The sequence below is a fragment of the Podarcis raffonei genome, chromosome Z (genome assembly GCF_027172205.1).
Source record: "Podarcis raffonei isolate rPodRaf1 chromosome Z, rPodRaf1.pri, whole genome shotgun sequence".
Lineage (NCBI taxonomy): Eukaryota > Metazoa > Chordata > Lepidosauria > Squamata > Lacertidae > Podarcis > Podarcis raffonei.
In genome coordinates, this window is record NC_070621.1 from 42,012,331 (window position 1) to 42,156,509 (window position 144,179).

The 144,179-nt window shown below is 43.6% G+C and overlaps 1 protein-coding gene across 2 annotated transcripts; it reads right to left on the reverse strand.

Annotated features, from left to right (window-relative positions):
* Positions 1–2,610: 2,610 nt before the first annotated feature.
* Positions 2,611–96,540, reverse strand: PASD1 (PAS domain containing repressor 1). 2 transcript variants are annotated; one of them, XM_053374065.1, is made up of 20 exons: positions 96,029–96,540; positions 45,272–45,328; positions 43,822–43,976; positions 42,359–42,450; positions 38,047–38,136; positions 34,512–34,632; positions 32,895–33,008; positions 30,606–30,724; positions 28,495–28,577; positions 22,200–22,306; positions 19,162–19,309; positions 17,264–17,345; positions 14,274–14,397; positions 13,738–13,847; positions 12,327–12,425; positions 10,233–10,391; positions 8,333–8,548; positions 6,951–7,198; positions 4,844–5,042; positions 2,611–4,604 (listed from the first exon to the last, which is right to left on the reverse strand). In XM_053374065.1, the coding sequence occupies exons 2-20, from the start codon at positions 45,301–45,303 to the stop codon at positions 4,437–4,439; spliced, it is 2,466 nt and encodes an 821-aa protein (XP_053230040.1). In that variant the 5' UTR covers positions 45,304–45,328; positions 96,029–96,540; the 3' UTR covers positions 2,611–4,436. The 2 variants fall into 2 exon arrangements, with proteins under 2 accessions (XP_053230040.1, XP_053230041.1); XM_053374066.1 differs by having other exon boundaries at positions 6,951–7,192; positions 8,330–8,548.
* Positions 96,541–144,179: the final 47,639 nt, after the last annotated feature.

A 144,179-nucleotide genomic window follows, 5' to 3' on the forward strand; every position in this document is an offset into this window, starting at 1 on the left:
AGGTAACATTGGTGTGTTTCTATGAAAGAGGCTGTGCACCCCCAACTATTGGCTGTGTTAACTAGGGATGGTGGGAGTTAGAGTCAACAACCTCTGCAGGTTGTTATCCCTGTGCTCAAAGTGACAACGGAACAAAGGTCCTAAGAGTGACAGAGGATGCTCCTTCACTCGCACCGAAAGTGTTGATACCACTACTCTTGGGAGTGGATTTATCCCGCTGGGGGACTGGATGATTGCTGTGGCCTTGACATCACTACTGATACAAGTACACAGCAGAACTGGGTGTCCAGCTAATGTGCACCCCTCCCCTCTTAAAAGTGGTCCTACTGATGTCTCTTGTCTCAGCTGGATAGCTAAGTTGGTTAGAGCATGGTGCTGATAACGCTAAGGCTGCAGGTTTGATCCAGCTGCAAATTCCTAGATGATCCTCAAGGTCGCTTCCACCTCTATGATTCAGTGATTCAAGCAGATGCCCACTGCCTTGTGCCTGGCACCAGAAACTTTCTCCCCTGCATAGGATGATTTCAGTAGCATTTTCTGAAGGGAGAGCTAGCATTACCAAAAGCCAGTTACTTACAGGAGCAAAGTGACCCTATTCCAGGTTAGAGAGGGGAGAGAACCCTCAACTTGAAATGGCAGTGGTGCCCATTTAGAACTAGACACAGCTTTACATAATGGGTGGCTAACCTTTGACTCCCAACTGCAACTCCCTTCATGCATGATCGCTGGCTGGGGCTAATGAGAGCTGGAATCAGACATCAGCTGGAGGGCCACTGGGTTCCAAACCCTGGCCTAATAATGCCTTAGTTCCATTGCATCTGTAGTTGTAACAAATGAGCATCAGTGCTGAGCTCGTTGGCAGAGACCGGCACAACATTACAGCGCCCACATGTGAAACCCTTTTCAGACAGCTGCTGTTGTTTAACAATGCCTTCCTACGCCTTTTTTCCAAGAAATGGCAGACTAGCTGACATTGTTGGTGCTTAGTGTGTTCTCATTTAGGTTTCTTGCATGTGGTTAATACATTTATTATTTCAAAAAATAAAAGCCACAAATCCGAACATTTGAAACAGGCTCTCTGTAGCTGGTTGCAAGCCTCAACATTTTGCTGGGGTGGCGGAGCAGCTATCAGTGAAATAATGACAAGCCTAGAGTTGCTCCAGCCTTTTCTCCTGCAGTTACTAAGGGGATAAAGAAAACCATATTCTACATTCTTTGAAATGCTGTTTGATTGTTTTCTAAACTGGCATTTTGGCCTAGGTGTCTACTATACCCTGGGCCTGCCAAGGACTAAATAGAGGAGCTGGTTCCGGATTGATTGTGTTTTCCATTCTCACACATACACCTTGGTGGAGAAGAGAGGGCCACTAAAAACTGGCAAGTACCAGCCAGAGGAAGCTCTGGCAACTGCTCTGTCTTTCCTTCCTTAGATTGACTGGGGGAAATGAACTGGAGAGACATCTAAGCTCTCCTTTATGTACCCACCCATCTTTTCCTAATGCAGAGCAATACATTGTGCATTACACTTGAAAGCAAGGTGGTTCCAAGCTCCTCTTAAATGCCTTACATTCTCCTCTTAAAAGACACGGGACAAGCTGAGAGGGCCACTTCTCCCCGTAGACTCTCTGCAGGTTTGGACTATGTATTGCAATTAAAGCAAGCAAAGTACACCTGTACACTTTCGAAGGGCCTGTGAAATTTTAGTTGTGTGTGTTTGCACATCAGTAGTAGAGAATTAACAATACAGTGGTACTTCGGGTTAAGAACTTAATTCGTTCCAGAGGTCTGTTCTTAACCCGAAGCACCACTTTAACGAAGGGGGCCTCCCACTGCTGCTGTGCTGCCGCCATGCGATTTCTGTTCTCATCCTGAAGCAAAGTTCTTAACCCGAGGTACTATTTCTGGCTTAACGGAGTCTGTAACCTGAAGCGTCTGTAACCTGAAGTGTCTGTAACCCAAGGTACCACTGTACAGTCATACCTCATGTTATGCTTGCTTCATGTTACATTTTTTCAGGTTGCGTCCCGCGGCAACCCAGAAGTACCGGAAAGGGTTACTTCCAGGTTTCGCCACTCAGGCATGCGCACAAGCTCTAAATCGCGCTTCATGCATGCATACAAGCGCCAAATTGCGCCATGCACCTGCACAGATACGGCGGTTCAGGTTGCGGGCTTTTCATGTTGTGAATGGGCCTCTGGAATGGATCCTGTTCGCAACCAGAGGTACCACTGTACTGGTAAAGGTAAAGGTAAAGGTACCCCTGCCCGTACGGGCCAGTCTTGACAGACTCTGGGGTTGTGCGCCCATCTCACTCAAGAGGCCGAGGGCCAGCGCTGTCCGGAGACACTTCCGGGTCACGTGGCCAGCGTGACAAAGCTGCATCTGCCGAGCCAGCGCAGCACACGGAAACGCCGTTTACCTTCCCGCCAATAAGCGGTCCCTATTTATCTACTTGCACCCGGGGGTGCTTTCGAACTGCTAGGTTGGCAGGCGCTGGGACCGAGCAGCGGGAGCACACCCCGCCGCGGGGATTCGAACCGCCGACCTTTCGATCGGCAAGCCCTAGGCGCTGAGGCTTTTACCCACAGCGCCACCCGCGTCCCGTACTGGTAAGTAAAGGGGAAAATAAGACACTTTGTACACAGTGATTGATCTCTAGTGCTGCCTGAGAATCTTCAGAATACAGAGCTACTATGCTTCAAACGATTGTTGCTTTGTTTTTCATTGAAGTTATGGCCCTGAACTTTTACTAAATGAATCTACTCTGATGTTGCAGGTAGAAAAACCCTCTTCCTAACAGCCAGCAACAGGTGGATGTTGTTGTTGTTGTTGTTAACCAGATCCCTAAATGCAACCTCATTACTTCTTTTCTTTAAAGAAGTTTTAGTGAAAGTTGCCTTCTGCACCCAGCATATAAAAAATGTACAAGTCAAGCACACTTACATTTGCAAAAACAAAACAAAAAATGCCCCTAACAATTAATTATTAATTTTCCTTTGGAAACACACAAAACAGTAGGGGACACTTTGGTATACACACCCACTGAAGAATATATTCTTTTTTTTTTAAAGAAAACGTTTATAAATATATAAACACACTTAAAGTGACCATTTAAAAAAATACAATTTATTGCTAACGCTACTGACTTGTAACATCGTAGGTATCCTTGTTTAGGTAGAAACTCCACTTTGCCAAATTCTACCTACTAAGTAGCAAAACCACAAAGTTTGCTTTTGTCTTTGGGCATCAAGATACCTCCCCCACAGAAAGGTTCATTGGATATACACAGAGTGAAAGAAAGGGAAGGATCTCTTTCTTGCACCTCCTGAAAAATATATATATTTGGCTAAATGGGCAGTAGAAATAGGTAGGTTTATATATCTGGACTTTGCAACAAAATAGGAGAAGCTCTTAGACACATCATAACTCTCATAACTCTTTAACAGTGAAAGGGGCTGGTGCAAAAAGAAGAAATTCAGGCAAGAGTGGTGTCATAAACAGCAGCAGCATTACCCAATTATCCAAAGAAACTATGGGATTCACATATAGGGAAATGGTTGGGTAATGGGATAGAGTGCTGGGGAATATGTTCAGTAATCCACACATGAACTACTACACAAAAATGAAATCTGTATATACACAAATGCATCCACAAAAGAAAAAAAGTTATACGGTCGTGGGTTGATGCTTACAGTTCCATCTGTGTTCACAGTGATTCACAGTGAATTTCAGCAACGATTATTTTAGAAAAAGGAAAAAATAAGACTTGGCTGCCTCCTGCACAGGTGTGTGGTTTTCTGCCGCATAACGCATCAGCGTGTAAACTTTACTAATATTTTTTTAAAAAAAACAACCTGCAGGCTAGAATTCCATCTACCATATTTATAAATATAACTAATATTCATATATATGGCTTTGCAGCACACAAAGGCAGCTGCTCTCCTGAAAAATAATCCTTTCCCCCTCACTCGGGCAAGTTAAGTTCATTTTTGTTTTAACTATTGCAGGTGAGCAAGGAACCCTATCTGCCAGTGAACCTTTCCTGGCAGACAGAAGCATCCAAAAATGAATCAGCCTTGCCCCCGGGCTCCACTCACCCCGCCCCCATCTCTAGCCAAAGGATGTACAGATGAGATGCTCTAGCTGCACACAGTTTAAGCGGTTAAGAAATGCCAAGCTTGGCTTTTCATCCCACTTTGCTGGAGTAGTGTCGCTCCCGGGTGGTTCCTTTGTTTGTTTTCCTTCCAAGTAAGTGCAAGAAACTCCCAACCTGCTCTCCACTCCAGCCAGGGCCCTTCCCCGGCTCTGGCATGTTCCTCACCTTCCAGGCGTACCAGGAAGGAAGGACCTTCATCTCCTCTGTGCTTTGCCCCTCCATCCACTCACTTCTGCTCAGCACAGCCGCTACCCCCAAGACTGCCGCCACCACCAAGGCCTCAAGGCAGCTGCATTTCAGGCAGGTCTTGTAAACTGCAAGGCTGGCCTTGCAGGTGCTGGCTCTGCGGCTGCGGGTGGTGGAAATATCCCATGGTGGCATTCTGCGGAGGGACATGAGGTTGCTGGAACAGGCGCTGGTTCTGGCCCGGCTCAGCCGCACCTTGCATCTGCGGGATAATGCAACAGCCTTTAGCAATGGGAACGCCCAGCCCTCCCACATATGTACCCCTCCTCTCGTAATACTGGAAGACTGGGTCACCCAGTAAAGCTGAGCCTTGAGGACTAGCAAAAGGAAGCAATCTTTCACATAGTGCATAGTTAAAGCTATAGACCTTGCCTCCCACCTTGGCATTCCTATCAGTCATCACGCCTTCCACAATCTCGCTGGAAACTAGTAGCTTGTTACCTGAAGGTAGAGGTGATGCTGTTGAACTGGCTGCGGTTGCCACTGGTGGAGGGTGTTGGGAGGAGGGTGGCCCTGCTGCGGGGCGATGTTGGCGCGTGGAATCATCACAGAGGAGGTGAAGACGGGTGACGGAGTGGCGGCGCATGTGATTGGCTGCATCTGTATTGCAGCAGGCAGCCCTTGCTGCTCCGGAGCAAATCTGCAACACAAGTAGCAGGTAACAGATCAAAAACCACCGGAGGTTGCCTCAAAACGCAACCCTTTCCACAGCAGTGGTGGCTGACCGGTGCCCCGTCCAGATGTTGCTGAACTAGATCTGGTGCTGATGGAGCCAGGAGCCTGGCAACATCTGGGTGCCCACTGATTAACCACCCCCTGATGCAACCTTTTTCAGCTCTCTCTGGTGTGACAATCTGCTTGAAAGATGTGGCAATGCTCTCTGAACCCTCGGAAGCAGGAGTGATGGCAGGACAAGAGTTTAATGTGGCTAGCAAGCAAAGGCTCAGTGCTCTTCCTTCCCCTTTTTTTGTAGTCACCAAACCACAGAATAAAATCAGCTATAACTATTCTAAACATGCAGAATACTTTAGGCAAAGTCAGAAATGGGAGCTCTCCTGCATAATGTATGCTGCTGGCAGAATCCAACTTTTCATAGCATGGGTGCATAATCTTTTGTTCAGCATGCAGGGCACATAGCCCATGCTGCATTCATATCTTAACTACTATGGAAATTGAAAATGGAAGTCTAGGGTCAGGTTTGCCCATTTAGAGGTACTAGCCACCCTTTTTGTGTTGTACTTCTGACAGGAAGGCAGCCCAGCCTATGCGACCTCTACATGCTTCCCACGATATCCGCTCTTCGCTTTGGTTTTGTTCAAGAGCGGAACAGAGCAGAGCGATCTTGGGAGCTGGTGGAAGTAGCTATGAAGATGCTGTGCAGCCACATGTCAGGGAATCCTAGTTTAAAAGATTCCTGTGCCGAGCAGGGGAAAGGACTAGACAGCCTCTAATATAGAGGCTTCTTACCCTGAAATTGTTTGGTTTTAATTGTGGGAAGGCTTTTTTTAACTTCTGTCTGCCAGTATTGATCTGTGAAGACTGATTGCTCCCATGCGCACCAGATGTTGCAGGCTGCACAGGCTGACCTAACAACATGGCAATGAGCAGGTTCGATAGCCTCTTGCCAGCACAGTTTCAGAGCTGTTGCTTGCCTCTTCAGAGACCAGGGACCAAACACTGGTGGCTGGTGAACACTGGGACTGATAGGGAGGAAGACAGGAAGACCAACACCAGGTGGCGCCACAGCCAATGATAGGCAGAGCCAACTCACTCTAATTTTGCCTGCATCCTCCTCCCTTGTAAGTTCTTCAAGGGCACAGCACTGAGGCAGGGAAGGAGGGAGCTGGCAGCCAGAGTCACTCTACCAGACCAATTGTAAGAAAGAAGGCAGACAAATTGAGGCTAGCTCAGGACAGGCTGAAGTTGATGGGGCAGGGCTCCATTTGTCCTCCACTGGGACCAAACCAGCACTGAAGTGCTTATTGTTGTTGTTTTGCATTAAACACTTCCTCCCCAGCAGAGGCTGGAGAGGAAAATCCCTCCTAAAATAAAAAATGGTGATGCATGGTGTCAAAAAGGGATTTCCTCCCAATGCAAATACCAGCTTCCAGGATGGATTTTCATCTGGGCTTCTGCAGGGGCAGAAACGGTTGCCCCTTCCCCACAATCACACCTCACTGTTGATATTTTTTGCCTTGGGTGAGGGCAGGGAAACAGTGCAGGACGTACCTAACACTTCACAATCTGGCTTGGAAAGTTGGCTATTGGAAGGACCACTCATACAAATGAGCCCAGGAGAAGCAAAGCAATGGAGCCTTCTCCAACCTGTGGCCCTCTAGATGTCAACTCCCATCAACACCACAGCCAAGGGAAGATGGGAGTTGTAGTCAAGCAACATGTGGAGAGCCACAGTAGAGGAAGGCTGCCAGAACGAACTGTGAAGGGAAGTGGAATCCGCTCATCGCCAGGAGAGAGCAAAAACAATAATAATACCATCAGTAACGTCCCCTACATGGACTTCTCAGCATACATATACCTGCATCCGTACCTTAGAGTCCGATCTTGGGTGTAATTGGACTGCTGTTGCCTTTCACCAATTTCAGCTGACATTGGAGTAGAGGCAGTGATAGGGTGCGCTTGAGAGAACACCATTGGGTTGTTGTACAGCGGCATTGCAATGCTCATCTGCATTGGCAAGCAGGCCTGCTGGACCTGCTTTCCTCTCATGGCCTGCTTTTGCTGCTGCTGCTGTTGTTGTTGTTGTTGTTGCTGTTGTTGCTGCTGCTGCTGCTGTACCTGATACATAAATGCACACACCCCTTTGTCAGAACGAGCACATTGTTTGTTTGGTATGTTCACATCCTTCTCTTCCGCTACACAGAGGGCTCAGAGTAGCTTGCAACCATGCAAATTGGTATACGAATAGGAAAACCGTTCTCTTGAGTGTTGAGCCTAATGCAGCCAAAATACCATCTCCAATGCAGGGGCGCAAGCAGGCTCCCTTGCACCCTGACGGCAGCCCTCTGTCCCTTCCCCACCTCCCGGAAAAGCCAGCAAGAGCCGCACACAGGCTCTGCTCAGCGCTCCCTTTAAAGAGCACCTGTCGCGGTGTCTCCTCCTCCTCCTCCTCTTTTACAGCAAGGCAGGAGGAGGGATGGGCAAGCAAAGTGAGAGCTGCGCAAAGCGGGAGAGAAGCCATGTAAGCAGCTGTCACTTTGCTTGCTTTAAAGCAAGAAAAGCGAGAGCCACTTACATGCTCTGCGCAGAATATTTTTTTTCTTGCTTTCCCCCTCTAAAAACTAGGTGCGTCTTATGGTCAGGTCTTATTGCCAGGGAGTTGGACTCGATGACCCTTGTGGTCTCTTCCAACTCTATGATTTTATGATTCTAGGTGCGTCTTATGGAGTGAAAAATGTGGTGATTGTGAACTAAGTTCAACTATCAGTCACTAAACCCTGTAATCAGCTAGAATCAAAAGAACCATCAAATACAGCAATCAATATAATATCCAAAACAACCTAATTACAAAGGCTGCTAGAATAAAAACACTTTTTTATCTAAGAAACAGGAACAAGAATCACCACAATGGGGGTGGGTTCCAGAGCTGCAGTATCGCCCCCGAGAAGACCCTGCAAGTCTTATGAAGGCCCTACAAAGTCAGGGTAGTAGGTCTATACCGGAGCAGGCAGTAACCAGGGACTCAGCTATATCAGTAAAAAAACCAGTGTTTTGAATGTGTTATGAACATGCAACACCAGATGGTGCTGGAGAGCAAGATAAATAAATAAAATTCTAAGTGGTTTTCCATAGCGTTTTTTTCTGTTGTTATAACTATTTAATTTCTGACTCCCCCGGTGTGTAGATCCACCCCAGGTTATACAGCTTTAAAATGGTGATGCATTTAGCACAATGTTGAACAAAAACCACCACCTGGGATGATGTGACACAAGGGTCCCTGAGGAATTGCTGAGGCGATGCCAGGTGTGTGCTGCAGAACTGCTTTGATCCCATAAGGCCTTGCTGCTGGGATTTCTTTGATGCGGCTGGTCTGCTCACAACTGCTGCTGCTTGTTGCTGGGAAGGCCTCCTCGGGTTCTGGTGTTGCACTCCGCTGAAGACCATGGGCATAGGCTGTTGCATCAGCATCTATCGGAAAAGTGGGAGTGGGGAGAGACATTGGGGGTTGTCACTAGCAATGCACACATGGGAACGCCGACAAAGATGGTGGCTTGAAATTTGGCATGCACAAACTAAACAGGGCTCACAGAGGTTGATAAAGTAACCTCTGTAGATGCTGGCCAACCAGACATCATTTTTATTGTGCACTTGCGATGATTCATGCTCCTGATGCTATTGCTGCAGTCACATTCAATTCTGCTTTCAATACTGTTGTTTTGGGGCTGTCACACTGTTTCGTTTCCAAGCAGTGCACATCCCATAACTTCCAGCTGGATTCCTGTAACATTCTATGCAACAAATGTTTTGGTTTAGTTTTGTCCAACTCTTGCCCCTCTGGCAGAATAAACCCACCACTACTGCACTATTTTTGTGTCCATGTTGCAGAAAACACCTTAGGGGCTGTTAAGCTTGTGGCAAGCACAGTGCTGTGAAAAGAATTCGCCAAGGGCAGCAACATCCAGAACAGCCATTAGGTGTCACCCAAGCATCAAGCATATTCTCATGTTAACCCATCAGTGATTAAAACTTAGAGTTGGCACACCAGGGGGAAAAAATGGGTTATATTTTAACGCAAACATGCATTTTTAAACTTCTTTTAAAAACACACCCAGAACTGTTGCTTTTAAGGAAATTCCCTTTTCTCTACTTGTCAAGCAATAACCACTTTTCCTCAACGCTCATGTGGAGTTGGGCATCTATATAAGCAGGATGCTGCTTGTATCAGCAGAGGCTGGTGGGAAAAAGGTCTCTGGTAGTTTCAGTCTAACAGACAGTGAGTCTTGCTCATGCTGAAATGAAAGGGCTAGAGCAAACTGTAGCTCCTACATGACATATGATGAATAAGGAAGGCTTATGCCACACTAAATTCATCAGTCTTTAAGGTGTCATGGGACTCTATTCTTATAACCCCCAATTTCCAAATGGCTGCAGGTCATTGTTTTCCCTACACCAACATACTCTGAAGAGAAAATGTAAGGCTTTTTGGGAAGAAATAACTTGAGCAATCAGAGGTTATTTTGCACATAATTAGCAATACTGCAAGGTCAGGTGAATGAATTGCTGTGTAGCCTTATGGAACAAACGTATGCACAGTGACTCCTGCTGAAGCAAAGAGGGATCCAGCATACCTGATTGCAGAGCGTTGCCAGTATATTTATTTACTTGTTTAAAATACTTGTATACAGTGCTGCTTTTCCATTAAAATTCTTTAAAACTTTGTTATGATATTACAGTCTGGTTTGATTGTTTTTCTATTGTAAACTTTTATATCGCTGTGATATATTGTTGGGACGCAGCAGTACATAAATATTTTAATAAAGAAATAAAAAGCAGCTTTCTATATTCCAACATGGAAAAGGCCTTCTCCCTTGGCTGTGACCCAAGCAATTTATAAAAGAGGGGTGCAACTCTTTGTGATTTAAGCATGTTTATTCAGTACACTCAGGTTTGTAATGTGGGCCATTCAGCAGTTGCACCTGTAGCGAGTAATAATCACCCACAATCAGGGCAGCTTTATAAAAGTTGATATCCCCACCATTTATTTTTTTTAACAATAAATGACTGACATGAACACATGTGGACAGATGGACTTGCAAAATATCTGTGGACCACATTTTGCCCCCGTGCCTGAGGTTCCCTATATAGGAAATACCTGCAAATTAGAGTCCTGCACCAGCTGAAGCTGCTCTTTGATCACATGCAGTTCCTCTTGTTGCGTCTTGATGTCAGCCTGCAATATGCGCGTTCTCTCCTCAAGCTGTTCCTTCAAATGATGCATCATCCCTACCTGAGTTGGGAAGTGATACACTGGCTGGAAGCATAGATGAGAAAGGAGCATTACCCAATCTGCAACTTTTACATGCAGTTATTATTTCCACCTTCAGAGAAACTGGGCTATACGGATCGATGACCTGATGTAGTGTAAAGGGAGCTTCCTATGTTCCTAAGAATCTGCAATGCAACAGGTAACTACAGCATCGCTGACCCAGGCAGCCTCAGCCTAAATAACGCCCAGTGAAGAAGAAACCACCAGTCTGTTCCATTATCAAACAGCTCTTACACCTAACGACATTCAGCCGAAATCTGCTTCTCCTGCAATTTTCAACCCACTGGGTTCTGGTCCTGCTTTCTGGAGTAATGAAGTCTGCTCCATCGTCCAGCTGTGTGTCCACAGCTCTTCAGATATTAAGACGACCACTATCCTGTCTCCCTTTAACCTCCTCTTCTCCATGCTAAAAATGTAACTTATTGTTCCAGGCATTCCTCAAAGGACCTGTGGTCTCCTCTATAAGACACTGGAGATCTGTCACCTGCTGAGCTTTAGCAACTTTGCAGTGTCAGGTGATCCCAGACCACTCATTGGGCTCATTGTCATTGTTTTTTAAAAGTTTGCTTTAAGGATTTGTTTTCCAGTTCTGTTGAACAACAAACCAGTAACCAACATTTTACTGGGCTATAAATAATACCAAAGACAAAAAAAAACCCAAAATGGTCTCCAAACTAATTGTTGCAACGTTCGAAATCAAATGCAAAAATATGTCAAGGTCAGAATCTTCTGTCTGCAGCAGGCAGGATTAAGCAATCTCTATCACACCATGATCACTGCAGCCCTCCAGTAGCCTATGGGGCTCACCTGGTATTGCTGGGTTGATGGTGTTTTGTTTCTTTTTAAGTACACTTTTATTGCATTTTTGTTTTATTTTAAGCAATGCAAACCTAACAACAGCAGGGGGCTAAGATATAAGGAGAGCAAATTATAGATCAGAAGGAAAATGGGACTGTTGTGAGGAGATGAATGGAGATACATGCAAATTGACTGGTGTTTAAAGAATATATGTCAAGCTAACCTTAGCCGTATGTTGGGGGGGGGGGGAATGCTTGGGAACTGTTTCAGATAGTAAGCTGTACATTCATATGTAGAAAGGACAATATGATCTCTTGCAGATCATCTATTTATTGTGCATTCATCTTCATTTACTTGCACAAGCCTCATGCAGAGGTTGAGCATGCTTGTGGGGAAGTTAAATGACAACAAGCATTCATCCCGAATCACTTGTATGGTGTAACATGCCTTCCTGTCAATCATTCATCCAAGCTATGCTTTGCAGTGCATTTCTTTTTATATACAGTGGTACCTCGGGTTACATACGCTTCAGGTTACATACGCTTCAGGTTACAGACTCTGCTAACCCAGAAATAGTACCTCGGGTTAAGAACTTTGCTTCAGGATGAGAACAGAAATCGGGCTCAGGCGGCGCAGCGGCAGCAGGAGGCCCCATTAGCTAAAGTGGTGCTTCAGGTTAAGAACAGTTTCAGGTTAAGAACAGACCTCCGGAACGAATTAAGTACTTAACCCGAGGTACCACTGTATATTAAAAAGTGGACGTGTAACACTAGGCAAGCAGACCCCCTTTAATCCACTTCAGGTGGGCAAACCTGAAGTTTCGGTATGCACTTGAACCCCTCTTACAAAATACTGACACTCTGAAGGGAACTTAAGTCCTCCTACATGACACTGTGTGGGGCAGGTGAAGACCTAGTTCATCTAAAAGTGGGTGCTGACTGGAAACACCTACAAAGAACTCCCAAAGACCCAGCTTATTTTTGCACGCATTTGTTGGAGAAAATATGAACTGCAAAGGATAGCTGTATTTCAGTTAGCACATTGTTCTGCAAAGTGTGAATTAGGTAGGCTTGCATTAAATTGCAAACCAAATTGCAGAGTTTCTCCCCCATCCCAACATACCATAACCGCTTGCTGGGCCGGGACAGTCGTCTGTGCCATATGGTGCTGTGCGAGATGTTCAGCGAGATGTTCAGTGGGCGTCTGAGGAGTTATAATACCCTGCAGGAGGGGGGGAAATAGGGGATCATAATGCACCCAGTGCAAGGATGAATATGATTATCTAGCCACAACATTTGCCACCGTATTTCCTTGTTAATCAAAGCTCTAGCTCTTACTAAGGCAATAAAGAGGCGCATGACTGGGCAGTCCTCCATGCAAAAGTAGAGTCAGCATGTCAGGAAGAAGTTTCAATCCTAGGCCTCTATACACAGGGAAATTGTTTTATGGAGCAACATTCAATTATGGAAGCAGAAACCTGCAATTGACAATTGTTCAGTCCACAGCTTCACTATGTTAGTTGAGAACTAAGCAAAAGATTCCCTTCTTACTTGGCATCTGATAAGCAAAAGACCTTAGAATAGATGCCCAGCATCTGCCCTGCCCCATCTCCTTCCTAACCTGTTAAAAGTGTTGACTAAACTTCTGCACCCAGCCCAGGCCAGTATTCATTACAGAACTTGTGGTGGCTGCAGCTTAGTGGTATAACATCTGTCCCAAGCTTGATCTCCAGCATCTTGCGGTACAGCTTGAAGAAACCCCAAGAGAGCTACTGCCAGCCAGAGACAGATTGACCAACTGGTGCTATTTTTCATTTTTTATCTTTATTTACTCACTCACTCAGCATAAGGCAATCCCCAATGTTCCTATGAACCCCCCCCTTTCAGTCCCTTTATATAGCCCTTAAAACTCCCAAAACCTACCTGTGTGAGAGACTTCTGCAGGTCAGCTGACCACTAGCCCTGTAGCCAATACTTGACAGTTATTATTATTATTTCTTACCAGCCTCTCTCTCTCTCTCTCTCTCTCCTCATGTGCTTTCAACAGCAGCTTATTCTACAGGCAATAATGCCTGCTTTAACTCTGCCAGAAATGCTGATTTCTGAATATCAAGCTGCTTGTTAAAGGCACATATTCAGACTAGAATCATAGAATAACAGAAGAGCTGGATGGGACCGCGAGAGTCATCTAGTCCAACCCCCTGCAATGCAGGAATATTTTGACCAGAGTGGGGCTCAAACCCCCAGCCCTAAGAGTCTTGTGTACTACTGATTGAGCAATCCCAACTCCTGGGATCTAGGTCATTTCCCCCTCACTCTCTGGATAACCTGTAGGTAACCTGCCCACTAACTACCTGAATGCCAGGATAGGTACTGTAGCCGACTGCTCAGAAACACTGTACCAATTCAGATTAGAAGTTTTGGAAACATTGATGCTTTCCTCCTCGTGTTCTAAAGATCTGCACTCTTGTTCTTTGGGTGAATCCCCTCCCTGGCTTCCTTTCTCGGGAGCAATGCTGCTGCTGCTTCCTTACCTGTGTGCTGCTACTTGAGGCAAGTCTTAGAGGTGCTTTGTCCGACTGGCCCATCGGTAACGACTGCCTAGTAGGGGTGCTGGCATCCGTGTGCCGTACAGATGACGTGGCTGAAAAAAAGAAGCATCTTTCAAGGATGCATGGAAGGCAGCATCCGAAAACCCCTTCCCGAGGAACTAAGAAATTAGCCTCTCAATCCAGAGTAGGCAGGAAACATGGGGGAGAGCTGTTGCCAGTGTCTCTGCTCCCAACCTAGCAGGGGGAGAGCGGACGTGCAAATGAGCCCAAGGCACAAAGCTTTCATGCTGCCAAGGGATACTCTGAAGTGGTTGGGAGAAACAACTGGATTAACCCAAGGCTCCTGACCCATCTGCTCCAGACCCAATTGCCAGCCTCCGTCCTTTTATAGAGGATGGAGAGTGGCAAACAGAATCAGAGAAGGATGGGCTGACTCCAATGCTGCTCTTGAACACTGGACAGCTGCATTAGAACCACAACCACCCCTTGGTATCACAGCTGTCCTACGTGATACCTACATGCAGAGTCCGAGAGCGCTGTGTGAGAAGATCGCCGAGAGCTATGAGATGACACCGACACCCTTTCCCGGCTGGCTTCTTGGTTGGTTACACATTGCCGGATATCAATGTAGCTACCGTGACTCTGGAAAGAGGCAAGCCCAGGCAAAAAAAAAGCATTGTATCGTTAGCAGCGGAGATCAGCACACGCTTAACAAACAACAACAGCAAAAGCAGCAAAGCTCTGCTCTTCCAACACGGAGGTAGATAGCCCTCTTTGGAGCAAATGATTTTTCAATTCCTCTTTCCACCTTCTCCCAAGTGTGTCTCCTGGCTACAACTCCCATCATTCCCGACCTCTGCCATGCTGGGTAGCGGTGATGGGAGTTGGGAATCTAACAACATCTGGAGGGCCACAGGTTCCTCACTCCTGTCTTAGGTTTATCTAAGTGCTATTTTTCTAGGAAATTAAAGAGTTCTCTTATAATGGCAATGGTGTGCACCTGAGAGCTGCCGGAACTAAGCTGCAGTGAGTTCTGGCGGGGGGGGGAGTGCCCTGGGTTTATCTACTGATGTTTTACTTGACACATAGGCATCTCTCGGAAACATAACCCCAATGGTAAAGCAACAAAGCTCTCTGTGAATCCATGGCAATGCAGTATATCTGCAAGAATAGAAACCTGCTATATGCAGGTGAACTGGTTCATATCACTGCTATGGGAAGTAGGTGGAAAGGCTGTCTGTTGCCAAGCACCAGGTGCATTTTCCATGGTACAACATTGTGGCTTTTCTGTCCTTCTGCTCCCCTATCGCCTTTACCCATCACTGACGTATGACGACAGAGTCGTGCATAAAAATAGAAACACTCTTTTATAATTAGCTCCCTTCTGCCCACTTTCTCTCAACATGTCACAGGCTTTCAACAGTATATGCAGAATTAATGAATAAATGGACAAATTAGGGAGGCCAACTAGAAAAGTAGGGTTGCTGAGGACTCATATTACGGAGAGTGGAATGAGTATGGAAGGTGAAAAAGGAATCAGTCAGTTTACTGGCAATATCCTTCGTGAGCTTCATTAGCCCCTTAATTGGTAGCTCCCATCAGACGTAGCAGCAAAATGGCCTCGCTGTATTTAGGCCAATTCTAGTTAGCCCTCCATTTAAGTTAATGTATAGGATTCGAACATCATGTTGCCCGTACAATCACATCCAACAACCTCCTACGTAGCAAACACAATATTGATTCCATTACCTTGGGGAAATGCAATTACTTCGCAAGCACAAAACATTAAGGCTGTTCTCCACAACAAAAGTACAACTTTGAGGGGTTCTGTAGACAACACTAGAGTGGGTGGTGTCTGTGTTTAACCACTGAACAAAACAGAATAAAAGAATAATGATCCTGATCACACAGAGACTAGTGATGGTGCCAGCCGGCAGTGTGAATTCTGCGGGTCAGCTGTGTGACGCAGCGCAGGAACTGCCAAGACTATGAAGGTCCCCCTATCCTAATGTATGCCTCTGTGATGATATGGCAAAGAGGCAGCCACAGAGCCAATTCGAACATGCAAGCACATCACCTGACAACTTGGTAGTTGAATGCGTGGATCCATTTCACTGGATTTTATTTCTGATGCTGCTTCGGCATCTCATTATGAAAATCCTGGTGAGGTTTATTTTTAAAATGTTAACTGAGTTGACCCTATTAACTGGGCAGGCTATGACGATGCTCGATTGATTTCTTTTAAAAAAAAAGGCAATGGAAACTGTTGTCATGACCACAGCTCTGCCCACCCTCTGGACAGCATTCTGCCTAGCCTTTAAAAACACAGCAGCAATCCAGAGAGAAAACAGATCAATAAATCATTCCTTCGCTTCCAATCTTTGTCTGGTTAGAACAGGTGATTCAGCATAAAAGTCCTACAGATGTAGCTTCTGGAAACGCTGCCAACTGGCCTCCAGTCATCTCATTCCACATATGGGTAGCATGGGACTGTACACATTATATGCTATCCGTAGCTCAGAGGCAGAAAACAGGTCCTGTTTGTGGGTTTCCTCCAGGAATGTGGCTGGCCACCGAGAGAACAGGATGCTAGGCTGGGTGGGGCATGGATCTGACCCAGAGGGGCTTTTCCTGTGCCATTCCCGGCACTAAGGTCCCCGTCCGACCTTCGACAAATCTTTCTTTTCAACAGTAGGAGTAGGAGAATCAGCAACATTCATGTGGGTGAGGGAGGGGAGAAAGTTTCCTTCTTCTTCTGTTTTTTTTAAAAATAGTATTAAACAGACTTCCGGGAGATGATGGCACCTGGTCAAGTCTCCACTGAGTCTCTGCTGTGTGAGTAGGAGCTCTAATTATCAAATGACTCTGATAAAAAGGCTCAACCTATGAAAGTAACTGCCAACTTTTATCAGTAACAGACTCCGGGAGCTGTCAGGTAGACTTTCAAATCTCCCCTCCCTTTTGAAGCTACTTAAATCAGTGGAATCTGGCTTCCTCCGTAGACCAGCTTTTACCTGTAACCACTGCCATGTGTAACACACACACACCCCGGTGCACATGAATGCCCACCCCTGCTCACCCAACTTTGGAATCCAGAGTTTTCTCCCCACCTTAGTCCCTCACCCAAATGTCGTCCCCCCCAAAAAAAGTTCCAAATGTAACTTTTTAGGCCATTCCTATCCTGCTTCAATCCCTGGCATCATATATCAAAATATTTGGGGGGAGGGGGAGGGGAGGGGAGGGGGAAGCTTAGAAAAAGACTAATTGCATCCTAACAAAACCTGGAAGAGCTGCTGCCAAGATGGGAAGCCTGGCACCCTCCAGAAGTTGCTATTCTACAACTCCCAGCATCCTTGACTGGGTGGGAGCGATGGAGTCCAGTAACACCTGGAGGAACTAATGATGTTGATGCTGATGATGGTTCTCATGTCCCCAAAATGCCATCTTGCCACCAAGAGCAAAAACACATTTCTAACAGTTCTTACTTGCTCATCCCAGCACACAATACCTTCAAAGATGAAGATGCTAGTTCAATGGATGACTCTTCAAGGCCAAGATCTCTTCTTCTTTCAGCTCGAACCTCAGCATAACTATATATGTGTGTGTGTGATATATATGTATATATCGCATAGGAAAGGAAAAGAATAGAGAAGTTGGGTTAGGGTTTCCACAGTTGGGGCACCACCTCAGAGACAGCCCTCTTGCATGATGCCAACCATATCTTGGAATGCAATGACACACTCAAGATCTGGTCATAAAGGCTGAATGGATCCACACAGCAGGAGTGGTTGTCATGAATCTGTGGCACTCCAGATGTTGCTGGCTACAATTCTCATTATCCCTGACCACTGGGGATGCAAGAAACTATGATGGGAACTGTAGTCCATAATATCTAGAGGGTACCAGGTTCGGAAATGATGTTCTAGAGTGCACACTCAGTTCGTCATATAGGATTGTCACCAAAACTCACCCATCACCCTCAGTGACTATACATTTCAGCAGAAGATCAGACGAAGAGGTAGGCAAAGTTGCCTTTTGCAGAAGCTTGTAAGCCATTAATGATTCCACCCAGTTTCACCACTAGCACAGTACTTTCCTATGGTGAACACTGACTTTGGATCAGAGCAATGGGACCACGTGACAGCTGTCTCATAAGAAGTCAGATCAATGGTCCATCAAGCCCAGCAGTTTGACTGGCAGCGGCTCTCTTAGGTAATCTAAAATCTTTAAACGGAGTGACTTACAGGGCTTTAAGAGACCTGTATATATCCCATTTTATATATATATTTTATATATCCCACCCATTCACTGTAAGAACAGTGCTCAGAGTGGCTTAAAACAATCTGCAATTATAAAACATGTCTGAAAAACCAATGCTATAAAAGCTAGTGTAAGAGCAAAGGGAGATCAGGCAAAATCTGCCCAAAACCCATCAAATGCCTGCTGTAACAACATCATAGTTTGGTAGCAGAAGGGAAGTGGGAGATGGGTTAGGTGGGTTCCCTGTTAGGTGTTCCTGAACATAGGCTCAAACACAATTTGAAAACTACAGTTGGAGAGCTGGGCTGCCAATTATTGCCCCAGTTTGCACATTAACGCTAAACCATGGTTTACCATAGCCAATTTGTGCTGTGGCAAGCACTGGACTTACACAGTTTCTCATTCTGGTGAAGTCATGAGGAAGAGAACAGAAGCTTCCACTTCCATTATAGATTGTGTCTAAATCCTAAACTATACTGAATCTTAACAATGGTTACGGGGCAGGGGAGCTTGCTTTGTAAACTATGGTTGAAGCCAGTTTGTTTCCACTTATCACATCTAAGCCTAACCACAGTCTGCATGGCTTCAGGCATCAGAATAAATTGTGACTAGCCTAAACTGGAAGCAAAAGCTTCTGATCTCCCCCTCACTCATGAGGAGGAGAGTATATGAGCTGCTGCCGTTCATTGTCATAATGTTTATTACATTTATAACTCCTTATAACTCTTCAAGCAGCACAACACTAAATCACATTCTACCTTTGCATTTGAATACAGCCATCATTAATATATAATACGATGACAGACAGGGAGAAATGATTTTATTCTAAAGAACCATTTGCTTTAAAAGTCGCTAATTGTGCTGCTGCCTGTTATCAGTTTTTCTCATTTACCCATTAAATTGCTTGGGAGAGGGGACCCTCTAGAACAGAGTAAAATTGGCAGCTGATACTGTTTCTAGGCTTCTCTCTCGGCTGCCAAAAATAAAAGAGTAATAAAAATACAGTGACATTCTCCCCCACTTCCCAACCCTAATCATTTTATATAACGGAGTGCCTTATCGAGCCAATACACATAGCCAAATATTTGAGCAGACATAGCTGAAGGCGCAGATAAATGGCAGCAGAAATTGTGTGCCGTTTCTTACCTAACAACCGTGTGGGTGCACACGATAAACTCAGGCTTGGAGTTCCACTGATGATAAGTGACGTAGTACTGTGTTTGTAACCATATCCACTGCTGGCCTTTGGTTAAGAACCTGTAGTAGCAGGACTTGCCTTTTCCAAACTGCATCACTGCATATGAAAACAACCACTTAGTTAACATCACCAACGTATTAGGCTTTTTGTAATCTTTGATCTAGAGAAACATTAATGCTCTTCCGGGCATGTGCATAAAAAGCTGTGCATAATCTCTGTGCATGCCAAAATAACATCCATTGTAAGGGCCAAAATTCATATAGAGTGAATAAAAGGCCTGTCTAAAAGAGTTTGAATGTGTCAGATGCGATTCTGACCCCCCCCCCAGTACATTCAAATATCTCCTGGCTCCACTTCTATCCCTGCCCTGCCATATCTGGGGCTGCTTTTGCACTCTGACTTTTAAGCTTGTTTTTCAGCGGGGGGCAGGGGCGGGCTGTTGCTGTCAGAAATTCACTGCCTCCTTTTCAAACCATCTAAGTACACCTCTGTCTATTTTCAGAGCTGGAAAATGGAAAGAGGCAGAAATTTGATCTGAAAAGCAAAAGCATAGCTGCTAATTCAAAATGTTCACAGCTTTCGCACTTCGAAAATTGTAAACAGGCCTGCCCCCCCCCTCACCTCCCACACCAGCTGAAAGACAGGAGCACAGTTGCTAGACTGCACACTGGCAAGTTGCTCTGTCCTTCCATACCAAGCTCAAATAATTCCAAGGTTTCAAGAAAAATCAAGTGTGGGGTATGCTTGTTTGTGGTTTTTTTTTGAAAAAACAAGGGAAGTATGACATCTCAAGAACCTTAAAAACAAATAGCTGTTTGGTGCTTCTTCCCTGAGCGCTGCAACATTCTATTGTCTCTGTGTTGTATACTCTTTTTCCCCTTTTACTGCCGGGCAGGGTTGGGGATTCCAAGTCCCATCACTTGTGATCATTGGTAACGCTGATGGGAGTTGGAATCCAACACACATGGAGAGCCATAGGTTACCCTTCCTTGAAACGATAGGGGTCCAACTCACTCTAGCAGTCCTAATTAATTAGTACAGTGGTACCTCTGGTTACGTACTTAATTCATTCCGGAGGTCCATTCTTAACCTGAAACTGTTTTTAACCTGAGGTACCACTTCAGCTAATGGGGCCTCCCGCTGCGACCACATGATTTCTGTTCTCATCCTGAAGCAAAGTTCTTAACCTGAGGTACTATTTCTGGGTTAGCAGAGTCTGGAACCTGAAGCGTCTGTAACCTGAAGCATCCGTAACCCGAGGCACCACTGTAATTCTAAAGCTTCAGCACGAATCTTTGTGTTGCAACCAGGCAACTCTACATAGAGTTGATCAGGAAGAATCCTGTGTTAGCACTGTAGGGATTTGCACTTGAGGAAACAATTCCCCAATACACTGGCAAAGCGAAGAACCCTGGGACAAGCAGCAGAAATCTGAAGCTCCTAAATGCTGCAATTACCCCACACCCTGATCAAAACAAACAAACATATCAAAAAGCTTCCTGACAATGACAAGTAACAAAATGAAAGATGTTCATATATTTTTATCTCCTCCAGCTTCAACCCCAAAGTGAGAGCTGCCCCTTTTCCCTACAGGCTCTCCTCTTATATGTTAATAGCAGCTTGGCATAGACAAAAGTCTGGCATCCTGGGGTTTGGGTGGCATCTAGTTCCACCTGTTAAATTTACATGCATTGGGCTGCTGTTAGAGGCATGGTAGCAGCACTAATGGGGGGGGGAATCAGCCACTCCACCCCAAAGTATTAGCAAGCAGCCTAGAACCTCTGCAGTTACGGAGAGACAGCCAGGGTCTGTGAAGGCCTGAGGAGACCTAAAAGAGAAACGAACAACAAAACTTGGCAGGGAGTTAAGTACGCCTCTTAATCTGGTTAACGAGAACATCCAGCACACTCTGTAACAGGTCATGCAATCCAGACACTGCCAGGAGTTAGGGTGAGCACTGCGGCAGAGATCAGTTTAATTTTTCTCCCTGCAGCAAAAATACATCTATTGGCCTGCTGGAGTTTTCATGTGGAAACCAAATGCTGCCATGGCTTGGTGCGGCTTTTTTGGTCCATCATTACAAGATCCAAGAGAAATCAGACTAAGTATGAATATATATATATATAAAGGAGCATGTGCCTTGTAAACCACTGAGCAAAGTAAGGTATTAATAACAAAGGCTATGTCTCTTCAATTTAGTCCTCTGAAACAGCTTCGAAAGCACAGGTGGTAGAGAGGTAACATAAGAAGGCTGAGTCCCAAACTAGATTTGACATTAAATACATCTTTGCTTTTAGCATGAACGCTTTTAAAAATGCAAATATTAATTTGTTTGTGTGTTTTCATTTTCTTTCTTTTTTTAAAACATGATTTCTTTCCTGCCTCTCACAATTTCGTACACACGCCTCACCGTAAGGTCCCAGGGAAGGTTACAACAGAAGAGGCAATTTTAAAACAAATAAACCCATTACGATTATAATAGCAGCTCCATCTGGGGGTTTAGGCTGATAATGATATGGATTTCCATCCGTCCTTTGAAACTGCTATTTATGTTTGAGTCAGTGAGGGGTTTTCTCCCAATTCCAGAAAAACCGAATGGCAGCAGGGGAGGGATATTTCCTCCCAGTGAAGATACTAACTTCAAATAAGGCATTTTCCTTGGGATCACAGCAAAGTAAATTCCCTTTATGCCTGTTCTAATTCCATTCATTATCGGTACTCCCAAGCTAATACAATCTGCATTTTAAAAAACAACAACAGCCAAACAACCCTGCATGCTAAATGCAAAAATAGGTTTAATGTCCAGTCTAATTTGGCTCTGGGTTGACATCATTTTACAGTTAAGTTTCCCATCACAAATGGGTTTTGTATGGCTGCAGTGATTTGCACTGGTGTCCTAAGCTTAGGGTGGAGAGGGAGAACAAGAAATGCAATTAAAATACACACATCTGACCGTCCATTGCATGTAGTGAACAGAGACACTTACAGTGTTCGTGGCACCGAGCAAGAAGTTCCAGGTCGTCTGCATGGTAATAGTCGTAACCTGAAGTCCCAAGCACCTCAAAGGGTAAATAACCTATAATAGGTGGGGCCCTGGAACAAGAGGGGAGGAAAGCTGTGAGTACAAAGTTTGCCGTTTTGAGAGCTCTTTAGTGAGGGGGGGGGGAAGCATTATCCTGAAATTATTTTATCTTGTCTTGCAAGAAAGATGTGTTGGTTGCAATCTTATCTGCAATATGCTTGGAAACAAGTCCTACTGAATTCAATGGAGCTTACTCCTGGATAGACAGCATAGGATTGCACCATATCTTAGCTAGCGCTAAAGAGAGATTGCTTAAGAGGATGAATGGCAATGTAAATAATTATTGTTGTTAAAAGTAACCCGCCTTAAGCCTTGAGAGAGCCAATCAGAACTCACCCTACTAGTCTAAATGGGCCAATGGCCTGAGCCGATGTTAAGTCAGCTTCCTACGTATGTCGTTAAGGAGTTTACTCACTTCTTGGGATTTAAGCAGCAAATGGGGAGAGGGAAGTGAGTCATTCGTTACCAAATGCCTGGGAGGTTTTATAAGTTGACAGACGCTCAGGGTTCCCAGATAGGGAACCAAACAATTTGTGCGCTACGGTTAGTGCTGTGTGTACATGCCATGATTATAGAAGCTGCTTCCTAAGACTCCCAACCCTTTTGTTTAAACAAAGAATCATATTTCTACCCATTATGAGCACATAGTCTTGAAAGAACATGGCCAAAACCAGGGGATTTGCTGTGGTCAGAAGTCTGAGGCTTCCGTTTCCTCCCTAGCTCCTCGTGCACCCATCCCCCATGAAAAGCAGAGAAGGAACAATTTATGTGAAGTTGTTTTTTAATAATAATAATAATAATAATAATAATAATAATAATAATAATAATATGGAAGAAACCGTGCAAAGTAAGGGTAAATCATGATAACAGGTGATATTTGTTTTTAACCATCTTTTAATTTTTAAGTTTCATTTTAATAAATTAAATTAATTATTACTGTCTCTGAATTTAAATGTCCCTTACAGTCATCGTGGCTGGCAGCCATTGATAGAGGTTCCCTCCATCAATTAATCTAACAATCACCTTTTAACACAGCAGTGGGGGTCCTATGGCCCTCCAAATGCTGTTGGACTACAATTCCCAGAAGCCCTGGCTGTTCATAGAATCTTGTAATTGTAGAGTTGGAAGGGACCCTGAGGGTCATCTAGTCCAACCCCCTGCATATGCAGGAATATGCAGTTGGCCCATATGGGGATCGAACCAGCGCTAGTGGAGCTTTAGCCGTGGATTTGTCCCTGCCTGGAGAAGCTTCATCTATGACCACCTATCAAATCAACCTGCTGTTAAGGGCATACTAGACTAGTAGCCTGGGTTGTTTCTCCACTTCCCCCACCAACCCCAGTCTCAACAAAACACAGCAATCTTGTCTGTGAGCACAGCCACCACCACTGGGGAAAGCTTTTCATTAAGCCAAGTCTCCTACTGTCAGAGAATAATCTTCGAACAGCTGTGTGACAAAATGTATACAATGATTCCTGCATAATTGTTCTGATTACACCTAAGAACAGGCCAATATATAAGTAAGTCACAAGCAGAACAACATATCCTTCCCTTCTATATAAGGCATAATTTGGCAATCTACACATTCATGCCCTCAGTCCTGCCTTTCAGCACAAGCCGAAACTTGTTTACTAAAACCTGAGTCTTGCTTTGCACTCCCAGGTAAGTAAAAACATGCACAGGACTGCAAACACTCTTTCAACAAAGAGCTTGTGTCGGCTCTCAGAAGGAACAGTTGACAGCAAATTCTGCACAATTTTGGGCAAACAATTCATGGTAGAGATGTGTGTGTATGCACTGAGGAAATAGTTAATGCTCTTAGAAATTACGGCATTCACAAGAACAAGCTGGAGGCTTTTTATTGCATAACAGAATAACATCTTCCTTCCTTTTAGTCACTCTCAGTATGCTTTTTGCAAGAGGAAAGGCAAGTGTCACAAAGCAACCTACAAATAGGTTATAAAAACCAGCGAGATTGAATTCAGCTGGGGGGGGGGTGCGTTGCAAAATGTGCTACGTATTGGGGCAACAAGGAATCAACCCAAAGTGAATACTCCCCTCCCCTGCAAAAATGGTACAAGAAATATGAAGGCATATTATGTGTGTTTCTTAGGTTTATGCCTAATATTTTCAAAGATTTCACACAGATATGCTCATTGGAGACCTACGATTGGCTGAGTGGGTTGTCTTTGAATAACAGGACTGCCTAACCAGTGGCCCTCCAGATTTTCCCAGCATGGCCAATTGTGAGGAATGATGGAAATTGTGGCTCACAACATGTGAGCCATCCTATTGTATGTGTGAAACAGAGCTTCACACAGGAAAGAAAGGTCTATCAGTAGCTGCTAGACATTGACAAGCAAAATCTGAACAAAACATTGCAGTATAAACTGTTCCTGCTCAGGTTTCCAGCCATCCATGCCCTTTTCCAGGTTGTTCCATTTCACCTGCCTTACTTTCCCATCTTCAGCATTCAGCTAGGCATTCCATGGCTATTTAGCATGGTCAGTCCTCACTGGGCTGATGTTAAGATTTCCCTCCATTAGGGCCCTTAAACTTTTTATTTGTACTTCTGAAAGTCTTGGGGCTCCCTTGTGCGTGCATGGTGCTGTTTCGGCTACAGAAGGGATCCACTCTTGGGACAATAAGTTCACTACCGGAATACATGCATAGGTTGACTAAATAGAATATTCAGGTTGAGAGGCAGCATGACCTCAACCTCAATGAGTATTAGTTGCTTGTCTCCATCCTGATTTTGGGCTTCACTAATCTAGCAGGACTAGATTATGTTGGCAATGGAATGCATATCGATAGATGTTTATGGAACACCAGAGCAAAACTACTGAGTGCTTCCATATTTGCCTGAGGGACTATCTCACTAACCATGCAATCCTATGCATCTTTGCATAAAGAGGCACTGTGTTATAGTGGTTTGCGTTGGATTAAAACCTGGGAGATGTGGGCTCAAACCCCCACTCAGTCATAAAGCTTTGAATGGTGGGGTGTGTACATAGCTGTAGTCTAAAAAACCAGGAAGGCACCAGGTTGCAGAAAGTTGCTCTGATGCAAAGCCAATTATTTCCCATAGAGAAGTTTATCAAGGCTGCAGTCCTAGGAAAACTAAGAGAGGCTTCTGAGTACGCATGCATAGGATCACGAATTACAAGTGTCTTTGATTACACTTTGTTTAGCTAATATTATCAGGTTCCCAAATTTTGTAGCATTTCTTTTACCTCACTAAAAATCTTTCCCCCCCCCCAAAAAAAAATCCCCTAATTCGCTGCAAAAGTCAAACTTTCTTTTTGGTCCAGCACTTATAAATACAAGGGCCATGTTGTTAACAAATTGCCAGAAAATGCTGTGGAGAGATCGTAAAGTGATTTCAGAACTGTCTGTACTGTTGAAGGAGAACAGATCCTTCAAGTAATAACAAAAGTATTAACAGTTACCTAGCTGTGATCTGCTAATGAGTTGGCGTATTAGCAGTACAAGCTGAAAAGCATACCCCCTCATTTTTAGGTTATTCATTGCTTGTAACTTCCTGTGCTGCTTGGAATTTGGACATTCTTCTTAGGATTTCCGAATAGGAAACTGGTGACTCAGCATGGTATGAAATGCAAGAATAAGTAACACAGAAATTGCAGTGTCCTATTGTACTATTGGGAAAATGGAGAATAAGGACAAGTAATGCAAATAAAACAGCAAAAGGAGGATATTGCACATCCAGGCACACACGTACACAAGTCTGCAAAGACACAGTATTAACCTGCCCCATCCCACACAAAACGCACGTTCACCCGACCAAATCTAGCTTTATAAGTCAGGCTGTACGCCTGCATGCAGTTCCTTTGCTGACACTTTGCTCCTCCCTTCACATGAGTATCAAAACAAACCAGGAACCACAGTGAACCATAACTTCCCATTGCACAAGAACTGGAAACTATGGCTTCAAAGTGAGCTTTAAAGAGCCACAGCCCTTTGTCAGTATCTTCTAGTCTGGAGGATCAGGTTTGGTATATATCCGGAATTTCCTGGACATAAGCGGAATATAGCAGTTGGAAGCAGTGTTGGAAATCGCTGAAATGCCCAGGAAGCTATTATTTTGCTGAATTTCCTTAAAAAGCTCAACAACTTTTGTGTCTAGATTTTCATTTTTTGAAATATGGCAATCCTATTTCCGAATGTTTTGGAAGTTGAACGGACTTCTGGAACGGATTCTGTTCGACTTCCAAGGTACAACTGTACTTTGAAATATACACGACTTTTTCCTGTGGATTCTGAAAGCTAGGATAGTCATGCCTAGACAGCATGAATAATATGCATCCAACCGGGAGAGGCTGAGTACAGAGGTACCTCGGGTTAAGAACTTAATTCGTTCTGGGGGTCTGTTCTTAACCTGAAACTGTTCTTAACCTGAAGCACCACTTTAGCTAATGGGGCCTCCTGCTGCTGCCACGCCGCACGATTTCTGTTCTCATCCTGAAGCAAAGTTCTTAACCTGAAGCACTATTTCCGGGTTAGCAGAGTCTGTAACCTGAAGCGTATGTAACCTGAGGTACCACTGTATATGAGTGGTTTCACACCACTGCCTCAAGGTAGGATTTCCTGTGACTTTTTTTGTTTAAAATAGTAACACAGCTTCCCATAATACTCCCCCTCCTCAGAGCACTGTATACAATCCATATCTTGTCTTTGTAATTCTCCCCTTTCCATGTAAATTATTTAAGGCTGCCTGTGTCTGGTTTACTACTTTATTGCAAATTAATTGCTTGTATTGTCTTGGCAGATTTGACCTTTTAATAGAAAAACATACTAAGAGGTCTATAAATCGACTAGATCTTTTTAATAAGAATATAAAAAAATTCTGGCCCAGTTTCATACCACATCAATTTCATTAGCTAAGGATCTGATTTGAAGTATAGTCAGTCAGCTTCTCCACTCTCCTCCTCCCATGTGGTCAAGAGGAAGATTTTAGCAGGTTTTTCTCATTTTCCCTTGGCTTGTTTTGCACAGAGACGGGATGCAGTTAGTAACAAACCCTGGACAGCTTCAACAGAAGCTAACTTCAAAACATGGTTTCTTAAGCTTGTTTTAAACAGAAGCCAAAACCCATGTTCTACTTCTGGCTGTGTGGGAGGCAGAACTATGCACTCTCAAGACTCTCATTTTCTCTTTTCCTGCTCCGACATGTCTCGTTAAACCATGGTTTAGTGGGTGTGAAGTACAAGTGCAGCCGTGAGTGGTAACTACCCTTGCTTTCCCACATATTGTAGAATGATGGTTGTGCAATTCATGTGCCGCAGCTGCAACAAAACATGTCTCGCCCATATTGGTCTACAGTAGGTGCTGTAACTCTCCAATGGTCTGGCTTCACCCCAAAGGCACATTCATTAGTCAAACAACAGGTTGTGCATATAAACCACAAGGTGAAATCTTAATCAGAGTTGTCTTCAAATGCTTTGACAGAATACACAAGCATTAAACATTTGTAGAGGAGCAAGGAGGCATATTTCTACTGCATGCACAGGGCTTCTCTCAGGCCTTTGTGCATTAGGCACAAATCCTGAAAAGTCAGAGATCACAAGTGCATGGAAATTTCTAAGTGTGTTTAGTTAAATGTGTTCAAGAAGCCCCACCCCCCCCTTCAGACCTTTCTGCCAAACTTGGTCATTGTTTACTTTACAGAAACGGGAGCAATTATTTACCGAGCGTGCAATTTTACCTATGGAACTCATGGCCATAAGATGCTGCAAAGGTCATGCACACATTCACACAGTGTTTTTAAAATGCTAAGATAAGCATATGAAGCATAGCTCTGTGTCTGCTAGGCTGTGAGCAATGGTAGTCACAAATGCAACCTCCATACTCTGCGACAAAATACATTCCTTGGGTTACGGAAGCCCTTCTATTATAAAAAGGGAATCTTTGGAACCAACTCTTAACATCTGAGTATTATAACTTGGGGAATCAATAGCAGATGTTGTGAAAGGAGAGAATGCTGAACTAATAAACATTTGACCCAATGTGTCAATTTTAATGCTCTCAAATTTACTTAATTCGACTATGAATCCAAATCCTGGTTAGGAATTAAGATGAGTTTGTCTTCTCCAACTCTTCCCCCCCCCCCACTTCCACCTTGACGTGGTTTCTCCCCTCCCCTTAAAAATGCATTAATTTAAAACAAACATATCCATCTCACCTGTGGTCTAAAAACAAAAATTTCCATTCCAGGCTGTGCCTCGATGTGAATTCTTCACACGGTTCTTCCACATTGCAAAGTTCCTGCAGAAACAGATGGTAGGACAAGGTTTTTTCCTCCTCTTTCCTCCCCCCACCCCTTTTATAAATGCAGCTCTTGGAAAACAAATACGTCTTTCTGACAAACACATGGGCCATATGGTGAATGAGGCTGCTGGGTTTGCAGGCCTTTGAAAAAAACCTGATGAAAATTGCTCCCAACTACATTCCTCTACGTTCCTTGCTTATTTTATTTTTCTATGGGTGCAGACCAAAAGGCTGCATTAACTTAGCCAAGGTTGTTAAATGAGTCAGTGTCAAGAGAGAGCATTACAACCTATTGGCCCAAAGCTGCTGAACAACAAGGATGAGAAATCTCAAGTGAACATGATAATGGAGAAGGTTTGCAGACTCACTTGGCAAAGGACATGGCTATTCTGTCACAAACATCATGCAACCTGATGCTTCTGCACCAGAATTAGAAATCCCGCATATAGATTCACTGTGTAGCCATGTGTTGGCCCTTACCTACAGCCTTGCAAATAAGCCTACAAATTCCACTAGCCTGCCAAAACCTTTACTAGCCAGATGAGCAAGGGATGGAGAACTATGTCTGCTCTGCAACAGTCTGCTGTATTCCTGTGCTGGCCATTTAGGGGGGAAGGAGTGCGCTCTCTCTCTCTCTCTCTCTCTCTCTCTCTCTCTCTCTCTCTCTCCCCTACCTGCATGGAATTCCTTCTCACCTCTTGCTACCAGGCTTGAGCCTAAATACCAGGCTGCTGTATATAGCTAAGGAAGCGAATAGCATGGCCCTATGAGTGAACTCTAGCTGACAGAAGACAGAAGGGCATGTCTGATACTCCTGGGAAGAAGGGCCTCAGTTACATAGCAGGCCTTGCACTGAGCAATTTTATATTTTTTTATAACTAAGCCCCAGTTTCTAGTGTGGGGATTGAATCCATGATGTATGAAAAAACAGTCAAGTTCCCATGATTCTACAGTCAAAACCAACTTTCAGCAGATAAGGTGATTAAACTGGTATCTGGACTATTCCACTTCAGGCTACAGGTGTGGCTCATATGAAATGGGGTTCAATAATCCCCCCCCCAAGAAAACTAGCAGATCAGGCAGATGGCTAGGATAGAGCTCTTCTCGTTTACATGTATGTTTTCTATGTATAGGGGATTTTGCTTGTGTGCCTGTTTATATAGATGAGCATTCAGTCATGCAAGTCCAGAAGTGCTAATGGTTTTGCTGATCTGCTGCTTGTGAGAATTGGCTTCAAGTGTTAAGTACCTTCTTTGGGCTTATAACTGGACTATGCATTCATAAAAAGTCATATGTAAGAGTCATTCTGGGATGGTACCACTTCTGGAGTACTGCCCCATACTAAAAAAAAAAAAAAAGCAAAACCTTCCTGCTCATGTGGAAAACCAGGATATCAGGGGAAGTTTGGTTTTTGCCAATTGTTATATGAAAAATACATGTGCGTTCTGAAGCGGCAGAGTTCCACAGCTTCTCATATGACTTTTGAGATGTTTCAGTAATTTTTTTACGTACGCTGGGTTAGGAGCCTTGGTAATTAAGCAGTATACAAATAGCTTAAATAAAATTAACAAACAGATGCTGATCTTGTAAAACTCATTAGAAGCTCTCTTCTTCTGCCCCTCTCACCCACTGAGCCTGCCCCTTTAAGACAGTGGTGGAGGTCCTCAGGCTCCAGCAGGCCAATGTGGCCCTCTGGGGCTCCCTGTCAGGCCCTCAGAAGCCTCCCCTGGCTATGCTGCTCACTTCCCCTGATTCACACCTTGAGTGACTTTGCCTGGCTGGAATAGTGCCTACTGCTTTGCCTGCATGGAGGGCAGAGAGGAGTGTGCAACTGTGGGAAGAAACCAGCCTAAAAATGCGAAGGTATAACTCACATTTGTTGCCCCAACCCACTTTTCCCATTGGCCCTGCCCACCACTACGTGGCTCAGGAAAGAAATGCAGCCCCCCACCCCAGCCCCGGGGTTGAAAACAGTTCCCTACCCTGGTTTATGACAACACTGCACTAATCAGAGAGACTGCATACCTTCAAGAACTGTGGAGTGACGAGACGAACTGTTGCTACTAGGCAGACCTGCTCTTCGTTGGCCGATCGGAACGCTCGCGCGATGGCAGACTCAAAGCCATTGTAAGAAGATGTAGGCACTGAAAGCAAAAGCACAAAACGATCATTCAGAAGCTGAGTATTCATTGTTGTTTGGATAAGACAAATTCATGGAGCGTAAGGCTAGCCATGATTGCTATGTTCCACCTCCACTGTCAGACAGGGGGTGCTAGGAATCAGAGCTGAGGGGAGTGCTGTTGGGCTTCCCATAGACTACAGTGGGGCACATGGGGAAGGCAGAAGATATGGAAAACTCTGACCCTATAGCTTCGCTGCCTTGCGGGACATCTTTGGGAGAAGAAAAGGCTAAGGAGTAAACCCTACACAAATCCAGAGTGAAGTCCCTAAGACGGCAACTTGTACGCCTCCTTCCAGCAACTCCAGCAGCCCAGGTGGTGCCAAACACCTTGCTCTGCTTTCCATCAGCGAGGTCGAGAGGGGGGTCTTGTTGTCTGGGCAGCCCAAGACCTCCATGCACACTGCTGGCCAGGCTTGCGCCCCAGAGAGGTCTACTTTGATTCTGCTAAAGCAGTCATTTGACTTCACCCTGGGAGGCACACTCCATTGTCTCTCAAGACAGAAGGGTGCCAAACATCTGGTTGGCCACTGTGAGAACAGAACGCTCAACTATTTGCACCTTTGATGTTATTCACTGGGGCTCATGTTAGGTTCTTAAGTAATACAGCATTTCCAAAACTTTCTTGTCTACTTTTGGTTGTCATCCCCCTCAATATTCACCCAGTGCCAATAAAACCAAGCCAGCTAAACTTTCTTCTTTATGAACACCCAGCATAACAAGACTTCTTTTATTTGAGAGATTATTTCAGAAATGTTGGCGTAGCATTGTTATACTGGAAAAGATTGTGAAACGGAGCTGCAAAAAGGTCACGAAGACCTTGGACAGGGAAAAGAAAACAACTCTATTCAGTACTAAAATAGGGACCTCCCCTCACCCTGACTGGATTCTTTGGGGCAGGGGCAAGGGCTGTATGTCCCTGATGCAATCATAGAGCATTAGTAGCTAATTTACTTTGGATTCTCCACACATCATTCTGCTTTATTAGTTGTTTTGAAATGCTTTTCCAAAATTACTCCATTATTACTCCATTAAAATTATTACCGTCTGGAAGGGAACTCTTGCCTTACACAGTGCAGCACAACCTCCCACAAAAGCAAAAATTTGACCTTTTGCTGTTAGGCAAAGATCAGAAGACGACCTGGATGGTCGCCAGATTCTGTGTACAAATCTGTAGGCGCAGACCATCGCCCAACTCAAAATAGTCCGGCATGAAAATCCCCAAACTCGGTTCCATGGGTGACTCTGAGTCAACCCCCTGGGATAGTTTATTGTTGTACATTGTTTTAATTGTCTGTTTTAACCATATTTACACATCAGTTTCTAATGCTGTGAGTGTCATCTATTTCAGAGGCTTCTACTCTGCAGACTCTTATAGTTGTTTTAACTGCGAGTCTTTTAGTTCTTGCACTCTTACAGTTGTTTTAACTGCATGTTTTTATTTGTTTTTAGTTCTTATCTGTTTTAATTATCAGTTTTTATCCATCCATTATCCGTGTTTAATCTTGTATTTTATTCAGATGTTTTATCCTATGCTTGTTTCTTTGTTCTTATTTGCTCCAACATTTATCAGTTAAAAAAAAATCCTAACTGCTATTTTATTTATATGTTGTTGGTTTTTTTATCCTGGTCTGTGACCGTAATAAAGTTCATTCATTCAGTGCAACACAAGTTGGGGGCAATAAACTAGAACATCAGTAATACAGAATGTTAAAAGATTTCAGCAGGAAACTATGAAGCATAAACTGATTGCGAATGAAGCGGTAGGTCCACTGGGAAACCTCTAAAGGTGCAAACAGTATTGATACCATCATCATGAGCACAAACCATCATAAATGCTCAATAACAATAAAAACATTTGGAAGACCTAAAATGATCTGGTAGAAAACAGAAGGAAAGTGGGGAAAGATTTTGTGAAGTCCATAACTGGATGTCCACTGTAATGCCATGCCCTGGCTTTATTCCACAATGCAAAAAATGATGACCCCCACATGCACTAAAAAAAAATAATCTCAATTAACATACTGTCAGCACCAGAAACTTTAGAAGTTCAACAGGTTTAAGGCAACTATATGAGCATATGGGCAGGGGGGAGAGGGACAGTGATAATACAAAGTGATAATACAATGGCTTACCATTAGTAAAATATTTAAATTCCACTACAAATTTCACATATTCATATGTAATGGGTTCATTTGGATCTAAATTTCCTCGGGCTAAATGACAACAAAATTCTATCTGTTTTTCAGCTGAAAGAGAGAGAGAAAAAATGTTTTTAAAATTTCAGTAGTAACCTCATCCCTTCAGAAAACTCTGGATATCTGACCCCAAAATAAAATGTTTTAGAAGAAATGTAATGACATGGGCACAAAATGACAGCACTCTATGGCAAGAAAAAGCCACTTCTTTGCAACAAATTTTAATTCTGTAAACTGCTCTTGAACCAATTTTAGCAAAGAGCATTGCAGAAACGTTTTAAGTAAAAAAAATAAAACACAATAAATATCCTATTAGCATTAATAACAACAGCAGCAATTAACGTAGCTTGGCACTGTACAAACTAGAACCCAGATGCCCTCCAATCACTACAACTAGTTTGTTCTATTCAGATGTTTTGCACTATGGAAAAAACTTCAACCGTGCTTTTGCCTTCAGGTTTAGAGCCCATCCTGAACTCTGACTTCTGACAATTGGATGCAATGCTTAATAATGGCCAACAAAAACAAACCATGGTTAAGTGACACATCTCCACAAGTTTAAAATCTGATCATTTTGCCTGTATAGCTTCTTCCTTTGATTGCCATAGGACTAAAAGTTATATTGAGAACTACTGGTCTGCATTTTCTAACACCTTTGTCCAAAGCACATTCACATTAATAACAGCATGCTGCAGTAATTAAATAAGACTTCTAGATTAACCCTGCACCTGAATCATTCAATCATGCAACCTTCTTCAAGGCTGAAATAGGGCAGAGGGCACAAGATATAAGAAGCCCTGTGTGCCTCTTAAGTCCCAGTGAAGGCTTATTTTGCCAGCTTAATCAGTACTTACATGACAATTAAGCTGTCTGTAGAATCACTGGACAGAGATTCGGTTCTTTCAGCAAGGATAGGAAAACCTAATAGAGGTTCTTACATTGCCCTGGCAGAATTAAAGCCATTGCATAGTGTTCTGTCCTACTTACGGGGCTATGGTAACACAAGAAGTGATGGCCACAAACCCGGGTGGCTTTAAAAGAGGATTAGACAAATTCATGGCAGATGAATGCTACTGAACATGCAGATATGATCTGTCCATTTTATTTTATTTCAGTTTTCCGTTTTCCCCACTTTAAATTCAGTTCTTTACATTTCCACATCAATTTGTGATTTTTTTTAAAAAAGAGAGAAATAGTCATCATGAAAATTCAACAGGATTTTAGTATACATTCATCCTAACATACATATGTTTTTGGGAAATTTTGCCCAATGTATGCATTTTTGCAAAGCAAATTTCCCTAAAAGAATGGGTTTTTGCATGTTGTTTTTGCTCTTATGTGTATTTGTATGCAAATTTTACACCATTATCTCTGTAGTTTTGTATTCTTTTCTTGCACTGCAAGAACTGCACTGCAAAATTCAGAGACCTGTGAATTTCAGAGGCTGGCTGTTAAAGTGGTATCACAGTGCTTAACATTTATGCTGTGGATGCGCCCTTGCTGTGCTGGTCTTCTCTTTCCTATCAAAGAGACAATAAACAAAATGCTACTTACCATTCAGGAAATCTGTCGCCACAGCGTTCGTCATGAGCATGTGTGGAGAAAGCAGCTTGTACACATCACTCTGTTCACGTTCAGGCAGAAAGTTTAATATATTTTGGTCCACCAAATCTGACTGATACAAAAGAACACTTTGTCATGTTCGATGGCAGTGTGTTTAAATGATCACAACACATGAAAGGGCTGGTTCACACTTAAAAACAGCACTGAATAGTCACTCAAAACTTGAAGACCCTCAGCCAAATATGGGAACTGCTTCTGTTGTAAGGAATTCAGATTTATGTTGACATCAAGTGACATAAGTGATTTGCTGGTGTTGTTAGATCTCTGGTGTGTGTTCACATATGCAAGCCATCCAATGATGCTGCATGAAGATGATGGGCACACACATACACACACATGAGCTGGTTCAGAGGCAGACATGTACACACAAGTCTTTTGAAAAAAGATTTAGAAGACAGAGGATGATTATTAATTACTACAATAACAGTTTTGGGATGCTATAACCTCTGTGCCAATAAATCTTGTTTGCATATGTAGTGAGTATGTAGGGAAAGGGTTTTAACCCTAATAGTGTGCCAACAACCATATTGTATTTTTTTTTCCTATCATCCTCACAACAATTTACTCAGGGTACTACTATTGCCAAATTGCATATGGAAAACTGAGGCCGAATGCTCATGAACAGCACCTGAGGTAGTAAACCATTGTCCAGGTGATATTATTTGATGTCATCTTGCACGCCTCCTTCCAGCAACTTCTGAAACCAAGCTGGTGCCAAATATACTGCTCTGATTTCCTTTGGACCACATCAAGGGGTCTGCTCAAGGCAGACTAGGACCTCCATGAGCACTGCCCAGGCTTGTGCCCCAGGGAGGTCACTTCAGTGCTGCTAACACAGCAAAAACAGCATCAGAGGCAGCGGTTATGAGTTAATTGGTCTCTGCAGCCACAGCGGGTGCTGTGGTTCTCCAGCAGTGTGACTTCACCCCCAGAGGTACACTCCATTTTTCTAGAGACAGACCGATGCCAACAAAGTGCATGACGGAATGTCTCTCCCATTAGGGGGGGAAACATTCAAACATTTAGAAAACAAGATGTCAGGGAGAAGGCTACGCAATACATCCCGATTTCTATCTTTCGTTCTTAGGGGAATTGTTTGTATGGAGCAGCATTCAGTCCCTTGAGACACAGTCAGTACCGTCATCCTTCCATGCAAGGCTTATGACCTGTTAATTATAACCTTGGGAAAGAGTAACCTGCCCAAGAATATCTAGGAAAAGGCTGGAGAAAAAGGAAGCAGAACTATTCAACCGGCTCTTGAGAGACCAGGTGCCTTTGGCTCTCACTCAACTATCCACCATAGCTGCACCATTCCATCATAAGGGGAGAGATAAAGCAGAGCAAATGCTATCCACTCTGCTGAGAGACCAAGTTTCTTTGGCTGTTCCTCAGTTTTCACCTAGCAGCAGCTATTCCATCAGGCTGCCAGACCAGTTTCCATCCCTGTATAATAGCTGCAACTTTAAGTAGTGCCTCTGCATCCCATTTTCCCCTTTGGTGTTGTGAATTTTAGACTGTTAAGCCAGACAAGAGGGTCTGCCTAGTTTTTACTGATCTTTAATCCTTTCTTGGAGCCTTATTTGACTAAAGAGTGAAGTGATAATGCTTTAAATTGGGGGGGGGGACACCCTTGAAAAAATTGCGTCTCTCAGCCAAGAACCCAGATCTATTTCAAGCCAATGTGCTGTCAACTGAACCACGGTAGAAAACGCTTCAGCACAGGGCAGAACAGAACACAAGAAGTGTGGAAGTTGGTAGGCCAGAGGTGAAAAGGCCAAGTTAGAATGTGCCGACTGCATTTTGACTCTGCATTTACTCTGGGTCTCTGCCGACAGCGAGGGAAAGCTGTTCTAAAGCAAAGAGAACAAGGAGGCAAAGAAGAACCCAACTGAATATCACCAGCAATAAAAAAAAAGTGGGCCTTCGGCTGCACAACGTTAATGATGATGATGATGGTGTTAATGTGATGGCCTTAAAAAGCACCCATAGAAAACAGTTTTGCTCAAAGCCGCAAAAGATAGCCAAGCCATCTGCACTCCTTATGGAAAAGAGAATAGTCTACAGCACAGTTAATTAGAGAAATGTCTCCCTTACACTCAGGGAAAGAGAGAAACAAACAAAACGCCTACTTAAGAGAGGTGGCGTCAAGCACATGAGCACTCTCTCTAAGGAGTATCTTGCATTACTATCTGGTGGGCATTTTAGACACTAACATCTGGTATCTGGACTACGGTACCTTTTGGCAGGTTCAAACAATTAACAGAGACTGTAGCTAGATTTCTCTTTCTGGCAGCAAAAACACAAAAGGAAGCCTCTCCTGGTTAAACCTACCCTGTCTAGCTGCTGTTCTCTCATATATTACAATTCTTAATCTGGTTATTTTTCTTCAACTCCCTCTTAACTTCCACATTTTAAAGTATCATGTTGTATTTCTTATTATAGGCATAGTTTACATGTTCCAGATATTTTATATCATTTATGTATTTACAACCCACTTTATGAGCTTGTGGGTACCAGACTCCCCTAAATTCCTGGATCCAGTGGGAGTCAGGTTTTAGTCAAGGCAAAATATAAGCCAGGCCAGTTTCCTGAGGGGTTAATCGCCTGGGAAATAAACCATTAAGAAAATAAAGGAAAGGCAATGGCTTATCAAGAAAGCCATGGAGAGGGGCTCTGTGCCTAATGGCAAGTGGGTAGGGGCTCCCCTCTGGCTCTGAGAAGGAAAAGGTCAGTTGGCTGGGATGTGACCTGGAGTGAAAAGGTTGCAGTTTGGAGAAGGCGGCAAGCTGGAGAGAGGGTCATAGCCATGGCTGATTTCTGCTGGCTATGGGAGAAACGAGACCATCTTGGGGCATCAATGCTATGAACTCTTCTACCGTATGGTCAGGTTGTATATATGTGTCATAAACCATATGTCCTGAAAGATACCAATTTTGCCTAATGTACCCATATGAGGGAATGTACCTGAAAATGCACACAAACTGTCATGTGGACTTTTAAGAAAAAACAATGCACACTCCTCATGAGGAATTCAGGCAAAGTGTACTTAAGAATGGGAAAATGAGAGACCAAGAGAGACCAAAATTTATCGATTTGTCTATTCCCTAGACTACACTATGGCAGTTCTACGTGCAGAATCTCAGAACATCACTGTACATATTGGGATGAGGATGACAGTTTTTCTACAGACTTAAAGACAGCATGGGGGTAAGAACCCATTATTATCCCCTGCAATTTCTGACCAAACAAGTTTTTGTCTGCAAGTTTTTGTCATGCTTCTAGAAAACCATGGGTTAGAAAAGACAGCAACATCCAAATATATCTACTTAGGGACAACAACAGTTGTATTAAACTAAATCCAAGTCTCTGAAAAATTACTTTGCATGCATGGTTGTCGCATTTCATCCATACTGACATTCCTAAGGAAAATAGTAAGATTTTCAGACATTATGTTGTGAGAACTTACCGGTAAATGCCCAAGAAGAGAAGAGACACTATCAGATACATAAATAATAATCCCATCAGTGGTAAGTGCAATGAGAAAACCATCTAATGCCTATATGGAAAAAGAAGAAATAATTTAGATAAAAACCCTGCTTCCATCCTGTGTGTGAGAGAAATAATATTATTGAGTAACATTCAACGTTAGTTTTATTCAAAGTAGACTAATTGGAATCAATGAACATAAGCAATTTAAATCCATTTATTTAAATGGGTCTACTCTGAATATGATTTATTTGGGTATGGATTTTTAATATAATAATATAATAAGCAAAATATATAAATTAGAAACAAATGCAATTGTTATTTTTATTCTGCAATTCTTTCCCCAAGTTGTCTGTTGCTGCCACGAACATTTACAAACATTTTCTATTTTTATATATGTTGCTTTATTCATCGATTCCCCCACCTCCAGGGTCTTCTAATTACTTGGAGATCTTTTTCAAAAGCTATTTTTTATTTATTGTGAGATGGTTGGGATTTCAGTCATTTCTACAGTCAGTGTTCTTCTGGTTTCTGCCTTATTTCCATTACAAATAATAGTTATACCATACTTCAGAAAGGATGTCTTATTTGTCCTTTATCTAACTGTAGTTTTTGTGTTACCTTTTCTGCTAGTTCAATAAACTGTAATTTAGAATACCATTTATATATGCTTATAGATAAATGTCATTAAAGGTAAAGGGACCCCTGACCATTAGGTCCAGTCGTGACCGACTCTGGGGTTGCAGTGCTCATCTCGCTTTATTGGCCGAGGGAGCCGGCGTACAGCTTCCGAGGCATGTGGCCAGCATGACTAAGCTGCTTCTGGCGAACCAGAACAGTGCACGGAAATGCCGTTTACCTTCCCACCAGAGTGGTACCTATTGATCTACTTGCACTTTGACGTGCTTTCGAATTGCTAGGTTGGCAGGAGCAGGGACCGAGCAATGGGAGCTCACCCTGTCGCAGGGATTCGAACCGCCGACCTTCTGATCGGCAAGCCCTAGGCTTTGTGGTTTAACCCACAGCGCAACCCATGTCCCTTAGATAAATGTCATTAGCAGTCAGAAATATATAACTAATATAATCTTTAATCTGGGTTTATCATGCTGTTCTTAGTATATATAATAAAGCTAAAGATGCAATTAAAACACTTCGATCTGTGATCCTCACCCCCCCATTACATGAAAAGCATTGTTCCAGAAAAGTAAAACTGTGGGGCAACTCCACCATATGTGACAATATGTACCTTTTATAAAGAGGCCCTGCTAGCAATTAAATGGTTCTGTTCCTTTAACATGAGGTATTTTAAATGTCATGCAAAACCATCTGTGCACTGATTTTGAAAAGTTTTGTGATCACATTTATTTAAAAGTAAGTCTTCAATGGAAGACTAGCAAGTACGTATAATACTGCAGCTATGCAGCTTGATCCTATGTACATTTACTCAGAGGTAAGTCCTTGCGATAATAGCTGCAATCTTATTTACACATTCTTGGGAGTAAAGGCTATTATGTGCATGTTAAGTACAGTTGCGAACGACTCTAGGGTTGCAGCGCTCATCTTGCTTTACAGGCCGAGGGAGCCAGTGCTTGTCCGCTCCGCAGACAGTTTTTCCGGGTCATGTGGCCACTGGCAGAGGAAGAGGGGGACGGGGAAGCACGCCACCCCCGGCAGCGCAATCCCGGTGGAGTTCCATCGTGGCTGTCCCCCCGCTCGTGCTGGGCACCACGCCCCCAGGACGCACACCACGGCCCTTTGGGCGGCGCGTCCCACCCCCGGGGTGTGTGCCAGCCCCGCCCCCACCTGCTCTCTGTCCCCGGTGCTGAAGCATGAAGCTCCGCCACTGAATGTGGCCAGCATGACTAAGCCGCTTCTGGCGCAAAGGAACACCAACACCAGAGCAGCGCACGGAAACGCCATTTACCTTCCGGCCAGAGTGGTACCTATTAATCTACTTGCACTTTTGGCGTGCTTTCGAACTGCTAGGTTGGCAGGAGCTGGGACCGAGCAATGGGAGCTCACTGCGTCGCGGGGATTCGAACCGCCGACCTTCTGATCAGCAAGCCCAAGAGTGTTTTAGACCACAGCGCCACCCACGTCCCTCATTGTGTGCATAGGGATGTGTAAACAACTGCACAGTTAGAGTACATATTATTTCAAGCACACTTAAGAGTACAATCCTAAACAGATCTGTTCAGACATAATTCCCAATGAAATCTATGGGGCTTAGTTGACTGCATATCTAATTAAAAAATATATATGGTTAAAAATTAAAATAAACAATTCCCTTAAATGACACCAAATTCTGAGCTTTTAAGTAATTTTTTTTAAATTCCAGGTAACGTTAGGGTAATTATAACATTGAGTGAACTTCTGTAATACGAAGTAATAAATTATTGTTAGGTTTCCCTAACTCAGCGTCCCACAATAATTACCCAACATAATGCACACCTATACACTGCATGACATCATGTGTCCCCCACACCTTAGGGAAATGAGTATAATTAGATTTTTTGAGAAACATACACTGTGTACATAACATTACAGTCTATGCTAACATTCCCCAATAGCTGCCCTCCAGACGTTTTGGACTGTATCTTCCTTTATAGTCCCATCCGGCATGGTCAATGGGCAGGGGTGATGGGAGTTGTAGTTCAGCAACATCTAGAGAGCACCAGGTTGAGGGAGACTGGTTATGCAATGCCATTTTTGAACAATCATTAGGGAGAGCGGTACAAACTCCAAATTAAGAAGGCTTCGGCATATTTCGAAGCGAGTCCCATTGAGCTCAGGGGTTACTCTCAGGTAAGTCTTGCCATTAAGAAGGATTCTTCAGTGCCACTTGTCATTTTAGAATCAAAGCCATGAAGGCGAATAAAGAGTTCGGGTGGGATAATAACTACCTTTCAGCAGTTTATTCCTGAACTACTTCAGAGGCTATTTGGTGAGAACTTTAGTGAACTCAATAACCTTTGCTCCTTTTTACCTTCATCCATGTATCTGTTTTCCCCAGAACATCACTGTATTTTAAAAATTAAAAAACACCAGGTTTTCACAAGCCACATGGAAAAGTCCCAGCCATATTATTTGAAACAGCAACACAGAGACCTGGGAGTCCACGGCAGCAAAAGTTTTCTGTTACCTTTATTCTAACTTAATTCGTTCCATTTCATTATTTCTCTCCCTAGTCAATGTTTCTTATTTATGTCAGTGTGGTAAAAGGCTTGGAGTTTTGATGAGTGCTGCACACATGGCAACATGTTCTTGAGATCAAGTGTTGTTGTTGTCAGGTCAGCAGGGAGCCAAGACGGGCAGCTTGGATGGGGGGGGGGGATCCAGTACCCTTCCTTCCCACTCCCCAATTTATTCTGCTCCCTCACATTCATGGGGAAATCATTAAAATAATGTCAAAAATAAAGAACCCTCAGCACAGAGAAGGTTCATTAAATAGTCCTCTATCTGCAAATGAAGCCTGCGAAGAGCTTGTCTCGTCTCAGGCAGGAGCCTGTTTTGACTGAACTGCAATGGACTGACTCGCTCATCAAGAGGCATTTGCAGATGGAGATAAACATACCTTCTTTTCCAAAGAAGGTGAGTCATCACATCTCTATGAGAAGGAAATAATCAAGAGACTGCGATTCTAGGGCAGTGCACACCCTTAAACATTGGCAGGGGAAACAAAAGCAGAGAACTGTCTGAAAACCATGGGAAACCTTGCTTTAACAAACAATTAAAAGCAAGACGGGTTGGTAAGTCAGTAGGCAGATAGATGGACTCTTTTATATATAAAAATGTGCAGAATGCTTATTTCCCACTAAGCCTGATTGAGAATGGACACCCAAATAGGATGATTCACAGAACACGTAAAAAAATCATTTGGCGAATGTCCAAATATATCTGTAGTTAGGGTGCTTCAGGTGTAAGGTTTATGAACTTCCCAATTCCCACAGTAAACATGGGAAATAGTTGGGAACATATGGTTAAACAAACTGCAGAGGGGCTGTTAGGCATTTTATTCACTGCCAAAACAACTGGATGTCAGGCTTTGGAAACCAGAATGATGCTTCAAATCTTAATTCTTCATATCGCCAGCCAAGTTGTTTGTGAAAAGTGAAATTCACAGCCAGACTGTCACACGTATAAAGCTGTTGGCAGATGGCATTCCGTATTACGCTGGGTGTGGTTTTTCTAGCACCTTTCAGAAGGACAGCAGGTTAATGACCTGGTGACAAAGAGAACTGAACATCAGCACCCCCACCCCCATATTCTGTACGATTTGAATTCTATCCTACCTCTAACATCAACTGAGTGAACTCCTCGTTGCTAAGAAATGAAGGTTTCCAGTCTTGCCTAATCTCACAGGCCTCAGTCTGTGCTGTGATTTCTAAAAGAGAAAACAAGGAGGGCAGGCAAGTTATGATTTTGAGCAGCACAGGAGTATCAAACACTGTGAATCATGAAGCCCATTTAAAGGGAGCAATATCAGAAAATTAGACATATTATATATCACCCCTTCAGCCCTGTACTAGAAGATAATCTAACTATAGACAAAACAGTGAAGAAAAACCTGACAATCATCTCTAATGACTAGAAATAATTATTGATCTGACAAGGAAACAGTAGAACGCAGATAATGCCACGGCCCAAATCCAGTTTTAGTTGGCATGGGACCAAATGCATAAGACCGCTGAGGCAAACATGCATTTGAACACACATCCCATAAATATACTCAATTCTCAATCATGTTCATGTCTTACTGGTGTCCATGATTCCCAATCCAGAAACCTCTTTAGTTGCATGCAGTGCTTTTTTTCTGGGGAGTACAGAGGGGTACGCATACCCCTAAACATTTTGTGAATCTAAGTTTGGCCTCATTGAGGGGCAGTATTTCAAGATGAGTAGGAAAATGAGAGTACCCCTAAACATTTTTTTAGAAGAAAAGCACTGGTTGCATGACATTTTTGACAATGAAATAATCTCCCTCTCTTCAATGCCCTTATAGTTTTGGAACAGTTTCTAAGGAGTTGCATGCAGAAGTCCTGGACATTTCCAGTTAAGAAAGACCACGTAACATATGTTCTGTAAGACCTCCGACTGAGGCTCTGTAAGCTCTGTCTGAGGCTTCCCCAATCTGAAGCCTGCCAAATGCTTTGGACTACAGCTCCTATCAGCCACAGACAGCATAGCCAATTGTCAGGAATGATGGGAGTGGGAGTCCAAACATATGGAGGGCAACAATTTTTGGAGTACTACAGTTCTGTCTTTGCCAAACAGAATAGGCACAAAGGGCTAGGAATCAGCATAAGGCAGCTCCATGTGTTCATACAAGGGTTTTACAAAGTTTTTAAGGGGAAAAATATGCAAAGGTTGAGTGTTAATTTGCATAAGTACTCATGCAGCTCTTTTAAAAGTATTTATTTTAAAAGCTCAAGGCTCTCCCTTTTTTATGCCTTACCATGTTAAGAGCCACATCCTTGTCATTTCAAAAGCTTATTATAAAATATATTTGCCTTGGGAATACATGCCCTCTTCCCTCTTTCCCTAAACCAGAGATTATATATCCTGTTTGTTTGTGCTCTTTAAAAAGAGGCTAGCTGGGTGGGGTGGGTTATCGCAAGGCATTGCACACCTTTTAAAGCTTGTGATATGCATTTTAAGATGCCTGTAGTGCAATATACTTCAGTAACAGTAAAAATAGCAATGGCACTACTAAGAAGGGAGGCAGAGAAAAGGAGTCTGCAGGCAGTTCAGGTACCTTTCTGTTTCTGTAAGAAGTCAATGGTCCTCTGCAGTATTGTGGATTTGTCCATTTTGAGTGGATGCCCATGGCCTTGCAGCATGGTACATAGTTCCTTAATAAGGACGTTGAATTGGTCTCTTCTCTTCTTTTCTGACTTGTTGCGCGATGCCCTAGTTAATCGAAACACAAAAGTGCATTGAAAATAACGAAGGCATAATGCAAGAACTGTGAAATCGAGGTTTAGGTCGTGATCATTTCAACATTTTTAAAACAGCCATAAAGACCTGTTTTCTTACCATAGCCTTTCACAGCTAGATTCCAGACTACGGTTATTTTTAGGTGGGATTCAATTAGCTACTGGCATATTCAGGTGGTTCAATTAAAGTTGATTCAGCATTCTTCTGCACAAACCCACTCCCCCCCCCAACACAAAAGTGAGTTTCTTGCAATAAGGAAACAGATGGGAAAATGAAGTAACAATTGCTTGATGCAACATTATATGACCTCCCTTAAAATAAGTAACAATAAGTAATCGGTGTCATCTAACCTCTCTGCAAACTTTGCGAAAACAAATCAGGGTAAGTGCTCAAGAAACAGGTCATCTGGAAACAACCTGTGACTGGGTTACATATATACAATACTGTTCTCTGGCTCTGGAATGTTAGATCTATGCTGGTAAGTATTATTGTATGGTTTATGTTGGCTTTTAACACTGTTTTGATGTTTGAAATGGTTTTAATATTATACTTCATTGTGTATGTGTTGGTGTATGGTTTGTAAACCACTTTGGGAGGCCACTCCCTGAATTTGGGAGGAAGTCTACAGGTGCAATCTCCAGGAAACCTAATATGAAATAAGTGCTTTTTTAAACTGATAAGAACAGATACTACACTTGACCTTAGGCACTGCACAGCTGGATACTAAATGTTAGGGGGAAGCCTACTGCAGTCATTTGGCTTTGCCCCTATTGGAAACCAATGTTGGCCAATTGTGCTTGCATGAACCCAACAGGATTGTGAAGATCTTACATCCTTAGGAAAGAGTTATTTCCAGTTATTTCCTGCCCAGTGTCCTGACTCCAGCAGAACCAAATTCTAGGGGAAAGTGTGGGTGGAATAATTATGACATGGATCCACATTTCAGTTATTCACTCACAGTTTCTAAAACATCAAAAAGATGCATGTAGCAACTTTTGAGGCTAATGAACTTTGACAGTTTTATCCTTTAATAAACTTTGATAATTTTGATAATTTCACCCTTGTTAGTCATGATGAAAACGGATGCCATCTTGCATGGTACACAAATCTGTACCACTACACAATAAGAAACAAGAGTGAGAAACGACCCTCCATTTTGGGTCTTTGGGCTTTGAGTCATTGTTATCAGAAGTGGTATAGATAACTGTTGTTGCATTTTCAGATAAGGACAGGTGAGCTTGGAGAATGACATGCGCCTATATCCATACCTCTTTGCCCTGTCCTTCTCATCTTCGTCCATCAGCTCGTTTACACAATACAGAGTTCTGGAACACAAGGAGAATACGAGAGGCATGAGGAACATTGCCCAATGCTATGAAGGTGGCAATTGCCCAACACTATGAAGGTGGCAGCTTCATCAACCAATAATTGTTGATGCTGCTGTATTTGTTGGCTGATTCATTTAGATAAATAACCTGTCTGACCCAAGCTCAGGATAGATAAAAACAAAACACCCAACTACACCATTTTCAATATTTTATCTACTTATATACATCTGCATATAACTTACATTTTAAAATACCAAAGCAGTAAACAATATGACACCGTAAATCATAAAATAACAAACATATAATAAAACATCAGAGTAACTACCTCAGAATGGTTGGGTCACCTTTCAGTGAAGCCCTTGAAAGCAAAGAAGTTTTACTTCAGTGTTGAAAACTCTGGACAGCTGATGAGGATTACAGAGATCATAATATGGCCCTCAGGTGTATAAAAAGGTCAAGGTCAAGGACCCCTGACAGTTAAGGTAGGCATGCCCTAGGCTCAGTGATTTAGACCACAGCCCTACCCACGGCCCATCATCAGGTGGATAAAAGATAAAGGGACCCCTGACCATAGGTCCAGTCGTGGCCGACTCTGGGGTTGCAGCGCTCATCTCGCTTTACTGGCCAAGGGAGCCGGTGTACAGCTTCCGGGTCATGTGGCCAGCATGACTAAGCCGCTTCTGGCGAACCAGAGCAGCGCATGGAAACACCGTTTACCTTCCTGCCGGAGCGGTACCTATTTATCTACTTGCACTTTGACGTGCTTTCGAACTTCTAGGTTGGCAGGAGCAGGGACCGAGCAATGGGAGTTCACCCCGTCGTGGGGATTCAAACTGCCAACCTTCTGATCGGCAAGTCCTAGGCTCTGTGATTTAACCCACAGTGCCACCCACACCTCAGGCGTATAGGGAACCATTAAAAATGCCTCTCCTAAAGGAAAACACAACATGGTTCATACATCATGATAGGCCTGAGCTTGCAAGTGCATTGCCCTCTCTGCGATTTTTATGTTAGCATTGCACAGCTGCTGAACCAAGGTCTGACTGAACATGTCATATGAACTGGGGGTACCGGTTAGCCATACAACAAGCTTTGGCTACAGATCATGGTTAGCCAAGACCCAGGGTTCACAGCTTTGCTTATTGCGGTACCACATTGATTTAAAGCACAGGGGAGAGCAAAGCAGATGAGATCTCTTACTCAGCAGCTGGTACATTTACACTAGTCATTGGTTTGGTTTAGTATGGCGGGTGAGTGCAACCCATGTCAGATAGAGAGAAGTTTGCTTTTCTATATCGGAAAGCTAAATCTGTGCGCAAATCTCGAACATGGTTTACATGTTCAAAACCACAGAAAAAAATGGGGGTGAAATCACATCTTGAACACAATGGAACTCACTGAAAACAGCTATGGAAATTGTTTCTCGGCTGACGACTTGCATTAAATCCATTGGTTCAGAGTGATTATGAGAAATCACATCCCAGTTTTGACAGATGGGCTGTGGCAGGCAAACCAAGCCACAATCTGTCTCCACACCCTTTTGATTTCACCAGCGTTTACACTGCTGGGAATGATCCTCCCTTTTGAAAAAATCCCAACCAGAACTAATCACAGCCATGCCATCAGAATCGTCCTCCATCAGTGACTGTAATGAACCAATCACAACCCCAGGAACTCACAAGCCACTTTCAGTGGTGCGTCCAGAGGACCACACCTAGCGCCCCAGGAAATTTTTTAGGTGGGTGCAACAAAATATTTTTTGCTGCATGGCAACCGCCACCTCAAGTGATTTAACAGCTACATAAGTTTTAAAACTTCACAATAACAATATGGAAGAAAAGCAGGTCTCTCTTTTTTTCCAGCCAGAACTTGCCAGAACTCAGTTCCGGCACCTCTGAGGTGGGCATTGTTGCTATTTTAAGAGAACATGGTGAGTTCCAGCATTCCTTTTTTTAAAAAAGAAAAATAGCAGTGAAGAAAAGGCTCCGCTGTTGTTTATTATGACCTTAGAAATACTGCTTCAGAATATAAGGGAAAACAGGAAAATTAAAGGTATTGAGACCTAGAGTCTATAAATTAAGGGCATTTGCTGACGATGTACTGTTGACTCTAGAACAACCCTTGGGGAGTGTTCCCAAAGCATGAGAAGAAATTAAAAGGTTTGGAGAAGTGGCAGGTTTCAAAATAAATTCAGATAAAACCAAGATGTTGGTTAAAAACATGGATAAGCAGTCAAAAAATTTTTTAGAAAGGATGTCTGGTTTAAAAATAGGCAAATATTTGAGAATTTGGCTGACAGTAAGAAATCTCAACCTATTTGAAAATAATTATTTTTTAAAAAAAAATTGCATGCAAACACTGAATTAGATTAGGTTAGCATAGACAGGGCTGACATTAGTACCTGGCATTCTTAAGCAACTTCCAGGGTTCTAGCAAGAAGCTCAGGCAACTAGCCTCCATTTCAGTTCCCCTCAGGAAGGATAAAAATCAATGATTTTTTTTAAAAAAATAAATAAATTATGGATTTTTAAATTTTAAATTGGATTTTTTTATTTAAATCAAAAAAATTATTTAAATTGGCTTTTTAAAAATAGAATGCTTTTGGAGGAAAAAATATTTCTAAAGATAGTTTTCTATTTAAGTTACATTATAGACCAAAGGCTATAAGGTTACATTATAGTCCATAAAGAAGGCTGATCGCCAAAGAATTGATGCTTTTGAATTATGGTGCTGGAGGAGACTCTTGAGAGTCCCATGGACTGCAAGAAGATCAAACCTATCCATTCTGAAGGAAATCAGCCCTGAGTGCTCACTGGAAGATCAGATCGTGAAGCTGAGGCTCCAATATTTTGGCCACCTCATGAGAAGAGAAGACTCCCTGGAAAAGACCTTGATGTTGGGGAAGATGGAGGGCACAAGGAGAAGGGGACGACAGAGGATGAGATGGTTGGACAGTGTTCTCGAAGCTACCAGCATGAGTTTGACCAAACTGTGGGAGGCAGTGGAAGACAGGAGTGCCTGGGGTGCTCCATGGGCTCACAAAGAGTTGGACACGACTAAACGACTAAACAACAACATAGTCCAAAGGCAATAAGGATTTGTTTTTAATTATGTAGCATGAGGCTTTATATGCCATGTTTAAATTTTTTGGTAAATGAATTCCATTAATCCATTCACAATGTCATGGTCTTCCAGAGGTTTCTGTTAAGATTATTTGAGGCAGTTTTTCTAACAAGAAGATATTTCACAGATGCTTGTTTTTGCAGTTCTCAAAAGTGTGAAACAGTGTCCGCAGAAGTAACATGCCTTTTCTTCACAGGAAAAATGTTATAAAATAAACATAGAGTTGAGGGGGGAAACCTTAATCCCATTTTGTTCCTTTGCAAATTTATGTACACAGAATCGACCCCTTACCTCTTAAAGGCTAAGTTCCAAGAGGTTCAATGAATAGATTGTTTGGAGTGGAATAGATCTGCGCAAGTAGCTAAGTGAGAAGCAGTAAAAATGAAAGTGCAGCCTTGTGAGCAGAATACTCCACAAGTCTTGGATCTTTGTGTAATAATTGTGCAAGTCAGTTGAATGTCTGTGCAACTCAGGCTTGAGGCAAGTGCAACCTTTTCCCAATCTCACTGGGTTCCAACAACTGCACTCACACTTAACTGTACAGAATAGGCCCCTGAATGTAGAAGCAAATCCAAAGGGGCGTGTGGAAATAGTAACTGGGATCTCTAAGTCCATGGCGAGACCTTGAAGTGCTTGCCAGTCAACTAATAAAAGAGTTCACTGCTTCCAGGCCCTTCTTCCCAGGGCTCGCCTGGCATTGTCCAAACAATAAAGTCTCTACCCGGAACTTCAGTCCTGCAGCAGGAATCCCTTAAATTCTCTGCTCCAGTCCCTGCTTCCCCTTTTCCAGCTTTCCAACAGCCTGTTTCTCCTCCTCCTCGTTCTTTCTGCAAGCCTGTTGCAGCCTAGGCCTACCAAGTGTATCTCTCCTCCCCGCTAGAAAAAGAAGGCCGGCCTCTCCAAACTCAGTCTAAGTTTAAAATAATAATAATAATTGTTTAACCACATCAGTTAACAAACATGGATACATATGCTCAGTGGTTTTTTCCTAAAAAATATTTAGGGGTACTCTCATTTTCCTACTCATATTGAAATACCGCCCCCCCTTAATGAAGCCAAACTTGGATTCACAAAATGTTTAAGGGTATGTGTACCCCCAGGAAAAAAGCACTGCATATGCTATAATGTTACTGTTTTAGTTAATTGTTTAAATTGTTATTAAGGAAATGGTTATTTTTCTCCTTCCAATAAAGTACAGCAGAAAAGTTGTCGAAATATAAACAGTTAACTTATTAAACCTCACAATAATTTCATAATTATCTGTCTATCTATTTCTAATAGTAGAACCAAATCAGTAATTTTTGATAGAACTGTAAATACTACTCTGAAAATTTATTCTACCAAAAATGAAACCTTCCTCTGATTGTCAATACTAAGAGGACGCCAGCAAGGTTAAACCTTTCTGTAAAAAAGGGAATTTAAATTGATTTGATTTAAATCAAATCCGCCCTGGTTCCCCCCCCCCTTCTATGATGTAATGTTCCTCTCAGGCACTATGGCAGCTATACTCTGCCATTCAGTGCTGCTACAATGCTACTTTTGGTGCCCCCCCGACTGCTAGGTTGCAGCCATAAAAAAAGCATTATTCAGAATAGCGGTTTGTACAACCCTCTAAGGAAAATAACAGCACAGTAGAATTCAAAACCGTAACAACTAATTGCACATGTATTCAATGTCCAATTAAAACTATTTAGCTGAATTAAGTCAACAAAACTAATTAACTTGTTCAGTGTCACCAGTTTTTCAAAGCCTGGTAGTCACTTACACCCCCAGTCCCCACCTCCCACCGCCTCCTTGCCCCCCAGCTAATCCCACTGCCCCCCAGGAGGCAGTACCACCCACTGATCTATAAGATTCTCCATGTTACATCAAATCTTTAATTGCTTTAATTTGCCAGGACCTTTCTTTGCCCCGAATCATTTTATTGTCTATCTGCAAGACGTATCATTTCTCTGAAGCAGTTGCTTAATTAGCCAATTTTGTTGCATCCTCTACTCACATTGAAAACGCCCACACTTTAAAATTATTAAGACGGGAGTGGGGTTTTTTTTGGGGGGGGGGAGTTGCAGGAACAGCAGAGGACAGGGACATATAGGCACATCTGGTCTCAATGATTTAGCTAGGTATCACTGAGGTCAGTATCAATCTTGATCGCCGTGAAAATAATTAGGAATTGCGTGGTCCTGAGAGGAACATCCTCTCTGACCCATTGAGCAGATTGTGGAGGGAGCAAATTCCATAATTTAATGGCACTGCGATATAAGGGAGATAAATTGTTCTCTATCTACTTGTGTACACTCAGGCTGGAAGAGGTACTAGGTAAAGGTAAAGGACCCCTGGACGGTTAAGTCCAGTCAAAGGCGACCATGGGGTTGTGGCGCTCATCTCACTTTCAGGCCGAGGGAGATGGCATTTGTCCACAGACAGCTTTCTGGAGAGCCAGTGTGGTGTAGTGGTTAAGAGCAGTAGTCTTGTAATCTGGTGAACCGGGTTCGAGTCTCCATGCAGCTGCTGGGTGACCTTGGGCTAGTCACACTTCTCTGAAGTCTCTCAGCCTCACTCACCTCACAGAGTGTTTGTTGTTGGGGAGGAAGGGAAAGGAGAATGTTAACCGCTTTGAGACTCCTTAGGGTACTGATAAGGCGGGATATCAAATCCAAATTCTTCTTCTTCTTCTTCTGGTTCATGTGGCCAGCAGGACTAAACCACTTCTGGCACAACAGAACACCATGACGGAAACCAGAGAGCATGGAAGTGCCGTTTACCTTCCCACTGCAGCAGTACCTATTTATCTACTTGCACTGGCATGCTTTCAAACTGCTAGATGGGCAAGAGCTGGGACAGAGCAACGGGAGCTCACTCCATCACGGGGATTCACACTGCTGACCAGCAAGTCCAAGAGGCTCAGTGGTTTAGACCTCAGCGCCACCTGAGTCCCCTTTGGCTGGAAGAACCAGCTGCACAAATATAAGTTGGGGGATACTTAGCTTGCTAGTAGTACATGTGACAAGGATCTAGAGGTCATAGTAGACCGCAGAGGGTAGGACCTGAACCAATGGCTTCAAGTCACAAGAAAGGAGATTCCGACTCAACATCAGGAAGAACTTTCTGACAGTAAGAGCTGTTCAGCAATGGAATGGACTCCCTCAGGAAATTGTGGACCCTCCTTCGCTGGATGTTTTAGTTGAGATTCCTAAATTGCAGGGGGTTGGACTAGATGTCCCTCAGTGTCCCATCCAACTCTACAATTCTATGTTTATGCTCCACACAATGTATGCTTTTATACATGCCTGTGATGTCATCTTTAATCTAAACTAAAAAGCCACATATGTTATATGTTTCTATACCACCCTTCATTCCAGGGTCACAGGGCGGTTTACAATTTAAAAGCACAAAATACATAGAATTATCACATACACACACACACACACCCCAGTTTAAAAGGCCATAAAAGGTAAAGGTAAAGGTACCCCTGACAGTCACGGACGATTCTGGGGTTGCGCACTCATCTCGCTCTATGGGCCGAGGGAGCTGACGTTTGTCTGCAAACAGTTTTTCCAGGTCATGTGGCCAGCATGACTAAGCCGCTTCTGGCAAACCAGAGCAGCGCACAGAAACGCCATTTACCTTCCTGCCAGAGTGGTACCTATTTATCTACTTGCACTTTGACATGCTTTTGAACTGCTTGGTGTGTAGGAGCTGGGACTATACAATGGGAGCTCACCCCATTGCAGGGATTTGAACCGCCAACCTTCTGATCGGCAAGCCCTATGCTCTGTGGTTTAGATCACAGTGCCACCAGCGTCCCTTACAAGGCCATAGATCATTTAATTAGCCGATGGCTAACTGCAATTTTTACATGTTTGCAGAGGTACTTTTACACATAACAGAAAGTGGGGAAGACACTAAAGCAAGAAATGCAAGACTAAAATAGCATATCAAAAAAGCTGAATGAATATATATATATTTATTTATTGAATGTATTTATTGCTTTTCATCCAAAGAACTCATGGAAGTGTTTGTGGTCGTCATCGTCGTCCCCCCACCTCCAACCCACTTTCTCTTCACAACATCCCCATGAGGTAGGCTAGGCTGAGAGAGTGTAAGTGTCCCAAGGACCTGTAGTAAGTTTTGCTGCAGTAGGGGAGGTTTAAGTAAGTTTGACGCTTTGACTACACTGACACTTTTTTATAAAACACTGGATCTCTGGGTATGCCCTATGTGAGCTTCAGCACAGCCTCCCTCAACCTTGTGCACCTCAGATGATGCCCAATTATGGAAGTTGTAGTCTAAAACATCTGGAGGGCACAGAATTTGAGAACATCTCAGAGCAGGCCCCAGTGAAAGGATAGGGAAACCATGGCTCTCCAAGTGTGGGGCACCAATTCCAAACTTGAGGACTACAGGCTGATAGAGGCTTTTTATGGCAAAGCAATGCTCCTTGAGTCCATCAGCACCAGGGAGTTAGGACTGCATCCTTAATTTTTAAGTCTTCATTGCTAACAACAATGATAATCAGCATATATATATATATTAGAGCTCATTTCAAGTGTTCAAATTACTTTGCACTGTCTGAGTGCCAGAGCAGAACAGCTAAATAAACGAGAAAGCTGGAGTTAACATTTACTTGACTAGAAGCACAAGTTGGGGGGAATAGCTTTGCATGTAAAAATGTTTGCCAAAACACACACAGCCTTTTCTGCCATGATGCAGCAGAATGTTGAGCTGTAAAAAGAATCGGCCTAGATGGTACAAATAAGGTCAAAATATTCTTAACTGGATTAAACAGTTTAGGGCTACATTGAGTGCAAAGTGTTCGCTGTCTTGTTTTAAGCTGGATCTTTAAATAGAATCGATTCAAGATACGTCAGAAAAGTTTCATAAGATGTGGTCAAACTTGTAACTGTGTGATTCTATCCACCTGCCCATCTACCTGTGCTGTGCCCATTTAAAGTCCAGGTGAAAGGATTAGATCAAAGATAAGCTACCCTTGCCATTGGGGGGGGGATAATCTCAATGAATGACATGTCTGTCCTCCCATTGACTTTACTCTTGGGTGACTGTGCCTAAAATTGCACGTTAAGTTATACCTCTGAGCAGTGCTTTTTTCTGGAGGGATGCAGGGGGACGCATACACCTATACATTTTGTGAATCTAAGTTTGGCCTCATTGAGGGGCAGTATTTCAATATGTGTAGGAAAATAGGAGTACAGTGGTACCTCGGGTTACAGACACTTCAGGTTACGTGTTTTCAGGTCGCACACCGCAACGAACCCGGAAGTACCAGAATGGGTTACTTCAGGGTTTCAATGCTTGTGCATGCATAGAAGCGCTGAATCGTGCTTTGTGCATGCACAGACACAGGGCTGCAGGTTGCGAACGTGCCTCCTGCACGGATCACGTTCGCAACCTGAGTTCCCACTGTACCCCTAAACATTTTTTTAGAGAAAAAGCACCACGAGCTATACTGTTTGCTAATTATTATTTTTAAAAGCAATCAGTGAAATTCACATGATTAGTTTTCTTTTCGTATTACCTATCTTGGTCATAATTTCTTTATGGCTTGACTGTAATTAGAACCTCTAACTGAATAACAGATATGAAACAAACATTTAAAATGTAAAATAATAGGCAATTAAAAACATATACAGTGGTACCTTGGTTTACAAATGTAATCCGTTCTGGAAGTCCATTCTTAAGCCGAAACCGTTCCTAAACCAAGGCTCACTTTCCCTAATGAGGCCTCCCGCCGCCGGTGCCCTTTCACTGTTCGGATTCCGTTCACAGACCGAGGCGAGGTAAAGTTCTCAAACCAGGATACTATGTCCAGTTTTGCAGAACTGGACTGTTCTTAAACCGGACTGTTCTTAAACCGAGGTACCACTGTATATTTTAAATTTGAACTACCATTAAAAGCAGCAGATTTGAGCAGGTTTTTGACAATGGGCTGACATATAGGTCAATACTGTACTTGGTTTTACTTGAAAGGGCTGAGGCCAATAGGCGGGAGGGGAATGGTTGAGAAAGAAGAGGGGGCAAAGGCACCCACAGATTCCCAGTGTCCCAGGGCTCCCCGAAACATGGGGATGGCCCTGCACCCTAACCCTCCAATATTTCTCCAATGAAAATAGGGATGTCCTGTACAACAACAAACAAACAAACAACAACAACACTTTTGTTATTAATACCCCTCCCCATCTAACCAGGTTGCCCCAGCCATTCTAGGTGGCTTACAACAAATATAAAAACACAATAAAACATTAAACATTAAAAAATACTTTCTGATACAGGGCTGCCTTCTGGTCTTCTATAGGTTGTATCGTTACTCATCTCCTTGGTTTGGGGGTCATATAACTGCCTACCCTCCAGCATTTCTCAGGTGAAAACAGGGACATCCGAAGGAAAAGCAGGACATTCCAGGATCAAATTAGAAACCAGTAGTTTCTGTAAATCTGGGACTGCCCCTGGAAAACAGGGATAACCTCTCAGGTGGGCATCATTGCCATTACAGTGGTACCTCTGGTTGCGAATGGGATCCGTTCTGGAGGCCCATTCGCAACCTGAAGAGAACGCAACCTGCGCCTGCGCATGCACGAGTCACGATTCACCACTTCTGCGCATGCGCATGGCGTCTTTTTGCACATCTGCGCATGCGCAAGCGGTGAAATCCGGAAGTAACCCTTTCTGGTACTTCCTGATTGCCGTGGGATGCAAACTGAAAAGGGGCAACCTGAAGCAAACGTAACATGAGGTATGACTGTATAAGAAAACAAGGGACCTCTTTTACTAGAAAAATAGTGCTGCTTTTATTGCTCTGCATAATCAACAGAAGTCAAACAATCAACAACCCAGTCAAAATTAAGCCCTTGAAAAGGAAGTGGCCACGATTCTCTGGAGTGCCCTTCCTACAGAGAGGCTTTTCAATGCTCCTTCCTGCTTGCTTTTCAGAAAGTGGGAAAAGGCGCTTTAATTTAGGAAAGCTTTTGGTCCTCCCAGCCTTATTTTTCCATTCTTGTTGATACTGGCTTTTGTTGGGATTGCTTCCATCTTGCTGTGCTGATTTATTCAGGATGCTTCATAAATTAACTAATTAATTAAAACTATATTGTAAACCCCATTGTTGCAACTTCTGGATATAAAGCAGTATACAAATTCTGCAAATTAATAAATAAGAGCATGTTGACTGGCTACTGTAATTCTCCCAAAAGAAAAAATTGCAATATGGAGCAAAATATTGCAGTGTAAGATCTGTAATATGCATTTCCTGTATTTTGTCCTAAAGTCACAGGCTTACTAATGACTGCTTAGAGTTTGGCTGATTAACATTCTATGGCTTTTCAAATGTGTTTGGGAGGTTATTGTTTTGGTTTGGTTTTATTATGTATTTTGTATTTTAATTTTGTATTTTTCTGTTGTGAACCGCCCTGGGATTTTCAGACGAAGGGTGGTATACAAATTAATAATAAAAAAGAACACTAATTACCAAATTATTCAGAGAAGAATTTCTATGTAGATATTAGCGTTTTTACCTAGTTCCAGGGGAATTAACATGTTCCGTGCACATAGGTCATAGGGTGATAGCCTCTCTGTTTGTAAACTGCAGATTGCAGGTGTAACAAAAGTTTACTATGTGCAAAATGAGAAGCTACTTGGGCAACCATTAGCACGCTTGCAGAATTGCAACATGCTGCAATTAGTAATGAAAGACCCACCCACATCCAGTTTGGAATGGGGCTGTTTAAATGGAAAACAATTTGGATGGCATCGTCTGGATAACTTAAATGCCTCTGATTTCAAAACTGGACTTCTGCTGAATCAGCCACGACTTGCACCACTGATGATGTCATGATGGGCACAAGAGAGACTAATGCCCTCCCTTTGCTGTCCCCTAACTTTTCCAAACTTGCCAAAGGGAGCAACTGCAACAGACAATTTAACAGAAGCAAAGTGCAGTAATATAATTTCCCTCTTACCAAGAGAAGTGGGTAGGGTTCTGAATATTTCTGTGAACTGCCTCCCTTTAAAGGTGCTGTATAAACTAACTTAGGAGTGTCGAACTATGCCAACAGCTAAGCTCAGTGGCATAGCTTCCTTCCTCTTGGCAAGGCTCTGCCAACGAGGGCGGGATGTTCTAATTTCACAGCAAAAGCTGATCTTTGTGCCCTTTGGATGAACCTGAGAAAACCTCATGCTTCCCCCAAAACAATGTTTCATGGCTAAATGCAACATTCGACAAAAATCTGACTCAGTCCTATATATCATTAGCCCTTGACCTTTTGCCTCCTGACTGCAAAGTAGAAGTAGCATCAACCAGATTAGAGGGTTACTGTGATGGCAAATATATGATAAAAAGATTGTGGTGCACTTTGTAAATTGTCAGCAGCATGTATGCGCTAAATAGTAGTAGCAATGTTTGCTTCTCAATCTAATTCACACCATCCATCAAAGCGATGTCCACAGAGGAAGAAGGTACTCATCCTAGCCCTATAAAAACATACACAAGCAGAGAGGGGAGGGCATGAATACTCAGGAAAGTGCTCATACCTTAGTAACAGCTAGGAAGAGACCTCTGAATGAAGGTTATTTCCTGAGCAAAGTACTATATTTTTCCCAGATAGCTCTTTCCAATCCACAGAATTTTAGGCAAAGCTTAACTCTCATTCTGATGGGTCCTTAACAAAAACCCATTTTCATGACTTTCTTTCAAAGCAATTTGAGGTTTCCTGGTCTTTGGGTGGCTTCCAATGATGGAACCATAAAGCCGAGTACGAGCTTATGCAACAGAGCACATACGGGATTGCCACAATTCCTTTACAATAAGCATACCATTATAACTACATTTGGGGACGGAGGACAGCTCTCTGAACTGCTATGGCTGCACACATCTATAGTATCAATCAGGGTATGCCATTCAAGCTCAACTATAGGCAGAAAGAAACAGCTTGCATCTGACATCTGAATGCACAATGACTTTAAAAGAAAAGTGTGAGTTTAACCTTTCCAGTAAAGTGTTACTGATTCAATTATGCCTCATTTTTATAGATGACATTTCAACAGCAGGCAGGGCTTCCATATTCCTTATGGCTGGTTTAAGCACTGAGAATGCAGTAATTAAGGAGTCTATACATGCAGCATTAAAATTTGCCTCCTTCTGTTGGCAGACTGTTGCAAACTCAGAATGACATTTAGCTAGCCAAAGTAAAGCATGCACTCACAGACACTTTTGGAGGGTGGCCAAAGTTGCCATGTCTCCATGTCAAAGAGGAATGAAGATGTACAGTTTTGCTGCTTCTCTTCTGGGACGGAGAGGTAGACAGGAATTCTCGTGCCCCAGTAACACATTTCCTTAACTTATTGCATGCACAAGCCTGTTTCATTAACCTAGATACAAGCAGCAGCAGAGTAAAGAACCTTCAAGAGAGTCTGCTGCACTTCAGTCCTCTCTTCCTTGCTCTAGAAAACTTGGAAGACTTTGCAGAAACATAACCATGTAAGAACTACTACATTACTGGATTGGAACATACTACACTTCCTGACTGTATGTAGTATAAGGACTTAAAATATATATCTCAGGCAACTAGAGCAATAGATAAGGGTATTTGCTAGGTAAACTCAAAAGAAAGCAATACAGTACAGTATTCCACAACAATATGCAAACTGAACACAGCCATCTTTCAAAACTCACACAGCTGCAAAATCTGCAGTGCAGTTCTCCAGCCAAATGCACAAAAATGCACAAACCTGGGTAAAGTGTGTGTAGTAAAACATATGCTGGTAAAAACAACATACAAAAATGCATTGTACTAGGGAAAATTTTCTCTCCCAAAAAAGTGTGCACTTGGTGAAATTGCAAAGAAAAATAATTCTGTTCTGCGCTGACAGCTGTACATGCGTACCGAATACAAGTAACTTAATTTAAGGGCTTATTTTTACTGATTGCTTTTATTTGACATTTCTCGGCCTGCAGGCTCCTTTAATTGTTTTGTTGTTTTCTTTCACTGGCGCTGGTTGTTCAGCGCTACTCTGTACGGCCGTTTGGGTTATTTCCCAGCCCTGCTCAGCGGGTTGGAGCGGTCAATGATGCCGAGGTTGAAGGTTTCACTCCTATATGGGTCATTTGATCCTCAGAGTCACAATGCTATAGTTCTGAGGTTCTGTGGGCACGGCAGAGGCTGTACCAATGAGCTACAAGTGCAGAATTTGAATCACATAATGAATATTTGGTGTAAACAAATAGATGAATAATAACCACCATTTGGGTGATCTTGTGGCTTTAGCTTGCCCACTCTGCTTCTCCCTTCCGTCAGCCTAGAATCAATCAATTAATCAAACTAACTAAATAAATAGTTTATATAAATTTATGCACAATTATATATATACTTATATTTTCCTGGGGGTCAGTGCTACAGCTGGCCTTTCAGTGTAAGTGCTCCTCTAAAATTTTTATTACCCCAGAGACTATAATTGCAATTATAATTGATTGATCCTGCTGTCTGTGTAGAAAGAAGTTGTTTATTTTCAACTAGTCCTTCTTATAACTGCAACCTTTCAAGTAAGGCAACTTGTTTGGTTTTCTGGAAATTGACATAGCATTATTTCATGGGATCTATTTTCCTTCTTGTATTGCCCGCTGCAAGCGCACACTTTGGGTCAAATTAACGAGTAAATTTATAGCAATCAGCTCCTGGTTAATTGCATTGGCCTGACCAGGCGTGTTTAGCATAATCAATTTGGGTTGCTTCCATTGCATGGAATAATAATAATAATAATAATAATAATAATAATAATAATAATTAGTACTGATAATAGGTTTGATACATATATTCATGAAAATAACTCAACAGGTGAATAATAGTTTGTACATACACACTATCACTCGCACACTCACACGTGTTTTCATCTGTCAGGCTTTAAGGGCATCGCTTTGGAGCTTTACTGTGGTCTGTTGGAAGGAGTGGTTCTGTCTCCTTCTAATCCCTTATATGTGTTCTATATTTACAATTTATCCAGTATGCTTTGTTTGCTGCAACATCACTCCTGGGCGCATACTGCCATTGGAATGGGCACTGGCGTCTGCTTGCCTGTGCAGACAATATTTGATCCAAGTGAGAGGGCAGTGGAGGTGCCCGGTGGGGAACACTGCTGTCACTTTAAGCGGCAATTTCCCTTTGGGTGCTTTACCCGTACAGACTTCCTGCAAAGCGGGCAGGAGTCAGATATAGTCTTGCCAATGCCTAAGCCAATACCGCTCCCATTCCTGTAATCAATAAGGTTATGGCCAATATTTTGCCCCCAAACCTTAAACAAAATATCCGTGTCTGTGTGAATTTCTTTATTCTAATGGGGGGTCGGCTTGGGGGTCTTGCCATGCAATAATGCAAACTCATATGGAAACATGGAGAGCTGAACTTAAGATTGTAAAAATGGGAAACTGAATAAATATAATATAGGGCCCAGCCGGACCTTGTTTTTTCCCCATTTCCCCATCAACATGATCAATCACTCACACAGAGACAGTGTCATGGGTATTGCAAATAATGGAAAGCTTGGATATGCCTGCCATATCCTCACCAAGCAGGCTGGAGAATTCTTGCCACACCAATGTTGAAGCAATTATTTATGAAGAAGGTTTCTGGAATTACATAACAGAAGAAATATTTATGAAATTAATTCTTCCGCTGATTTTTTTGATAGAATTCTGGGGGTACAACAAAAATGAAGACATCAAGATTATTAACCGATCCAAAAGGAGCAGTAGTAATTTCAGGGTTGTTCTTTTGCTTGGGTATTTTCACACGATAAGGGTGGGGGTCGGGAATCAGAACTGGACTAATAAATATAAATAGTACCCGCAGCAAAATGTTGCAGTATTGTCCCACCCCAGAGTGAGTGATTTCCAGAAAATGTCGCTGTGCAAATTAGACTTGTTTTCACAGAGGAATTTGCATCAGAAAATGTTCTGATGCCCTAGAAAGTGATCTAATTTAGCATGTTTACTTATCCTGTATTTAGTAAACAGAGCTAAAAACTCTGAAACTGCCAAGCTTGCATAATACAGCAATTCTATTTGCAAATAGCATACATTCATTGCTACTTAATGAACTTATGGAATGGGGAAAAAGTGCTTCCTTGGAAATATTTTCCATCTCACAACACTGTTCCTGGCTCCAGACATGAAGAAATGATAAACTGGAATAGGAATCTTAAGAGTGCTATTGTTCAGACACCAGAGAAAGAGTGAAGGACATAATTTCCTCCCCGCTGTCCCCTGAGGCCTACTCCCCCTGCAGTGCTGTCTCCACTACTGGACTCCTGTATCAGACTGTTTAATAGGTAGAAAGTGGTTTAGAAATAGGAAATGCATCCTTGGAAGTCCCAATTCTAACTGTCCCTCCTGAGGAAAACTCAGTACAGTCACACCTCGGGATAAATACGCTTCAGGATAAGTATTTTCGTGTTGCGCTCCGCGGCGACTCGGAAATAACAGAGCGTGTTACTTCTGGGCATAGCTTTCAACTTTCAGATTTGAAAATAAAGGATCAGCAGCCTCGAGAATAAGGGATCAGCAGCCTCACCTGTCTCAGGGACAGTCTATGGGATATCTAACAATCCGGGATAGCAGCAGGAAGCAGCGGGAAACGGCGATCGAATAAGGGAATTTCCCGCAAAAAAGGGGAAGGTTGACAGCTATGCTTTTGGGTTTTGCCACTTGCACATGCGCAGATGCTCAAAATGACATTATACGCAGAAGCGGCGAAACGCGATGCGCAGACGTGTCTTACGTTCTGTTCAGGATGCGAACGGGGCTCTGGAACAGATCCCATTCGTATCCCGAGGTACCACTGTATAAGCTGGCACTGAGCAGATCTAGTCTGTCTCTTCCAATACCCTGCTATTCCTTGCAGTGGGGTTTCCTTTCCACTTACAGATGCTAAGCATTTTGTTTGCGTTCCAATATGGCATGCCCTCTCTGAACAAATGCTCGGCTCTCGGAGTTTCAAAGCACTTCATACGCCTTGTTTCAGCAATCTTTTCAAACCTGTAGGTAGGTCAGTATTATTATTCTATTTGTTTTAATTTAAAGCAGTTTCACTTTATTACTCCTCTCCATCCCTCCAGAATTCAGAATAGTCTACTGAATAAAACAGATACAAGAAACATTGACTGCATATGCACCACACAATAAAAGTACATTTAAAGCCCATATGCCAGTTGCTGGAAACCACGGGAGCAGAGAGTGCTGGGTGCTAAGATCCTGCCAAGGAGGATCCTGAAGCCAAGGAGATAACTATACAACATTCAGAAGACACCTGAAGGCAGTCCTGTAAATGGTTTAATGTTTTATTATGTTTTTCCATATGTTGGTAGCTGCCCGCAGTGGCTGGGGAAGTCAGATGGATGGTGTATAAATAATAAAATTATCATTATTATGGAATAGGATGTCCCTGTTTTCACTGGATAACTGTTGGAGGGTATGCAGTCTCTGTCATGCCTCATTCCAAAGGAAATATGCACCAAGAGGCCTAGGATCTTGCACTGCTCATCAAAGATTGTGGTGGCCCGTAGCAATATTAACCAACAGAGAGCCAGACTAAAATGATTGTGTATACACTGTTTATATGTAACTGGTTTTTTGTCCTATGGTCAGTACAATAAATATATTTTGATTTTGGACAGAATAAAATACTTGGGGAAGAGGGAAACAATTATAAAGCCTTAGTAATTCCCAAAAGGGGGGACGCGGGTGGCGCTGTGGGTAAAAGCCTCAGCGCCTAGGGCTTGCCGATCGAAAGGTCGGCGGTTCGAATCCCCGCGGCGGGGTGCGCTCCTGTTGCTCGGTCCCAGCGCCTGCCAACCTAGCAGTTCGAAAGCACCCCCGGGTGCAAGTAGATAAATAGGGACCGCTTTCTAGCAGGAAGGTAAACGGCGTTTCCGTGTGCGGCTCTGGCTCGCCAGAGCAGCGATGTCACGCTGGCCACGTGACCCGGAAGTGTCTCCGGACAGCGCTGGCCCCTGGCCTCTTAAGTGAGATGGGCGCACAACCCCAGAGTCTGTCAAGACTGGCCCGTACGGGCAGGGGTACCTTTACCTTTACCTTAATTCCCAAAAGCTGAACAACTTACTCAACAATTCCTTTTTTGCTATCTGATCTTCATTTGCATGTATTAGCGGTGGAATGCCTAGAACTCTTGACAACCAGGAAGTCATTCACTGACTTCAAAGCTTATCTTAAATAATATTTAAAGCCTGGCAAGTAGCCATATAGAGAAAGCGGGGGGGGGGGGAGAATGAACTTAGTGCAAACGTGCATCTGGATCCCTACACTAGCAAAGCAAGCAGAAGGAGGTGATCAGAAGGAGCCGCCACAAAACCATAAAAACTCAAAGGATTAAAGTTTAGATACTCCCCACAGATTTTTATCAGCTTGCCTGTTGAAATGAGTATCAAAAGAAGTCACAGCAGGGATGAATTAACTGGCTTCATCTTCTATTTTTAAGCTCTGTGCATATTAATTCAAGCCAAATAAAAGCACACATAGCACTGCATTATCCTGACCCAGGTACAACAAATGAGCGCAGAAGCCCGAAAGAATATAAAGCCTTACAGCTCACAATTCTTTGTTAACCTCATTTGGCTCAGAGATCCTGAAATGATCCGGTTCACATCTGTTCTGCAGATGAGCTCCCCATTCATGGCCCAGCGACCTTACTGATGCCACAGAAATAATCTTAAAGCTGATGGTGAGATGGCAGGGATGGAGTGTCAGAAGGCAGAGGAAGGAAATGGATAGCTTAAGGACACTGCTATGCCATCCTTTCTATAGGCATGCCATTCTTATCTTGCGGAGTCATTCCATAATACTCCTGAAAGTATTTAGCATGCAAAGGGGATGAGAGAGAGAGAGAAAGGGACACACGCAGCCCTGAGTGGTGAAAAAGCCAACGTAGCAGATCCAAGATATTATAAACACAGAGGAAAACTAGTATTATGCCTTCGCTACAAACTTTTATCAGACCCTCCAAGTGTCCCTATTTTCCAGCGACAGTCTTGGATTTACAGAAGCTGTCCTGGTTTCTGATTTGATCCTGAAATGTCCCACTTTTCCTTAGGATGCCCTGATTTTCATCAGAGAAATGTCATGTGAACACCGAGCCAAGGAGATAAGTAAGTATGCAACCTTTAGAAGACATCTGAAGGCAGCCCTGAATAGAGAAGTTTTAATTTTAAATTATTATTTTTTATTTGTTGGAAGTCACCCAGAGTGGCTGGGGCGACCAAGTTAGCTGGATGAGGTATTAATTAAATAATAATAATAATAATAATAATAATAATAATAATAATAATAGACATCTCTATTTTCACTAGAGAAATATTGGAGGGTATATCTTAATTGGTTTCATCGTATCACTTTCCAAGCTATAAGAATCCCAGCAGATAACCACAAACGAAGAATCAACAATGCAAGTGTGCAGCTGGACCCTGGCACATGTTTAACTGTCATGGATCCTCCAAAGAATCATTTGTGTATTTTATTTATTTCTGCCGCTGATTGATTGTAAACCTCAAAGCGGTTTACAAATGTGGTAAGGATACTGCTAGCGCAAAACTGGAAAACTCCTAACATCCCAACCGTTAGAGAATGGCAGATTAAATTATTCGAGTATATAGAATTAGCAAAGATGACACAGAAAATCAGACATCAAAAAAGTATAAAGTTTATTAATGACTGGAACAAATTTACAACATACATTGAAGCAAATCTAGGAAATATTAAAATCACAGTAGGTGAAATATAAAACTTGCGACGTACAGATTTAGCCAAATAAAATTGCAGAGAGGTATTGTGTTTGTATAGCCCAAACCGAGATGGAGGGAAGTCAATTAGTGTTTTAGAGTTGATTTGTTTGTTTAGTTGCTATGTGTGGTTTTTTTGTGGTTTTTTTTCTTTTTAGTTTGTATTTTTCTATGTTTTGTTTTTCAATGTTTTTCAATGTTTTAATGTAGTAAAGAACTCAATAAAAAGAAATAAAAAAAAACCAAATGTGGTAAGTGTACTGTGATGAGGTGCCAAGTGTTCTCTGTTAGAGGCTCCTCTACAGCAAGGGTTAAATGTGGCACTCCAAGCATCTCTCCCTGGCCACAACCACTCTTACTAAGCCACATCCCTCAACAGCCTTGCTCTGTATTTTTGCCTGCCTGGGATGTGTCTTGGACGGCGACGATGCCCCTTGCTTGCCGGGAGGACCATGGAGAGATGTGTGTGCGTGCATATGCACGCATGTAGGGACACCTGACTTGTGTGTGGCTGGAATGCAGCCTACTTCACAAAAAGTAAGAGCCAGCTCCATTTGCCTCTGGCAAATGTGGCCCCTGAAAAGCTGCCCATGAAGCAATGTGGCCCTCAGGATGGAAAGGTTTTCCCCTTCCCCAGGGGAGTGGAGGCCATGGCATTAATGCACTCCGTCACTCACAAGCCTCGAAAACACATACACACATCCTAGAAGGAAATCAAAACACTCACATCGAGAAGAAACTCACCCACGTATGTTGCTTTGGGTTCTATGGGCATGCATGCAGCAATTTGCCTAGAGGATTCGACGCTGTATTCCTCAAGCACGCTTGCATGCAAGAACTTGTTCCCAACTACTGTTCTCTTGCCACATTTGCTCTGCCACGGTGGGAAAGGGGCAGGTACATACTGGTGGGAGAGAAGCCACGAGGTGGACCACCAAAGCTGGATCATAAATATTGGCATGGGATCGGTAAACAGCCAAAGCTGTTTCCAGAGAAGTGTTGAGGGTATAAGGAGGCCAAACCATCAGCAACTTTTATCAGCTGTTGGCTGTGCAAACAGGCATGCACCAGAGTTAAAAAGTTAATAACCGTAGAAGGGGCTGGTTGTTTCAGAGGCAGCATGGGAAATGCTGGATGTTCATTTGATAACATAGCTGGCTGCTGTTAGAGGTTCTGGGCTTCGAGTCTCATGGTTAAGGCCTTGATTGATTGATATCCAGATAAAAGGATGTGTTGTTCTTGTTTTATGTCTGTGCTTATTGGAAGCCTGAGGACATCTTTGGTTGTCTATCGCAGCTGTGGCCAGATGAAAAAAAATGGACAGAGTTTATACTCCTTTAATAGTTGTTGCAAAAGGGATAATTTCAGTAGGTGTTGATTGCTATGCAAGCTACACATGTTGAAATTTTCTCTACTGTGTAACTATTAAAAGTGCAAGAGGCCCAGAGCCTCTTCTTGCCTCCTTTTACAAAGGCTGCTGAGAAGTTGAAATGATAGCAGAAAAATCAGCTGGCTTTGGTTCCCAGGTAGTGCAGGGCTGAAGCACAAATCCCAACCATAGCTGGACTGTTTTGAGAGACAGGCCCTTTGCTACACCATCGAAGATCCAAACCCTGTAGCTGTCAGTCCTCCTAGTCTGGAATATATTGAATACATTTACTTGATTCTACTTAGTGCTATTTTTATTCAGCCCTGACTAATCTGATCAAGCCTCTTCTTGGCTTACGATTTAAATCTCAATAAGTAATTTCACTCCCCCCCCCCCGACATTTTGGGCCCACTTATTTGAAGTGTAATGATTGAGTGCTGGCGGCTAACACTATTATTAGGAATACACATCTTCGATGACAGCAAGACCCCTCATATCAGCCTGGTGGGGGAAAACTGCTGTCCTTTGGCTCCTCCCCTCCCAAATCTCCTTCCATTGGCACTTTTCCACCTGGGACCAAGAGCTATTTGGCTCCTCCCCTCCTAAAACTAGCTTTCATCAGCTGTCATTTCCACCTGGTTGCCTCTGAGAGGTGATAGCAAGGCCCCACTCCCTTGGCTTGTGGCTAGAACCAGTTTCTATTTGAGTTCCCCTCTCCTGAAAACATCCCCTGCACTGCTTATCAGTGGTGTAGATTTTGCAGAAATTTTTGATTTGGAAAATTGTGCTATGAAAACTAGGCCATGCCACTCCAGATGCAAACTGATAATATTGTGATTCGCATTACCCTATGCAAACTAGCTGTGCGCATGCATCACAAAAAATTCAGATTGCGTCAGGAATGTTTCTAATGCTCTAGAGAGTGATCTAATGTAGAATGTTTATTTTACTTGCTTTGATCAAACAAAGGTAAAAGCGTTGCAACAGCCAAGCTTGCCTAATACTTATTTGCGATTGGCATTGAATTGTTGTCACTAATGAATTTGTGAGACAGAAGTTTTCCTGCAGAAAAATTAAGCACTGAGGGGAAACGGGGGGGGGGGGGGCTGAATTCTTCAAGACTCCTGTCCATTCCACCTGGACATTTTGCAACTGGATTACATGGCTAAATGCAATTCCCTTCCGCACTGCCTTTCCTCGGCTTTTATATCATGCCTCTTTAATTGTAAATCATTATGATAAATGTAAGAACTGTACGGAGTGTTTTGAAAGAAAGTATGCGCGTGCGGCCAGCTCAAATGTTCATCAGAATGGGCATAGCCACACTTAACCTTTCTTCCGCTCTTTCCAGGCTTGGTTTGTGTTTTAAAGCTGTGGGTCCAAGTGTATTTTCTTTTCTTTTTTGCTCCTCCTGAAAACCTGCCCTTTAGTGCTCAATCACATAAGTGGAAAACTCCAATTGAGTGCTAAAGAGCAGCTTTTCATGGAGGCAGACGCAGAGCTTTTAAGTATGAATCTATGCCTGTAAAGAGAGGAGCAGAGGGCGTTCTTAGCAGTGCCACCCTCCCTCTGGGACGCCCTCCCATCAGATGCCAAAGGGTTAAACAATTATATGACCTTTCAGAGAGATCTGAAGGCAGGCTTGTTTCAGGAAGCTTTTAATGTTTAATGTGTCGTTATATTTCTATATGTGTTGGAAGCCACGCCGGGTGGCTGGGTCAACCCAGCCAGATGGGTGGGGTGTAAATTAAGGTTACCAGACGTCCCCATTTCCCAGGGACAGTTCCCAGATTTACAAATCAGTCCCCATACAAAATCAATTTCAATTGATTTTGAAAAGTGTCCCCGGATTCATTGAAAAAAATCTGGTAACCCTAGTGTACATAATAAAATTATTATTAAGTGTGGATATGCCCTAAGTCCTTTGGTGATGAAATGTCAAGCGATGCCTCAAGGGGCAAGGCCATAGCTCAGTGGCAGAGCATGTGGTCTTGTGTGCAAAAGGTGCCAAGTTCATGCCCAGGTATAGGTGGGGAAGACTCCTGCCTGGAACCCTGGAGAACCACTGCCAGCCAGTGCAGGCATCATCAAGGGAGGCGAACCAATGTTCTGACAAGGCATAACACAGCTTCCTATGTTGTGAACCAACTTTCCTAAGTGGTGAGGCACACGTTCTTTCCCCTCGGTGTTTCAAGTATAAGCTTGGAAATGTAAAATGTCAATGACACACGTGGATAAACTTCCACACTTGCAATTATGCACGCATCATAAACCCAGAGTTGCAGTTGACTCTCACCTTCTGCATGGTGTTGGGTCCCAGGGAGAGCACGTAAAGCTGAAATATTAAAAAGTCAAGACAACCCCTTGGAACCAGCCCCCACGTAAGCAATCTTTACCTTCCGGAGCCGGTGCACCAAATGGATCTTACCTGCCAAGCAAGGCAGAAACTTTTTCAACTCTCCACCTTTCTTACCAGGCACTGGGATATTCTTGCCAGATCTCACGGGCCTATCCAGTATCTCACAAGAGCCTTTCAGAGCCCCGTAAGCAAGGGAGCTTAAAAGCTCTTTCCGTGTTGGGAAAACTCTGCGCAAAAAGAGCTTTTAAGCTCTCCGCCTTCTCAGCATTTACGGTAATTTGTGTAGTTCAACTGGCCAGTCTTCAACCAGGTAATGTTGATATCACATATGTTCAACACACATAAATCGCAAATCAACTTTATCATGATCTCTGTGAGTTTCTGGATTCCAGCTTTCATCAGCCCCAGCCAGCATGGTCAATTGTTAGGGATAATGGGAGGTGCTCTTCAATCACACTTGGAAGGCCACAAATTTCTTACCCTTGATCTACAATAAGAAATAGTGTCCCCCCCATTGATTTTCCTGTGGCCACCAGGTCCTGGAAGATTCATTTTCTTATTTACTAGGAACAAGACTTGACAAATGCATGTGACAAATATAGCAAATGAAAATGTCACAGTCAAAATAAACCTTATCTGTAATATGTGGGTCATATAAGTGGTGCAGCCTCAAAAAGCTGAATAAGACATTAGCCCAGGGCTTAATCCAAGAACTGAGCTTTAGCTCAACCAGCCCTAAAAAAATGTTAAGTAATAGTTAATAATTGAGCCTTTTTGTCCCACAAGCCTACAAAGGATATAGTGATTTTACCTTTCCCCTTAATTAGCGATCTTGCTGTATTGTCATGCAGCATTCTTCTTGTTTGTTCTTATAATATTATTTTTTTAAATTTTAATGGTGTGATTTTATTTTGAAGTAGAATTAAAGATTCAGGCACGCAGAGAGCAATACAATAAAGTCACTAAAGGAGTAAATACAGAGGTACCTCAGTTTACAAACTTAATCCGTTCCGGAAGTCCATTCTTTTCTTTTCTTTTATTAAAGATTTTCTTGTTTTACAGAAGTATGTGTAATGTCTCTCATATTTTTTCCATACAACATTTTTACAAATCAGTTTCATTTGTTGAGATGTGGAGGGGTGGAGATGGAGGGGGGGGTCAGGTGGCGATGTTTCTATTTTGCTTAATGTATGTAGGGTTTGGTGTCAGTGTTGCTTGTGCAGGTTCTCCGCTATTCATTTGTGTTCCTTTGGTGGTGAAAGAGGTTGAAACCGAAGCCATTCTTCAACCGAGGCTCGCTTTCCCTAGTGAGGTCTCCCATCGTTGGTGCCCTTCCACCCTTCGGATTCCATTCCTAGACCGAGGTAAAGTTCATAGACTTCTGGTTTTGCGGAAGTTCGTAACCCAAATAGTTCATAAACAGGGCTGTTCAGAAACCGAGGTACCACTGTATGACAATCCTTAATATACCATGCTTGCGGTACAACAAGTTTACTGACTAAGCCATATATAAATTACAGATGACATATGCCACAAACTCAGGAAAATATATAGATAACTGTACTCGATTAGAATTTGATTGGAAGCTCAATTGGCCTCCATACAGGAAATAAACAGAAACCACGGTGCATATATGTGTGTGTGTGTGTGTTGATTTTTTTACTTATTGCATTTGCTGATTAATTAGGTTTGATCATAAGTCAGGTTGTGTTTTTGTTTTAATGCATATACATTTGCTTTTTGATACACTGCTTAGATACTTTTTGAAATATTAAATGGGACTTCCGGGTTGGCGCCTCCGGTAATGGCGGAATTCCTCTGATCGGGAGGAATTTGCTTCGTGGAAATCAGGGTCTGGCCGCCACGGCGAAGGCGGAGACCCATTAAAAATCACAGGCGGGAGAAGCCTGTGAACGTGGGATTCGGCTGGCACCTTTTGTGCCTCCCCTACTCACGGGGAAACCCGGTTTTGGGGATCCGAAGCGACGTGGGGTGAGCGGCGCGGTGCTTCGAATTGACTGCTTCTTTCACGGAGTGAAGCCGCATTGCTGTTGCCAGAGAGCGCTGACTTTTTCCTGTGGACAATTTGATCTTAAAACAACTACCCATGAGTAGAGCGGAAAATTGGATTTTTAAACATCTTAATTTGGCACCGAAACAGGGAGGTTTCAAACAGGAAGTCCGCCTTCCCCTTTTGTAAACAGACTGAAGCAAAGAGGCTGCATGCTAAAGTCTTGGAAAGCCTTCCGTAAAGGATTAAACTTCCATCGGCTAAAATCATTAAACCCCCCTTGGAAGCAGGAGAAGAGGGGGGAAATTTTGGATCGCGTAAGCCTGCAGGAGAGAGTGAAGAAAGTCAAATTACCACCGCTCTGAACCTGTAAACGGGCTGCTAGTAAGACTGACGTTTTGGAAATGTTCATTGACTGTGAATAGAACGTTCGTTGACAGCTAGTTAAATAAGAGAAATACATTGTTTCCATTGTCTCCTTCTGCGTTTAAAAAGGAGTAAAAGTAACTGAAAATTGAAACTAACTTTATTGTTTGAACTGTGCTTAAAAGGGTTGATACAAATAGAAACTGTTTCCCTCTAGAGGAAGCCTTTGAAACTGTTACAAGAGCTGAGCTGGGGGAATTTCCAGCTGCAAGATAAAAAACTGTGAGAATCTGGGACTGACCTTGGATCGGTTAAGAATGTCGATAGAAGAAGCCTTAGTGGTTGCATTATGTAAGATAAATGATTCACTGGAACAGCTCCACAAGAAGACAGATGTGATGACTACCAAAATTGATAATTTGGGACAAAAAGTGACCAATTTGGGACAAAAAGTGAACATTAATACAGAAACTATTCAGGAATCGATACAGGAATCTATTCTGACATGGCAAATTGTGGAGAAGGCGGGGGAGAAAGTTGTTGTTGTTGAACCTAAAGTAACACAAGTGGAGAGGGAGATAGCCTCAGCCTTACAGATGCAATTTGATGACTATAAGTTGATGCCTTCTATGATTGAATTTAGAGAAAGTCAGATTTTGAGGATTGGAGCCCTGCTTGGACTGGAGAAGGAAAGTTGGATAGATCCCCTCATGCAGGGATTTACTGATCTTTGGGACCTGGACTTGGGTCAGGAGGAGATTGGAGTTTTGGGGTCCTTCAGATTTGGAGGAAATTTGAAACACGTCCTGAAATATCTTTTGGATCTTAGTTTTAACTACGGAGATTTGGCTGACCTGTCGAGAAGGAATAAAAACATTGCTAGGTGGGAGTTTCCCCGAGATCTACTCTTCAGCATCAAAGGAAGGAAAATAAGAACAAGATCAGTAGAAGACAAAGTAAAGTGCATGTATAAATATGAAGAAGACTTGCAGAAGGGACTTGGAAAAGAGTTAAGAGCCTCGGACAGAAGATCACCAGGTTGATGGACTATATGGAATTGACGGAAATGACTGGCAGAATCCGAGACCAGGGAGAAGAGACGGTGGAAGAGGATTGGAAAAAGTTTAAAGACTATTTATAGAAATACTGTAAAATTAATGAGTGTTAGAAAAATGTTGGAATGAAATTATATGGCTTTAGTAGAAATGTTATAAGGAATTAAGTATAAATAAGTATTATAGTATTAATGGGAAATAAGGTTAAAATATGTTAAGATAATTATATGACAGAAAATAGAGAAAGATGGAAAGGAATTGCTGAAACAATTAATAGAAGTGGAATACAAAAAGGGAGGTGAGAGGAGGTCGATGAAACAAGGGAATGAAAGATAGGGTATTGAAATGGTATGATGTGTGATTCCAAATTGTTTTTGTTCTGTCTTGTTTAGTTTAATGTGTTAATGTTGTGTTGTGTATTGTTTATATATTGTATTGTATTGTTTTTTCTTTCCTTTGCTTTTTCTTTTTTCTTTCCTTTTTTCTTTTTTGTAAGGTTTAAAAGTAATAAATATTATTTTTTTAAAAATGAAATATTAAATGGGATTTAAATGCAGATGATAGATAGACAGAGTGCTTTTTCCTGGGGGGACACAGGAGTACACATATCCCTAAACATTTTGTGAATCTAAGTTTGGCCTCATTGAGGGGCAGTATCTCAAGATGAGTAGGAAAATGAAAGTACCCCTAAACATTTATTTTTTTTAGAAAAAAAGCACTGGAAAGAAAGAAAGAAAGAAAGAAAACAGTTGCCTGAATTTTTAATAGTATTTCAAAAATAAGATTCCATGGCAATGAATATAAGGAGCAGGATAACTCATGCATGACATGCATGTTGACTATGGTGTCTCAATAGGCACCCCTGCCTCACTTTTCAAACACAATTCAAATAATTCTGCAAAGGATAATGTTTTGCAAAAACAAATAATGCTTTTTGTTCACCGCTGATTAATGACAACCAGCCATCACGTCTTACATAGGGTAAGCGTTTGGGGCTTCAAAGACACAAAGACCACTGATTTACTTGTCCCCTGATGCCTCTAGCTTTAATTGTAACCCAATTAAATTCAGAGGCGCGCGCGCACACACACACACACGTTTACAATAATTAAGTTTTAGGCTGCAGTCTTAAGGATAACTATAAAGTCCCACTGAAACCAGAGGGATTTACTTCTGAGTAAACATGCGCAGGACTGCATGGTTAAAAGTGTGTGAGAAATAAAAGAATTCCCCTCCTCTGAGCTCATGCACCCATTAATCTCTGCTCATGAGGTGGATTTATTTGAAGTTACTTCAAAAACTCCTGTGGGTAGGCTATTCAATTATATATAAAGTATTTGCATTATTAACAATGCCTGTCTCTACCTATATAGAGCTATACAGATAAAAATATATTAAACTTATTTATTACAAAGATTCCCCACCCTTCTATACGTCTTGATATTCAAGGTGGTAAACATTATCATCTCTTTAGATAATCAAACAAAACAAATGATAAAACAAGTATATGAAAGAAAACATGAGATATAAATGGAGATTCTGGAAGCGTTTCAATCATATCCCCAAATAAGGCTTCTCTACCTAAGAGGTGGGTGGTGCTGTGGGTTAAACCACAGAGCCTAGGGCTTGCCGGTCAGAAGGTTGGTGGTTTGAATCCCCATGACGGGGTGAGCTCCCGTTGCTCAGTCCCTGCTCCTGCCAACCTAGCAGTTCGAAAGCACATCAAAGTGCAAGTAGATAAATAGGTACCGCTCTGGTGGGAAGGTAAACGGCGTTTCCATGCGCTGCTCTGGTTTGCCAGAAGCGGCTTAGTCATGCTGGCCACATGACCCGGAAGCTGTATGCTGGCTCCCTCGGCCAATAAAGCGAGATGAGCGCCGCAACCCCAGAGTCGGCCAAGACTGGACCTAATGGTCAGGGGTCCCTTTACTTTTACCTTTACCGAAGAGGCAAGGCAAGGTGACAGCCTCTACAGGGGCAGCAGAACCTAATGTAGATCTTTATACCCACCTGGTTCCTGACATAGATCTTTAATCACCCCTTCTTCCTGGCAGGGAAGCGAGGTGGCATTCTGTGGTTTGCCTCGGGTGTGAAAATGTTTTGGACCAGTCCTGTCCCCAACAGCAATCAAAATGCAGCATCCCTTACAAAGCGTGTTCTCCTTCATAGAGAGCACAGGTTGCGGTGGGGTTAACCAGACACACACACCCCACTTTTGCTGGGCAAGTTGGTTTGGTTGGCCCACAGTGTGACTGGACTCCTCGGGTTGCTGGGGAGAGTTTGATGTTGCCAATTTTGATTGACAGCCTTGGTTGAATATATTTCCTGCGTGCAGCGTTGAGCTTCCTCTTTTCGCTACGTGCATCGGATCACCCACCCACCCTCCCTAATTTTAGGGCATTTGTCACGTTTGACCTTGCTATGCCTGTCATGGGGTGGTCTGCTTTTGGGGCAGGGGCCTAGTAGGAATTTTGTCCATTTGGCTGATTGGCTGGTGCCATTTGGTTTTTGCCTACTGCATAGCAAATCGTCACAACTTGTAAGGTTGCGGTTAGGCATTGGTTAAAAAATTGGTTGGTGGAGGGGTAAGGATTGGCTGTGCCTGCCCCTCCAATGCTGCTGCTGCAAGGGAATTCTGTTAAAGGAATCCAGGGGCTCACCATGCTTTTGTATGCACCTCTGTAAAGGGGGAAAGGGCCACACAAGAGCCCCTGGGAGCATTTGGGGAGAGGTGAGGGTCTGGTACCCAGCTCCATTTACTCCCCATAAAATGTTTCCCCTTACTGACTTCGCAGGCTTGCGGATGTCAGTTCTGTCCCTGGGCGGGGGACAGATAGTCGTAACCAATGCCTAAGCAACCACTCACATTGTTTGTATTGTAATAAAGTTGTGGCCAAAAATTATGCCAAAAGCCGTAAACAAAATTATGATGTGAAGTGTGAATTTATTTAGGGGTGGCTTGGGGACCTCGACACGCAAAATATAGAGATAGTGGGTGGAGCAGCCGTACTAGCTTAGCAGTAAAGTTACTGTTTTCCATGCCAAATTAAATCTCTGCCTGTGTTGCTGCCTATCAGATTATGCAGTGCTGAGCTGTATGGCAGTTTACTGTGCTTCTAAACAATTCGGCCAGCTTGGGAGTGGAGAGTGCATTTGCAGCTGAGGTGTAGCGATTGAGAAAGCCTTGTCTTATGTGCTGAATCTCATATTGCAAGAGGAAACTGGGCCTCCAGAGCTGAAAGGTGCATGCAAGTAATAGCTCAGTTGGTCAAGCATTGGACTTTGAATCTATGGGGCATGGGTTTGAGTCCCATGTTGGATGAAAGATTCCTTCATGGCAGGGGGTTGGCGCGCACAAGCACACACACAAAAGCTATTTAGAATTTTAAAGGTAAGAACCTGAATTTTGAATTAGGCTTCAAAATGAATCAATAACCAGTTTAAATAATATGGAAGTTCTAAGCTCCACCTGCCCGTATGATTAACATATGTCTGATCAAAGGCAGAACAGTTTTATCTCAAAATTTGTAAAAAAAAAACCAAAAACATCTATATTGAAAAGCTGCATTGTCTTAAAAGCATCTGTAAACTCAACTTAAGCTAACCTTTTGGAATAATGACCACTCATTATGGCTAATTGTTACCATAAATACTATATAAGAAAGACCTTGGGCTTTGATGAGCCTTATTTAAATTATACATGTCTTTCTTCCTACAGCTCTTTTGCATGGCTGGGTGGTTAATCAGACCATTGAACTAACAAAATGTATGACTCAGCATGGGAGCAGCATCAACAGGAACTTCTGATTTATTTATTTTTTTAAAAGACTATTTAAAAAATGTTTTTAATGTTTGATGTTTTATTAAGTTTTTATATGTGCTGGAAGCCACCCAAAGTGGCTGGGGCAACCCAGCCAGATGGGTAGGGATAAAAATAATGTTGTTGTTATTATGATTATTATTATTAACCATAATTGGCATGCATTTATGGTTTATACCTATACCCCCCAAAGTACAAAACTGCAGCTTTTAGCAAGGAGCCCATAAAGGGAGAAGAAAGAAATAGGGTACTCTTTAACAGCCATCATCATGGATGGCTCCAAAGTTACCAAGCATATCTTGCCATTACATTTGTTCATTGAAAATCTTTTCAAATTTCAGGCTGGAAATTTAAAAAAAAATGATGTAAATTAAGCACATTTTGTGCATTTTGTAAAGCACAACTCATGTTTATAACCCAGTGTTCCCTTGGTTAGGACTTAGAAAATGCTTGGGGAGGTAAGAATTATGTCAGCTACAACTAATGATATGACCAAACCCTAGCTTGTGCCATGCAAATGTATACCAGGTCCTCCTCCTTAAATGAATATACTTTTTTTTGTGAAACTGCCTTTTACTGATTAAACCACTGGTCCTTCTCTAGTCCATCACTCCCTCTATTTGCATCCAAAGCTAAGTTAAAAATAAGGAGGAAAATATACACAAGCTTGTTCAGATACTCAAGAACTCCTTCACAGCCACTTGACTGCTTCCTTTGCATGAGTGGCTGAACAAGCCAGAAATCAGTACTTAACCATAGCTTCCCAGTGTTCCCGTTTGCATGTCATGATTAACCATAATTAATGGTTTACACTGAATGCGGAGATTGCTCCTGCTTCGTTCTTCCCTTCATGCACAAGCATGAAACCACAATCCCTGGCTCAGAGTTATATCTCCAAGTTGGAATTCCTGCTTAGCTTCACTCAAGCAAACCATGTTTGGTAAACCTTGGCTTCACATCATGGTTCATTTTAGAGCAAAACAAACAGGGGTTGTGGCCTGTTGCTCCTGCTCCTGCTTGGGAGAGAGCCATCCACAGATTCTTGGAATCTGCAAATGCAGCCATTATGTGTGAGCCCAGGAACTATAGTTATAGACTGAAAACAACCTAGGATAGTGGGTCATCTCTAAGCCATGGCTTCATACCCTCACTTGCTTCGAAGCCATTGACCATGGTTTCTGGGTTCCCAGAAGATGGGACCCTAGGATCTCAGCTTATTAGCCACTAACATATTGGAGGCACATAGCAGCTACAAAGGCCCTGTGTGCCATTGCACACTGCTTGTGCATATAGTCCACCTAGTGTTCCATGCAAACACAACCAGTGTCTAATTCAGGAGTATTTCTCCAAGGTCTTAGGGCAGGGTGTTCCCCGGCCCTGCTCCCCAAGAGGTTGAACCTGGGATCTTCTGCATGCTGAGCATGCAGTTGCGACTGAGCTATGGCCCTTTTTCGTGCAATGAATGCATGCAGCTTGAGAAACGGTTCAGAAAGAGTTCATTTGTGTGAAAATATAACCGCATAGCACTGTCAAGGTCAATGAGATAGTGGACAATCATATGTATAGCAAGGAGCCAGAAGCAGTAGTTAAAAATGTCTGTGACCTTTAACTAAAGAGTCCTGGTTTCTACAAGATTCCACAATGCCAGGGAAGAGAATGTAACTTAGAACCTTCTCCTCCACCCCTCTAAATCATCTCTCTCTAAATTGTATGTGTTTATTTATTGCCTTTGCAAAGAAAAAGAAAAGAAACCTGTGCAAAGTTCAGAGTATAAAAAGAATAATAGAATCTTAGAATTGGAAGGGACCCCAAGGGTCCTCTAGTCCAACCCCCTGCAGTGCAGGAATCTCAGCTAAAGCATCCATGATAGATGGCCATCCAACCTCTGCTTACAAACCTCCAAGGAAGGAGAGTCCATCACCTCTCTTGGGAGTCTGTTCCACTGCCAAACAGCTCTATCAGAAAGTTTTTCCGAATGTTTAGTCAGAATCTCCTTTCTTGCAACTGGTTCAAGTCCTACCCTCCAGAACAGGAGAAAACAAGTGTGCTCCCTCTTCCATGTGACAGCCCTTAAGATATTTGAAAATGGCTATCAATCTCCTCTCAGTCTCCTCTTTTCCAGGCTAAACACACCCAGCTCCTTCAAGTCCTCCTTTAAGCATTTATGTACTGCCTTTACCAAAGAAACCTAGGAGACTTGTACATTGCTCTCAAAAGATGCATAGCCCTTGAAACCTAGCTAGAGGAGAAGGAACAGTTAAAATGTCCAGAGAGTATGAATTCGTCAGTGTGCAGTCACAAATTCCTGAAGATCCAGTTCACATCACTGACCAATGTGGCCACATAGTTTGCTGTGGATCTTTAGGGACCAGACAGAAATTGGCAGGTTGGTTGAGTGAACCCCATTCATCATGATCACAAGTTGGGAGTCAATAACTCATAGGAAACTTCCTTGCATAAGTTTGGATCATTAGTGCATTTGGCTTAGTATTGTCTGCATTGATTTGCAGCAATCCTCCAAACATCTGGCGGAGGTTTTTTTCCTCAGTCCTGCCAGGAGATGCATAGGATAGAATCTGGGACTTTCTTTGAGCAGAACATGAGTCCCTCCCTACTCTTTAGGAACATAGGATGGCATTATATTAAGTGAGAGCTTCCTCCATCCAGCTTAAGTCCATAAATATATGTCCTGATAGCCAAATATGAAATGAAATAACAGAAAGTACACAACTTTGTTGAAAGTGAACCATTATAACTCCATTTCATAGAATCATAGAATCATAGAGTTGGAAGAGACCACAAGGGCCATCGAGTCCAACCCCCTGCCAAGCAGGAAACACCATCAGAGCACTCCTGACATATGGTTGTCAAGCCTCTGCTTAAAGACCTCCAAAGAAGGAGACTCCACCACACTCCTTGGCAGCAAATTCCACTGTCGAACAGCTCTTACTGTCAGCTGTTCGATGGCCCTTGTGGTCTCTTCGAACTCTATGATTCTATGATTTCAACCAAACCATTTCAATAGTACTACATTACTTCAAAATAGGGACGCGGGTGGCACTGTGGGTTAAACCACAGAGCCTAGGACTTACCGATCAGAAGGTCAGCGGTTTGAATCCCCGCGACAGGGTGAGCTCCCATTGCTTGGTCCCTGCTCCTGCCCACCTAGCAGTTCGAAAGCATGTCAAAGTGCAAGTAGATAAATAGGTACCGCTCCGGCGGGAAGGTAAATGGAGTTTCCATGCGCTGCACTGGTTCACCAGAAGAAGCTTAGTCATGCTGGCCACATGACCCGGAAGCTGTGCGCCGGCTCCCTCGGCCAATAAAGCGAGATGAGTGCTGCAACCCCAGAGTAGGCCACAACTGGACCTAATGGTCAGGGGTCCCTTTACCTTTTACTTCAAAATCACATATAGATCCTGACCTTTCAGTGATGCCAAAGAAGAGGTTTATTGTGAGGGAGGTGTAAACAGCCCTGTTTCGGGAAGTTTTTAATGTTTGAAGTTTTATTCTGTTTTTAGTGTTTTGTTGGGAGCTGCACAGCGTGGCTGGGGAAACCCAGTCAGATGGGTGTGGTATAAATATCATCATCATCATCATCTCAATGCCCAAAAAGCATTCTTCTTGTCTGGCCCTGAAATGTTTCCCGTACACTAATCCTCAAGTAACTTCTGGCATGGGGCAGGACTCAACATAAAAAGATTATCCGATTCATCTCAACAGAGCAGAGCAAAATTTATAGAGATGATGGTGTGATTAATTACAATTATTCATTTATAGCAAGCTGATTGTTAAACCAACAAGAAAGCCATATGAATTATAACGAGATAAATGAAACAACAACATTAAACCACCCATGAAGTGTGAAGCAAAACAAAAAAATATTGGCCAGCATGTGAACAGCATTTCAATTTGTTAAATGTATGGCAGGAAAATATATCTATAATCGTTTGCAGTTCCTAGCAACTGTCATTCAGAGGTGCATTGCCCCACAGCAATGCAGGTACAGCGCAGCTATCATGGCAAAAGATTAGATGGCCCTGCAGCTGAGGATTCAGGATAAAAAGTCATATTGGGCACAGAAAATCAAACAGTGAAAATAAAGCAGAGAAATAGAACAATCCTGGGCAGCCTTTGGAAAACTCAGCTTTATAATGAAAACTAAAAATGTTTCATTAGACTTGAAAGCTAAAGTGGTCAATACGTGTACATTACCTGTGATGCATTATGGAGCAGAAAACAAGATCACGATGCAGAGAAACACGACAGAGTACCACCATATGCCATGGGACATGCAATGTTAGGAATAACATTAAAGGATAGAAAAACAAATAATTGGATATGACAGAAATCGAAAGTTACGGATACAGTGGGAAAGGCCATGAAAAGTTAAAATGGACATATGAAGACAGGGGCATAGCATGGGGGTGCTGGGGGGGCATGGCACTGGGCGCGGACCAGGCACCCCCCAGCACAGCCTGGCCCGGTGCTCCTCTTTGTCCGTCAAGGGCCATTTTGGCAAAGTTGGGCTCCCCTCTGCACGGGTGGGCAGGCAAGCTCATTGTGGCCCTGTTTTGCTCTAGTGGGGGTGAGGTCGCTTTGGCAGCATTGATGGTGAGGGCTGGGCTCTCACACACCCCACCCAGCACATGCCCACCTGTCCTGGGCACTTGCAACCAACGCTACGCTGCTGTATGAAGAACATGTGACAAGAGACAGTTCAGACCAATGGAATAAAGCAGTGTCAGTATGGAGACCCTAAAATTGCAAAAGACTAAGGGGGTGGAGACCTATGTGATAGGTGGATGATCTAAAACTGACAGCAAGGCTTATGTGGATGCAGGAAGCAAGCAACAGAGAATGGACAATTGGACATGGGACTTCAAACAACATTTGGAAGTTAGCCTATTGTCTACTCCTGCTTTAACACGTGATATTTTTAAAAATATTGTATTTGATTTCTACTTGCAGTGTTTTTGATGTTTAAGGGGGTATTCTATTTGCTGCTAATTATGCTGCATTAAATGTGATGGTGGGGTTTTGCACTTGATTTTCATTTGCGTGTCGAGGTTCCCAGGGCCACCCCAATAACTCACACATCACACCAATATTTTTGTTTAAGGTTTTTGGCATAATTTTGGCCACAACTTTATGTGAGTGGTTGCTTAGGCATTGGTTGCGACTAGCTGCCCCTACCGTGGGGGACAGTCTGACATTCCGTACGCCTGCGAAAGTCAGAAAAGGGGAATATACTTGGGGCTAGCGACGGAGCAGGGAACCTGCCCTCAGCCCACCCCAAATGCAGCCAGGAGCTCTTGCAGTGGCCCGAGCCCCCTTGACAGGGTGGACAAGCAATAGTTAGCCCCCGATTCCTTTAATGGAATCCCTTGCAGCAGCAGCATTAGAGGGGCAGGCACAGCCAATCCATGCCCCTCAACCAACCAAACCATAAACCAGTGCCTAACCGTAACCTTACAAGTTGTGACGATTTGCTACGCAGTAGGCAAAAACCAAATGGCCCCAGCCAATCAGCCAGATGGACAAAATTCCTACCGGGCCCCTGCCCCAAAGCAGACAACCCCATGACAGGCATAGCAAGGTCAAGCGAACAACCCTATTCTAGGGAGGGAGGGACGGGCAATCCGATGCACGGGGCGAAAAGAGGAAGCCCTAGCCTCGTGCAAGAAGTTTTAGCATTTCTGGCTGTCAATCAACAAATGGCAACATTAACTTCTTCCCAACGACAAGGGAAGCCCCAATCGCATCAATGGCCAACGGTCAATCAGCCCGCCCCACAACTTTGGAGTGTCCTGGCGGCCCCCACTGCAACACGTGCTCTCCATGAAGGAGAACACGCTTTGTCATGTTCTGATATTTTACAATGTTCTATTTGTTGTGTTTTAAGACATGTTATAAGCTGCTTACAGGGTACCCCCCCAAAAAAAGTGTAAAATGGAATAGAATTGAACTAAGCTAACTAAATAAAGATGAATGGATGATTAAAAGCATTTACAAACAGCTAAAAATCCCAAAGTGTTACACCGCTGTACAGTAAAAGGCATACACTGAAATAAAGCAGCATAAAATACAAGCCATATGTCACACCACAGTGCCATCCTGGTACAGGTACATTACCTAAATAGGGTTGCCAACTTCTGACGTGAAATGAGAATTCTTGCACCAGGGTGGAGCTCACAAAATGTTCTCTGCATGCCCTTACAAGTGTATGGTTCATTGCATGTTCTTCCCATCTTTGGGAACATTATTTTTTTAAAAAGAAGAAGAAGCAAACACACAAGCCTACTTGCCTTGCATGAAGGCCCAGAAGACATTCAACAAAGCTTTCCTATTTCCTTCCTGCCTGCAAGTGGAAAGCTAGGAAGGTTATCGGGTTCCTGGCAGTGTTTTGAGAACGCCAAAATAATCTGAACACCCTGGTGCGTAACGAAGAACAATTTGTTGTTACAAAGTGTCTGGAAAATCGATGGCAAAAGTGAAGAGTGATACAATCAGCTAATTAAAGCACTTAACCACATTCCAACTTGTCTTTGGACAAATCTTACATGTCCCTGAGATGGTGAAGATATTGCCATTGACAACTACCTGGTAGCAATATGTATAAATCATAGTGCCGCAAAACTGCCTGAACCCAATACCGACGGCATCAAGCATTATGCTCTGATAACATACTACAGCTGCTGGGGAAAAAAATGCATTAAGTCATGGTGCCTGGCAAACCACTGTATGTAAATTGTGACTCTGGAAGTTGAGCAGAGCTTTTCTAATAGCTTGAATGGAGCCTCATGGTGATGAAACAAGCTTGAAATCTGCCATTCTCAAGGAGCTTACTCCCAGGGCTTACAGTGCTTGCGCATGCGCACACACAGTTAAAGAAAAGCAGACTGACTTCAAAGAATGCACATGTGTCTTTTCAGCTTCAGAAGAAGCAAGAATTGTCTCCTCGTGTGGTAAGGAAGCCTGCCCTATGTAGTCATAAATAAACTCCAGCCACACTCCATTATTGTGGAACATCATTCCCAGCGTTTTACATGTGAAATTGGAAAACAGTAATGAAACAGGTACTTTATTTATGTTATCTCCTTGCATTACATTAAGACTTGGCAGTAAAAATAAAAATAAAAAGATTTGCACAGAGATCAGTATATCTGAATGACACCCATGTTTTGAATGTTTATTTTGCAAGGGCTTTGCACCTTTCTCTCTGCTTAATTGCAGAAAGTGGAATTTGGTTAGATATTCGCTATTCAAACAGAGCTGGGCAGCAAGCCACCCCCAGAATCACTAAGACAAAACTAGATGGCCTTCTTAACAGTTAGCAACATCTGCATGGGAAAAAAATATGTGGACTAAAGCATCAATTTTGGTAGTGGCTCTGGGGCCTCTTGTCTTTGCTAACAACTTTAAAAAGGTAAAGGACCCCTGACAGTTAAGTCCAGTCGCAAACAACTCGGGGGTTGCAACGCTCATCTTGCTTTAATGGCCGAGGGAGCCAACGTTTGTCCTCAGACAGTTTTTCCAGCTCATATGCCAGCATGACTAAGCCACTTCTGGTGAAACCAGAGCAGCGCACGGAAACACCGTTTACCTTTCTGCCAGAGCGGTACCTATTTATCTACTTGCACTTTGACGTGCTTTCGAACTGCTGGGTTGGCAGGAGCTGGGGCCGAGCAACGGGAGCTCACCCCGTCACAGGGATTCGAACCTCTGACCTTCTGATCGGCAAGCCCTAGGCTCAGTGGTTTAGACCACAGCGCCACCCGCACCCCCTAACGACATTACATCTGGCAAAAGGCTGCTAAGCCACATAGCACAACAAGGTTTTTGACAACTGGCCACTTTATGGAGGGGCTAACGGGTTGTTGGCCAAAGAATTCTTAACCACCACCTCCTCCTTCTCTGAGTTGTTAAGGTTAGGACAAGGTGGCACCTTTGTTGTCTGTTGTTCCCTATTAAGTAAATATAATGGGTTTATTTAAAGGGTTATGCACAGTTCCCTGGCAGGTCTGAAGCAGGGTTTATTCGAATCAACAGAATGTAGCTCAGTGCCAGAGCACCTGCTTGGTGTTCAGAAAGACCCACATTCAATTCCTAGCATCTCCCGGTAGGGCTGTCTGAAACCTAGGAGAGCTACTTTCAGGCACCATAGACCCATGGCTCTCAAAGGTTGTGGCATGCCACATTGGTTGGCAGGAGAGGATTGCAAGTGTGGCAGGAAGATTCAGGGACAAACAAAGAAACATTTCAGTGTAATATGGTATCACATCAAAATGTTATTTTATTTGCATAATATGGATAGATACCTTTTCAAAATCAAGCACTGCTAGAAGTTGTTTCTTTTTTTGCTTTCCAATGTACTTCTTATCAATAGGAAATGCAGAGTGGCATGAGCAAATTTTTATTCTGAAAATGTGAGCCGGGGGTGGGGGTGGGGAGCCTGAGAACCAATGCTGTAGGCAGTGCGGAGCTATTTGGACCATTGGTGTGACTTGTTATAAGGCAGCTTTCTAAGGGAAGAAAAATAAGTGGGGAATGGGGGTTGCTTTTAAAGGGACATTGTACATACAAAAATAGAAAGCTATGTTATACAGTATCAGGTCACTGGTGTAGTACCACAAGTAAAATCTCCCCCAAATAAGATCTCTAGCAATTTTGCAGGTTTGTACAGGGGCAGCTGGTCCTTCAGGCAACATTATTGTTGTTCAGAGCTTTGTATGTTAATAACAAGATCTTGAGCATTGCTGGGTAGCTAATTGGCTGCCAACACAGTTCTCTTAGCACAGATGAAAAAGGTGGCACTCCAGGTTCACCACTGAATAACCTGGCTGAAGTATTCTGCACCAGCTTTCAAGGTGCAGGGAAGACCCACAGAGTGCTTTACTGAAGACTAATTGCAAGGTTACAAATGCATAATTCACAGTGGTCAAGCTATTCCTGTCCAGGAAGAAATCACAGTTGGTGTACCAACTTAGATTGATAATTGGCATTCCTCACCATTGAGGTTAATGAGCATCCAGTGATGAAGGCAGATCTAGGACTACTCCCAAACTACCTATCTGTTCTTTCAGAGGAAGTGCTCCAGAACTGAAAAACTCCCCAACTTCTGGTCCTGAGAACTGCTTACACATGAAGTCTTACCAGGATTCATTCTCAGTTTATTGGTTCTCATCCAGTCACCACTGCATCCAGGTACCAGCTCAGAAAAGTTGCAGCGTCTCCTGAATGAGATCTAACAGAGAAACAGAGTTGGGTATCATCAGCATACTGATGACACCATGCCCCAAATCTCATAATGACCATTGTCACCAGCTTTATTTATTTTATATTGGGTACAAAATAATGCCCTGCTACATCCCACAGCACAACTGCCAGGGGACAAACCAATAATTGCCCATCACTATTTTCTGAGTCAGCCCCTTAAGTAGAGGTGAAGCCACTGAAAACAGTGCCACCAACTCAAGAGGATACCATGGTCAACAGTACTGAAAGTCACTGAGATGTAAAGCAAGAGCAACAGCATTGCACTCCCCATGTCCCTCTCCTGAAGAGTCATCTATCATGAGGACCAAGGACAATTCCGTCTAAAAACTGGTCCTGAACCATTGTGCTCACTCACTCACAAACTTTTTGCCTCTGGCTAAACCCAGTTTCTGCCTCTGCCCACCACTGGCATGCAGCCTCCAAAAGGTTGAACTTGTCCATAGAAGAATACAGCTCTCAGAATGACAGGGGTTCCCTACTCCTGCCTTGAGGAATTGGACACATGGTAAAAATACAAACAAAACAAAACAAAACAGATGGGGGAACCTAGCAAGAACACAGAGAAAGAGCTGTGAAGGAGATAAATGCAAACACAAGGTGTAGTCAGGTAACCAAAGAAGAAAGTACGGTATGTCTGCCCTCCATAGGTGTGCTATTTTGTCCGCAAAGTGATGGCACCAACTTGAGCTCTACTGAGAATTCTAGAAAATGCACTAAATATTTTTGACCCAATTAGCTAAAGAACCACCTTCACTCATATGATCCTGTTTATTAATTGCAATCAATTACATCCCTGAAGTACTGTACAAAGTTAAGTTGGCAAGCTTATACCACAGGCTTGAATTCAAAGATTCCCATTGCATATATATTTGCCTATCCCATAGCATAAATCCCTTGGGCAGTTCACAAAGCAAAATCAAATCAATGTCAAGACACACACACACACATCAGAAAAATATAATATAAGCAAATAAGAACTATAACAGATTAATTAAAAAACAAAGCACAATTTAAAATTCAATTTCATAGAATCATAGATGTGTAGAGTTGGAAGGGACGCTGAGGGTCATCTCGTCCAACCCCCTGTCTTGCACAATTTCAACCATTTGGTTTTCCAAATTTCAGCAGCACCCTGTGCAAGGCCAAAATTTGGTGCTCCCCATCCCACCTCTTGCCTTCTGTTCTGCACTTACTACTACATCATAGTTGCAAAGCCCTGCAGCACCCCCCTCGGTGAGGTACCCACTGTGGGGGAACCAGTCATGCTGCCTCTGATAATGCAGTTGAGGATGGGCTGGTTGAATTTGTGCAAGTCATATGCTAAGGAAAGCAGAGAGCTTAAAGGCTATTTTCATGGGGTCCACTTGGGTTAACCAGCACAAATGCAAGGCCTCCCTCAGTGTACTGGCTCTGGGATGCTCTCGTGAGATCTTGCAGGGCAATCCAGGTGAGACCTCTCATGAGCATCCCTAGCCTTCCAAGAGCCAGCATGCTGTGTGGACGAGGCAAAGAGTTTAAAAGCTCTTTTTGCGCTGGGTAACACCAAGCGAGAACTTTTAAGCTCTCCACCTTGCTTGCTGGCCAAGGCTGGCTCAGCACACTGGCTGGGCAGTGTTAAAGATGTTCTGTTTATTCCCCTCAACAGCTAGCCATGGGGCAGCTCCAAAAGTTTCAGTATACTATACACGATTTTTGTGTATACTGTATGTGGAACTCTTGGAACAAAACCCCTGCCGAAGAAGAGAGATTACTGTATCAAAACAATCGCTTGTAATAATAATAGCCTTGTGGTTTTTGCAAAATTAAGTGCCTCATTATTCAGTTAGTAGAGAACTCCTAAATTAAGATGTCCGGCAATCTTCCAGTATTAACAAATGTGACTTGTTCAATACAAACATCAATCAGCAGACAGCAGCCATAAATTACTATTTTTGGCAACTCTCTTTGCCCATTGACTCCCTGTCATTAAATCAATATAGAAAACAGGAAATATCAACCACAGTCTCTAAACTGCTGTCCGCTGCAAAAGAGAAGATCAGATTTACTGTTTTAAAAAAAATGCTGACTCATGCAAGTCGTCGTGGTAACTGAAGAGTTAATAACACGTGTTGCATCTGCTGAGAGGCACATAGTAAAAATGTAAACTTGGAAGCCTTGCCCCTGACTTCAAGAGTAAGAGAAGCAAAATAAGATCAGATAACTTACCAGAGGGAGGTAAATCAGACTTCCTCTTTTATTACTTTCTGAGAGTGCACTGCTATTTCAAATTCTAGGAAGAGGACAGCTTATCAGCTGTCAAATCTATGCTCCAGGCTAAGAATCTTAAATTGTTTTCAGTTCCTAGCAGAAAGAGGAGGCGGTGTATATTTTACATGTACAATTCCTTTGAAAAAACAGTTGTTCCTCTGCAGGGAGAACATCCAAGACTTCACACCCTAGCAGTGGCGTAGCGTGGGTTGTCAGCACCCGGGGCAAGGCAAGTAATTTGTGTCCCCTAACCCGTGGATTTGCGCCCCCTAACCCGTGGATTTGCGCACCCTAACCCTAACCCCCAGATGTTACACCCGGTGCGGCCGGCCCCCCTGCACCCCCCACGCTACGCCACTGCACCCTAGTGCAGTTTTATGTGCTGTGTGCTTCCCTTTGCCCATTTTTTAAAGGACCTGATGTGCACTAGAAGAGGAGTAACACATTCACCTCTGGTCTGACAGAAGCATCTCACACACAGGCAAAACAAGCCCAAACAATTAACATGCACCCCCACCTTTACTTTCTGCAGATATTTACAGCCTTGTTATGGGGGTCAGAAGAATGCATCAGTACATGGTGGACTACGATGGAGGGGGTGAGGGGGTGTATTAAACACCTCCCTTATGCAAATGGAAATAACAAGTCTGTGCAGCTGGTTCATGATCAGAAATAAGTGGACGACAGCCATCTCTGGGCAAACTGCACACGAGTTGCAGAGGGCAGGAAGAACCAGCCATTAAATGAGTCTAACATGCAGGGTTTTCTTTAAAACAAAAAAGAACAAATTGCATCAGCTGTGTATGTGTGTGATTTATGGTTGAGGTCCTGTAGAAACCCCTTTCTTGAAGATGGAATTTGCTTTAAGGGAAGGGGGGGTGCTGATGGGACTACAAAAACTGGGGTGGCAACTGCAAATTACATTTTTTTATTTACTCCCACCCGGTCTACAGAACTGGCTTCCAGGATATGCATGCCTGGTTCCGGATCCTTTGGGTTTTAGACACCAATGCAAAACAATTTCATTTGCCTTTAATGAACGGTGATTTCTGCATTTTTATTACCGCCAGTGCTATTTTATGGACTGTATTTTCACAACATTCTTTCCTGTGTTTTTAATTGCAATCTATGTGTGGTTTTAATGTTGGAAGGTAACTTGAACAGCTTAAAACTGATAGGAAGGATAGAAATGCGTGAAATGAATGAATGAGCACTCAAGTGATCGCTTACGGTGAATAAGCCTTCTTCTTCAGCAAATGAAAGCAATGAAGCTTATCTAAACCAGAACAGAGTTGGTTCCAGGCCACTGATGTGCTACAATGACACATGTGGGCATGCAAATGAGAAAAGGGGGTTGTAGATTTTCATGATTAGTAATTTATGTATACACATTGACAAGGATATAGGCTGCGTACACATTATCATTAACTTTGGCTCCAGTGTGCTGCTACTGCTGGTGACTACGCATGATGTTAGCTACAATCCATATGCAATTTCTTGAGAAACACTCTTGTTTGCTTTGCTTTCCCTCAAACCAGCTTAATGTAAGCTGTGGTTAGGCTGGGGTGTGTACATTTGAGACAGCCTTTGCACATGTGCAGATAGCAGCTTCTATGAAAAGGAGTTCAGGAGGGCTGCAAGCATGGGAAAACCAAAGAAGTAATGTGCGTCTGTTGAAGACTTCCCTGCCCTAAAAATGTGTCTTGAAACACAGTGGGAGGAAACAACCCCACTGCATTTTAATGTGTACAATAGCCTTACTATTCAGATCCTTAAGACACACATGCATATATATACACATGCACACACAATGATTGGCCACAGCACTAAATTAAAATAGAACACTAGAGCCACTTGAATCCAAGTCCAGTCCCATACGGAACTGGAAATGAGTGGCAAAGGTGGTGGTGAGCAGGGGGGCAGCCAACCAATAAGACAGAGTAATAGATCAGTGGTATGAAAAGGTTCGCTTGCATACAGAAAGTTCTATATTTAACCCCAGGCATCTCAGAGATTGTCAACCTTTTTGAGTCCACGGCCCCCTTGACCAACTGCATTCTTTCTACGGCACCCCTTTGGGGTTCAGGAGCCCAGCTAAGTCACCCCTTGCCTGCAGAGCTGGTAACCCCTTACCCCCTTTTGAGCACCCTCCCTTGTGGAGTATTCCCTCAGCCTTCTCTCCTCTCTCCTCTCCTTGGGAGTCCTCTGGGCAGTCGCTGCTGCCATCCCTGGTCTCTAAGCTGGCCCCAGCCCAGCCCCAAAGAGAGGTGTCTCCTCACACTGCCCCATAGGGGCTTGGGAAGCACCCCCTGGTCAGCCCCAGAGGCACCATTCACTTGTAGCAAGGGCTGCTGCAACAAACAACTGTGCAAGTCTTTGGGAGGCAGAGATGCAAGACTGCATCAGAGGAGGGAGGGAAGGAAAGAGGGACAGAGGCCAGTGTTGCCCGCGGCACCCCTGACCATCATTCAAGGCATCCACTGGGTTAGCACATGATGGGGAAGATCTCTTTCTGAAACCCAGCAGAGCAGACACAGTCTGATCAGATAAAAGGTCACTCTCCATGTTCTTAGAAGTACAAAATTATGCACATCTAAGAAGAAGTAAGTCCCAGTGATTCAGATTGTAATCTTGGCTCCAGACGCTTACTTAAACATGATCAGAATTCATTTGGCATTAGATTTGGGGTTGTGCTTAACTAAATTAGAGTAGACCCCTTGAAACTGATATGCCCATGTAAATTATGTTCATTAGTTTCAGTGGGTTTTACTCTTGACTAGACTACAACCCACTGAGTGTAAAAAACATAGGGGAGGAAACACAGCTATAGCAATAGAACAGAGGCAAATGTTCTCTAGTTCCATGTCCCTAACAGCATCCTGAACATATCAACCATTGTAAGAGAGCTGATGGGTTTAGGATACGGTTCAGGACATTATTAGTCACTGAAGTAAACAAGAAAACTTTGTTAAATTCAATGAACTTTCATTTCCTCCTTAAAGTGCTTTTGCAAAGAGCAATACTTGTAACAGCATGCTTCTGTCTCAGAGGCTGGCAGTACAGCTGTGATACAGAATGGTAAGTCTTCTCCAGCATCGATGGTACAAGCCTGGATGTTACTGGCAAACTGAAATCCATTGGGGCAGATCCTGCTGGCGTTTACACCACCATAAATACATACGAAGGACAGTAAATTAAGAGCAATGCATATGGGGAGAAGATATTTGGTTCAATAACACTTCAATATTTGCCGGCAGTTGTCAGGTGAAAAGGGGGGGGGGGGGCTTAAAGTAGAAAGCTACCACTGAAAACTGTAGATTGTTATTACTATGCAGTAGGGGAAGGAAAAAAATCACTGTGCAACTTCCGACTAGAACCAAGATGCCCAAATGCTCCTGCATGGAAAGGCCTCCAAGGCAGAAAACTGGCTAGTTAAAGAGAAAGCTAAAATAGTGTTGCATACCACCGCAATCTCCAAGTGGTGCAATATTCCAGGTTTAAAAGGTAAAGGGACCCCTGACCATTAGGTCCAGTTGTGACTGACTCTGGGGCTGCGGCGCTCATCTTGCTTTATTGGCCAAGAGAGCCGGCGTACAGCTTCTGGGTCATGTGGCCAGCATGACTAAGCTGCTTCTGGCGAACCAGAACAGCACACGGAAACACCATTTACCTTCCCGCCAGAGCGGTATCTATTTATCTACTTGCACTTTGACATGCTTTCGAACTGCTAGGTGGGCAGGAGCAGGGACTGAGCAACGGGAGCTCACCCCGTCGCGGGGATTTGAACCGCTGACCTTCTGATTGGCAAGTCCTAGGCTCTGTGGTTTAACCCACAGCGCCACCTGCGTCCCCTATTCCAGGTTTAGGATGAGTATAATAACAATCTTGTAAGTTTATAAGTTTTCCCTCTCCCTTTTCTTCTTCTTTCGCCTTATAATTCTTTTTTTATTTTTAATAAAGAATATAAATAAAGAATATAAAAGACACCGGAGTGGTCATCAGGCCTACTTGCTATGACAACTCCTGGAGGCCGAGGTCCTTTCATCCTACCCCGCTCCCCAAAAGAAAACGCCCATAGTCGATAGGCATGGCTATTCAAATGGTGTGAATGCCACATCTTGTGATCAATTATGTGGGGTGGGGCTTACCTGCCCCCCTCCAGTATTTTATTTGTGTTGACATCCCTGCCCCCAACTCCACCCAAAAGGCTTTCTGATTCAAGCTGTCTTCACCAAAATAAAAATAAAAATAAAAATGGCTGCAATCTTAGTCCCACTTATCTGGGTGTAAGACCCATTGAATTCAATAGGTTTCACATCTGAGTAGATATGGTTAGGATTGCATACAAAACTGCCGTAATGTACTTTAAATGGAGTGGTCTGGATCAGGAAGGGTAACATTCATTGACTGATTGATTGTTTCCTCTAGGAACCCATTCCATAGTGGGCAGAGTCAGAGCTAATGATGGGTGGAGTGAGAAGGAACTCTGCTTTAGTTTTCTCTATGACTAACTGAGAATCTCAATCCTACAAAGTTCTACTCAGAGGTAAGCCCCACTGGGGTTGAAGCAGTTACTCTCAAATATGTATATTGCTTTTCAAGTGAAAGTAGTAACTCACACATGTATGGTAGAAGCCTATGCACTTTTTTTCTCAGACAGCTGGTGAATAAAACATATACAAACCACACAAGCAATAATTTAATCAAAAACCGTCTATTTCCATGATGCGAAAAACTGCCCCTTCCAACCGATCTAAAACTGCACAGAAAGAGTGAGGGAAAGCTTTTAAAAGTCCAGGAAAATAAGGATGCAAACGGGAAGGAAGCTGCCCTGATGGGATGTAGGAATAGGAAAAGATCACGGCTAAGTAGCAGAACATCTACTATTCCTGCAAAAGGTACAAAGTTCAGTCCCTGGCATCTTCAGGTATAGCTGGGAATGCCTCCTGCCTAAAACCCTGGAGAGCCAATCAGTGTACAGTGCACAAAGACGAATGTTCTTTTTTCCATTTTTTTTAATTTGCATTTTCCAAAACAGGAACAAAGAGCATCTTTAAGCCCCCTCCTCTCCCCCTGTCCCACTTACATCTTCGTACCAAATACAGTATGTATACATATACATACCGTATGACTTCCCTTCCACACTTTTCCTGGTTCCTTTGCTTTTCTGCTACTCCATGTAATCCACACCTTTTTAATCATCCAATTTGTTATCTGTTAAAAATATATATTTCAACTCTGCTGGATTTACTCGAGAGCTGCTAAGCTGTGTATTTGTCTATACTAGTTCTTGAAATAGGCAATAAACATTATCTATTCCCCCTTGTATTTGTTATCTTCATTTTCTCTTATCCTGTTCATCAGACCAGACAGTTCAGCATACTAGAGCATTTTACACTGCCATTCTTCCTTAGTGTGTACTAGACTTGTTCTCCACCTTTGTGCCAATAAGGTTTTAGCTGTGGCAATGGCGTATAGTAATAAACTCTTTCGTTGTTTTTTTTTGGGGGGGGAGACATCCATTGTTACCACCCCCAAGAGGAAAATCTTAGGTGTCTTTGGGGAAAGTTTTTTTAAAAAATATATTTTTCAGTTCATTATATATAGTTCTCCAATATTCCTTAATTACTTTACAGGACGACCAAATGTGGCAAAAGGATCCCTCATTTTCTTCACACTTCTAACATAATACCTTTTTTTTTTTACTTTTTAAAGACATTTTCGCCAATCTGGTGGGTGTTAAATACCATCTGTATTTAACTTGGTATATGACAAGCCTTCTATGATCCTAAGAAGACAACATAAAATGACATCAGGGATGCATGCAGCCTTTGGGTGACAAAGTTGCCCACCTGAGCTTTTTTATATTTATTTTTTATATCCCGCTTTTTTCTCTCCAAGGAGCCCAATGTGGCGCACATGATTCACCTCCTCATTTGATTCCCACAACAGCCCTGGGAGGTAAGTTAGGCTGGGAGGTATTGACTAGTCCAAAGTCCCCTTCTGAACTTGAAGCACTAATCCAACACTCTGACCACTACCCCACACAGGCCACAGCCTCTGATGAACATAATAGATCAAATCCTGATAGCTATGGGTCTCTGGGACCATCCTGCACCAGTGTCCAAGCATCTGAACATGCCAACGCCTTCATTTTCTGCCAATAAATCACTTATGAGCCTTTGAAATGCACAGGAAGGGGCGGAGGAAGGGGTGGGTGGTGAGTGCGGGTCACCCCAGGTGGGGTGACAAAATGCCGGGTAGCACTTGCGGGGCCTGCAGCGTGCCCGAGCCACGCATCTCTCCTGCCCAAACGGTCCACTTGCTGCCGCCCTCCCAGCTGTAGGGCGGCTGAGTGGGAGGAGGCAGGCAGACTCCAGAGGCCCCGTGGTTTGCCCTGCCCCTATGGGTGGCTCACCCCGCCCCTATGGGCAGCTCACCCCAGGCACCCGAGCGGGTTCCTCCGCCGCTGTGCACAGGTTGAGAATATAAGGAAACAAGGATGTTCATAGCTCATGGGCTGTATAGTCAGAGGGGTTGTTTTTTTTTACACCACACACATCTTTTCATGTTCTCCCTTAGAGTCACACTGCTTTTCTATCTAGTCAAGCAAGAGGCATTATTACATTTCACTGATACACTCCAGACCAGGCTTCCTCAACCTCAGCCCTCCAGATGTTTTTGGCTTACAACTCCCATGATCCCTAGCTAGCAGGACCAGTGGTCAGGGGTGATGGGAATTGTAGTCTCAAAACATCTGGAGGGGCGAGGTTGAGGAAGCCTGCTCCAGTCAGTCAAAATGACTTGAGAGTGCAGGGCGGGGCTAGTTGAGAGAGGGATGTGGCCTGACATGACAAGGGCATGACCTTGTAAAAGGGGGTGGCCTGGAGCAAATCTCAAGGGCCAAATAGAGTGACTTTGGGGGGCTGAATTTGGGGCCTCAGATTTCCCCACACCTATTATACTGTACAAGTGCTTTTCCTCCCCCCCCCCCATAAGATGGTACACTGTTTGCATCAAACTTGTCCATACCAATTTTGATATTGGATCTTAAAAGCTGCTTAGTAGTCCAAAACTAGAGCTGTAACATTTGTAAGTAAATTACGCTGGGTTCAATGGGCTTTACTTTTGAGGAACACAGCATGCCTTTACTTTGAGCATAGATGTGCACTATTAGGCCATTAAATGGTTTAACATTAATCAGTGTTTTTTTTTTCTTAAAAAAAATATAACTTGATTTACTAAAAATATGTTAACGCTGATTAACAGCAGACTTTTTTTGAAAAAAAAGTGTTACAAGGGCTTACAAAAAACTATGTATTGCAAAACACTCTATGCACAGTTTTTGTATTAAAATATCTATTTTTTAAAAAAATCTGCTATTAGATACCACATTATTCTGCTTCATACAGGAGCTAATCCCTCTTTTTAAGTAAATCATTTTACTTACTTTCTTTGCAGCGGTATTGATTTCCTTGCATGTGCATTTTTGCAGATTCGTCTGCCTTTAATTAATTGGTGAATCAATTAAAATTCATACAACCAATCAGCTAAGATATATTTCATCAGGTGGTGGACCTATCCAAAGCCCCAGGTATTAGCAGAAAAGAATCCCATAAATTACGGTAGGCAACTACAGGTGAATTAGCAGTATGGGTTTTTGTTGTTGTTTTTAAGAAACAGAATGACCCCTGACATTTCAGAGTCTGAACAAATGGAACATTTTGTCTCACTAATTAGATCAACACTGCTTTTACTGGGCAAGGTAAAATAATCTCCCTGTAATAAATCTCTTCCCTCTTAGCATATTCCTACTGCACCCTTTTTAAGGATGTCTGAGGATAATGATGTCTGTTTTCAAGTGCACCTTGCTAAAAAGGTTTGCTAATACCAACCCCATCCCCCTAAAATCTCTCCTGAAACAGGAGGATGCTTGTTCAATTGTTTAAAGTTGTAGTTTTCAGTCCACTTGTTCTTGACTATTCCCACTAAAGCTCATGGCACTATTCCCAAGTATGTTTTGAAGATCACAGCCCAACTAATTATCATGTCATCTCAACTGCCCCTCTCCTCCTCCTCCTCCTCCTCCTCCTCCAATTCATTGTAGGGCTGCTTCTCTAAATCTACTTACGGTGGATCTAAGGTAGACTGGTAAAACGGGATATCTGTTGGCTCAGATCTGACATTTGGGATTGTGTAATTTTACAAAGGCCAGGCATTCTGTAAGATGGTTATGACACTGCCTGAGTCACCTGGGCACGGCTTAGCTGTACATTTCTAATACAAACCATTCACAAGAGCAATCAATTTACAGTTTTTGTCGGCTGATAAGCAGTTTTCCACAATTCCCTGTTTATAAGCAGTCTGCAAAGTCAGACAGGGAGTAACTTTTTGACCTCGCATCAAACATCTATATATTAGAATATGACTTAGTTTCCCCCCTTTGCTGTTGGACCATTCTAATAGACTTCTGCAATGAAATACTGAGAAAGCTGGCAACATCCATCACAACCACATTCATCTGTACCTAAGATAAATCATTCTCTTTTACAGCAAACTGGGCACACTATGGAACAGCCTTCTTCCTTATATGATACCTTATATGATACCTTTGAAACTCAATCTATGCATAGTATTTCGAATTAATTATGCTATTTGTTCACCAAAATCTACTCAGACACAGGCAAGCCTTGATGACTTTAAATTAAAGATGCTTCTCCATTTGTTTCCATGGTTCTGATTTGATTCAAAGTTATAATATACAACTAGCAAGACCATTTCAATCTGCCCTGGTCTAGCTAAAGATTCCCTGGATGTCAAAACCTGTCACATTCCACTGGTTTAAGAAAGAAAGAAAGAAAGAAAGAAAGAAAGAAAGAAAATTACTTTTCAGGCTGAAACACATTGCTGCGAGTTTTAAAAAGGTCCTACCAACAGGACTTTAGCGCGATTTGGGAGATCAGGAAACGAGGACGGACCGGGAATCTTCCAACACATCCATTTCCTTCACCTTGCAGGCATCTTCATTAAAGGGAAAGGCAGTTGCAAAACAAAGCAATTGCCTTGCAACCAAGGGAAGCAAATAAACCCCGACAACCCCCAGAACCCAAAACTTTTATGCCGCACAGAGTAAGTTGCCACCCACATCGGGTACCTAGACTGCCTGCACATGCCAGGCAAATATGCAAAACAAACATACCGCGCTGTGGTGGGGGGGTGGGGGAGAACCCCGGTTTGAAAGAAAGTCGAACTGCCCCCAGTGCAAGAACTTACCCAGCTTCTCTTCTAAGAAGATGCCCGACCAACAGCAGCGAGGGTCCTCAGTTCTGGTGCCAGCCTCCAGGAGAAGGAACCACATATCATCTTTTCGATTCTCGCCTTCCCAAGCAGAATAACAACAACAGCCGTAATAAAAACGAAAACTGTTTAAGGGAGGGCGGAGGGAAACGTCTCCAGAAAGTGGTAACGAGGGCACTTGAAGGGGCGCCCAAAAAAATTAGAAATAAAAACAAGAAGACGGGGTTGGTCCAAGTAAGAGGTGGAGAAAGATAGACAGGAGCTTTGGCTTACTTGGGGAAAACTCACATTTGCAGCACGCAATCTGCCCTGACTGGTTGTGTAACTCCCCAACACACTTACACACACACATACATGCACGGCTTGCTGGGGTTAGCCCGTCCTCCCTTGGCATCATCGCCCGGGCTGCGGGCGCGCTCCCGCCGCTCCTCCTGGGTCAGTAGGACCCGGGAGCGCGTGCGCGCGCCTCTAGCTCGCGGAGAAGTCCAGTCAGTTTAGTCAGCCAGCCACATCTTTTGAAGGGAGGGCCGAGGCGGAGGACGGGACTGGAGGAAAGGAAGGAAGAGAGCGCGCGCTTTGCCAAGAGCTGTGTCAAAAGCGAGAAGCGCTGAGTAGGGCGGCGGCGGCGCGCTTCGGGGAAGCGAACCTCTGCTGTGCTGTGGGACGCGCATAACACGAAGTGCTCCCTTACTTTAGAGGAGGGGAGATTTAGGTAGATAGGCTGAGAGACCTACTCGTGCACGTGAAGGAGAGGAGGAGCGCATCCTCAGGCACCGGCAGAAGGAACTCGCTGGGCATGAGGGGGAAATGTTCCCACGGAGCGCGCCTTAATGAGAATCGCTGACAGAAGAGAGCCGGACCACCACCCCACCACCCCGTCCAGATATTGGATAGTAATGGAAGCCGGGTTGCTATGTGGGGGGGGGGGTGGAGGCGGGGAAGGGTTCAACTGAAGCCATCCCAGTCATGCCCAGCCAGGCGGAGGTGGCTAGAGAGTGCCACCCACGCTGAAAGAGAGCCTTGGTATAAGTGTGAGTGCACGCGCGCTATTTATTTATTTATCTGTCTCGCTTGGCACAGCCAAGGAGGAGGGAGAACACATTTCAGGAACATCCCTCCTAAAGTGGTGATGGCAGCCAAACTCCAAAGGGCCGAGGAGCGGCGGTGGCGGCGGCAGCAGCATCAAGCAGGCAGCGCAGCGTAGCGAGGCGTCCCATCCGAGGATGAGCTGCAGCCACGGAGAGTTGACAAGCAAGGGCTCCCAGTGCTCTCTCTGACGCGCTCCTGCGCGCTCCTGTGCTGCGCGCTCCCCAGGTTGGCACGCTGGGAATCTGGCGTGGAAAGTAGGTCAGCCCGAGAGCTGAGCGTCGGTGGCAACAGCTACATAGGCAGAGAGGAAGCGAGAGCCCAAGCGCTCCAGGGCCGCTCGGGAAGGGAGCGCGCACGCGAACGAGGCGAACAAACGGGCTGCTCCTTTCCCGCCGTTTTGAATCTCTGTGTGTGTATTTGTGATGGCTTCATTAGAACCCACACAGAATTTGTTTCTCATTCTCTTGCTTTTTGGCACACCCAGGAGGAGGGAAAACTGATTTTATTCAGCTTAATATACTGAGCCCCAACTAAGCAGATGCCAAGGATTGAACCTGAGGCCTTCTGCATGCCAAGCAGGTGCTTCGCCACTGAGCTACGAAGCCTTCCCTTCAAACTGCACAGCTCCACAACCTTGCTGGGCTAACAGTTCCTCCAAGCATGGACAAAGTGTGCCCAGGCTTCACTTGTATATATGTAATACAATTATATATACATAATATATATAACTTGCATCTTTTCTGTTTAAAAGCAACTTGCAAACATTAAAGCACTGAAATGGGTGAATGAGCAAAATAATAAAATAGGAGAATAATATCACAAAAATAAGCAAATAACTTAAGCAGAGGCACACACCGTTTTATTGAGGGAGTGGTTTAACACTCCCATTCTAAGCAAGGGGAAAAAACAACAACAGTATTTTTTCGTCTTGACATTCCAGTAAGATGTAAATCATTTTCAGTTTCATTCAGACATGTTCCAGTTTTGTGACCCACTCCTTTAATGCTGGATTACTTTTTCTTTGAAGTTGTTTGCTCATTTCCAGTACTTTGCATATATTAGCCTAGCAGACACAATCACATGAAATCTTTTCGAACTTAAATATTGTTAAAAGGTAAATATTAGGATAAGTTGTTAATGCCGCTTCTCAAACCTGGAACACGATACAAGAACTGGCCTGGCGGGGGGGGGCGGGAGGAGGAATGCCCTGCAGTGGATGGAAAGTGCCATTGCTCTTAACAAAAAGTCCCTCTTTCACAGGAAGAAAATATTCCAGAGCAGGGAAAGACTGAGTTAAGCCCCATCTATTTTTGTGAACAGAGACAGCAATTTCCCCTTTCCTTCATTGCTAGGGATGCCACCTTAATTTATTTTTCTTTCTAGCACTGGCTTTAAAACTCCCAACAGAAAGAAATTTGACCAGTGAGGTATTGCTCTGCGTGTAGGCATGGTAACTAATCGTAATTAACTCATTCAAGGTGTTCAAACCATTTCAAATACACTCCATTATAATCTATACTGTACAACAAACCCTGAAGGTCAGTAAGTATGATTTATTTATTTATTTAAAATATTTCTAGTATACAAGGAAAATTAAAAAATTAGTATACAAGGCAGCTAATAACCCATTTGATTTGTATTATTAATAATACAACAACACATTAAACAATGCAACCAAAGAATGCAGTAATTAAGAAGCTACATCAGCGCATAACTTCAAAAACGATTAGAATGAAGCCTTGGGAAAAAAGAGAGAGCTTGAAATAGCTATGCTTTAACAATTAGCAGAAAAGTGAGGTAAGGTGGAACCAGGTAGGCTTCCCTAGGGAGGTCATTCAAAAAAAAACATTTAAAGTGGTTTCCCTCTGAAACTGAGGCATCATTCGGTATTCTGCCAAGGCTATATAATAACTTTATTTTTCACCAAAACTTTGAGGAGGGAGAGGGAGGTGTATTGGGATGGCACAGGTGCAGGCCAATAGGTGCTTTCCCTCAGATTCAAACTGAGCCACTCTGAAAACTAGCAGAACTGGTATTTCAGAGTTTGAACCAAGACAGAAAGAGGTGTGTTCTTACTGAATGTGGAGGAAGTCACCCAAGAAACAGCATTTTATGTCTGTCATCTATGCTCTAAGATCAGTGTTTTGCGTGTTCAGACCCAGAAATCTCCCCCCTAAATAAATTCACACATGGCTCAAATTTTTGGTTTGTTTTTGGCAGAATTTAGGCCACAACTTTATTGATTACAGAAAGTGAATGGTTGCATAGACTCTGGTTCAACTAGCTCCCTGCCATGCAGGTAGCGCTGACCCAGGGTTCCAGCACATAGGTCAGCCAAGGGTGAACACCTGGATAAGAGGAAAGCCGGAAATAGAAGAATGCAAAAGAAGCAAGCATTCCTCTGAATTGGCTGCAGAATTTAATAAAAAATCATCGAGGTAATGGGTCACGCCCCTAAAACCTGTTTTGGTACACAAAGCGCAGTCCCAAAAATGTACTGAAGGCCTCAAAAGCTGCACAGGATATAGAGCAGCCCATAGGCATAGCCTTATCCACATAATAAGCTCCATCCAATTGGAACCCCAGCAACTTAAAATCGTGGATGAACAGGAAGTAAGCGGAAGGCAGCTTCTACATCGCACTTTGCCAGAAGTGCACCTTTCCCGAAACTCCTGATCAACTTGACCACTTGGTTAAAGGTGGCAGACTTAACAGAACACAGCTCAGGAGGGATAGCATCATTTACTGATGAACCCTGCTGGTAAGATAAGTTGTGAATTAAGTGAAATTCACCTGGGGCCTTTTCAGGTACCACACCCAAAGGAGAAAGATGCAAATCTGGGTAGGGAGGGCACGCAAATGGGCCAGCCATCCTACCCAAAGCCAGTTCTTTCCTGATATTTCTCCTAGCGGCAACAGGCAACTCTGTGACAGATTTTTGATTTTCAGCTTTGGTAGCCCTAGGCGGGAACACCACTAGGATATGAAAGCCTTGAGAAAATCCAAGCCACAAATAGGAAGCAGCAGCTGTATCAGGGTGCCTGTGCCCATAAGGTGGGCAACTTAATGGGAGTATGAGCTAGGGTTAATAAGACCTCACTTAACATCGTGGGCTGCTGGAGGAGAGTACAGTGGTACCTCGCAAGACGAATGCCTCGGAAGACGAAAAACTCGCAAGACGAAAGAGTTTTTCGTTTTTTGAGTTGCTTCGCAAGATGATTTTCCCTATGGGCTTGCTTCGCAAGACGAAAACGTCTTGCGAGTTTGTTTCCTTTTTTTTAAAGCCGCTTGAAGAGGTGCAGTTGCAACTGACCGTGCTTCGCAAGACGAAAAACATCGCAAGACGAAAAGACTCGCGGAACGAATTAATTTCGTCTTGCGAGGCACCACTGTATCCTTTCTGATCCCATTGAGAACCTCTCCTTGCCCCACGAAAGGGCCACTTGACTCCACAGGAAGCGGCAGAATGGCTCCCAAAACATTTATCACAAATGTGGGGAAACCTGCAACCTTGACGCTAGCAGGATCCTTTGTTATATTCCCAACAAATAAGGCGCCTTCCTGGCTTCTTAACCTCTTGCTTGGATTTTGATTGCTCAGTGGACTTGCTCTCAAAATTCGGAGAGACATAAGTAGTCCACGCATCAAGGTCTTTTTGATCCCATCGAGCAGAAGGGATCCTGGCGGCACAACGTCTAAAACTCTTGTCGTAGCTTATGGTTGCCACCTGACCAGCCAATGCAGAATCCTTACTCACCAACGATTGGTAAATCCACAGGTGAAAACTTTTTTGGGGATACGCTGCAGAAATAACTCCAGCAAATACCTGAAAGGCATCGAGCCATTTCTCAAAAGAGCTCTCAGCCTTAAGGGAGCCTGCCTTACCCTTCCCTACCACCTGCTTGTCCTTATCCGGACATTCTTCGGGGGAAGGAGTTTGAAAATGTCAACATACTGGCCATTGAGAATCCTATTCCGGATCCTAGATGGCAAGTGCGCACCAGGAATAATATCCCTGACTGCTTTGGTTGAGACTTTAACATCCTTGACTGGTTTGCCATCTAAACATTCGAGGGGAAGGCTGTACCTAGCCCTGTGGGAATTGGCTCTACGCTGCCACACCCACCTGGGAAGGCCCGAAGCCCCTTCGCCGTTGCCCCAATAAAGACCAAGGATCACATCTGACTCACCGTCAGATGTCTCAGAAGATGTACCCGTAGAAGTACGGGTATCTTTGCGCCTCTTGGCCCTGCGCATGGAGCAACGACTCTTTTGCCGCACTCTGGGCACCAGAAGATCCTCCTTGGAAGAGTAGATGCTGAGCGCCTCCCTCGAATGAACCGGCTGCACCTGAACAGAAGTAAAAACATGTGCGGTGCTTGGCTGAGAAGAAGTTCCTCTCCCCATATGCTGCGCTGCTGGAAGCCCTGGACTCTCAGAACCTAGGGGTGCCAACTGCGAATGTGGCAGTCCAGACCGAAAGGCCTGCTGAACCATGGCACCCATACTCCTGGGACGACCCCTGGGACTAGCTGGGACTGGAATCCTGGAAAACTGCAATTGGGAAAACAAAGCCCCAGAAGAATCAAAAGCTTCTCTCCCTTCACTTGCATCAGAGGGACCATGAGCTTCATAAACAGTAGAAGAAGAGGATGGGCCAGGCTGGGGATCAGGCTGCCTCCCAAACTGCTGAGCCAATGACTCAAGCTCCGAATTAAACCTTGTCAAGGCCGCAGGGTCTGAGCCCATATTGGCCACAATAGCACACAGACGATCCAGCATTTGCTGAGGCACTGCTGGGGCTTGCACTGAACGCAGCGACTGAGACAGGCCTTTTCGAAGGGAGAGCAGGACTAGGGTTCCTTTTAACAGGTGTCTCAATAAGCTCTCCCAAAATACAAAATATATAAATAAACTCTTAAGCCATTAAAATGGCGCTACCACCAAAACAAGATGGCAGCACAAGATGGCGCCCCCGCCAAAATAAGCTGGGGAAAATGCTTGCCAGCCCCAGGAATTTCCCCAACCAACCTTAAGCCAATTGGGAGGGGGGTACAGAATTCACCAAGCTTACAGAGAGGGAACTCTCAAAAGCCAAAACAGCAAACAAAACAATCACCATAACTCAAAATCTTTGCCCCACTAAAACTGAAGTCAAGGCTCTTTAAAATAAAGACGTGGCTATAACTGCTCAAAATTGCTGCTCCCAGCCCAGGGAAATGGAGGAAACTCCACAGCCAGAAACGCTAAAGGCCAAAACCCTGTGGGCAAAATCTCCTCTGAAAACAAATAAGAGGTGCTACTGAGCAGAGGTTTTTTCCACACTGCAACAACACCGCACACCAGGAGTCCCTGGATCAACAAGCTCGAGAGCTAAAGCCCTTTAAGGGAACAGCAATCGCTACACAAGCCACAAATACAGAATTGGAAAAGGGAGTGCTCAGGAGACACCCTAAAGACAAACGTAGAGAAATTAAAGGAACGAAAAGCTCTGAAACGGAGCGCTAAGGGGCTGCAAGCCCCGTGGGGCGAAAGCCCCTCTTAGTAAGGGAAGGGCAAGGATGGGGAAGATTAAATCAAAATAAGGAAAAAGGAAGAGGGTGAAAGGAATTAAAAGAAGGGATAATGGAAAGCTATCACCAGGACGGTCCGTCGAAGGTAAATCGCTCTTGCTCTCTCGGCTCGCAGAGGGCATGCTGTTGGTGTTCCAAATGCACGTGCCAAAAGAGGAAGCTCTGGGTCACGTGCATGGGTATAAATAGGTCCCTCGAACCGTTTGGACTCCGTCCCATTGGCCAGATTGCACCTAGCTACGAGGGACCTACCAATCGGGTGTTGTGGCTGACCAATCGTACCCACCCACAACACAGGGTGTCGGTTTTCCAGGTCTCACCTCTTTAAGGGAGGACCCAATTTCCCACTATTAAGGCCTTGTTTTAAAAACAACAACAAAACCCTTATGAGAGCTAGGAGAGTTCAAACAGAGGTTAGTTGTGTGGTTTTATCTATTTTATTATTTATTTAAGGCTGCAATTCTGTCCACACTTAACTTGGGAGCAAGACTACCTACTGAGGTCAAATAGGCCTTATCCCTGGTTGAACTTACAGCTCTTGGTGAAGACTATATTATCATTAGCTTCATCATAATTATATCAGCAAGAATTTCAAGTGAGCCTTTCTGCTTCATTTTATGGTGTTCCACTATTGCGACCTCCCCCCCCCCTTGTACACTGCTTTGAAACTATGGCACTAAGCGGTATATAAATTAGTTAACTAATCAGCTAACTAAAACTAACTTAGTAGCAGTTACTTCTGAGTAGGCCTAGGTTAGTTAGTAGTTTCCTAGGTTAGTTCTGTAGAGGATTTATATCTTACTTCCTCAAGAGGTTCCCAGGGCAGAAATGACCAATAAAACAAATCAAAACGGAAATGTTTCAGCACCACAATGGGAAATAATAATAAAAATGTCTCCTGTCATTGAAATCACATCAAGGTAGGTGACTATCCCACAGGAAAGTAATTCATAATCAGTGTATCCTTTCCCTTGTAAGCCACACACCTGAACTGGGCAAGAGACGTAAAGATTGCATTCTTGGGTTGCAGTCCTAAACATTTTAAAAAATTAAAAATTTTCCAGTAGACTTTATAGACCAACTAAGTTTGTTCTGGTATAAGCTTTCGTGTGCATGCACACTTCTTCAGATACACTGAAACAGAAGTCACCAGACCCTTATATATAGTGGGAGGGTGGGGTGGGGTATTTCTCAGAAGGGTAGTAGGAGATGGGTGATTGGCTCAATGGGTATGGTAAACCTGTTGATGACTGTTAACGACTGCAATTAGTCCAACAGGGAAAATCAAAGGATAGTATGCAGATGAGCAAATATAGCTTTAGCATATCCCCCTCCCACTATACATAATGGTCTCTGGTGACTTCTGTTTCAGACTATCTGAAGAAGTGTGCATGCACACGAAAGCTTATACCAGAACAAATTTAGTTGGTCTATAAGGTGCTACTGGGTCTCACCTCCAACTAAACACGAACAGGATGGAACCGCACATCAATTTAGCAACATTATTCTAAGCATTTCTTTGTTTCCCTTCTGGCTGGAAAACTGCATCTCCCAAAGATTTTGTGTGTGTGATGTCATTACTGAAAAATCTGCTCAAATGAACCCAGGAGGACTCTGGCATAGAAAAGGAAGCAGTGTCCTTCACGGTCAATGGCGCATGGGGACTCTTTGCCCAAGCTGAACCCACACATCAGTTCCTATAATCTCTCAGCTTCTTCAGCAAGATATTTTCTACAGATCCCACCCTTGAAACAAGCTGTTCTAGGTTATTAGTCACACAGCGTTATGAGTCACTAACTTAACATTTTCTCCTTCCTTCTTCATAGCGCCCTTTTTTACTCTTTTTTCCCCCTCCCATTGTCATGATTTCTCCCCCCTGCAGCACATACATTCCTCTGTGCATCTTTCTGCTATGCCTAATGTTAGCCTTTGTTGTTTAGAGAGCTCTGTTTCTCAAATAGATGAGTAGATGGGCAAACAGGTGGAATAAAGAAGAATGTGGCAGCTTGATTCTTTTCAACTAGGAAGTACTTCGGGAAGGAAAATGGACAGCCAACCTATCCCTCCAAAAAATAATGGCACCATCCTTTACAAAAATAAATACATTATATACTATGAACAAAGAACATATTTATCAGTTTGTTTTATTTTGAATTCCTTCCCTTAGGCAAAAAGATTACCAGGCAAAATCTGGTTCAGAATCATGGTGCCTCAATCCTGACCTCAGTTGTAATTGTGGGAGAAAGCCTCACTGATTTCAATGCAACTTACGTACTTCTGAGCAGACATGGTTAGATTTCTGCTGCATGGTTGCGACATCAAGCACATGGACATGGGAGTATGTCCCATTGAAACATGGTTGGGACAGTGCTATATGGGAAGTCTCAACTGTGAACTCTCTTGGCTGCTTCTCTGTGAGTGTTTACTGTGGGATCCGTGTTCTTCATACATGCAAGTTTTTCAAACCATCCCTTAGCGATCAGAATGCCAGCACATATTCCCTACAGCCACCATGTAATCTTTTCCCACAGGAAAATCTAATAAGTGTTGCGGCACTGCTACCAATAACTCGCTCGTAATATCTGACGGATCTGTTTGCAATATGAAGCCCCAATTTTGAAGCACCTTTGCTGGCAAAGTGCTATCTCTCAATTTGTTTTCTTGCATCTTCAATGCAGTGATAAGTGCAACGAAATTTTGAAGTGTGGAGTGCTCCTGTTAAAAGTTCCAGCCATCCTGTCTCCCAAAATGCTTTGTTCTCTCCCCTCTAATCCCACCCCATTTCCCCATTCCCTACCCACAAACAGGCATTGTGCATGCTCACTCCTCATCTGACTGTTTCAGAAGGGGTTCCTCTCTTATTTATTATTTTCTGCAGTTTTGTTTTTTCAACTTCATATCTTGGGGCTCTTCAAGCCTGATGATACTTCTCTTTTGTGTATTGATGGTAGCATTTTGGCTACATAATGATCCATACGTGAATAATGAGTTTACTATGAGCATGTATCTGCCAACAAGGATGAAGTGGGGAGGAGGAGAACCATGTAAACCACCTTGAGATCCTTGGAAGATGTTGTTGTTGTTTAGTCGTTTAGTCGTGTCTGACTCTTTGTGACCCCATGGACCAGAGCACACCAGGCACTCCTGTCTTCCACTGCCTCCCGCAGTTTGGTCAAACTCATGTTCGTAGCTTCGAGAACACTGTCCAACCATCTCATTCTCTGTTGTCCCCTTCTCCTTGTGCCCTCAATCTTTCCCAACATCAGGGTCTTTTCCAGGGAGTCTTCTCTTCTCATGAGGTGGCCAAAGTATTGGAGCCTCAGCTTCAGGATCTGTCCTTCCAGTGAGCACTCAGGGCTGATTTCCTTCAGAATGGATAGGTTTGATCTTCTTGCAGTCCATGGGACTCTCAAGAGTCTCCTCTTGGAAGATAAAGGTGGTCAAAAACAAGCTGAGTGCAGATCCTGGGAGCTTGTGACTAGACCTCTCAAACAGGGACAAGGATTGCTGGAGGAGACAGAAGAGGGTGAGCTTGTCTTTTGGAGTAAGGCTGCTTGCTTGCTTGCTTTTCCTGAGCTGTTTAAAAGTTTGATATATTGATAGCAGGACTCAGGGAGTGGCTGAGTGCTCTGCCAGAGGCTTGATTACTTTTCCTGGTTACTTTCCTTTCCTTGCAGGCCTGAGGGTGTGTGTGGCTGATTGCCCTGTGGGAACACAGGATCTGAGGGGGAGGAATTAGCAACCAGCAGCAGTCAAACTTAGCTCAGTGCAGATCCTGGGAGCTTGTGACCAGACCTCGCAAACAGGGGCATTCAAGGGGATCATCTATCTTGGACCTGGTTCTCACCAATAAGGAGGAAGTGATTCATGAGGTGGAAGTGCTTGGGAGGAAGTGATCATGTTCTCCTGGGTTTCAGGATACAGAGGCAAGGGAAAACTGAGTGTAGTCAGACACACACTCTGGACTTTAAGAAGGTCAGTTTCAAAAAGCTGAAGGAGCTACTGGGTCTGTGTCCATGGTCAGAAATACTCAATGAGAAGGGAGTCCAAGAAGGATGGGAGTTTCAAAAAGGAGAAATATTGAAGGCCCAAATGCAGACAAAACCAACAAGAAAGAAAAGTGGAAGGCATCTAAGGAAACTGGTGTGGCTGCATAAGGAGCTTACAGATGAGCTGAGAGTTAAGAAGGGCATGTATAAGAAATGGAAGAAAGGGAGAAACACAAAGGAGGGGTATACAAAAGTAGCCAACAGTTGCAGGGGGAAAGTCAGGCAGGCTGAAGCTCAGTGAGCTCAAGTTTGCAAGAAAGTTTAAAAATAAAAAGATTTCTTCGACTCTGTCTGAAGTAAGAGGAAGAACAAGTAAGTGGTAGGTCCTCTGTGTGGGGAAGATGGAGAAATGCTATTGGGTGACAGAGAAATGGCAGAACTACTCAACAGCTACTTTGCCTCTGTCTTCACCCAAAAGGAAAGTGATGCCCAACCTGGTGATAACTAAATAAATGATGTAAGGAGGGAGCTGCAGCCCAGTATAGGGAAAGAGCCAGTAAGGGACCACCCAGCTACTGTATTTTTCGCTCTATAGGATGCACCTTTTCCCCTCCAAAAAATAAAGGGGAAATGTGTGTGCATCCTATGGAGCGAATGCAGGCTCCTTGGCTTCAGTGATAGCAACGCGAAGCCTCTGAAGCGCAGAGGGAGCGCTCCCAGTCCCACCAGGAGATGCTGGGGACTGAACCTGATGCCTTCTGCATGCTAAGCACTTGTTCTACCACTGAGCTATGGCCCTAGCTCACAATATTGCTGTCAGGATAAAATGGAGAAGGTGGAGGCTGAAGTGTGTATGCTCTGTGGAGGAAAGGAGGGATAGAAGTATAAGAAGGAATAAAGCATGTAAACTAGCCTATAAGTGAATAAACTACAGTATATTTTTAACTTACTCTCCTAATAATTTGTATATAAATAATAAAAGTGGTATATAAATTTTGTTAAATAAAAAAAGAGGAAATGTTCAGACTTTCAAACAGTATGTTATGCCTGAACCTTCATTGCTGAAACTCCCAACAGCATTTTCATGCTCACAAACACCTGATGAAGGAACCATTGTGACATAACCCATTCAAGCAGAGTGAAGGGGCAACAGGCTGTCAACAGTGGCAGTAGTTGGGGGCTCCCATCTATTCAAAACCCACAGAAAGTCTTTTCATACTGCTTGAGGAATTAATCCCTTATTTAACATTCATAATTGCTGGGTCGATTTAACAGGACTGGAGCTAACATTTGCTTGGATTTGGCACCATTGACAGGGAACTGCCTGCTGCATCCTCCACTTTGAAGTCACCCTGGTCTTTGGGCCTCCAGCACCTTCTTCAGCATGTCCAACCCATCTAAGAGGCGTATGATACTGGTGTTCCACTGGGTTAGGAAGAAGCCCCTGACAGAGAAGCCGTGCTCTACCATCTCGGCCATACCTTCTGCCTCTGCACCAGCTTGCAACACTCCTCACATTTCACCCTACTTCACGAGGAGCAAGACACAACCCGCTCCGTTCAGGAGGTCCAGCGGGCACAAGGTGCTGCGATTGCCGAATCTCACCGACCCCAAGTTTTTAAGATCTGTCATTGGCACCGTTGGCTGGAAGAGAGCCTGCAGGCGTGGCAAGCAAAAGAAGACTCCAGCGGGAACAGGAAAAGGGGTGAGGGCTAGGCTAGAGGCAAGAAGGCTCCAAAGCTATTTGTGGGGTGGGATTGCTTTGGAAGATGCCTTCTCACAATCTCTACCCTTGAACCACGTAAGACATCAGAAGTGCCTGCTGGATGAGGCCACATTGGCCTGTCTAGTCCAGCATCCTGTTCTCACAGGGGCCTGTGGAAACAAGAGCATTCTGCATTCCCTTCCTGCATCTTCCAGAACTACTATTCACAAAGGTTACTGCCACTGACTGTGGAGGTAGAGCATAGCCATCGTGCCTAGTGGCCATTGATAGCTTTTCCTGCGTAAAACCATCCAAGTTGGTGGCCGTCACAGCTTTCTGTGGGATTGAGCTCCCAGAGGGGTAGCTGAGCATGCCTGCTGCAGGAAAAACAGGCATTAAAAGCACATTTCTCCCAAAGAATCCTGGGAATTGCAGTTTGTAAAGGGTGCTACAAATTGTAGCTATGCGGTAGAAGGGTAATCTACAGTTCCCAGGATTCTTACAGGGGAGAAGCGATAATGCTTTTAATGTATGGTGTGTACACAGCCTCAAATTAGCTCCACCAGCTCTGTAATACTAGAGCAAAGATTATAATGCATATTGTTGTTGTTGTTGTACTTTTATAAATATTATAAAACCCATTCCTGCAAGCCATGTAGTCTGGAATAAACTCAGTCACCCCTCCCATCATTAATGGTTTCTACTAGGTGGGGAGGGGTGTTGGATCTGCTTCCCTGCCTTGAAGGCGCAGGTCAGATGTGTGCCCAGACCTGGCCACGCTTCGCAAGAGAGGTGTGTTGGTTCAAGGTGGCCATGCTGCCTGCAACTTGCACTCCTTCCTGACGTGTCTTCCCCAGACCCCTTCTTACAGAGGCTGTGTTGACGTTTTCCATCACGTGGAACACAAACTGGCGGAACTACCTCGAGGCTCAGGCAGTGGTGGAAACCCTCCTCAAGCATGAGATGCCAGAGAGCCACTTGCAATACGAAGGGATCAAAGCAGCTGTGGAGTCTCTCCTGCCATACACGGCACTTCCAGAGGCTGGGCCGGTTACTGGAGGCCTCCATGTTCCTTGATTTCATGTGACAAAACATGAAGTTGCCTGACGCCGCCAAGTGGGACGAGGAGATGGACATGTGATGAGCTTTATTATTTATTATTTATTTATTTATTTATTTATTTATTTATTATTTATTTATTATTAATGTTATTGAGTACAAATGAGAAAAAAATACAAATATACAAAAAAGGAAAATACATGTAACCAATAAAAAATTAGAAATCATTTTACCTCTTCTCATAGTTACAATTATTTGCACCTCTACAAAACAATATTCACAATAATGAAAAGAAATGAAAGGTAAAATATAAAAGAAAAGAACAAGAAGAAGGCTTCAGGGATCTTTGAGGTTGGCGGTGGGGCAAAGCAGCGCTTCCCCCCACTGCCAGCCCCACAAGCTCGGGGGGCAGCGGGAAGGGGGCGTGCAGCCTTTGCTCTGCTCCCCGACCTGGTCTTTGAGGCTGGCGGTCTTTGAGCAGTGCTCCCCCCCCCCGCCAGCCCCAAAGAGCAGGTCGAAAGGAACCCAAAGCCTCCGGGGCCCAGCGGAAACTCCCGCTGCGCTCCTGAGGCTTCGTGTTGCCTTCACTGAAGCCTGGAGAGTGAGAGGGGTCAGGGAGCAGCGACTCCTCTCGCTCTCCAGGCTTCCAAGGTAGCTGCCTGAAGCCTCCAGAGCACAGCGGAAACTCCCAATGCACTCTGGAGGCTTCGGGTGAACGCACCTTGAACGCACAGAACGCACCTTGTTTTAGAGGGGGAGAACAAGAAAAAAAATATCTCCCCCTCTCTGCGCAGCACCCCTTCAGCCAAGCGGGAGGAGAAATGGAAGGGGCTCCGTTTCTCCTGCCGCTTCGCTGAAGGGGCGCTGTGCAGAGAGGGGGAGAATTTTTTTTTCTTGTTCTCCCCCTCTAAAACAAGGTGCGTCCTATGGTCGGGTGCGTCCTATAGAGCGAAAAATACAGCACTTTAAATGAATTCAAATCTCCAGGGCCTGATGAGCTGCATCGAAGGGCACTAAAGGAGCTTGCGGATGTAATTTCAGAGCCTTTATTATGTTTGACAATTCTTGGAGAACAGGTGAGGTCCCTATAGACTGGAGGTGGGCAATTGTTGTCCCCATTTTGAAAGGGGGGGAGAAAGACCCAGGTAACTACCGACCGGTGAGCTTGACATTGATACCAGGGAAGGTCCTAGAACAGATAATTCAACAGTCAGTCTGTGAGCATTTAGAAAAGGATGCTGTGATTACTAAGACCCAGCATGGGTTTCTCAAAACTAAGTCATGCCAGACCAATCTGATTTCTTTCTTTCTCTTTTTGGTGGAATTACAAACTTGGTGGATCAGGGAAATGCTGTGGACACAGTGTATCTTGATTTCAGTAAGGCTTTTGACAAAGTCGCGTATGATATTCTCGCGAGGAAGCTGGTAATATGTGGGTTGAGTGAGGTAACTGTTAAGTGGATTTGTAGCTGCTTGACTGACTGAACCAGCTACAAATTCCTCGTTGTCCTGGAAAAAAGTGACAAGTGGGGTACCACAAGGTTCTGTCCTGGGCCCTTTGTTGTTCAGTGTCTTTATAAATTACTAGGATGAAGGAAATGAGGGGATGCTCACCAAATTTGCAGATGACACCAAAATGGGAGAGGTAGCTAAATGCCGCAGAAGACAGAATCAGAATTCAAAATGACCTTAACAGATTGGAGAACTGGGCGCAAGTAAACAAAATGAATTTCAATATGGACAAATGTAAGGTTCTGTACTTAGGCAGGAAGAACCAGATGCACAAATATAGGATAGGGGATGCCTGGCTTACTAGTGAAACATGTGAAAAGGATCTAGGGGTCTTAGTGGACCACAAGGTTAACGTTGAGCCAACAGTGTGATGCAGCAGCAAAAAAAGCTAATGCTATTCTAGGCTGCATCAACAGAAGTATAGCGTCCAGATCAAGGGAAGTAATAGTCCTACTTTATTCTGCCTTAGTCAGACCACACTTGGAGTGCTGTGTCCAATTCTGTACTTAGGCAGGAAGAACCAGATGCACAAATATAGGATAGGGGATGCCTGGCTTACTAGCGAAACATGTGAAAAGGATCTAGGGGTCTTAGTGGACCACAAGGTTAACGTTGAGTCAACAGTGTGATGCAGCAGCAAAGAAAGCTAATGCTATTGTAGGCTGCATCAACAGAAGTATAGCGTCCAGATCAAGGGAAGTAATAGTACCACTATATTCTGCCTTAGTCAGACCACACTTGGAATGCTGTGTCCAATTCTAGGCAACACAATTTAAGAAGGATGTTGACAAACTGGAATGTGTGCAGAGGAAGGCAACCAAGATGATCAAGGGTTCGGAAACTAAGCCTTATGAGGAACGCTTGAAGGAGCTGGAAAAGAGGCGATATGATTGCCATCTTCAAATATCTTAAGGGCTGTCACAGGGAAGAGGGAGAATGCTTGTTTTCTCCTGCTCTGGAGGGTAGGATTCAAACCAGTGGCCTCAACTTGCAAGAAAGGAGATTCCGACTAAACATTCAGAAAAACTCTCTGTCAGAGCTGTTCAGCAGTGGAACAGACTCCCAAGAGAGGTGGTGGGCTCTCCTTCCTTGGAGGTTGGACGGCCATCTGTCATGGATGCTTCAGCTGAGATTCCTGCATTGCAGGGGGTTGGACTAGAGGACCCTTGGGGTCCCTTCCAATTCTAGGATTCTATGGCAAGCAGATTCATTGTGAAACAGAAAATGAAGGTTTTGATACCAGAATATAGTATCAGGTTCAAGGTGGGGGTGGGGGTATTTTCACCACTGTGCACTGTAGTCTTAATAGAATTCAGCTCTCCAACATGTATTTAAAAAAAAAAGTCTGAGATGAATGCAAGTGACACTTTTAGCATAATTTCTAGTTTGCCCATTAGATAATCTGGAACAGCCTTTGTCAAATTGGTGCTGTTCAGATGCTATGGACTGCTATGTCTATCTGCCCCAGCCAGCACATCTGAGAAGGCTGGTCCTAACTGTTTCAAACTAGCAAACACTGTTGTCACTTCTTCTCTGGTGACTTAATATTTCTTGTGTTCTATTTGCTAGAATACCCTCTCCAACCCCCACATCTTCATTTAGTGTACAAATAGCTGTTGAACAAATAGCTTTATCTCCTTTGCTTGCAACTTGCATGCAATGAGTCAGCTCCAATTTGAATTGCCACTTCTATTTACTTTGGTTTTTGAAAGCAAAGTTTTATACATGATGACAGATCCATCTGGTGATGCATCCAATTGCAGGCAATTTCTCCTCCCTGGGGAAGTTGAGGTCTGAAGGGATGCTGCCCAAGCACAGGGATTTGGCGTATCAAACAAGCATACATGTTGAGTTCCAAAATCACAAAGCTCTTCTTCAAATCACAGTGGCAAGCTGCAGTATATACAGTCCAGTCCACTCTTATTATGCCATTGTCTCAGTACGAATGTGCCATACAGTGGTACCTCTGGTTACGTACTTAATTCGTTCCGGAGGTCCATTCTTAACCTGAAACTGTTCTCAACCTGAAGCACCACTTTAGCTAATGGGGCTTCCCACTGCCACCGCGCCACAGCTGCGCGATTTCTGTTCTCATCCTGAAGCAAAGTTCTTTACCCGAGGTACTATTTCTGGGTTAGCGGAGTCTATAACCTGAAGCGTATGTAACCTGAAGCGTATGTAACCCGAGGTACCACTGTATTATTCAGCTAAGCATACATCTCCTCCTGGGGGCGGGGAGCCCTTTGTGCAGGTGGCTGCCTATTCAGACCTTCACTTTCTTTCCATGTCCCAGTTCTACAGTCATAACATTTAGATCAGTTATGGGGAACCTGTGACTCTCCTGATTTTGTTGTTCTCTGAGTTCTATCTTCTCCAGCCATTCTGGCCCATGGTCAGGGATGATGGGAATTACAATCCAGAAACACCTGGGGGACCGCAGGCTCCCCAGCCATATGTTTCAGATGGAGGAACTGCTTGGATGTGGTGAATTATCTGGTTTCTCACATGATCTGGAAGAAGGAAAACAGCCAATGCAAAAAAGAACCACATGGTTGTGACGATTGATTTTGTTAATTTCTCATCCAATGTTTTTCAACCAGATGACAAGGCTGCCTTGTTTTCTCCACCTAACTCAGGCGTTATTACTGGAGTGTTATGAAACCTGCCCATAAGGGAGTGCCTTCCATGATGCAACTGCAGAATATGGACTGGGACTGTCCTAATGAAACCAACAGGCACAAGGCCTTGACTACAAACTTGCAGGTGATGTAGAGATGTTGCCTGAGTAGATAATACTTGACGAGATGACCTTGTTGCTTGACTCAGCATGCTTCCAGACAACCTGCTTACTGAGAATTCATCCTGATTTGTTTGTGGGGAGATTAGATGACATTGCATCAAAGCAAGCATTACCTCACATTTTACACTGCAGTTCCCTCTTATTTGCCTAATCACCAAAAGCCTGATCTTCTGGGGAAGTGGCTTTGTTAAAAGACACCCCCCCATCAACTATAATTGCAAGACCTGAATTTACTGGCATGCTGTTGAATTCCAACCTGAAAATGTTGAGAGGTTGGAAGCCTCCTCTGTACAGAACAGCTTTCCTCATATGGCATTGTCGAAGCAGGTATTTTAGTCAACACAAGATAGGTAAGGTATGGTAAGGTAAGGTAACAAAAACAAGAGGCAAAGGTACCTTTGGCTTCTTTAAAAATGAGAGTGTGCTTCCTCAGAAACAATGACTGCAAATGCAAAGTTCAAGTGCGTACACCCATGAAAGGGAATCCATAATGGATCTTCTAGAACTTACATGCAAGTGTTTTGTAAGTTGAGCATGGGAGCAGCTGCTGGAAATCAACTCTGTCATTGCTGTGGAACCAAAATATTAAAGCCTTGACATTAAGTCGTGTAAACTATGTGTCACGGTATTCTCTTCCTGTTTTTGCATCCCCTCCTGCTGATATATTGCAGAACATTTGCCCTGCTTTTTTAAGGTCTACGTTTTTGCTTCATTCCTCATGAGATACTGCATTTCAGGGGTGGTCAGACTTTTAAGTTTGTCAGACCCACTTTGGTTCCTACTGGAGCTCTGTGGTCTGCCAACCAGAGCAAGAGGCATTCAGTTAGAATTAAAGAACATGGTGCCTCTGAACCAGAACTGAACTGAGTTCACAACCTTTCTACATAAAATTCTACTGCTGGTTCTACCATTCTGCATTTCAAGGCAGCCTAATTTGGGTGGAAAACATAATTTTGTAGTTCAGCAATTCAAGAACCAGAAACCTTTGTTCATCTTCTGCAAATCACCCAGTAGATCCCAAACTATGTTTTGGGCACTCCTACTATAATTCATATCTCCCTCCCTGTTAGTTAGTTAGTTAGTTAGTTAGTACATGCAATTTATTATTAATGGGTTTTTACTGCGGCAATGTATGCTTCTAGTACAGTAACTTTTTTTAAAAAAAAAACCATTAACAAGGTTTCTGTCCCACCTGTCTGAGGCCTGTTGAAGACAACGTACGTCAATTCAAAAAGCCATCACAATAAAACATCTTGGTAAAGCACAAAAATAAAAAGACAAGCGTGGCAGGTAACAAACAATCCTACATGCAAAGCTTTACCTAAGTGGTGGCAGACATTGGGCTCTCAAATTTCAGCAGCACCCTGTTTGATGCTAAAAATAGGTGTGTGTGTCCCCCACCTCTCTCACTCCATTCCACAGCATTGTTATGGTGCCCCTGCAGCTAATGCCCAGTGCCACAGCATCAGCTGTGCCACCCTAAAACCACTTCTTATTTAAGGCAATGAAGCAAAAATCCACTGGCACAGAAAAGTATTTGATGACTTGTGGGAAATGGCAAGGGCGTGTGCTTATTTTAGATGACATCATGAGTAGCTCACAAGTGTGGAGACACCAGGAACATTTTATATGGCGTTTGCTTAGCAATTTATACCCTGCTTCACCAGTTTGTTCAAATAAGTCCTTCACATTTCAGCAACCACAGTCCACACGGTGCATGCCTCTCTAGCAAAAGTGCTTGCCGGAAGAGGGTGGGATGGCTATAGAGACATTTCACAAGTAGCCCAATGTTATGTTGTTTGTTTATTTATTTATTGCATTAATGCAGGGATGGGAGCCTTCAGGCCCATTAGGCCCCAGGCCTCCCTATCTGGCTCCCGGATCTGTCCCCAAACCACATCCCTTATTGGCTCTATTTCACACCCTAAATGTTATTTCCTGGCTGGAATGTGTCATTGAATTCTGATAAAGCCTCATGCTTGTCTAGCAAAGAAGCAAGCCTACTGTAGAAAAGTAACATTTGCATCCGTTCTTCCACTCAGCTTTGCTTTCAGCCCTACCTGTCATTGACATGTTCCTCTTGAAAGCATGCCCAGAAGGGAATGTGGCCTTTGGAATGAAGAAAGGTTTCCTACCCTTGTATTAACGAAAAGGCTCTCTGGGTGTCATACAAAATAAAAACAAAGCAACAAAGGTAAGAAACGACCAGTGCAGGAAGCCCTCTGTGTCCAGGGGTGCATGTGGTGGAGGGGGATTGTGCAGCCATTCAGAAACACTAAAGAGCACGTCATTCCCATGTGATCGGAGGAGGTAAGAACAAAAGAGCCCTTCTGGTTAAGGCCAGTGGTCCATCTAGCCTATCAGCCTGTTCTCAGATGCCTGTAGGAAACCCACATTCAATAAACCCACAAGATGTAACCGGCTGTACATTTGAAAAAATAATATATACTATTCATTGTATTGAATTGTAGATTTCAACAGAAGTAGCTCATAAAGTTCAACAAAAAAAGTAGAAGACCCAGTGGATCAGTTCATTCTCTAATCAGTTTATGCATAAGGTCCATATGCATAAGGTGAAAGTGTCTATTCCACCTGTCTGTTCATAGAGTCCAACAATCCACATGAAAGGTTGTTGCAGTTCCACAGAAATCCTTTCAAAGAGTCTAAGACAAGGATTTCTGGAATATTAGCCTTGTTTCGCCATCTTGGGCTTCATCAGTAGTACAAATTCATATATGATATCACGGGACAGTGGATCTTATAGCATAGCAGTAGCTGCTGTTTTGTTGAAATCTACAATTCAATACAATGATTAGTATACCGGTATATTATTTTTTCAAACCTACAGCCAGTTACGTCTTGTGTGTTTATTGAATATGTTTCAAATAACCAGAGGTTTGTTGTTGTTTTGCGCATGTAGGAAACCCACAAGCAGAATCCAAGCACAAGAGACCTCTCCCCTCCTGAGGTTTCCAGCAAATCGTGTCCTTGAAATCATGGAGAGCCACGTGTTGTGGTGAGATCACCCAACTGCCTTCTTGTTGCTGGGGCAGGCCCATTTGGATGACCTCCGCACCTCATTGGTTGCCTCTTTGTTGCTGGGAAAATTTTTCTGGGGTTTGATTGGCAACTAAGGGGCTATTTAAGGGGCTGCATGAGGCGAAGTACTTACTCTTTCTCATCGTGCAGCGGATCTCCCTCCCTCCCTATAATTTAAGGTTGTGTTTTTGACCTTGCTATGCCTGTCTAGAGGTCATCTGTTTTTGGAGCAGGGGCCCGGTAGGAATTTTGCCACTTGGATGATTGGCTGGTGCCGTTTGGTTTTTGCCTACCATGTAGCAGATAGTCACAACTTTGTAAGTTTGGTGGTTAGGCATTGGTTCATTCTTTGGTGGAGGGGATTATGGATGGGCTGTGCCTGCCCCTCATTTTTGTTGCTGCTGCTAGGGAATTCCGTTAAAGGAATCCAGGGGCTCCATTTGCTCTGTCCAATCCCCTCTCAGGGGTAGGGCCAGGCCAGAGTTACTGGGAGCATCTGGGGTGAACTAAGAGGCGGAAATATGCCTCTGTGCTCCCCCAGTCAGTTTTCCTTTACTGACCTCTGGAGGTTCCAGTTGTCAGTCCTGTTCCTGCTGGTGCAGCTTCAGGTAGTCCGAACCAATGCCTAAGCAACCACTCCCATGCTGTAATCAATAAAGTTGTGGCCAAATTAATGCCAAAAAATATTAAACAAATATTCTGTGTCCGGTGTGATTTATTTTGGAGGGGGGTTGGGGGTCTTCACACGCAACTGATATTCAGTCCCTCCAACCTTGGAGGCAGAGCCGAGCCATCATGGCTAGCATAAAGCCATTAATAACTTCATCCTCTGGGAATTTCTCCAATTCTCCAATATGTGAACGAGTTCCATAGTTTAGCTATGTGCTACATGAAGTCCTTATCTGTTTTGAAACTTTCAGCTTCATTGAATGCCCACAAGTCCTAGTCTTATAAGAGACGGAGAAAACCTTTCTCTATCCATATTCTCCATGCCAGGCATAATTTTATAAACTTCTATCTTGTCACCTCTAACGCGCTTTTTTCTGTAAACTAAGAAGTCCTAAATGCCGCAACCTTGGTGCTGAAAGCCATTTATGAATGAAGCAGAATTTTCTTCAGTAGTCAGATGGCATTTCACTGCTAATGTCAACAAAGGTACAGTGGTACCTCAGGTTACAGACTCCACTAACCCAGAAATATTACCTCAGGTTAAGAAGTTTGCTTCAGGATGAGAACAGAAATCATGCTCCAGTGGCGCGGCGGCAGCGGGAGGCCCCATTAGCTAAAGTGGTGCTTCTGGTTAAGAACAGTTTCAGGTTAAGAACGGACCTCCGGAACGAATTAATTTCTTAACCCAAGGTACCACTGTACTGTGTTCATAAGAATTAGCAGATTCACACCAAAACATTGGCACAATTAGTCCACTTTGTGCTGTGCAAACAAAGAGTCCTTACATTTCTATGAATATTTATTTTGTTTCTAACCAAGCAGGGAATTTCTGAGAAAGTTTTATAGGCATATCCCCACCTAAACAGGAATTTCAGGATCAGCAGTGTTGGTCAAGAGCTAATTAAGGCAGGGCTAGGGTTGAAATAGGATTGTGGTTAATTTGCATGGTTATAATTATGTGCTCTTATAACCTCATTGCACACACACAAAAACCAAAGGTAAATAGATTCAGGGTTTATTTTTTCCCCTGCTTCAAAACTTAGAAATATATATTTTTTTTATGAGTTGGTTCTATTTTAGCGCATATATTTTGGTGCAGTGTACCTTTCCTTCATTTGTTCTTTGTCCCAGCTGCTTTATTGGTCCTAAATAAAAACTGTCTATCTGCATACTTCTGGGTGCCACCAGCTACAGGAATTTACTCCACCCTTCGACACAAGTGGCACAGAGGAACAAGCAGGAAACTGTGGCAAATACTTGTGCACTGAATGAGTCCTTGCCAACCTGGCAGTCTCCAAATGCTTTGGGCAACAACTCCCATCTGCCCCCAGCCAACAGTGGAGCTGTTGGGAGTCGTAATTCAAAATGTCAGGAGGTCACTAGGTTTATGAAGGTTGTACTGGACAACTAACTTCCTTGGACCTCTTGCAATGGACAGTGGTGGTGGTGTCTATTGGAACTGGTGAGGCAGAAGGTTAGGAAGGCAACAAAAGCCATAGCCAAAGCCAATGGCAGCTAATTCCAGTTTTGCCCCCATCCTCTTTTTAGACAAGTTCTGAAAGGGCAACACTAAGGCTGTGTACACATTGCAGCTTACTGCAGCTCCAGCACACTCCCACCTCTTGCATTTGAAGCCAAGCACACATAATGTTACTGGCTATGGGGAAGCCCATGCAGAACACCCACACACTTACACACCCACACCCACATCACAATTATGGCGGCAGCAGCAAGGCGTTTTGCCTCAGGTGCCAAAACATCTTGGGCTGCCCTTGGTTGCCTGTTCAACAGTCCTCTCTATATAAGCACACAGTGATCAACAGGAGAATGGAAAAGGGGCGGCACCCTTTGTTCGCTTCGTCCTCCCTCCCCATTGGCTGCCACATGGATTGGTCCCAGAGGAAGAAAGTGAATGAAAGGAGCAGTGATGTCAGTGGGGTGGAGGAGATGGACCCTGCTTGTGGAGGGGACCCAATAAGGCTAGGTGGGGAACCGCAGGAGGGCAAATGTGGCCCTCCAGGTCATTCTGTCTGGTGCTCAGAACTGTCCCCAGGTTGTGCCACTCCCTGGCTCTGCGTTGCAACCTGAGCGTTTTTGATTGGCTGGTAAAAGTCCTTGAGCCCCCCAAAATGCCTCTTGCTTCTCTGGAGAAATAGAGAGTGTGTGTAGAAAGTAGTGCTTTGCAGTAAGGTACAAATTTACATTTGTTGTCCTGTCCATTTTGGCCTTTGGTTCCACCCACCACTAGCTTGTGGCCCTTGGCAGCTTGCCAGAAAGGGAATGTGGCCCTCAGGTTCTAAAAGCTTCTCCATCCTGCAATAAGGGTATCTAGTCCAAGGTCCTTCAGCAGCAGCACCCATTAAAACGGAAACAAAAGAATCCAGCATAAAAATGGAGCATGGGTCTTTGGATCACAGGAATCAGAGTTGGAGGCAACTATTTCATGCATCCATGCACGCATGGCACAAGCACACAAACCCTAGTGGATGCCCAGGGAAAAAAGAAAGAGTGGGGGGAACACAACATTTACAAAAGTGTGTGCTTTGGTGGGGCTGGGGGGGGGGTGTTGAGCAGCAATTGTAGAGCAATGGCAGCTCCATGTGGCAACCTCTCTAGGCTTGGCTGCCACTTCATGAATTATACTGGAAATATAAAACAACAGTTTTGCAGCACAATATCGAGAAAAGATGGATTTCTTTTAGAAAAGCAAAGTTGTAAAAATGCCAAGGGATGTCCTGTGAGAATTGGCTGGAGCACTTTTCTCCTGCTGTTTAGCACCGCAGTTGCTAAGAGAAATTCAAATGCTTGCCATGACAACTGCATTATTCTGGGGACTGTGCAGTGTGGAGTTCGAGTACGTCAAACAGGTTGCCCTCTGACGGTTGCATCTCCACTGATCGCAGTGCCCTTTCCCCATTGCTCTCGTCTCTGCAGACCACAGTTTCATGCTTCCTAGAGCTGGAACTGTGTGAGAGTTCCCAGGATTCTTTTGGGAAAGCTTAAATGTGCCTTAAATGTACAGTGTGGATGTGACCACTGGATCAGGATGCTGAACAAGATGGTTCTCATCTAAAGGGGCTCTTGTGCTATTTTCATCTACAGCTCTCAAAAAAACCAATTGCATGTCTCCTTTTTCTGCTAGCTCAATTAACTTTTCAGGAAAGTACAACATCTCCAAGAAGGAGAGAGTGATGGCTGAGGGGGTTTCGGGATGGTTGAAAGTGTCATGCATGACCAACCCTTAATAAACAGGGACTACAAAAATTTGGGGCTCAACAATATCCTGATAGGTCACAATTGACAGCTGGTGGCTTCTTTTGGATGGCTTAGTTGCGTGTTGCAAAAGCAGCCTTAGAAAATTTGGGTTGGGTAGATTGAAGCAGTCCTGGAATACATGAGGGAAGAAGAAGGAAGAGTATCCTCTTTTCCCTTGCTGCAGCTGGTTCATGCTCTTAGGACAGCTAGGAGATATTACAAGGAAGAAGCATTAGGTTTCCAAGTACAGTTGTGCTCTGTCACACAAGTGTAATGTCAACATTTTACCCAGCAATGTTGGTAATACAGGGCTTTGGAATAATAATAATAATAATTTATTATTTGTACCCCGCCCATCTGGCTGGGTTTCCCCAGCCACTCTGGGTGGCTTCCAACAAAGATTAAAAATACATCAAAATGTCACACATTAAAAACTTCCCTGAACAGGGCTGCCTTCAGATGTCTTCTAAATGTCAGGTAGTTGTTTATCTCTTTGACATCTGATGGGAGGGCGTTCCACAGGGCGGGCACCACTACCGAGAAGGCCCTCTGCCTGGTTCCCTGTAGCTTTACTTCTCACAGTGAGGAAACCACCAGAAGGCCCTCGGCGCTGGACCTCAGTGTCAGGGCAGAATGATGGGGGAGGAGACGCTCCTTCAGGTATACTGGGCCGAGGCCATTTAGGGCTTTAAAGGTCAACACCAACACTTTGAATTGTGCTCGGAAACATACTGGGAGCCAATGTAGGTCTTTCAAGACCGGTGTTATGTGGTCTCGGCAGCCGCGTCCAGTCACCAATCTAGCTGCTGCATTCTGGATTAGTTGTAGTTTCCGGGTCACCTTCAAAGGAATGGATCTTCCAGCCCATTTCAACCACATACTCAGCTAAAGGAGGAAGGTTGACTGAGATAAGCAGGTTATATTGAATCATAGAATCATAGAGCTGGAAGGGATCCCTCAGGATCATCTAGTCCAACCCTCCGCAATGCAGGAATATATAGCTGTCCCGTAGGGGGATTGAACTCGCAACCTTGGCATTATCAGCACCACTCTCTAATCAACTGAGCTGTCTGAGGTCAGTGTGCATGCTGCAAAACCACCAGTGCAGGGGAAAATAAAATGCAGAATGCAATAATCGGTGCAGAACTGATCTCCTGGAGAATCTCAGCTTTCATGTAAAACAAATGTTTTAAATGAAAAGAAGCCCCTTATGCTTGCTGAGATACACCAGAAGAGATGTGCAGACTATTTTCGGTACTATCACAGAAGCCATGTGAGAGGTGACCAAAGATGAACCTGATCAACACATGCAGAAGAATGAAGTAGTCAGAAGCTGAGGTGGTAGAATGGATTACTTCAGGCAGCTAATGTTCTGAATGGTTCCTTTTTAAATGTCCCTATGTATGTGAGAGCAACTCCCTTCTATTAGAAGGCCAGCAGAGCAGGCAAAGTGATGGTCAAGAACCTTTCTCTCTGACATGCTAGTTTGCAGGGGGCTCTTTAAAATGATGCGCAAGAGTTAAAAATGGCACTTCACACCTGTAGTCTGATGTGGTGAGTCTATTCTACCACCTTGTCCTGCTCCATCGTGTGTACACCCCATCAATTTTCCTAGGCTCTGCATAGGCTCTAACATTGATGTCCCATGACCTGCAAAAGCAAAATTTATTCAAAGTTACAGAAGCATATCTTAGTAGCATTATCTATCCTGATAGCAGAAATTGGCTTTTCTTGGCACAGAACCTCTTTGTTTATTACCTGGATCAATCCACTGTCTGGAGTATATATATATAATCTCATCACAACTACCTCCAGCCAGTTCAACGACAGTGCAAGAGACATTGTCTTCAATCCTCTGTGGAGTACACAGTGGAGCCAAAAGGGTACTTTTCTCTTAATGAAAGCTACAAGCAGACTGCTTTGTTCCCCAGAGCAATGCCTCTGTTTATTGCGAGAGATGCAGCTAGCAAGTCTCGTCTGACTCAGAATGAGATGTCAGGTCATTAACCTAGCCCACTGACAAGCTTATTCATCTCCAGAAACACAATTCAGCCTCTGGTGAAGAAAGTAGGAACCGCTGTGATTAACCACAGCTAATATTAAAACCAAAAGTTGATGTTGATTTGATATAGGCCTATTAGCCAGAAATGACTGACTGTGTAGGGTGGTATTCAACGTTAGTCCTAATCGGAGTAGGTCCAACAAAGTTAATGGGCATGACTAAGGTTCAATGCTACCAGTGGGTCTACTCTGAGTAGGACTTAGTTAAATACAACCCAACAATAATGGTAATAATACTACTTACATGCCAAGATGCCATGCAAGGATCAACTGTAAAATATCCACATATAATTAAAACACAGAATAAAGCAGTTGAATCAAAAGATGAAAAACATCCATAATTAAAATATACAATGAAACAAGCCTGTCATAACAACTAAAACAGTTTTAAAAAGTAATTAAAACAATTCAGAATGGTTGTGATTGGGATTTTTTTTAGGTGGGTTTGAAAAATGAGAGCATGGGTCTCCTTCAGATACACAGCAGGTATTCTATATGGCAAACCTTTACATCCTGGTACCTCCCCAGTCTGCCCCCTGTCCTGGGACGTTCAGTGTTCCATGGCTACTGAGCATGCTCAGCCCTCACTGGGTGGTCTGGGGTTGCCCCAAGACTGAGTGCTGACACTTCTGTGTGTGTAGCCAGTGCTGCTTTTGCTACATAAGGTAAAGGTAAAGGGACCCCTGACCATTAGGTCCAGTTGTGGCCAACTCTGGGGTTGCGGCGCTCATCTCGCTTTACTGGCTGAGGGAGCCGGCATACAGCTTCCGGGTCATGAGGCCAGCATGGCTAAGCCGCTTCTGGCAAACCAGAGCAGCGCACAGAAACGGCGTTTACCTTCCCGCTGCAGCAGTACCTATTTATCTACTTGCACTTTGACATGCTTTTGAACTGCTAGGTTGGCAGTTCCATTACCTTCCATTACCTACAACTAATTGTGTTTCTTTTTGCCTCAGAAATGTTTTCCTAATTTTAACAAGTAATAATTACATCTCTCTCTCTTTCATTGTGAATCTTCCAGGTACCATTTGTAATGCTATTTATTTATTTTAGCACACACACACACAGATACAGACTATTTAAATTATTTTTTCTCAATGCTTTACACCATCTTAGTAAATAGAAATGTTTCATTGCACCATTAAAATATCATCCATATTCATGTGCATTTTGCAACTTCCTTTTTTCATAACTGCATTTTCCTGATGAATGAAATGCAATCAAATGTTTACTGTGTGTAAAAAATATGGCCAAAGTCTGCCCAAAGGAAAGTGCTATTCAGTCCAACTAAATATGATGATAGAAAGAGAGTGAAGCACATAGAATAATGCTTAACTTTGGCTGCATTCAGACAGCACTTTATTCAGTCTTCCTAGTTCCTTATCTGTTTTTTTTTTTGGTGTGCTTTAAGTGATTTTTCATGTATAAGCAGTTCTGGAATCTAGTGGAATCTAGCAGAAGTTTAGTGCTCATATTGGAAACTGCCCTATGAACATTGGATGAAGGGAGGTATAGAAAATAAATAGAATATAAATAAATTTCCATGTTAATTGTTTCAAGAGAGAAAAAATGGTTAACTCAGAAAATTGTAGGAGTTCTACACTGTAATTTCCCCACAGTTTTCATGATCACACCACTGCTGCTCCCAAAAGGAAATTTGCAGCACTATTCTGGCATATAGTGATTTGTCACAATTTAAAATTTAGCATGCCATGGCGGTATATGAATAAAAAAAGCCACAGTTCCCTAACACAACAGTGTAACACTGCAGTGTAAAAGAAATGCTAGAATACAAGACAGAAGTACTAGAGTTATAACCAGTAAAACTAACACAGGAATGCTAATACATTGAAAGCAATGGGATTTCAAAGTTTTACAATCTTGTCCTATACAGATTGACTGAAAGACCACTCTAGAAATGGCCTCAAACCAGGATTATCTGCCTTTTGGGGGGAGCTCTCCAAGGTTCTGCAGAATCTGTCCCAGGAATTCATTCACACAGAAGAGGCCCAATGCAGGCATCATTCTGCTTAACCATGGTTCTGCAGTTTAAAAACACCCAATGGGTTTGCAGAGTCCTTCCTCCTCCCTTCTTGAGGGGACATTCCTGCATCACTTTCAGTATTGCAGCCAATTACTGTGAGTGTAACACTGTCATCAGTGTTTTTGCTAACCTTAGTTAGCTGAAAGTATGGCTTGTGGATTTGCACCTAATCAAACGGTTTGGAGGTAACCATGGTTAACAAAACCCACCCAACCCAAAAGGAAATGTGCTTATAAGACAAAGCTAGCTCTGATGCTAAAAGGAAGTAGGGATTTCTATGAGAAAGGAAAGGAAAGGAAAGGAAAGGAAAGGGGAGGAGCACAGAAATGACTCCTACTTAGCTAACCATGGTTAGGCAAGCAAGGTGTGTTGCACCTGCACTGGGCTGTTATGCGAAAGACAGCCCCTTTTCTGTTACTTCCCCAAGGCTAACCACATGCAAATCACTTCCAGGAGCTCACGGTGCAAAGTTTAGTTTCTTAAAACCATGTGATTAGCTACCAGTTGATTAGCTACCGGGCCATAGATTATGATTATTATTGTATAGTAGGTTGAAGACTTGACTTTCTAGAATTTCAAGACTGACACAGAAAGTGAAATGAGCAGGTTTCATCCCTTACTAGAACACACCTATTAAACTTTTGGCATATGCAACTGTGAGGCATGCACAAATCAAAGACTTCAGCAATTCACAGAGAAGAGACATTTGTCCTCCTGATCTCTCAAAGAAAACAAATCCAAGAAGCGACAGCCGCAATCCAACAAAGACTTATGGATACTTAATTCTCCATTGGATTGTGGCCATTTTAATTTCATAAGACTTGCCATGACTTCTAAACACGTAACTTGTACTTTTCCTTTTTTTCTCATAAACTTTGAGAGTAAACACACAACTTTGTGAACAAAGTCTAATCAGATAACAGAGTCCTTCTCAGAGGCATCTGATGTGTGAGAACTGGAATCCCAAATGCAAACAATGCAACACTTTTATAGGTACAAACTAAACCCATAAATTCATATATAACCTTGTGGTAAAATGATTTCAGTTTCATTTGCTTCTGGATAACTTGTGAGCAGCCATTTTGCTACCTGAAGCAAAGGACAAGATGGTGCCCCCCCCCCCGTATTTCCCAAGTACAGAAGCCACCTGGGCTGGAAGGTTATTCTTTCTTTAATGCAAACAGCAGCAGGATACCTAAGTGGGTGCAAAACAGGATCTGTGATACACACACACCTCTTCCCTCCAACAGAGGTGAATAGCTAGGGAGTTCAGAAAGAATGCTGCTACCTCCCCAAGCAGAGGCGCGATTATGTCTGATTGTCCTGATCCACTAAGCCCAAAGAAGGGCTTGTGGGAGTGTTTGGGTGCAAGGATACTAAAGAAGGATGTCAAAAGCACCAGAGCAATCAGTTCTAGTGCTTTATTAAAAGGGGGGGGGGAAATGTAGGCTTACAGTAAAGCAGCCTGCCAGGTCTCACAGCTTTTACAGATGTGGGATGGATACCGCAGCAAGGAGATGGCTTGTTCGCACTGAAGCAAACATGTGCACATCCTTTATCCACAAAGCAACAAGTGTCAGTTTGGCCTGGACTCCCATCGCACCTGGCCAGTGAGGCCATAGGTGGCAACTGTTCAGAGCTTGTCCCCTCTCTGGGCCTAGAGCCCAGCATCCCAAGGTCCAGAACATTCCTATTCTCCTCAGATCTAGGCTGAGGGAACCATAGGTTGTTAAGGGTGTTGAAAGTTGTTAGAAGATGCTCTGTTCCTCTCAGAGAGCTACAGTTCCCAGAGTTCCCTGAGAAGAGGGATTGACCATTAAACCATTCTGGGAATTGTAGATCTGAATAACAACAAGTCCAACAACTCTCAGCGCATTTAACAAAACGCCGTTTTCGGGATTCTTTGGGGGAAGCCATGACTGCCTGAAGTGGTAGGATACTGCATGAAAAGTATGGTGTGGATTTGGCCTCAGTGTTAGCACCCTGTCACTAGCAGGCAACAGCCCTGCCTTTCTTTTAGACTATCTGGATAGCGAAGCCACCATTTTAATTTTCCACAACACTCCTGGCTTAGCATTGTTCAGGCCCAGAGGCCAAATGCAACCCTCCAGGCCTCTCTGCTTGGTTCTTGGGATTCCATCAGGCCACACAGCTTCCTGGAATGTGTCATTAAACTGGGATAATGCCTCTTGCTGGCTCAAAAGGTGGATGGAGGCATGTGTGAGTGTAGAAATCTCTGCCTTTTGGACAGCTGAATGTAACCTTCTGTATAAAGGAAAGAGTCACATACAATGTTCTGCCCACCTTTCCAGCCAGCACCTTCCCCCTCACCCCACTGGTTTGTAGGCCCTGGAAGGGAACGCAGTCCTTGGGCTGAAAAACACCTCCCACCCCTGCTCTAGGGCAGTGGTCCTCAACTGATCCAGACCCAAGACCACCCACTTAACTCAATGCTGAAAATGGGACCCATTTCCACATTTGATTCACATTTAATAGTGCTAAAATAATAATAATAATAATAATAATAATAATAATAATAATAATAATATTTATACCCCGCTCTCCCCAGCCAAGGCCGGGCTCAGGGCGGCTAACAAGCAATAATAAAAACAAGAAACAAGTTGAATGATTACAACTTAAAAACAACATTAAAATACAACATTAAAATATTGAAACATTAAAATATTAAAATGTAGCCTCATCGCAGGAGGAGAAAGGAAAAGAAAAAAGAAAGAGAGGGAGGGAATCAAATTGGCTCCAAGCCAAAGGCCAGGCAGAACAACTCTGTCTTACAGGCCCTGCGGAAAGAAATCAGATCCTGTAGGGCCCTGGTCTCATGAGGCAGAGCGTTCCACCAGGCCGGAGCCAGTGTTGAAAAGGCCCTGGCTCTGGTTGAGGCCAATCTAACTTCCTTAGGGTCCGGGACCACTAGGGTGTTGCTATTTATGGACCTTGAGGCTCTCCGTGGGGCATACCGGGAGATGGCACACTATTAACCCTAAAATGGATATTAACATAGCAATATCCATAGTGTTGATTCAGCACTACGACTGAATTATATATATTGAATATACTGAATTATATATACGACTTGTGCCTTTCTTTCTGCCATGGAAACTGGTAAAATAAACATCTCACCAGAATAACATGTCCTAGTCCAGGCATGCATGCAATGTTCCTTTGGTCTGGGTCAGTCTAAGTGTGGCCTTGCAAACCACCTGGGGGCCCTGACTCACTGGCTGAAGACCTATGGTCTAGGGCATGTGGGTAATTTAAATGGTTTCCAGCTGCCTGGTACTGTTTCAGAGCACAGCTGCTGTCCCTGGCAGCAAGGAAGTTTGTCAGGATCCATCAAGGTAGGAGGGGACCCAAAGGAAAGGAATGTGCCCACGATCTGCTCCAAACCTGCATACAGCCTGTTCCAAACAACTTCAATTACTCTTGCCTTCATTTGCTTGGGGAGGCAGCTGCCCCTTCTTCATCCCAATGCTTATTCAGCACAGCTGCCAAGTCCAGACCTGGATTAAGTTCCAGTGCCTTTAAGTGTTGCATAGGCATGAGAAGGTTGTTGGGCGTTTTAAATGCTTAAGTGGTGCAGTGGGTGGAGAAGCCACACCCTGTGGAATTTTCCATTCTGTACCATTCTTAAAGGTGCAGGAGGCACCTCCAGATCTGGACCTCAGTTCTGTTTATGCTAACAATATATATTCACCAATTGCCTCATGACACTGCAGGGCGACCCTTGCATTAAAAGTAGGGCTACAGTGTTCATTCACTTAAAATTGTGAGATTCATTGATGGAAAGTTTTCAGTTGATTAAGCAGGGGACAAATAGATGGAGGTGTTGAAAGACTTGCAGAAGGCCCCAGATCTAATTTCTAGCATCCCCAGACACTGGAAGATGGTACATGCTTTGAATGTGGAAAGTCCAAGGCTCAAACCCAAGAATCTTCAGGTAGGGTGGGAGAGACTCCTGAATGAAACTGTGGTGAGCCATTGGAGGTCAATTTGTACAGTAGTGAGGTAGATGGACCATTGGTGTGACTCACTTTAAGGCAGCTTCTTATGTCCATATGGACTGCTACTACCAGTCAGAGTAGACAACAGTGGGCTAGGTAGACAAATCGTCTTTGGTGGAACCTCTCTCTCCATCCTCCCAGCTACTTCCATTTGGCGTCCAAAGCAGAGGGGCTCCCATCACTATGACCTCCTCTATCTAGTCTCCATTGGCCAGATTCTTGACGTATAGAATTTGGAACCAATAACTAATAATCTTACAGGGTCATTATTTAATCTTTTCCATTTTTTAAAAAAGTTAAATGCCTGTATACTCCAATTTCCTTTTAATATCAGAATGTGGGCCTAGGGTGAGTCCATACTCAGCCGTACTAAGTGTTATGTACATGAAGCAAATGGGTTTGAAATATTCCCAACCAACAAGTAAGGTGTTATTCTAAGTGTTTTGGGTTCTCTATAAGTAATGGGATCTCCTTATACTAGGATTTCCCAAACTCCAGCTGGTTTTGGACTACAACCCCCATCATCCCTAGCTAGCAGGACCAGTGGTCAGGGATGATGGGAATTGTAGCTGGATACCCAAGTTTTGGAAAGCCTTTCCAATGAGAGGCATCTCAGCAGCCTTAAATGTTATGCAGTGGAGGGTAATAACAATTTATTATTTTTTAGTGACATCTAACCAAGTCATTCTCAGAGTAGATCCACTGAAATTAATTATTTAAGTTACTGCAATCGATTGTTTCTCATCTAGTCTGAGTATGACTAGCATTGGATATCATCCTTTATTTTGTGCCCTTAAAAGATAACTTGGGATTCCTTTAACTCTAAGTCATCCAACCCCTCTGCATGATTTGATGCCGGGGCTGGGCAGCAAAGTGAAAAACTGAAAGGTGGAACAGGCCAGTTTCTCACAAAAGAAGGAGAAGAATAGTAGGTGTACATTTTTCCTGAAATCTCAGGTGGCCCCTTCATGGATCACTGCCTTGCCGTGGTGAAGGGGCTTGAAGAACTCAGAGAAGCTATGAACTATGCTGTGCAGGGCACCCAAGATGGACAGGTCATAGTGGAGAGTTTTGACCAAACGTGATCCACCTGGAGGAGGAACCGGCAAGCCACTCCAGTATCCCTGCCAAGAAAATTCCATGGACAAAGACAACAGGCATATAAAAGTTATGATGCTGGAAGATGAGCCCCTCAGGTCGGAAGGTGTCCAACATGCTACTGAGGAAGAGCGGAGGACAAGTACAAGTAGATCCAGAGATGATGAAGTGGCTGGGCCAAAGCCGAAAGGACACTCAGTTGCAGATATGCCTGGAAGTGAAAGGAAAGTCCAATGCTGTAAAGAAAAATATTGCATAGGATAAGTTTGACCAAACTGCAGGAGGCAGTGGAAGACAGGAGGGCCTGGCGTGCTTTGGTCCATGGGGTCACGAAGAGTCGGACACGACTAAATGACTAAACAACAACAACAACACATTTTTGGAACATACTCTTTGTAAAATGAAAGCTGGCAATTTGGGGTTATGGTTTGCTTGTGGGGGATGCTCCCTCCCACCAGTGGACTGGCTAGGGACCATCTTGAGTCTTTTAAGAAATTCTCACAGTGTATGCAACAAGAGGGAAATACACTGAAGTGTGGCATTCCAAAGCTACCCCTTAAAATAAATCTCACAGGAAGAAAAAGTAAACAAGACAATAACGGCACCTGATTTTTGCAGCTTTAACAGTTTGAGAAGTGTGAATAAAGGTATTCGCCAAATGAGGTTAAGATTTACAACAGTGCATATATACACACACACACACATATATATGCATTTCAGATTGCCCCATTTCAACACACTTTACAAACAAATGAGCTCACACAACTATAAAAGAGGTAGCTGTGAGTTTTATTAAGCTCTGTTTAGAGAAGTTAGAAAGTGTGACTGGGAAAATATAGGAAATAGAAATAAAGAAAAAGAAAAAAGGACACTTTGAGTGACTCTTGCTGTTTTAGTTCTTTATTTAGATTTGGAGGTTTTTGCTCCATGTCCACATATTGGGAAGTGAAATCCTGCTGTGGCTTCCTATTGAGTGTGTCCTGGATGGAAGAAGAAACTTGTCCAGCTTTTCATAGATTAGAATGGAATTACGAGTGCTCCAGTGGGAGAAAGCCACTCCCGAATTTAGGAGGGGGGGGTGTTGCGGGCTCATGACCCCGCCCACACGCACTCTCGCGGGGCTGGTGCCAGCCCCGCGGGAACCAGGGATTCCCTTTTATTATTCATCTCCTGCAGCCTCAGCCAATCGGCTGGCAGCAGGGGCGGGCCGACCTAGGGGCACTTAAGGTCGGGGCAGCCCTTGGCTCGCCCCTTTTCCTCCTTCGCAGCAGCTGTGTTTTCCCACCCACCCGCCCTTTAGGTTTAGCATTCAGACTTTGCTATGGGCTTTGGCTAGTCGCCGCAAGGGGCCTGGTAGGAGTTTTTCCATTTGGCTAATTGGCTGGAATTTTGAAGCCACTTGGTTTTTTCGCCTACCTCGTAGCAAACGTCACAACTTCTTGGTCTTGGCGGTTAGGCATTGGCCGGGGTATTGTTATGCAAATGAGATCGGGGGGGGAGGAACGCCATCACCTCCCCCACTTCTTGAAGGGTAGTTCGTTAAAGGACTCCGAGGGGCGTCGCCTCGTCCGAAACCTACGGAGGCTAGGGCCTAAAGCGCGCTCCCGAGCGGTAACCCCTCGGGGAGCGCCTAGGGATGTGCATCTCGGGGGCTCCCCCTGCTGGTGTTTAACCCTTCCCGGTTAGAACCGGATAGTCTGTTAGGGCCAATGCCTAAGCCAATACCGCTCTTTCCTGTAATCAATAAAGTTGTGGCCATTTTTCGCCCATTAACCTAAATTCTGGTGTCCTGTGTCTTTATTTACTCCATCTGTGGGAGGGGGAGGGAATAGCCACGCAACAGCCTTTACCGAAGGTGGTCATTGACTTTGAAGACGCTCAAACTCAGGATGAAAGGGAGAAACATGCTAAGAGGAAAGCACATTTGGCAAGCCCTCACTATGATCATCTCCAGCCCAGAAACCAATGTCCCCACTGTGGAAGGACGTGTAGATCCAGAATTGGCCTCCACAGTCACTTATGGACTCATTGTTAAAACCATGTTTATGAAAGACAATCTTACTCAGCTATGAGTGATCGCCAAAGAAGAAGAAGAAGAAGAAGAAGATACACATGCACTACAGGCTTCCCTTGCTTGTTCCTTGCTGCTGCTGGGAGTGCTGGAAGAAAGACTCCCTGCTGCAAGACCCATTTCCACCTGGCCTAGGAGGTGGAGCCCAGACTCACCCTGGAAAGCTAAAAGAGGCTCCCGGAAGGCCACTGGGACATTGTTGGAACAACTCTTGGGCTGGGGCAACTGGCTGTTTTAAAATGTTTTAAACAATTCTATTTTAGGTTCCTCTGTTTCATTTTTGTTGGGTTGGTGTTGGTTGAATGTTTAGTTGGGGTTGGTGGTTACTTTAATTTGGGTATAACTGTAAACTGTTTATTATTGTTGTTATTGTTATTGGTTTTTTCTTGATTTATTGGTTTGTTTGTTGCTTGTATAGGATATCTTATTTTTTAATGTTTGATGTTTCGTTGTGTTTTATATGTTGTAAGCCACTGGGAAACCCAGCCAGATGGGCGGGATATAAATTCAAAATAATAATAATAATAATAATAATAATAATAATAATAATAATAATAATTCCACTTGGCAACTCCCTTGTCATTCCCCACCCACCACTAACCCCTTAGAGCAGAGCTTTCCAAACTTTTCATGTTAGTGACACACTTTTTAGACATGCATCATTTCATGACACAGTAATTCAGCTTTACTAGCAAACCAGAGGTTAAACTAACCCCTTTTCAGCCCGGGGAGCAGCACGGGGAGCGTTCGTACAACACACCTACACACTGCAGCCAACACACTAATGTGTTGTGACACAGAGTTTGGAAAGTTCTGCCTTAGAGCTTTTACTTCCTACTCTGTGCAACTCCTTGCCACCTTCCCAGCCACATTTCTGAAGCTGCCTCTCTAGTCTGTTCTGCGGCCTCACTTGGCACTCTTGTTTCCACTTTCACCCGTGTCTGTGCCTCCTTTTGTGCAACCCTCCATTCACTACAAAGCACCCCTATGGTAACCTCCTGCATCCTCCTCCTCCCACACATCGCAACTGCTAAACACCTTTTTCATATTTTGTCCAGTTATGAAGCCACAGTCCCTTCCTATTCTCCAGACCCTCTTATGCCCTTGCTTTCATTTTTCACCCCAAACTATTTAGTCCTTTTTGTAACCCACTTTGCACCTCCTGTTTTCACCTTCACCCCCTTTACCTTGTCCCCTACTCCCTACCTTTCTCAGCTGTCCCTTGCACACAGGGTACCCCTATTTTCCATGCCTCACCCTCTCTTCTATTCTGCAGTTTTATTTGCATTAACACCCCATGCTGATATATGTTGCTGCATCTTTAAGATGAATAGAATCTTTAACAGCAAGCCTGTCAGCTTGTTCAGTTGATGGATGTTACACATATATGGGTGTTGCTTGTTAATAAAACATCTCTTCTGAATCACTACGCTGAATCTGGAACTCCATATCGAAAACAACACATGGTGCCAGGAGTGAAATACATTCTGTGAAGGTACTGTATAATATTTGAGGCTTCAGCATCCTTTATCTCTCTCATATAAGGCAATTGAGGAATGGAAGAGGGAGACATATGAGTACAGCAAGAATGGAGAAAAAACCGAGAGGAAAGAAGTGTTTGGTTTGTATGGGCTTTATTAGGTAGGTGAGGAAATATAATTAACTATGTTTTATTCCTCCACAGACGCACATGTGTGGGTGAACAGACAAAAGGATCAATTTTAAAAGCGTGGGGCCAAGCAGAGTTTAAATTCCATCTTCTGCAGTTTAATTTTGGGAAGCTTTTAATGTTTAATAGACTATTGTATTTTAATATTCTGTTGGAAGCTGTCCAGAGTGGCTGGGGAAACCCAGCCAGATTGGTGGGGTATAAATAATAAATAATAATAATAATAATAATAATAATTATTATTATTATTATTATTATTAATTGAAGGCATAGGAATTAGCCATTAAGGCTGATCTCCCCCCTTTTTTAGCCTGTTTATCAAAGAAACAGGCTACAGCCTGAAAAGTAAGTTCAAACATATAGTTTACTTACAGCCAAGTATTTGTCTTTAGCAGCAACAGCAGTACAAATAAGTGCAGGAAAAATACTTGCGTTTACAGCAAAAACTATTTCAGGCATGTGCCTGATGTTACTGGACCAAGTGGACAGACATTTGTTTCTCTGGCTGGTTGAAAAGAGAGAGATAAAAGGAAGGAACAGGAAATACTTCTTTTGCTTCTTCCTTCTCAGAAGCAGAGGGGAAAGGACATCACGCAGAGCCTTCTCTACCAATTTCATTTCTATGGTCTGAGTTTCCCTATCAACAATACATCTCTATGGTGTTAACCCTTCCACATGCTAACTAGCAAGAACATGCATTGTTACATTGGACTGCTTATCTCACACAGTTTTTAACAGCAGCAGAGGTTTGAGTAAAGCAGGGGTGAAGTAACACTAAGGTTTTGACAAATGGACTACCAAAAACGCGTGAGGCAAACGGTGGAAGTCTTTTAGAAATATTTTAATTAAGATAGATAAGGATATGATGAAAATACATAACTGAACATAAATATAGATTGGAAATGGCTGTGCATAGTGAATACTTATCTATTTTTAAAATTCTCATTCTTGATCTTATTTCTTCCTTTTCTTTATCTTCTTGTTCTTTTCTTTTATATTTTACCTTTCATTTCTTTTCTTTATTGTGAATATTGTTTTGTAGAGGTGCAAATACTTGTAAATATGAGAAGAGGTAAAATGTTTTCTAATTTTCTATCGGTTACATGTATTTTCCTTTTTTTGTATATTTGTATTTTTTCTAATTTGTACTCAATAAAATTAATAATAAATAAATAAATAAATAAATAAATAAAGCTCATCACATGTCCATCTCCTCGTCCCACTTGGCGGCGTCAGGCAACTTCATGTTTTGTCACATGAAATCAAGGAACATGGAGGCCTGCAGCAACCAGCCCAGCCTCTGGAAGTGCCGTGTATGGTAGGAGAGACTCCACAGCTGCTTTGATCCCTTCGTATTGCAAGAGGCTCTCTGGCGTCTCATGCTTGAGGAGGGTTTCCACCACTGCCTGAGTCTTGAGGTAGTTCCACCAGTTTGTGTTCCACGTGATGGAAAACGTCAACACAGCCTCTGTAAGAAGGGGTCTGGGGAAGACACGTCAGGAAGGAGTGCAAGTTGCAGGCAGCATGGCCACCTTGAACCAACACACCTCTCTTGCGAAGCGTGGCCAGGTCTGGGCACACATCTGACCTGCACCTTCAAGGCAGGGAAGCAGATCCAACACCTCTCCCCACCTAGTAGAAACAATTAATGATGAGAGGGGTGACTGAGTTTATTCCAGACTACATGGCTTGCAGGAATGGGTTTTATAATATTTATAAAAGTACAACAACAACAACAACAACAACAATATGCATTATAATCGTTGCTCTAGTATTACAGGGCTGGTGGAGCTAATTTGAGGCTGTGTACACACCATACATTAAAAGCATTATCGCTTCTCCCCTGTAAGAATCCTGGGAACTGTAGATTACCCTTCTACCGCATAGCTACAATTTGTAGCACCCTTTACAAACTGCAATTCCCAGGATTCTTTGGGAGAAATGTGCTTTTAATGCCTGTTTTTCCTGCAGCAGGCATGCTCAGCTACCCCTCTGGGAGCTCAATCCCACAGAAAGCTGTGACGGCCACCAACTTGGATGGTTTTATGCAGGAAAGGCTATCAATGGCCACTAGGCACGATGGCTATGCTCTACCTCCACAGTCAGTGGCAGTAACCTTTGTGAATAGTAGTTGCTGGAAGATGCAGGAAGGGAATACAGAATGCTCTTGTTTCCACAGGCCTCTGGTTGGCCACTGTGAGAACAGGATGCTGGACTAGACAGGCCAATGTGGCCTCATCCAGCAGGCACTTCTGATGTCCTTACATGGTTCAAGGGTAGAGATTGAGAGAAGGCATCTTCCAAAGCAATCCCACCCCGCAAATAGCTTTGGAGCCTTCTTGCCTCTAGCCTAGCTCTCACCCCTTTTCCTGTTCCCGCTGGAGTCTTCTTTTGCTTGCCACGCCTGCGGGCTCTCTTCCGGCCAACGCTGTCAATGACAGATCTTAAAAACTTGGGGTCGGTGAGATTCGGCAATCGCAGCACCTTGCGCCTGCTGGACCTCCTGAACGGAGTGGGTTGTGTCTTGCTCCTCGTGAAGTAGGGTGAAATGTGAGGAGTGTTGCAAGCCGGTGCAGAGGCAGAAGGTATGGCCGAGATGGTAGAGCACGGGTTCTCTGTCAGGGGCTTCTTGCTAACCCAGTGGAATACTAGTATCATATGCCTCTTAGATGGGTTGTACATGCTGAAGAAGGTGCTGGAGGCCCAAAGACCAGGGTGACTTCAAAGCAGAGGATGCAGCAGGCAGTTCCCTATCAATGGTGCCAAATCCAAGCAAATGTTAGCTCCAGTCCTGTTAAATCGATCCAGCAATTATGAATGTTAAATAAGGGATTAATTCCTCAAGCAGTATGAAAAGACTTTCTGTGGCCTTTTCATAGATGGGAGCCCCCAACTACTGCCACTGTTGACAGCCTGTTGCCCCTTCACTCTACTTGAATGGGTTATGTCACAATGGTTCCTTCATCAGGTGTTTGTGAGCATGAAAATGATGTTGGGAGTTTCAGTAATGAAGGCTCAGGCATAACATACTGTTTGAAAGTCTGAACATTTCCTCTTTTTTTATTTAACAAACTTTATATACCACTTTTATAATTTATATACAATTTATTAGGAGAGTAAGTTAAAATATACTGTAGTTTATTCACTTATAGGCTAGTTTACACACTTTATTCCTTCTTATGCTTCTATCCCACTTTTCCTCCACAGAGCATATACACTTCAGCCTCCACCTTCTCCATTTTATCCTGACAGCAATATTGTGAGCTAGGGCCATAGCTCAGTGGTAGAACAAGTGCTTAGCATGCAGAAGGCATCAGGTTCAGTCCCCAGCATCTCCTGGTGGGACTAGGAGCGCTCCCTCTGCACTTCGGAGGCTTTGCGTTGCTATCGCTGAAGCCAAGGAGCCTGCATTCGCTCCATAGGACGCACACACATTTCCCCTTAATTTTTGGAGGGGAAAAAGTGCGTCCTATAGAGCGAACAATATGGTAAGTTTGTTATTGGCATGAGCTTTCGTGTGCATGCACACTTCATCCCATACCAATAACAAATTTAGTTGGTTTCTAAGGTGCTACTGGAAGGATTTTTTAAAAAAATTTTGTTTCGACTATGGCAGACCAACATGGCTACCTACCTGTAACTAGAACTAAGGGATTGTTAGTAAAGGATGACATCACAGAAACTAACACCAGAAAGCCAACACAACAGTTTTTTTCCCCAAACTCCCTTCTCACTGTACTCAAGCCTGCCACTTCCTCCCTCCACCAGTGTTACTTCCTGCTCACTCTACTCAAACATCTGCCAATGTTTAAAAGCACCACTGTTTTCCTCTCAGCTTTTTTGAATGGGAAATATAGACTACAACCCAAACCTACTATTGTTCATGATTGTGCAGTGGAGGAACTATTGGTGTTTGGTACAGTGCATCTTCCCTGATCGAAATAGGGTGCATGCTATATTTTTCCTACTTTATTCTAAGCATGCCTTATTTTGTGTCGGGGTGAAATCTGTTTCCACTTCCATTTTGTTGTTAATGGGTGGGGGGCATGTTCCTCCCATTGGTTGGTTCTACTGGTTTTAGAAAGGCAGGTCTATAACACAGGTCTATAACAAAAGGTTGCAGTGTGAAGCACCAAGTGTCCAAGATACCAGCCACTCAATTCCTCTTCATCCATTTTTCTATTCCAACCCCACTCTTGACAGTCACTCAGCATTCCATAGCTTCTTAATTGGGCTGTGTTATGGCCATGGGTGGGAACGTTTGAAATATTTGTTTGTACTTCTGCAAACCTTGAAGCTTCCGCGAAGTAGCTGATACCTTCTCCTACTATTTGGGTGGTGCCACTTTGGCGATATAATCATTGGAATTTATCAATTGAATATCAAAAATAGAGAAAATTATATGCTCTCTCTCTCTCTCTCTCTCTCTCTCTCTCTCTCTCTCTTTTATGAACTTGAGGGCAGCATCTATAGGAGTTATCCAGCGATCTACCTTCCAGACAGAAACAGAACCAGGCCTGCTTTGGTTCAGCAAACTTTCTACATCATCTGCCTCAGGCCAGATCTTGGGATAGATACCGTCTCTGCATAAGAAGGGGGAAGCCCTTCTTTTCTGGATGGAAATTGGTTTAAAATGGAATGCTGTTGAATGGAAAATTCAGTCCAGTGTTGTGGTGAAGAGTGAAACAAGTGAATATACTATTGTATTTCACAGGCTCTCTATTTTATATAACCTGGTAATACACAAATAGACTTTTCATTAACTGATAATAGGTCCAGATGTAGAACAGCATTCAGTCTGTTCTACATCTGTAACTGTGAGTAACACCCCAGAAGAGCATTGACATATGTAGGTCAGGAAGGCCACAATGACCTACATCATTATCACCTCTGCATTTTGGCAGTGAGAGGAGGTGGCAACCCAACTACAGAACACTCGAAAGCTCTTTCACAGCAGATGCAGGAGGAGAAATTGCACATGCTGTTTTTGAAAAGGATGTGCTAAGCTCCTCCAAAATGAGAGATTTGCAAGTAATCATAAAGCTGACAGAACCAAAGGGTGGGGGGCTGCTTTGGGTGCAGAAGGTTCAATCCCCAGCATCTCCAGGTAGAGCTTGGGAAAATACTTTCTGTCTGAAACCCTGGAAAGCTACTGCCAGTCAGTGCATGCAGTACTGAGCTAGATGTAGCAATGGTCTGACTCTGTATAAAGCAGCTTCCTAAATGTTCAAATGGTGTTCATAAAAGTTAAAGATGTTTTCAGTGTGCGATATAAGCCAGTCTGGTTTACGTAGGTTGCAGTTTTGGCATTAGACATTTTGGCCCCTGAAGATAGGGATAGAAACTTTTGATCCCTAGAGCTTACTAAACAATGGATGATATGCAGTCCAAGGGCTGATTCACACAACATTTTTGCTTTGAATCTCTGTCTCTCCTGTTTTGAGCCTGACACTCTTAAGCACTTTCACCACACTGCCTGTGATTTTATTCACATTTTCCCCCCATTGCTCAGATATTTTCATTATTTAACTGCATTACTTTATTTTGGCCACTTTCTGTTATTGTAATTTTATCATAGAATCATAGAATCATAGAGTTGGCAGAGACCACAAGGGCCATCGAGTCCAACCCCCTGCCAAGCAGGAAACACCATCAGAGCACTCCTGACATATGGTTGTCAAGCCTCTGCTTAAAGACCTCCAAAGAAGGAGACTCCACCACACTCCTTGGCAGCAAATTCCACTGTCGAACAGCTCTTACTGTCAGGAAGTTCTTCCTAATGTTTAGGTGGAATCTTCTTTCTTGTAGTTTGGATCCATTGCTCCGTGTCCGCTTCTCTGGAGCAGCAGAAAACAACCTTTCTCCCCCCTCTATGTGACATCCTTTTATATATTTGAACATGGCTATCATATCACCCCTTAACCTCCTCTTCTCCAGGCTAAACATGCCCAGCTCCCTTAGCCGTTCCTCATAAGGCATCGTTTCCAGGCCTTTGACCATTTTGGTTGCCCTCCTCTGGACACGTTCCAGTTTGTCAGTGTCCTTCTTGAACTGTTTTAAATTTTGTTGTATGCTACTTTGACGTTCTTCTATTTTGGTGGAGAAAGCAGCAGATTCATTTTAACATGAACCAAACATCAAAGCAATAAATGGCAGTTTGAAGGATGTCAAAGAGGAGAGGGATCTAAAAGTGATTTTATTTAATTGTTTGGTTTATGTCATTTGTATAATGCACTTGCTACATGCACATTTGTACATGTGTTTTTTTGTATGGATTACTTGGCTGGAGAACCGCACTGCAACATTCGCAGAAGAGCGGATTTTGAAGGATGGCTGTGTTTCAGGTCTCAGATGTTTTCATAATGTATGAATTAGGTAAGCACAGCACTAAATGGGAATCCACTTTCTAAGTCATTCCTAATCAAGCAGTACATAATCTAACCTAAACAAATCATAATGAATACTCAATAAACAAGTCATATGGTGGAGCCCAAGGAATAGCCATACATAAAAACTGTTATCTTATGGTAAAGGTCAAGGGACCCCTGACCGTTAGGTCTAGTCGTGGACAACTCTGGGGTTGCAGTGCTCATCTGGCTTTACTGGCCGAGGGAGCAGGCGTACAGCTTCTGGATCATGTGGCCAGCATGACTAAGCCACTTCTGGCAAACCAGAGCAGCACACAGAAACACCATTTGCCTTCCCGCCAGAGTGGTACCTATTTATCTACTTGCACTTTGATGTGCTTGCGAACTGCTAGGTTGGCAGGAGCTGGGACCGAGCAACAGGAGCTCACCCTGTCTTGGGGATTCAAACCGCCGACCTTCTGATCGGCAAGCCCTAGGCTCTGTGGTTTAGACCGCAGTGCCACCCATGTCCATTTCAGTTCCACATGCTACTTACTGTAGAATAGCAATGATTGGTCAGTGGTAGAATTGGAGAGCCTGGAAGCTGCTCTTTTCAAAAGCAGATCCACATTAAGAAAAGACCCTAAACTTATTGAACCGTATAAAACTTGAATGGTTTCACATCAGTGCACCCAAATCCCTATATGTGGATCATGACTAGATTCCAAGAAAACACAGCCCACATGCAGATCAAAGCACTAATTCATGCACATAACTATATTGATGAAGAAAGCACTGCCCCACTTCTAAAGACTGACAGCAGAGCACAGTTAAACTCCAGGGTGCTCTAATAGGCTGCTAGAGAGAATTAACAGGAAGCAGTCTTTAATTAAGATCTTTGGAGGGGAAAGAAAGAAAAAGCTAACAACCCACTGGGATTGTGGAGAGCGTAGCAAATGTTCCTGATTCACAGTCATTCAGCTTTACAGCACTGACGTTGAGGCAACAACATTGTGTCAGGCTTATTAGGAATAAGCACACGCCCCAGGCAAGCTGGTCTAAATGGCTGAGAAGTCTATCACACCTACAGAAAGTGGCCAAGTTGCTTGCTTATAAAATCACAACAACACCTCTACCAGTCGCAACTTTGCTAGGGATGAACATAAGGGAGAGGCCTGAACTTTGCATGCAGACAGTCCCAGAATCAAAATCTTAGGTGTCATCCACACAAAATACATTTAGCATGCTCTCATACCACTAACAGTCAAGGCTTCTGCCAGAGAATCCAGGGATCTGCTGCTTGTTAAGGAAAGTAATGTGGTGGCAAATTCAGAAGCACATGTCCCTTCGTGGTAGTTACAGCCATGCTCCTTTCTAAGGTTTTAATCTTATATAGTAATAGTAGTAGTAGTAATTGCATTGCAATAATCAATGCAGTTCTCCATGTGCTGCCTTTCAGTTAGATCTACTGTTTTATGTGCATGTGTATAGGCTAATGATTAGGAGAGCTCCAATATCTTATTTTTGAATGACTTCAGTTGTGTTTTCCTTGATGTTCCATTGTACATAAGAAAATGTACATACTATTCTCTGGAAATTGAAGCAACTTGTGTTTTCAGTGTTCCTAAATTCTTAGCTTTGGTGGATGCAGGAAAATTGTCCCTTGGTGTAAGGTAATGTAAGGGACTGCTGGCAGTTAAGTCCAGTCACAGACAACTCTGGGGTTGTGGTGCTCATCTCACTTTACAGGCCGAGGGAGCTGGCGTTTGTCCGCAGACAGTTTTTTCCGAGTCATGTGGCCAGCATGACTAAGCCGCTTCTGGCAAAACCAGAGCAGCACATGGAAATGCCATTTACCTTCCCACTTCCCTATTTATCTACTTGCACTGGTGTGCTTTCGAACTGCTAGGTTAGCAGGAGCAGGGACTGAGCAACGGGAGCTCACCCCATCACGAGGATTCGAACCACCAACCTTCTGATCAGCAAGCCCAAAAGGCTCAGAGGTTTAGACCACAGCACCACCCGCGTCCCTTGATGTAGGGTTGCCATATTTCAAACAATGGAAATCCAGAATGAAAAGTTGTTGAACTTTTGGGGGGGCAAAATCACAAAAAGGCCGTTTTTAAGTTTTGGTTTTTTAATGGGATATTGGCAAAAACGGCACTGCCAACATGGGGCTAGGAGCCAATCCCGAGGGGATGAGTCACCTTATTTCACTGTGAATAGCTCCAATCGGCACGAAGGGAAAGAAGACTCAGTAGCCATAAATTTCCCTTTCATGTTGACTAGGCGGTTCCACATGCCCTCTTCTCCCCAGGACATTCCCCTCACTTTGCACCCTCCTTGACTGTTTTTGCCTGGCTGGAATATGTCACTGAAGTCTGGTGGTGACTCTTGCTTGCCTGGGTGAAACATGGGAGCAAGGTGAGAGAGTATGTGCAGAAAACAGCCTACTCTGCAAAGGTTTTTAAAAGTGCAGACATTGCTCCGCCCTGTTTTTTAACCTCTGTCCCTGCCCACCGGTGGCATGTGGCTGCTGGAAGGTTGCTCACAATGGAATGTGCCCCTCAGGCTCTATGCTTCCATGACAAGCTCAAACAGCACAGAAGGATTATTCATCATGTATGCAAAGTTTATGTTCTGCACCTTGTAGAATTCTGCATGTTTTGGCACAAAATACCAACTTGGTTTATTCATTGGGAACCCTGTGGCCCTCCAGGTCTTAGCTCAGTCAGTAGAGCATGCGACTCTTAATCTCAAGGTCGTGGGTTCAAACCCCGAGTTGGGCAAAAAGATTCCTGCCTTGAAGAGGGTTGAACTAGATGACCGCTTTGGTCCTGTCCAACTCTACAGTTCTATGATTCTAACTCCCATTTTCCCTAACCATTTGGCTGATGCTGGTGAGAACTGGAGTCCAGCAACATCTGGGGTGCCACAGGATCCCCAGCCCTGGTCCAGCCATCCCCACAAAGCCCTGGACGCAGAATGACAAAATGGTCAGAAAAAGAACAATTCTGTTCCACCAACATACTGGGGTGGGATATGCCATCACTTCCTGGCTCAATCATTTGTCCCCTGAGATGCCCTAGGTTAGTTTTATGGAATTATGCAAGCAACATTTCCTCAGCTATTCTGCTTCCTTTGCTCTCTTGCTTTCCTATTTAAATGACACACTTTTACTCTAGTCACACTGACCTCTTTTTTATTTTATTCCTCCTTAAGGGAGCAACACATTTTCTTCTCCCTCCCTGCCTAGACTAAAGCCTCTTACGCTTAGTAACCTGACACATTTCCTATGTGGGAGCCTAGTTAGAATTTGGAATTCTTTTCTTTAGAAGCGACATAAACGTTAGCAAGAAAACCTCATCATAGAAGGGGGGGGGGAGGGAGAGAGAAAGAGAGAGCAATATTCCGCAGTGCCTAATGCAACTTGAGAAAACTGGTATCAGTAGATGCTCCAGGCAGGAATCCTGCTGACCTCTCTCTCTTTTGCATGAAAAAATATGTGAGCATATTGCAGGAGCATTTAAAAGCATCCAGTCTCAGTGGTGAGCTGTAATCTTCAAGAGGCTTGTCTCATACAGACTTCTGCACCTTTGTGGTAATGTAATTAAAAATGCACTTGAGTCTGGTGGAATTGGAATTAGGCTATCGCCTTTCTAATAAACCTGTGCTTCTGCTGATTCCCAAGCAGAGTTGCAGGTCCAATGTTCTGAGGCTCAGTGGACCCCGTTTCCCTGGGAGAAGTGAGGCAAAGAAAACAGTCACACTACATTATTATTAGCCTGTATCCAATGCTAAGCCTACTTGGGATAGACCCATTGAAATTAGTAGACATGACTTAAAGGTAAAGGTAAAGGTACCCGTGACGTTAGGTCTAGTTGCGGACAACTCTGGGGTTGCAGCGCTCATCTCTCTCTTTTGGCCAAGGGAGCCAGCGTACAGCTTCTGGGTCATGTGGCCAGCATGACTAAGCCGCTTCTGGCAAACCAGAGCAGCGCACAGAAACGCCATTTACCTTCCCGCTGAAGCGGTACCTATTTATCTACTTGCACCTTGAGGTGCTTTCAAACTGATAGGTGGGCAGGAGCAGGGACCGAGCAATAGGAGCTCACCCCATCGCAGGGA

What these genes read in the sequence shown, in the direction of transcription:
- PASD1 (XM_053374065.1), bottom strand. Translation starts at nt 45,303, where the DNA reads ATGGACGAAGATGAGAAGGACAGGGCAAAGAG. An exon ending in TGCACCCACACGGTTGTTAG is followed by an intron (nt 17,346 to 19,161) that starts GTAAGAAACGGC and finishes ACACATATATAG; the next exon opens with TTATGCTGAGGTTCGAGCTG. An exon ending in CCTCAAGTAGCAGCACACAG is followed by an intron (nt 12,426 to 13,737) that starts GTAAGGAAGCAG and finishes CCCCTCCTGCAG; the next exon opens with GGTATTATAACTCCTCAGAC.